At 48.7% G+C, this 143,785-nt stretch overlaps 5 protein-coding genes across 7 annotated transcripts; 3 read left to right on the top strand and 2 right to left on the bottom strand.

The window, feature by feature from the left end:
* The first annotated feature begins 3,912 nt into the window (after positions 1 to 3,912).
* LOC144180018 (endothelin-converting enzyme-like 1) lies at positions 3,913 to 12,204 on the top strand. The gene is made up of 2 exons (XM_077708426.1): positions 3,913 to 4,330; positions 10,141 to 12,204. Exons 1-2 carry the CDS (start codon positions 4,028 to 4,030, stop codon positions 12,202 to 12,204), a joined length of 2,367 nt encoding a protein of 788 aa, XP_077564552.1. The 5' UTR covers positions 3,913 to 4,027.
* Positions 12,205 to 27,805: 15,601 nt separating this feature from the next.
* LOC144179395 (uncharacterized) lies at positions 27,806 to 64,786 on the bottom strand. Of its 3 annotated transcripts, XM_077707731.1 has the most exons (6): positions 64,501 to 64,786; positions 64,309 to 64,431; positions 61,402 to 61,500; positions 56,606 to 56,760; positions 39,704 to 39,820; positions 27,806 to 29,298 (listed from the first exon to the last, which is right to left on the bottom strand). In XM_077707731.1, the coding sequence occupies exons 1-6, from the start codon at positions 64,700 to 64,702 to the stop codon at positions 28,141 to 28,143; spliced, it is 1,854 nt and encodes a 617-aa protein (XP_077563857.1). In that variant the 5' UTR covers positions 64,703 to 64,786; the 3' UTR covers positions 27,806 to 28,140. The 3 variants fall into 3 exon arrangements, with proteins under 3 accessions (XP_077563857.1, XP_077563859.1, XP_077563858.1); XM_077707733.1 differs by lacking the exons at positions 64,309 to 64,431; positions 64,501 to 64,786 and adding an exon at positions 64,181 to 64,199; XM_077707732.1 differs by lacking the exons at positions 56,606 to 56,760; positions 61,402 to 61,500; positions 64,309 to 64,431; positions 64,501 to 64,786 and adding an exon at positions 53,105 to 53,582.
* A 12,844-nt stretch (positions 64,787 to 77,630) lies between these two features.
* On the bottom strand, positions 77,631 to 82,265 carry Rps25 (ribosomal protein S25). Its single transcript, XM_077707730.1, has 4 exons — positions 82,136 to 82,265; positions 81,353 to 81,442; positions 79,985 to 80,168; positions 77,631 to 77,746 (listed from the first exon to the last, which is right to left on the bottom strand). The coding sequence occupies exons 1-4, from the start codon at positions 82,136 to 82,138 to the stop codon at positions 77,673 to 77,675; spliced, it is 351 nt and encodes a 116-aa protein (XP_077563856.1). The 5' UTR covers positions 82,139 to 82,265; the 3' UTR covers positions 77,631 to 77,672.
* Positions 82,266 to 82,519: 254 nt separating this feature from the next.
* Rpl40 (ribosomal protein L40) lies at positions 82,520 to 92,249 on the top strand. Its single transcript, XM_077707729.1, has 3 exons — positions 82,520 to 82,614; positions 86,002 to 86,302; positions 92,097 to 92,249. The coding sequence occupies exons 2-3, from the start codon at positions 86,019 to 86,021 to the stop codon at positions 92,188 to 92,190; spliced, it is 378 nt and encodes a 125-aa protein (XP_077563855.1). The 5' UTR covers positions 82,520 to 82,614; positions 86,002 to 86,018; the 3' UTR covers positions 92,191 to 92,249.
* A 14,290-nt stretch (positions 92,250 to 106,539) lies between these two features.
* Positions 106,540 to 113,820, top strand: LOC144180017 (endothelin-converting enzyme 1-like). The gene is made up of 2 exons (XM_077708425.1): positions 106,540 to 106,555; positions 111,944 to 113,820. Exons 1-2 carry the CDS (start codon positions 106,540 to 106,542, stop codon positions 113,818 to 113,820), a joined length of 1,893 nt encoding a protein of 630 aa, XP_077564551.1.
* Positions 113,821 to 143,785: the final 29,965 nt, after the last annotated feature.

Here is a 143,785-nt window from a genome sequence, read left to right as displayed (position 1 = left end):
AGAACCTCCGACCGATATCTCTCACGTCATGCGTCGGCAAGGTTCTCGAACACGTCCTGTTGAAACGATGGCAACGCTACCTCGAAACTGAGGAGCTATACCCTAACACCATACTAGGCTTCCGAGAACGCCTGAGTACCCAAGACACCATGATCCTGTTGCAACACGAAATACTCGACGTGACCACCCCCACCCGCGACAACAGGGCGGTGCTCGGTCTCGATCTGCAGAGCGCATTTGACAAGGTACGGCACTCTGCCATCCTGGCGCAAGTATCGCGACTGAACATGGGCAGGCGATCATTCGCATACATCCACGACTTCCTCTCGGAACGCACCGCCACGATACACGTGGGTGACCTCGAACTACCGCAGAAATCGCTAGGCAGCACCGGAACGCCCCAGGGCTCGGTAATCTCCCCGATGCTTTTCAATATCGTAATGATCGGCGTGGCCAACCGGCTAGCGGAGATACCCCAGGTTCGCCATACCATATACGCGGACGACATCACACTGTGGGTTCCCGGAGGCTGCGACGGCCACATCGAAACGACCCTACAGCACGCGGTAGACACTATCGAACAACACCTCGAAGGCTCCGGCCTCGTCTGCTCCCCCCAAAAGTCAGAGCTACTAGTGATACCCCCACCGGGCACACCTCGCCACCGCATAACCACCGCAGCAATCACCGTGCGCACGAGAGACGGCACCGTCATCCCGCGAGTGCAGTCCCTCCGAGTTCTCGGCATGATACTTGAGAGCAATCGCTGCAACGGCACTACAGTCAACCGCCTCACCACCAAGCTCACGACAGCCACCCGCCTCATCAGGCGAGTGACCACACGGCACCACGGCATGAAGGAGGCCAGCCTCCTCCGACTGATACAGTCATTCGCCATCAGCCACGTTGCATACGTGGCAGCATATCACCACTGGAAAACGCCAGAACGAGCCAAAATCGACGCCGCGATACGGAAGACGTACAAGGCGGCCCTCGGGCTCCTCGACAGCACAAGCACGGCGCGGCTCCTCGAGCTGGGCATCCACAACACCCTCGACGAGATCGCCGAGGCCCACCGCACGGCCCAGCTCGAGCGGCTCTCAACCACGCGCACCGGTCGCTCCATACTCGACCGGCTAGGCTACGCATCCAGAGCAGTCTCAACCTCTAGTACACGCCCGCTGCCAGACGCCGTCACGCGCAGACTGCGGGTTAATCCCATACCAAAGAACACGCATCCCGAGTACAACCGCGACCGACGAGTCGCCCGAGCCAAGGTCCTAACGGAGCTCTACGCCCGCGACACCGGTGCCCTTTACGTTGACGTCGCCGAGTACCCCGACCGACCCGGCACGTACGCAGCGGTGGCAGTCAGGGCTACCACCGGTGACATCTACAGCGCCTGCAGTCTCCGCGTCCCGGTCGCGCGTCATGCCGAGGAGACGGCCATTGCCCTGGCCCTGACGGACCCTCAGTGCACCACAGTGCTAAGTGATTCGCGCTCCGCGATACTCAGTTATGCGCGAGACAGTGTGTGTGAAAGTGCAGTGAAAGTGCGAAGCAACACCACGACCCCATCAGTGTCCGCCACGTCCCTTCGATGGTTCCCGGCGCACATGGACTCGCTCGGCTCCAGCAACGGCCACGCCAATCGCAACGAGACGGCAGATGCCGCCGCGCGCGAACTCACCAACCGCGCGGCGACCCCTCTCGCCTCTCGTTCGGCTAGGCAGCCGGCCATCAACCACGAACCCCTCACGACCTATACCGAGGTCCTCCAATGGTACCGGCTCAGCCGACGAACTATGCCACCACCTCATCCTCGGCTCACAAGGGCCCAGGCCGTGCTCTACAGACAGCTACAGACAAACTCTGTGATCACACCCGTGTTGGCGCAATACGTGTGTCCGGGTGCCTACGACAGCGTGCAGTGCTGTGTGTGCGCGAGAGCAAACGCGACTCTGGCCCACATATTGTGGGATTGTGAACGCAACCCAGACGAGGCGGCCGCCCCGACGCGGCTGCCGGACAGTTTCACGCGTGCCATGATTTCGTCCGAATATACGACCCAACTCCAGGCCGTCCAGCAGCTCGAGGCAGCTCTCGCACGGCAGAGACTCGGGGAGGCGGCGAGGCCGAGGGATCCACCCCCTCACTGCCCGTCAGCCGAGCCAGTCGACGCCTCTACTGCAATGAACTTTGAAGCGTCGACGTCAGCGACAGCTGCTAAGCATGGGCACTCACGGAAGTACGCCTCGGAAGAAGATGCAATGCAACACAAAAACGCCGCAGAGCGAGCGAAGAGTCAAGCTTTCACTTCATGCAGCTAAAACCACCACCAGCCGAAACAACCGTAAACTTTACGACGCACAGATTACACGCGGGACATTTGTTCATCTGGTGGCGAAGGCGTTGACGCAACAGAAGATGACGTATGCATAAAAGACCTACCATTAGGCAAAGAGGGTCGCATAGCTGGACGTGCAACACTTTCGTTTTGCTTACGCGTGACCAGTCCTAAGTGTCTCACTGACTCCCTATTACACGTTTGATATATAAAGCCGCGTAAATTCACACCCGTTTAAAGCCGCTCTTGCATAAGTTGCCAAGCCAGTTTTGTCTTATTGCATCGTTAATAATTATTACGGAGCGAAAAAAAAAAATCAGCAGCTTTTGAAGGTAAACGTGCGCTTCCCCCATTTTGAACCTGATAAATATTCTGCCAAATAACTCGCAACGGGGGCTACAAAATGTGGCCTTTTAATTTTTTTATCTCTTCTAAAAAGGTCAGTTTAGTCCCTCCAATACTCTACAACAAACTGCCATTAGATAACCATCGTGTGGTGTGTATAGCATCTTTACTAAGACCATGGCCTGATACGGGTCTTTAAAATAAGGTTGTTCGTGCCTTGAATGTGTTTCTACCTCGACAGGAATAGTGTCAAAGTATAAGGCGGTGTCTATTAGAACTCACGAAATTGTCATGAACCGTTGATTTGTATAGCCGAGTCTATGACCCTTCATTGGTGAAATGGAGTAGCCGGGCGCACATTCGCTCCCAACCTCTCCAATCAATAAGCCAGTTAAACCACCAGCCTCGTAGCCAATCCACCGCGCGGCAATACGTCACTTATCGGGGTCACGAATCAGTCATTCGTCCAGTGTGACGAATCAGTCAGTTACGAGCTTGTGAAGTTACTCTCACCAGCTTTCGGTGTGGTGTCGCAAATTTAAATTATTACTTGTACCGCTGCAATCTGGCCCCTTCACCACTCTGCGCATTTTGTAACGAATTGTAACGACAGCTTAATTTTTTTTTCCTCTCCTGCCGACGGTACTCCTCCATACGAAAAAGATACTTAGAAAACAGCTTTAACCAATTAGCCCTCCCACTGTCTGTTCCTCTAATCTTATCGTTCGGGGCGAAGGCAGTGGGTTTTAACCGCGCGGACCTTTGCTCCGCCGTGCACTTATTCATCTCGGAATCTGACCGTCTCCCGAGCTAGCCCCAGGCCATGCCGGGCTTCCCTCAAAAAGATCCCAGCGTGTATGGTCACTGATATCAGTGCCTTCCCGCCCACTGCCGCTCCTTCACCAACTTCCCTTCTTGTTTTATTTCTCTACATACTTTTCATGTTTTCTTTCCTTAATTTTCTTTAAGTTTTGATTTTAGTTCGGTTTCAACACTTCCTGATGCTACGTCTCATGTTTGGGCAGTTTCTTTTTCTGTTTATATTTCCCCTAAGCGCCTATTTTAATTTCATTTCTTAAATGTGTTTCTTTAATTACTTTATACTTTCTCTAGTTGAGCGCCCCTTTCCTGGCCAATCCCCCGTATGAGCCACATCTTCTGGCACCACCACCACCGAGCGTGGCATGCGGCACGGTGTCCACGCGCAGTTCCAGAAGCAACGGACTCGCTGCCGAACGCCAACTGACAGAGCAGAATCCGCGGCTGTCGTCCCGGGACTCGTTGGCCTCTCGGACTGTTCTTCCAGACAAGCGAGAGCTCGGATAATCCGCGGCAATGTCTAACGACGCCGACGACAGGGTCGATTCCAGAGACACCACGGTGGGCAGTGCCGTCGTGCTGAGCCCCTCGCTCAGCGGCACGAGCTCTTCCGACTCGGACGTCGATGCGCTGTCCTGCGAAGCAGTCGAGCCGAGACCCAGAACTGCCTTCCTGGAGCGCATTCCGCTGCGAGACCTGAGCCCGATGCCGCGGATGACCCCGACAGCGGGCAGGGGGGAGGCTGACTTCGGGCCACAGACGACTCCGCAGCCGGAAGTCTTGGAACGCAAGGAAGAAGAGCGGAAAAACGATGTCGAGGTGCGTACTGCATGCAGCCAGGACAGGATACTTTTCATCTCGGCAACAGCGCAGATAAGGACTGCGCTGATGCCGAGATGTCACCGCACCATGTTGTCCAGCTTACAGGATACTTGGGCTTGTAAAATGCCTCGTTCTCAAATTGCTGCTTTTTTTTCATGCGCAACATTTATGTGGCTCAGTTAGAGCACTTACCTGGCTCATTTACCTTCATCACAGAGCTTTCTAGGCCGCTTACGTCATAGGCTTGGAGACGTACGACCGGAGAGACAAGGGAGGGTGGGGAGAACTAACCTACTCCACGATAATCGTTACCCTGACATGGCGGTGCAAGGCCGCCTACCTGGTCACCCTAACCTTTTTTTCACTGGGGCCAGTTCCTTCCCGCGTCACCTGAAAATGGAAAACCGAGCGTTGCGCCACTAGCATCAGGGACGGAGATGCTCGATTTCAACCTTGGATTTACCAGTAGTCGTAGCGGATTGCAAGGCGCGCAGTAGTATAGAGGACAACAAATACATATTTCGAACAAATATCTCCAACACGCACTGCAACCTCAGAAGCACAGGTGTGCTCTTTCCTTTTTTGCCCCCATCAGAAAAACGGCAACGAGGCCGAAGATATAAACTGAATTTTCGCGCCCAGATGCAATGCCTTAGCCTCCCAGCGACATCTGGGAGTCGCAGTCGTAGAAGTGATGCTTTTTTTTTTTTTAATGCGGTGCAATTTTTAAAGCCAACTGTAATAGTCTTCCTTTTGGCACCTGTTCGCCTGTCTGCCACTCGAATCAGCCATAAATGTTACTTACTTGTGTACCTGCTCACTAGTTTGTCACTGGGCCACTACGAATTCATGGGTAAGCGATAATTGAGAAGCGGAGTGCGGGAGGGGACAGGGATGAAAAAAGGCATCATTCGGAGTGAGGAATGGAGTAGGAAGAGTGAGAAGGGGATGGGAAAAGAATGATGATGGAAGAGGACTAAGAGGGGGTGAACCTAGAGTTCCTGTATATAGCTCCCTGCGGGAGCTATATACAGGAACTCTAGGTGAACAGGAGGAAAAAAAGAAGGGGCGAAGGCGGAGGTCGACTGGAGTAACGGAGTATCAGGGGGGCGAGGGCAGCGAAGGGGGGGGGGGGGGAATTGCCGGTGTGATTGCAGGGAGAGAGGAAAAGAGGAGTGGTGGATAAAGGGGAAGAGGAGGTGGTCATTGCCAGTGTAGCCCCGTTTACATTAGCCCCGTTTACATTGACCCGACGAGGACGCGTTGAGTCGAAATAAACAGGTTTTTTGGACTCGACACCCCCATGTATAAGCGGACGGGGTGGGTCAGAGAGCCGTCGCGGCGAGTCCAGTCAACTCGGAGGCAGGGGGTGGGTTAGCTCGCTTGTCGGGCTGAGTCGGCGGGCCGCGGGGAGCAGAATACCGGATTTGCGCGGTTCTAACGCGCCCCCAATCGTAACGCGCAGGTAACTTCGCGCAGGAAAATTCGAAAAAAAAAAATGTGACACTGACGGTACTGCGCAGATGGAAAAGACATGACACCACGTACCTGGAAGAGGGAGATTTTATTTGGCATGCAGCTCTGGAAGCCAAAAATGAATTGTGCTTCGCAAGGTTGCTTATAAAGCTGCTGCTGGAAATAAAGTTATAGCGGGGAAAACTGAAGCTGCTTGCGATTTCAAGAGCCTTGATCTTCATAATTCTAAGCGTTAGGGGCTAAGCAGAAGCACAGAAAAATGTGCAACAGCTGACCAGGGTATGCGGCATGCCATTGAGGAATCAGTGCGCCGAAATTCACTCACGTGGTGTTGACGGATTGTTTTTATTGGATTGAGTTGGATTTTGCGGGTACTTCGTGTCCGTTGCGCATGGCAATGCTGCTGGTCGCTTTACAGTTTATTTCGGTTTTGAGCCCGATTGTAACGCGCACAGAAGTATTAAGCTACCTTTTAGCAAAAGAGGGTGCGCGTTAAAATCGTGAAAATACGGTAGCCCCTTTTCCGTGAACCCCGCCGCTCCCCTCACCTCGATTCTTTGGACGGGGTACATATAAACTCAGACGCGTCGAGGTAAGCTGAACCCGCCACTCAACTCACCCCGACCCCGTCGCGTCCATGTACACGGGGCTATTGCCCCGACGAGGGCGCGTTGAGTCGAAATAAACAGGTTTTTTGGACTCGACACCCCCATGTATAAGCGGACGGGGTGGGTCAGAGAGCCGTCGCGGCGAGTCCAGTCAACTCGGAGGCAGGGGGGGTGGGTTAGCTGGCTCGTCGGGCTGAGTCGGCGGGCCGCGGGGAGCAGAATACCGTATTTGCGCGGTTCTAACGCGCCCCCAATCGTAACACGCGGGTAAGTTCGCGCAGGAAAATTCGAAAAAAAAATGTGACACTGACGGTACTGCGCAGATGGAAAAGACATGACACCACGTACCTGGAAGAGGGAGATTTTATTTGGCGTATGCAGCTCTGGAAGCCAAAATGAATTGTGCTTCACAAGGTTGCTTATCTAGCCGCTACTGGAAATAAAGTTATAGCGGGGAACACTGAAACTGCTTGCAATTTCAAGTGCCTTGATTTTCACAATTCTAAGCGTTAGGGGCTAAGCAGAAGCACAAAAAAATGTGCAACAGCTGACCAGGGTATGCGGCATGCCATTGAGGAATCAGTGCGCCGAAATTCAATCACGTGGTGTTGATTGTTTTTATTGGATTGAGTTGGATTTTGCGGGTACTTCGTGTCCGTTGCGCATGGCAATGCTGCTGGCCACTTTAAAGCCTATTTCGGTTTTGAGCCCGATTGTAACGCGCGAACAAATATTAAGCTACCTTTTAGCAAAAGAGGGTGCGCGTTAGAATCGTGAAAATACGGTAGCCCCTTTTCTGTGAACTCCGCTGCCCCCTCACCTCGATTCTTCGGACGGGGTTCATATAAACTCGGACGCGTCGAGGTAAGCTGAACCCGCCACTCAACTCACCCCGCCCCCGTCGCGTCCATGTACACGGGGCTTGTATAGTTCATACCATAAGCTAGGTGCAGCACTGTGGAGGCTATGTTGTTGTCAACAGCCCGCCCCCTCAGTGCGCGTAACTCACCGCGAAGGAAACGCGACAAAAGGCGCCGGGGCCTTGCGGTGCAACTTGTCGAGAGGGGAGAAGGGAATGTCCTTTCAGGACCCCCTTCACGGCGAGTTAGGCGCCCTCAGTGGGCGCACTGTTGACAACAATGTAGCCTCCGCAGTGCTGCACCTAGCTTGGGGTATGAACTATAGGTAACAGAAGGGGATACTTACAGGGATACTCTCCGCAGTGGCTTAGTGGCGAAGGCGTTGTGCAGCTGAGCCCAAGGACGCGGGTTCGCTACCCGGCCGCGGCGGCCACTTTCTGATAGAGGCGAAACGCGAAGACGCCCGTGTATTCGATTGATTGATTGATTGATTGATTGTGGGGTTTAACGCGCCGACGCAACGCAGGCGATGAGGCGCGCCGTAGTGGGGGGCTCCGGATTAATTTTGACCACCTGGGGATCTTTAACGTGCGCCGAAATCTCGTACACACGGGCGTTTTTGCTTTTCGCTTCCATCAGAAAAGCGGCCGCCGCGGCCGGGAATCGAACCCGCGACCTCGTGCTCAGCAGCGTAACGCCTTAGCCACTGAGCCACCGCGGCGGGTGCCCGTGTATTCGAGATTTCGGCGCACGTTGAAGATCCCCAGGTGGTCAAAATTAATCCGGAGCCCTCCAGCTACAGCGCCCCTCATCGCCTGCGCTGCGTCGGCGCGGTAAACCTCATAATCATATCATCATTCTTACAGGGATACTCTCGAAAATAACGTACGTGCAGCAACTGCACCTATTAATGAATATATTAATATGGCCTCCGTGGTTTCACGATTAAATATTACAAACTCCTTCGAAATACGTTCAGGACGATTATGTCTGGGTTATTTAAGCCATGAACGAGACATCCGAGCTGGGTAGAACAATGTACAGGTTACGATTGCGGAATACCGGCACTAGTGGGCAGCACGTTTATTTTGGTTAGATTTTGTAGCCTGCGAGTTAAAATAGAGGCGAAACGCAATTTATGATCCGCACTTCATAAGCTGCTTTTTGTTTGTTACCAAGAAAATGTGTTGAAATCTTGGATGTTTATAAGTTCCACGAACGGTCCCAAGTAGGAAGAGTGTATTACCATTTTGCTGAGTGACAGCGTCACTCACCTTGCATCTCCACAAGAAACTATGTACCAGTTCACAGATCAACCGTAAAACCCGAGTCACATGCTGTGATAGCCGAATAAGACTGCACCGTGGCTGATTAGCTCAGTGGCCAAGGCGTTGTGCTGCTGACCCCAAGGACGAGGGTTCGATCCCGTCCGTGGTGGCAGCTTTTCTGATGGGGAGGAAAAGCGAAAACGCCCGTGTGTCGAGATTATGGAGCACGTTACAGATCCCCAGGTGGGCAAAAGCAATCCGGAGCGTTCCACTACGGCGCGCCTGATATCCCGGGTGTAGCATCCATCGGCAACCAACCAGTGAATCGATTTTCCCGCTTCACGTAATCGCCAACGCGATTACAACTGTACGAAAACGTGCAGGTGCCCGTTCATGCACATTTACTTCACAGCGTTTGGTCAGTTCTGCCATAAGCAAACGTTAGGCCTATATATATATATATATATTTATATATATATATATATATATATATATATATATATATATATATATATATATATATATATATATATATATATATATATATATATATATATATATATATATATATATATATATATATATATATATATATATATAGCCGGGACCACAGGCGGACTTTTCATTTTCCCAGGGGGGCTCGGCCCCCTTGACTTGCAGCCGGTGATGAGGATGATGATGAAAAAATGTACCCATCATCATGCACATACATACATACATACATACATACATACATGCTTCTAGCGCACTTCTAGTGCGATTGTCCTCCTATTGCAAGAATTCGAGAAAATAAATGAAAAGTATGAAAATAAGCCGTCCACGTCTGCGCCAATTCAATGATGCAGTAAGCTTTTAGCCCCAATAAAATTTCAAGTGAAAAGGTAGAGGCAACTCTGAAGCAGTGTCAACTGGCAACGGCACTGGTAATGGCACTTGGGGGAGTAGAGGGGGGAAGGGATCAACATCGGCGGGGGAAGGGGGGGGGGGCAGAGCCAGCCCCCTCCGGGAATCACCGGAGAGAGGGCTCGGTTCTCCGAGCCCTCCCGTAGTCGTCGCCTACGGCCGTGACAACTTATTCCGAAGGTTATAAGCCTACTGCGAAAATGAAGATACCCCTAACACCAACAACATGTGGTAGTTCGTTTAGGGTGTCTGCAATGACTTTGAACAAATCCAGAACAGTGCTTTTGCCAGTAAAGGTGAAAAAAAAAAAAACATACATTTGTCACCACAACTTTACTATTCCTTCATGAACGCCTCAAATAATTTCAACTTTACCGTTTCGATGGCAGGAAAAGAACCGCTAGGCTAGGAATATATATGTGTAAAACATAATCACAGTTGATCAGTTCATGAATTAAAGCCTGCTAATTCATATGAATAAATTTTTCATCTACGCCCAGCCCAAGTTTACATGTGCCTTAGTCGAGTTGCGGTAACACGGCTTTTGGTGCAACGCAGAAATCATTGAGCAATTGTTTGCACCAAAGCAGAAGCAGCTCGCTTCATATGGGTCTGCCGCTTCTCCGCTGGGCAGATCGTAGTAGCTAGTGTTCATGAAGCTGTTATGACAGTTGTGTTTGTTTTTACACCAGGTGCAGCCCATCAACAGAGTCGATGCAGTCGTCCTGCAGGCGAACTGGCACATGAACCAGAACTTCAAGGCTGTGCTGCTCTTGATGGCCATTCTCTGCAGCATCGCCCTGCTCTTCTACCTGGGATCGTCTCTCTGGTTCCGCGTCCATCACTACGGCATCCTTCGCCCCAAAACCCGGAGCTCGCCGGCGCACCACGTCGACCTGCCATCCATGTCCGGCTGTGGCGAGAAGGCCTGTCAGGAGTACATGGGCGCACTCGAGTCCACGCTTAACCATTCTCGGGGCCCATGCGAAGACTTCTATCAGTTCGTGTGTGACGGCTGGATGCATCAGCACCGCTCGCTTGCCGTCGTGGATGCCGCCGAGGACCAGATGTACAGGAGTGCCCTCAATACCATCCATTGGCCTCGCCTGGACATCGGCAGCAAGGAGTTTGCTACGTCGGCGGCGTCAAGCGTCGAGCAGAAAGTAGCCGGGTTCGCCAGGTCATGCATGCACCTCTCCGAGAGCAGCATGGAAGACCTGAAGAAGTTCTTGGCCGACCGACATCTGCCCTGGCCCAAAGCATCGCGCTGGGACCTGCTCGAAATCCTGCTCGACTTGTCCGGGAACTGGAACTTGCACCTGTGGTTCGAGGTGACCTTTGCCTTCCACGGCGGAGCTGTAGAGCCGGTACTCAGGATCAGCCCGAGCGCCTCCTTTGGCGCCTGGATCGCTTTCGTGCGTTCCTTTGCTGCTCAGCCCGTAGCATCCAAGTCTGCTCTCCGCTACCGTCGCTACATCAGGGACATGTTGGAGCTTTTCTACATTTCTGGGTCGAGTGCTGATGAACTAGCCACCAAAATTGAGGAGATGGACCGGCTAACGCTAGGAGCGCTGGGTCCCGCGATGGCTAAGCACAATCCGAAGACTCTGCAAATGCCAATTCACAACCTCAGAGACACGGCGACCCCTGGCATCGTTACAGGCCACCTGCTGCTGCTCTTGAACGAGTACTTCATATGGGCTCGCCGCTTCTCTGCCGGGGACATTGTGGAAGTGGCGAACCCGGGCTTGCTGCGATCCGTCGTCTACCTGCGGGGCCTCAAGTCCGAGACCAGGGAGGCGCTCACACTCAGCCTAGGCCTCCGGGTCGTCCATGCATTGGGCTGGATGGCACACCGCAGAATCGCGGACATCACGCTGGACATAATGGGACTGCCTCCGTCTGCACACCACCGCCGCTGCCTCACCCTGATCGATGGCGCGGTGGGTGTCGCGTGGCACAGCCTTTTCCCAGAGCAGCCCGGTGCAGAGGCCCTTGTTCAGGATGTCCAGGATATCCTCAAAAATAGTGTTGAGCGCCACGGTAAGCCTCCGCTCACGCTCCAGGCACGCCCTACACCCGTTCAGTGGGACAACGAGACTTCACTGGCGAACGCGCTGCCGGAACCCACGCCCGGAGGCAGCTTCTTCCTGGACTGGATGAATTTAATGAACTCGCGCGGGCGGCTCCAGAAACAGCACGTATTCAATGTCCTCAAGCCTGGCTCTGCGCTGAGCCATGGATGGAACTTCCACGGGGCTGTGACGGTGGCTGAAGACTACTTCGCGTTTCCACTTTTCCACCCTGACCTGCCAACGGCCGTCAACTACGGAGGCGCCGGGCGCCTCATTGCCGACGAAGTCCTGCGGGGTCTGCTTCAAAGTCATAACGACAAGCCCCAACGCAGCCGCCGTAATAGCCCCTCAAGGCGTCATGAATACAATCACCAGGCTAACGACAGCTCCGCCACAGAAGTGCGGCAGGACGTCCAGCCTTACATTGTGGACAAAAAGGCCCTGCTGGCCGCTCTGGCTGCCTACAGACTTGGCACTGCGCGGGACCCGGTAGGCTCCAGGCACTCTGGTTGGGCTCAGGACAGGCTTTTTTTCGTGGCTTCGTGTTATGCCCTGTGCTCGAGTAAGCAATTCGTCCACGCGCTGTACGGGGACGCAAGAAGCCGCTGCAACGAACCAGTCAAAGGGTTGCCGGAGTTTTCAGCAGCCTTCAACTGCGGATTCTGGCGTACCCACAGCTAAAATCTCCATTGCTGTGCACTGCTGGTTTTTTTTGCGAGTGTTTTAGATGTCTTTGTTAGAGTTCGTGGCTTACTAAACCCGTCCCTCCGCCTGTTCGAGTTCTTTCTCCATAAGCGCCCAAAATCGGCGTTGCTTTGCAAAAACAGCCATGGTGGGTAAACGTTATTTTACAGCGTGATGTCGGGAAAGAACTACGATAGGTTTACACCCTTCTTTAACAAGGGCTATTTACTTTAAAATTCGGTGCTATGAGAAAAGTGGAATTCAATCTGTGGGTATTAGCAGAGACCGACAGTGGTCACGCGTAAGTCTTAACTCCTGCAAATAAGAACCGGAGGGGGGGGCTTCAACTGTGTCCATAGGCACCCTAGCCACATCTCCCGTTCTTCTACCCATCCATCCCTCATTCTTGTTAAAAATGCACTCTGTCATAAACACCCGGCGAGGGCGCTCAATTTATTCGTTAAAGCGTCCGCCATTACGGTTTCCTCCCCGGGGAGGCCATTTCAGCGTCGCTCCCTCACCCTTAACACGTGGGTCACACCGCCAAGTGCCCCATTCTGCGAAAAAAGCGCCCTTGTGGCTGTAGTCAAGAAAATGGTCGCCGCAATAAAAAAAAAAAAAAAAAAACGGGCCATCTCCACTAACGTGAAACCTGGTGAGGGGCGAAGCATGCAGTGTATAAGTATATTCTTGACGCCTTGGCGTTTTTGCCAACGGAAATGAAACCGTTAGGAGGAGGGGGGGGGGGGGGGGGTAGCTGTACAAAGCTTTGCTATAAAAGTCTCTCTGAAGCACGAAGCGTTCTAACGCGAGGCATTGGAAAACGAGTGTCTCGGTGTTTCAGTACCGTTACTTCGTGGAAGCGTTCTAACGCGAGGCGTTGGAAAACGAGTGTCTCGGTGTTTCAGTACCGTTACTTCGTGAAACAACGACGACGATTAGGACACGCCGACAGCCCCATCCCTTAAGGGGCTTCGCCCCTAAAGTAAAACACCGGTGTGATCCGATAGGATCTGAACAATGCTCTGGACAGTAGTAGCGCAGTGCTCTACGAGCTGTGCTTTCTCCGCACGTTGCCAGCGTAGAACCAAAATTGCAATATACGCACTTGGCCGGGGAGTGGCTACGAATCTTCGAGGGGCAACGTACTTGCTAACGTAATTCACGCCGTAAGACCACTAAATGAAAGCGAACTACACACGGTGTAGCAGAAAAGAGGGTGGTTGAAATAATGCGCGCCAAAGAACAGAAACGAAAACGAGAGAAGTGCAAACGCGATGCAGAAGTAAACAAACCATTCATATGAAGTGTCGCCAGGCTTTCGCTTTTAGTGCACGTCAGCAGATAAGTGCAGTGGCGTCGGAACTATTCTTCCCTGAATATCCTACCATACGCATAATAATCATCGTTATTTTTATTGCAAACTAATTATCACGTTCATCTATTTTCTATTTTCTTTCAGTACTTCCGCAGGGGCTGTACAGTGGCGCTACAATGACTTGTTTACATAAGTAATCACAATCGACCTACCTGCATAAAACCAATCAAACCCAATCAAAAAAATTACACCATCTCCCCGAAGGGAACTATGTGGTGATGCAAAGCAGAATTGTTGGCGTCCATTCAGCTCATCGGACGGTGCAGCGTGTCCCAACCGAAGCAGCAACTAAGGAAGCGGCGCGCGGACCGGGTTTATTATATAGAGCAGATGGAGTGGAAAGAAGATGAGAGAGGAGACGCGCATGCGCGCTTATCGCGCAGCTGGCGTGTTGCCGTTATGTTGAGTGATCTGGTGTTTAGTAGCGCCAGGGGGAATTCCACGTCCGGGTCCACACCGGTGGCAAAGGCACGCAAGTACTGTTGTGTTACGGTGAGTAGGCGGTGCATGGTGCTCGAGGCGCCGAAACTCGTCCATCATGTTCTTGTCGATGTTGTCGTCTCTGTGGTAGAATCGGTAGTCTCCGTCAGCGTTGGTGAGGCAAAGGTTGTTGACGTTGGTGCACCGGCTGAGAGCAACGTACACGCCCTCGTCTTCACAGCTTTGTCTTCTTCTTCTTCAGCGGTTCCCCTACGGGAAGATGACGACGGTGGTTGAACGCGAAGCTATCTCGTGATGAATTCTTTGATTGGCCTGTCCCTAGGGGCATCCTGCCACAATCATCATCAGAGGCGCTGCGGACGGGGCTTCGCTATCTCGACGAATTCTTTGATTGGCCTGTCCCTAGGGGCATCCTGCCACAATCATCATCAGAGGCGCTGCGGACGGGGCGCGGACGCGGGACATCCCCCCGAGCGAGAGACGCTAACATCCTCCTCGAAAGTTTTCAGTTGGTCGTTTCTATTGACGTTCAGCTTCGCGTGCCTTCGTTGTATCAGTAGCTTCTTGACGTAGTTTGAATGAGTGAAGGACATAAGGCACGTTCGTAGCACATGCTCCCGTCTCGGTTAGTAGCGCAGTGGGAAAGAGCGCCACGTACCTCCCGTTGCGGCCAGAGAGTCGTGGGATCGAAACCTGGCGCCGCCTAACTATATCTTTTTATAGTGGACTGCGCTGACGTCAGCCCAAACGCTGACGGGGCTGAAGAGACGCGCATGCGCAGTAGAGTGCGGACGGCGGGCAACGACAAGGGAGGGAGGGACACAGCCCCGAGCATGAGATGCTTCGCATCTAAAAATTAATTCGCCCGTGCAACTTGAGTGAAAGGGGAAGTCCGAAATTCAGGCTGCTTCGACAGTGTCGGAATGGCGCAATACCTATAGACGTCGGCTTCATAACGCGAGGGACTCGGGTTCGATTCCGGCCACAGGAAGCGTTTTTAACACGGAAATGTTTTATTCCTGGATACAAAGATTTCACTGACGTCATATCCGTCACAGAAATGACGCCGATGCAACGAAGCAAGCGGCCTGTAAAGGGTGCACCCCTGCACACAGGCTCTTTTTGCGGAGAAAGCAACCGTTAGTACTAAAGAGTACGTTATACGTAGGGTTGTTCGTTTTCGGGTTTTATATTTTAACACGACAGTGTGCTATGCCGGGATACACCAAGATTTCACTGACGTCATATCCGTCACGGAAATGACGGCAGCACACCTTTGCCGAAGTGACCCGCCAGCAGGACGCCGCTCGCTAAGCACACCCACAAGACAGCCGCCGACCCGCATATCATGCTCGGCTGCAGATTTCGCTGCACATTTCACCTTCGTGTTTTACCGACTCCTACGACAGAGGAATCAACCAGCTTTTTTTCTTGGGGCGCTTGATGCGCCTTCGATTATCATACTCATCATCGTGCTGCGAAACCCACTGTGTGAAGTTGGCTTTCCCGCAGTGCGTTTTAAGCGACGAACGAGGCCGTCAGAGAGGCATAGAAAGATTCGCTTTAAACGACCAGTTACTGACCTCACGCTGGCTGTGCCCTCTACACGAGGCAACGGTAGCACGCACGATTCCGTGCCTTATTCTTTATCAATGCAAAAAAAGCAGTGTCGACCCTGTTCGAGCCAAACATGCGGTAGACGCTGCGCCGCTGATGGAAGACGACGAGGACGACGACGCTTGGCCCCGGACTCACGCTGCTGCTTAGCCCAGCGCTTCTCAGCTTATTCTCACTTATAAATAGCTGCAAATATACGTATCTTTGCCACGTAACAATATAAATGAATGAAAAAAATAAAAATTATCACAAACAATACACACTTCGATCCGCAAACATACCACATACCAGATACGCACATTCATGCTACCAAATGAAGGCTTGCACTATTAATATTGACAAAGCAAAAGAGTAAATAGATTAGTAAGTTATGCTATGCTTGACAATTGTACTTGTGAGGTCAGCGGTGTAATGGATGCGTAATGATCTGGTCTAATATTTGCGGAATTTGAATTTGAACCATGTGTGCATGTTATGTATTAGAGTACGTGTATGCACAACGGATCATGTGTTTTAATTTTGTACCCATTATTTCTGATTCGGCCCACTGTGCAGTATATTAGAAAAATTCCAGTTTGCATTCATATTTCGCTGACAACTTATTAGAGCGTCAGTGCATATGGGATTGGTGCAAGCAGTTAAGGGAAGTAGGGTTTTTTAAGAAATCTGAGCTTGTTAGTGTAAGTAAATATTGGTCATACTGGCCCGACACAAAGGGCAAAGCCAATTAATATACCATCCATCCTTTGATTAATACCAAAGGCGCCAAATATTTGAGACGGAAGAGTATATAGCTTAATTGTCGTATGCCTCATACGAAGACCTTTCAACTATACATCTGCTGCAGACGGGGAACGTCGAAATCACCATTTATTTTAAAGTGGGGCCATCCATGAAGGCGGATAATGTGGCTTAATTACTGACCAGCGTCTTAGGGATATCCATTAATATTGTTTGCTCCTTAGGCATTTTGCCTTCCGCACATAAACCTAACTTTTCAGAAACCGTCTGGGGCTCAGCAGAAATCCTCAAGTGCCCGTTGAGTCGGGAGAGCGCCCTGCTACCTCAACTGTAAAAGAGGGGAAGACATCGCTCCCCCTGTTCCGACGCCCCTCGTTAAGTGCCGCGAGCAATTTTCAAAGCGAAGCTTCTTGTGCCTCAGTGATGACGTTCGACGTCGCGCCAAAACGTACTGCAGGGAAGCCAACTTTACAAAATTTCGCAAAACGATGATGATGATAAACGGAGGCACGTCAGGCGACTGAAGAAAACAACGGTCGGAATCGAGCCTGGGCCCCTCGCGATGTGAAGCTGAAATCTATATTTGACTGTGCCAATCTGGCTGTTATTTTATTTAAAAATTGTAAAGTTTCATTTAAGCGTTATAATTGGCTCTGCTAGTACAAACTTCATGTATTGGCTGAAGGAGTTGGAAGGAGGGAACAGTACAGGAAAGGCAGGGAGGTTAACCAGGGTACTGTCCGGTTGTGGCTCCCTACACATGGGGATGGGGATAGTGTCCCTGTGGGGAAGAGTCCTTAAGGACCCTTCCCCGGACAGTCTCAATTGCAAGGTGTCCTGGAATAATTTATTCCAAGACACCTCGAGACCGTCCGGCTTCTTGGGCTCTCTTCACCAGCCAAAGCTGATCGTCAGGGTCCGAGAATCAGCCATCGGCTCCTGATGGAAAATATCTGGGTGTTTCGACAGGACATAGCGTCTCAAAATCATGCGACGTCATACTCCGTTTTATTGCAATAGCGACAGAAATCGTGTCGCTTTTGTCGCTCCAGTTGAAAGTGTAAACGGGCCTTCATCCTTTGATTACTGGATCATTTGGTGTGACGCCTTATTTTCAAGAAACATATTAAACTACATCTTTCACATTAAAGCAGTACTCATGCAGAGGCTAATAATTAAGGTACACACACACCGTTCCAAACAATTTATTCCCTACGCATGCCTGCACATATTGATGCCAGCAATAACCGGAAAACAGTGGCGTAGCTACAAGGATACTTTTTGGGGGGTACTGTCAGAAATTGCCGGTCAAAAAATACGAAAAGAGCCTCCGCCCAATCAATATTTGTCATTTTTGTGCTTTAATAAAGCAGAGGGGCTAGTTGTTTTGTCGCTTGCAACATCTGCACAAACATACGAGTGCACATCCAGGACTTGAGTGTGTAAATAGCGTGCACTAAGAAAAAATGACCGAATGGGGGGCGGGGGGGATACAGCCCTCTAAAAGCTTCGCTGGTGTTCCGGCACCAAACCCCCCCACCTATGCTTCTGCCTTAAATGTCCCACCTGCGAGGTCTATCAGGCTCTCTGGACGTGCACAGTTAACCCTAGAAACCTCATACCCTATCCTACCCCGCTTCACTGTAGATGAGGCCGAGCCGACGTGACGCACTTTTTCTTTGCAATTTGGGCCCTTCATGTGCCTTTGCGGAAAAGTTGGCTTTCCTGCAGTGGTTTTTTCCCCTGAAGCTTCGCATTTCATCATAATCATCGAGCAACGCCGACTGGGACCACTGCAGTCTTTCCTACAGTGCGTTCTCGCGTTCAACGCCAACAGCGAGGCATAGATGCATTTGTTTATAGACAAATAAAACTTGATCAGGAAGGGGCTGGCACAGTGGTTTCAGAGATAACAGGGAGGGAAATTATGGGATTAAATTAAGTCCAGCTCACGTGTCAACCTCGCGTGCAAAATCCCCGAAGGATATGCACGCAGAACACCCCCCCCCCCCCCCCCCCTTCCCCCTTCGTTCTTTGCCCACATGTCACAGCTGACAAGATGTTGAGCCACCTTCTGCAAAATAAAAAATAATCATCCCCATCCTCGCAATGCATGCAATTGCTTTTTGTGCCAGCCTTAGACTTTTTTTTCTGTCTATATTAATTGGATTCAAAATTCTCTCCTATTTTTGAGCAGTGCAAGATTTTTTTTTACCAAATACTGATGACCACTATTCGCCAAAAAAACCTGCGTTAAGGTGTTCACATGTTGATCACCTGTCATCACACTGTGCTTTTAGTGGGATTATTTTGAAAAAGGAGTTTACACAAAATTTTAGTGGTTCACCTCTCTCATGGGCATGATGTGTTGACAAGGTGCTGCTATTGTCCCTATGCAAGGCAGGTATTCTTTCTTGCAGCGAAACGATGCGAGTTTCATCATGTTTCACGAGACGATTATTTCCTACCTTAACAAAAACGGCCCGGTGCAGTATGGTTGCGTCATCTACGAGGACTGACAGTAAACAAGGTTTCGCAGTCGGCTGCCAAGCCAAATGGCGCATTTGGTTTCACTTAAAGACCTGTTTGTGCGACGTCTTTGCAGACATAATGAAAAACTCATTATTTGACGGGAGAATGAAAATTTTAGCTTAGATTTATTAATTTCGCAGTGAACGAAGAATCGTTCGCTTCCGGACAAGCACTGGGGGCATTATAAGACAAAATCTTTCGAATAAAACAAACTTGTATTTTGTCTGCAAGGCTTCTTTCAACGGGCCACGAAGGCAAAATACAAGTTAGGTTCCTCAAGGATATTTGTGGGGCTAGTTGGCCATTTGACCCGTCCTTGTTAGTGCGTTCCTTTTCATCCGGTTCGGTTCATTAAAAGTTCTGTTTTGTACCGATAACAACAATACCAATTTTGTCACAAACTTCGAAGACACAATCAAGATAGTAGTAAAGGAAACACAATCAACAGTGGCAACTCCCCAGACACTTTCTGGTGCCGTCTTGCTCGTGTGATCGGCGGCTGCCACACTAAGCCTTAGCCAAAAAAGCACGACTCGGAGATCACATCTCTTGAATGCTAACGCGCAGTGAAGACACTGATAAGAGTGTTTTAGCGCCAGCCCATAATATGGCACAAAATTTGAAGGTTTCCCAATATTTCTTGTAATTTTTTGGGGTCTTTTGCTTCTGGAATGGTGCTCAGGGAGCTACCAGTCTAGTTCTTTCAAACGAACAAAGTTGCATTTTGTATTCATGGCCCCTTTAAATTCGCCTTCCACAAAGTTTGACAGCGACTTGTTACATGAACTGAGTGAGTGAGTAAATGAATGATGTTTTATTGAGATTCCAGGAAGCCACGTGATGATTGGGCAGCCTTCGCTCTGGAGGCTAAAAGTGCCTGGACATCCAGATTGCTGCTGGTCACCAGGTTGTCCCACAGCTCAGGGGTGGGAAGGGGGGTGGAAGAGGGGGGAGATTGGGGTTTTGCTCACTCTTAATTTGATATCAGGAGGAAGGCCGAGTTGTAACCACAACTTGCATTCTGCAGGAGGTTGCGTTGGAAACATGCGACGGAGGAGGACTGGGTGAGGGAAAGCTTTGCTCTGCAGTCGGCAAAGTAGTGATTTTTCTTATTTTGAGAGTTCAGGATGTGGAGGAGAAAAGTGCTGTCATTCGGACCGGTAATATCGAGCGATATCTTGTAAAGTAACTAGAGGGACGGACAATGCGGTATCCTCAGTAGCCTGGAGGGACAGGGCGCAGGCTTGCTGGTGAGCAAAGTTACTGCCCGTCAGTGAGGAACATAGGTCGGCGTACTCACTCGTGAGTACACTCATTTGTACTCATTTGTACTCAAACTCACGAGTGAGTACGATGATGAGTGATCACACACCCAGAAAAAAACAGTGAGTACGATGACGAGTGAGTACAGGGGTAAGTCCACTACTCGTGAGTACAGTACTCATGAGTACACTACTCATGAGTGTGAGTACTCATGAGTACAGTATTCATGAGTATGAGTACTCATGAGTTTGAGTACTAATGAGTATGAGTACTCATGAGTACACAGTACTCATGAGTACACAGTACTCATGAGTATACAGTACTCATGAGTACACATCACTCATGAGTACAATACTCATGAATACTGTGTACTCATGAGTACTGTGTATTCATGAGTATATGCACTCCTGAGTACAGTGGTGCAAACAAGTTTTATCACGAGCTCGAGTCTGGACGCGCGTGTACGAGTCGCAAACATTTAGCGGTGCCGCTGTGCACCTTAACTGTCAAGCATGGTAAAATTACACAACGAAAACTGCACCTCCCTCCTTTCCCGGTCCCTGTTTGGCGCTGTAAGCGCTTTTCAGCGGTCGCTCGCAAAGGGGTCACATGAAGAGGGAAAAAGGAGGGGGTGAGGGCCCGGCGGGAAACGCGGCCGCAGTTGCTCTTCTCTGATGGGACTTGTTGACTGCCGCAGTTATTTTTGTTAACGCGGCCTCTGAACGCGTGGCGGCTTCATTGCGCTTGCTCCCTTCCAATTGTTTTAGGGGAGAGGCGGTGGAGGTTGCTAACAACGCACGAACTAGGCGTACTGAAGTCTCTCTTTTTCGGTCTTCAGAAGTTTCCGTAGACGCATGGTAGTCGTTTCGTGAGCCGAACCGCTCATTTCAACAGTCGCAGTTAATTTACGTAACTCGCGTCAAACCGACTGCGTGGTTTGTAACGTTAGCTGCGCGTATTCAAGCGACAGTTTGGCTGATGTACGTGCGCCCATATGGTTTTATTAGGTTCCCGTTTTGAAACATTTTGCTCAGGTTCGCTAGTAATATGGCCTCGTGTAGTGCCATTTACAAGTGAGCATATAGCCCCACCGTGCACTACGGCGTGCAGGCGCGGCGGTGAAATTTGCCCCAGCAATGGAAATAAAATATCCGAGGACACCTAAGCACGTTTGTGAGTTGTGAATCGGACATCATAATATCCAGTTCAACGCGTGCGGCGCCTTGTTTAGCCTCGCATATTTTGTCGAAGAGCTCTGTCATCTTGCCGCTGGAGGAGCGTTTTGCTTTCGAATGGCTTTACTTTCGAGTCGAAACCCGATTCGCCACTTCTCGTTTATGCCACCGTGTAATGAGGGCGCTGACGATGATGGTGAATTTCGGTGGTTGTTATTCCCCTACCTACACTACTGTTTACAGGCGGGGCGACCACCCCTCGCTAGCAACTATACCGCGGAGTTTAAGCTCGCACTGTGAGTGGCCTCGTGAAGGAATTGTTTTGAATTGATGAACGCCAACGCCAGACGCCGGGATTGTCGCTTAAGCTCCTATCTTGGAACGTCTCGTAAAACATGTGGATTGCACATAACGACGTCACCGCACTTTTTGATCGATCGCTGTCAGCTTCATCCGCGTTGCTCGAGATAAGAGCTCCAGATTTCCACTGTGCAACCAACCCACCAACACGGCAATACAGTGACGTCAGTGCAAGCTCTCACGCCTCCAAAAAACTCGTCTACAAACTTTGTTCTCGAGTACACAAAGCACGGCAGAGCAGTTCTACGCTGCTGTAACGGCTGCCAAGTACCGGTAGCAACTGGGTGCACTCCGGCCCTCGACTGCGACCGTACCCTCTCCCCCCCCCCCCCCCGAACACACACACACACACTGTTGGGACTGGGCCATTCTAGCTCAGTCACCACTGTTCGATTCACTTCACTTTATTTCCTTAAAGACCCCACAGGGGGTGTTACATAAGGGGCGCGTTGTACAACATAGATGCAAAAGCCACAGGTTAACAATACAGATGCATAGATGTTGCGACGTTGCCCTGCTCAGTCCGCCATCGACGCGGCGCAGAGTAGAGCGATGAAGTTGTCGAGCCGACGGTGATTTTAAGCCGCATTACATGGCTCGCACAAAGGCACTTCTCAACTCAGTGCCTCCGATGAAATGCCGCCGCACAGCCGCTGCTTCAGGGCTGGTTTTATACCCCCGGGGTTCCGCCGCAGCCGCGTGCAGTTCGAATCTTTCTAATCAGGACTATCACTGGCCTCAGTTTGAATCCGGCGAATGCAGGCGAAGTGATTGCGTCAGCCGAGCCACGAATGGGAAAGGGGAGGCGACTCAGCGGCGCCGTCTCCAGAGTCTACTCGTCGCTGCGTGTCTTTTGCGGGCCGGTCGTCCCAAGCATGATTTGGTGCGGCCGTCTCGATGGAAAAAGGAGAGTAGACTCGGCGGCGCCGTGTGCCGCCAGTTGCGGCACGTCTGCCGCGGGCTGGCTGACCGAGGCGCGAATCGGGCCCACCGTCGGCGCGTCGCCAGGTGCAGCAAATTTGTGTCGGGCGCTCTGGTTAACCGCACACACACGCATAGAAAAATTAGTAAGATCAGACCCGTGTGGGTTTTGGCCTAGCTGTTAACGGAAATAGACACAACGACGCGTAGTGCCCGTCCTGTCCCTTTTTCGCGACGGGACCTCCCTCTTTGGCTTTTCGCGCGCTAGCCGGTTTTCGTCTTTCTGTTTATCTCTTACTTTGCGGGTTGGCGGCGGTTGCGAGGGGTACGGTTGCGCAATGTTCGCAGAATTCGGAACAGCGGCGGCAGCGTCCCTTTCCAGATGGTTTTAAAGACGATAGTCTTTCTTTGGCCACTTGAGCGCGACAATGTTGGCCTGTCAGTCTGTCTGTCTGTGTCCGTCATAAAGATAATTCATTATTGCAACTTAATAGCACGCCCCGCTGTACACATGGGAGCTACTGGGGTCGCCGTTAAGTAGCTTCACGTACAGCCGGTAAAAGGCTTGTCTATAACACAGCGTTCGTACTCTCAGCCCTATCCTGCACCGCCGGAGCGGGATTTGAATAAAACTACTGCGGAATTCTGAAGTCTTAGCCTTTCGCTTTTGCCTCCGACATGTTTGGGACGAGTATGTTTCGGCAGTTTTCGGATGTAGCTGGTTGAAGTTGAAATCGCTGTTATAGACAAGCGTTTTACCGGCTGTACATAATGCGCCCTCTCCACAACTGGCCAACTGCCCCGCGATTCAGCCACGATTCAGCCCGCGATTCAAAACGCGAGTGCGTACGTCCCGTTTCGCTCTCTCCCGTGTACGTGCCTTCGCGCAGTGGGAAGCCCTACGACAGTGCACCGTGTAAGACGTTTTCTTCTCTGGCTCCTCTGTCCTGAGTTATATGTAATCTCAGTATTTCTAATTAGTTAAACATTTTATTTTTTTCTGTTTAGCCTTTCATTCGAGCCACGACCTAGCTAAGATGTTGCAGTCGACAGGATCATGATTTAAGGCCACGGGAGGACGAACGGACGAACAACCTGGACGGACCGCACCACGACAGCACGCAGACATGGGGCACCGATGCACTCCACGCCAGCGGTGGTCGACACAGTGCTGGCTTCAACGGAACGCTACCGTCCTATGCTCTACGAAGAAACAGCAGTTCGTGAGCGCACTACGATTACGAGGGCTACCCTGCTCTGGCCGCAAGGACGACATCATCTTGTGTCTTCTAGAGGACAACGAAGAACGTCGCCATCTCTTCAAACGAACGAATGTGCCAACGCTACTTCAGGCTGCCTCCGACAACAAACGGCAGATGACCCTGCAAGCGGCGCTGTTTGAGAGCAGAAGGCTGCGTGATGAACGAGAAAGTTTTCTGAGACAACTGGCGAGAGTCGGCCGCACGTTTTCCCCGGTACCTGGACTGCACGAGATCCGAGCACAGGCAGAATGCACGACGGCACGCACATGAACGAGACGACGCATGCAAAATTGTGATTGCGTGCTCACCGGACCTTTCCCAGGTAATCGCCACGATTACGGAGACGCATCGAAGGTCAGTGCATTTCTGGCGAGATCACGAACACACGTTGCTCTGCTACATCGCCCACGAGCTACATCGCCCACGCGCAGGTCATTCCAGCAACGAGCAACGAGACGCGCAACGTACGCAGCGCGCACGAGTCAGAAGGCACCACGTTCCTGGCACCCGCTCTTCCGCTACAGACGTACACGAACGGAACGCTGAGAGCACGGAACGCAACGGAGCCGGTACGTACATTTTCCGTACGTGCTGTCCCGGCGCGGGTTCACGCAACCAACGACATTGCATCCGGATTGGTGGATATGGCCACGACAAGCGAGCAAGACGCACGGCGCCCGAAATGCACCATACGTGGCGAACGAACGCACCCCAATTATAGGGGAGTTTCATAGATAAAACGAGACGCACAGCGCACGAAACGCACCAGAAGTGACGAACGACATCCAACTTGAACCAGTGGAGCTGATCACGGAGAACGAAATGCACAACGCACGGAACGCCACGAAGCCGCAGCACACACGGAGGAAACTGCTGTTCGCGACATCCTCCGATCCCACTGCAGGTGCTATCCTGGACTTGGCCAGCGAATGTTACAACCGCAGAAATCACCTGGCCACAAGCAACAAAAGACCCAGCGCACGCGGTTCAACCCTACCGGAAAGTACGAGCTCTCCGACACCCGTTGCTCCCGCCCGAGTCCAGCGGACGAACGACATGACACTCGTGTTAGTAGGTCCGTCAACGAGCAAAGACGCGCCCAGCGCACGCGGCATGTCCGAGCCAGAATTAACAAGATCACCGGCACCCGCGCTCCGATCGAGACTCACACGACAAACACCATTTCGTACAAGAGGACGCAACCGCGAGCAAGCGGACTCGCGATAAACGGATCCTGCTTGTATGGGAGAGATAGCGATTATAGCATTCTTGAAACAACGGGCAAAAGACGAGGTCTTGAGCGACGACACGGACACGGCAAGAACGGCAACGAATGAACCCGATCCAGACGAAGCATCGAATGCCCTGACGATGAAGTCACGCTTGCGACGCCGAGGAATGTGGGACCGAACGGACGGCACGAACTACGCCCGCTTCCCCACCACAACGGTTTCACTTCCGAAACAACCACGGCGACTGCGAGCACGGAGCCGCAACGACTTTGACCAATCAGCCATGCCACCCTACGAAAACGCCCCGCTACCGCACACTAAACAAAAAGCCAAACGGCTCCCGCACCATACGCAACTCACGCGTCAATTCAAGCAACGTCCTCAACGCGCCGAACTATGCCATCCCTACACAGCGCAGCTCGCCACCGGACAAACCAGACGTCTACGCCCCCACATGCATCAAGCACGCGACGAGCTACACGAACACAATCACCGACGGAAGCGGCGCAACCAACGCAACGCCGTAAACACTGTCAAGTTCAGGTCTGACGAAGTGAATCCCACGGCACACACACAATAAAATCAAGCAGATTTGAAATTCACCGAAACTCAACGAGACGAACACCCTCTTAACGAAGTTTCTAGTATCTGGAACAACAAAAAACAAACGCCAGCATCGAGCATCTGTGAACAAGCGGACAGTGATCTGGATACGAACGGACGTCAATCTACGCGAACGCTTCATTGTGCCTGGGGGTAGGCGCATTTCGGATTCAGAGCACGATTAGGATACGTATCAGCGCGCCCGGAAACGAAAACGGACGACAAAAGCTGCCACCCGAAGACACGCAGAAAAACGCAGTTTACGGCCACGGCCGCACCGACAAGCCCCGAGCTCCCCTGAGCCCGACCCGGCCTGAGAACAAGACAAGACGCCAGGCGCAACGCGAGTGCTTACGTTCCGTTTAGCTTTTTCACATGTACAGTGTACTTGCCTTCGGACAGTAAGTCGCCCAACGACAGTGCAGCGCGTCTGGCGTTTTCTTCCTCTGTCCTGATTTATATGTAACCTGTGTTTTTCTAATCAATTGAACAATTTATTTTTTCTACTTAGTCTTTCATTGGAGCTACGACCTAGCTAACAGTGCAGATTATTCGTGAGTAATACAAATTGAGTGCTCATGAGTACTGATTCAGTACTCATGAGTGCAGAATGAGTAGTACTCGTGAGTGCAGAATGAGTAGTACTCGCGAGTGCAGAATGAGTAGTACTCATGAGTAGTACTCATGAACAGTTGTACTCATTGAGTACTCATGAGTACAGAGTGAGTACTCATGAGTACAGATTCAGTACTCATGAGTACAGATTGAGTACGAATACTCGTGAGGACAAATGAGTTTGAGTACAAGTGAGTACGATTACAAATGAGTATTTGATGAGTGAGTACGAGTGATTTTGTGAACAGACGAACTTTTTGAGTCTGAGTTTGATTGAGTACAGCGTAAATAAAAAAAAATGTGATTGAGTTTGAGTGAGTTCTTTCTGTTTTGCCGACCTATGGTGAGGAATGGCCAGGGGCCCAAATGAGGGCGACTTCCTGTGACAGTAGTTTCATAGTTGAGCGGGCCACCCTCCCGGCTAGGAGGCTTCTGCAGGCTGCTTGAGAATCGGCGATGACGACGGGGTCCCTTGTACGAATGAGGGCTAATGCAATGGCGAACTCTTCCGCAATCCACGTTGACGGCGTCTCGATTGTTGCAGAAGCTACGAGGGTGGTCTTGGGGGTGACTACGGCTACTTGATGCTGTTTGTTGGGGTAGAGGCTAGCGTCCGTATAAGAGACATCTGCACGCTTTCCATAGATGGTCTCGTGCGCTTGACTTTGCGCTTTTCAGCTGCCAGGGTGTAGGTCAGGGTGCATATTCTTTGGCAAGGGGCGAACCCGGATAACATTGATGAGGGAGGGGCTGAGAGGCAGTGGACTGACATGGGACGTGAAGCCTTTTCAGGAGGGCTAAGCCCGCAGGTGTTTGGGCGAGACGGAGACGTTGACTAAATAAATGGCCTTCAATGAGTTCTGACACCGTATTGTGGAGGCCTTGATGTAAAAGATGGGCTAGTGGCCCCTTCCAACTGACCAAGACATCAACCGACTGAGTGTTGCCGGTCCACTGCAAAAGTATGTGCCATGCATGGGTATCTGCCTGCGGCGATCGAGGCCACAGCACATTCACTAGGTACATCATAGGCCAGCTAGCGTCAAGGAGGCGAAGTAGTGTTGGGGGATGCGTGATCAACTCACATTACACCCTAAATTCGCTTATACAGTCCCACATTTTTCTTGTTTCCTTTCCAAGTTGATTTGTCACCATAATCGTCAGCCCATTTACATCCACTGCAGGGTAAAGGCCCCTAGTTCCAATCTGCTCCTATCTGGCTCTGTCCAAATGCATTCTTCGTCACCACATTTCCAAATGTCATCCTCCATCGAATTATCAATCCTATCAGGCTTCATGTCCCGTCTGTTTGGACTAGAATTCAGCTACTTGTCATTAATTCTCTCTCTGATGTCAGCCATTTTAGGAGCCATTTCACTGCAACAGACGCCGGACAAAGGCTTAATGCTTTTGCATTGAGATTAGCAAAAGTGGGACATCACACAAGGCACTGGTTCGTCCAGAGAAAAAAGAATGCTCTCACACGTCACACTGCATCTTTATGTACACGAAACAACATGTTTAAGCCTCATGGCATGCGCACCGCTCACAAACAGATCCTTGTTAGCTTACCCTTGAACAGTTAGGACTTTCAATACAGACAAAACATCACTGCCATTTTGCAACGTCTGAAGCACAAAGTGGTCAAAAGTTCCACACAACTCTACAGAAAACATGACTGTTCTCACACTGCTCTTGCCAAATATACACGTAAATATCGTACTAGTGCACCAGCACAGTACAAAAATATCGCACGAAACAAACTACGCAGAGATAGTGTAGCGCTGCCGCATTTACACAAAAAAGTGAGGTCCTATCATTGGATCAGAGAGGTTTGCAATACCGGCAGCCACGATCATTATTTCATCCAGGCCTCCAACCATTGTCTGCGGCACCCCGGCTGACAAAATCTTGAACTGCTTCACGACGTGCGCAACCCGTTCGACGTGCACCCTAGTCGACAAAATCTGGTACGTTTGGGTGGGAGCGTCGCCCTCGCGTCGTTTTGGGTATATTCTGCGGGTTGGCCGCACGACTTCAATGTCGCGCCCTTCACAGAGCTCATCAATGGCGAAGGAAGGGTCCGCCATTATGGCATCCGAACCTGCATCCAGCAGTTCAATCAGCCCGCTGCGCTCGAACACCTCACCGTCAGACGTCCGGCCCCCATAACCTCGGCTGACGTGTGCGATTAGGCCGCTCGTCGTCACGGCAATCAGGTACTTAGCCGTCAACTCTTTCCTGTCTACGGAGTGAGAGTGAAACGCAGCCGACAGCGAGTCCGGCTGAGACAGCGGTATCTGCATGCAACCGATGATCACGCGAACATTACTGAGTTCCTTGAAGAACTTTGGCGTGCTCTTTGTGGTCTCTTCCCTCGGCGGCAGGTACACCAGGGGCCTGAAGATCTCGGCGAGAACCGGAATGGCCTGTGCCGCCATGATGGTGCAGCTTGAGACAGAGCAATTGAAAAGGGCTGTCAGGAGCGCATTGTTGTAATTGTGCCTCAGCTTCATCAGCACCAAGACGATTCGCTCCACGCAATTGAAGTGGCGCCTTGCGGACACCGGCTGGGTGTTCTGGTAGCAGAGAGCGAGCGCTTTGAGAAATTTCAGTGATGGCAGCCCCGTGAAGTACCTGACGTTGCGGTCATTCAAGTTGTCCACAAACTTGGGAATGAACACTTCGGTGTTGACCAGAACTGCCTTGTCTTCGGTTGGGCGATTTGGTAAAGGGAGACCGACTTGAACTGTCTTCTCTCTTGTCAAGCGAACTGCCACTTGAGTTGCCTTGGTTTCCTTTGCAGTGCCTGCCTGGACGCCTATGTCAGCCGTCGCGAAGCAATCGGTGCTCATGCTTGCAAGCAAGCTCGCGATCGACTGCTCTCGGTCTGAAAGTGAGACCGGTGCACTTGGAAGCTTCCGGGTTCGACTTGGAGTGCCACCGTACACCTGAAAAATAACAACCCTGGGTTAACTTGACTCTGCAAACAGCCAAAAAAGTCAGAACTGCCCGATATGAATGACTACAATAAAACATGACCGTTATGTACCGTTTCAAATCAAATAATTTTGTGCGCAAATTTTATGATGCTTTGCTTCTGTTCTGTTCTTTTTGATGTTTGTTTGTTTACGATAATGTCCAGCCTCAGTGTTTAAATTCACGCATTTTTTTTTTCAATAAAGCTTAGTTGGAAGTTAGTGCCTGTGCCCGTCGCCTCCCTCTGTCCTTGCCCGTTTTTTTTTGCGCTACATGAAGTCATGGTCTCAACATCCAATACCTGCCTATTGACAGTGCACATTCATTACTGCGCCTCCAACCTGGCATCAAGTGCTGTATCAAGACAGATTCTACAATCTTTTATAAGTGTTTACTATTACCCAAAAATGCAACCCCTAATAGCCCTGGATGACTATCGCTCATTGGCCTGCTATGGGACAGCTTATGCGTTTCGTGAGTGCTGCCAAGTTGCTCTGTTTCAGGGTGGGCTCAGTGAGGTCAGTATGTTTCCTGGTTTACTCGCAACCTCCATGCTTTGCTTATGGTGGGACACTGCTCTTAAAACAGCTTCTTTTAATTTTGAAGTGAGCTCTGTAAAACTTGTCAGTCTTGCTGCTTTTTCCCCACTGATTTCAAATATGCCATAATTTTTCGAGTTGTTCAATTGCTTCCCAAGATAAGTGGAGATACTAATTGGTCATTTTTGGAGGAACAATGGACAAAACAGTGTGAGTCATAAAACTGTAACCTTTATATTTTCCAGTACTATGAACCCCGGTGAGTGCAATAAGAGAATCGGTTTTTTGATGCACTGCTTGGGACTAATTTTACAGCTCATTAAACTTTGGTGTTTGAAATGGGCCTGTGAAATGGTTCCTTGACACCGGTGCAACTGGAGTTTAATGAGCTGTAAAATTAGTCCCAAGCAGTGCATCAAAAAACCGATTCTCTTATTGCACTCACCGGGGTTCATAGTATTCGAAAATATAAAGGTTACAGTTTAGGACTCACACTGTTTTGTCCATTGTTCCTCCAAAAATGGCCAATTATCTCCAATTATCTTGGGAAGCAATTGAACGACTCGAAAAATTACGGCATATTTGAAATCAGTGGAGAAAAAGCAGCAAGCCTGACAAGTTTCACAGAGCTCACTTCAAAACTAAAAGAAGCTGTTTCGAGAGCAATGTCCCACCATAATTAAAGGCGCCACGAAGACAAATCACAAGTTTGGTTCATTAGGACGACTGCTCTGACCTGATAACGACGACACCAATTTTTATCGCAAACTGCCAACAAATGATCGAGACATCACGGAAAACAGCTGAAGCGATGGTGACACCCTGGCCACTCTTCGGCGAATTCTCTGGAACAGGGTCTTGTTTGTGCGACTGGCCGCCGCTGACTTGAGCCAGTGGCAAGAAACAAGACTGGGTAATCGTACCAGGGCTTACAGTTCCATCTGAGCGTACCACTGCAATGCTGCTGTGCAACTACCACACTGATCCCTATGTTTTTATTTCTAGCCTACATTAGGTCACTCGTGCCCATATGACGTCACAGAGTGGTAAATTTGAAAGTTTTCCAATTATCCTCACATTTTTTTTGGTTAAAAAGCTTCTTCCGGGGCTGGAATGAAGCTGGGCGAGTAATTAATGAAAAGCTAGTTCTATTAAATTGAACGAAGTTGTACTATTTTGTCTACATGGCACCTTTAAAAGAGCCTCCAGGCACTGTGACCAACATGCAGGAAGTCTTTATTCCCAGCAGACAGATTCCACTATCGGCCTTAACCCTTTCGGCCTATCAAGACAGAATCTGCAATCTCTCATAAGTGTTTACTATTATCTGTCAGTGTGTTTCTGTCAGGTGTTTCTGGCCGTGACGCACCCCCAGTGACTGCTTGGTTTCAGAAATATCAGGGAAGGAACACAGTGATTTATTAAACGCACAGCACTTTAGGCACTCGCCTTGTCGTCCTAGCTCACTCGCTCGACCCAAGTATATAGAGCACCAAGGCAGCGTCCCGGGGTAACGCTGCTGTTCACGGCGTACCCCATAGGCTTCAGAAGCCAAGCAATTTAGTCATAAGCGTTCAAAACTTGTACCAAGGCGGCGTCCCGGGGTAACGCTGCTGTTCACGGCGTACCCCATAGGCTTCGGCAGCCAAGCAATTTAGTCATAAGCGTTCAAAACTTGTGAAACGCTGGCGCTTGTCATACACCTTCCCATTGTTTAACGCAAAGAAAACTATAGGTACATCTGAGGAAAAATATACGTAATCAACCGGCAGTGCCCGCATTCCTTTAGTTAAGGACGCCCGTTGGGTTGGTTTTTAAACGCAAAATGTGGCAGTGCAACACCGGCACGTGTGGGAAGAAAAGCGCAAAGAGAACAGAACTCCCGCTGGCGCAGTTTCAGGCAGGGGCGCGCGAGCACTGCGAAGGTGGGAAATTTGAATTGCACTGGGTGGTAGTAGCAGTGAGCGGATCACGGCGGTACAGCCCATTATGGCGAATCACTGCTCTGCACTTCCGACAGCTTTCACATTGAGTGGAACGGCTTTCATTTTTTGACTATGATACAGTCCAGAGCATAACGCGTTGAAAAAAAAAAAGAGCGTGGGTGAGAAATCGTCTTTCTTCCAGATAGTATCTTCAGATTGCCGTGATGCTTCCGGGACGACGACCCCACCGTTTGAACATCAGAATCTGACGCTGTGGAACTCGCACACCTTCCTCGGGTGAGAAACTCCCAGAATGAGAATCCGAGCTCCGCTTGTATTCAGATCGGAATTGAAGAACCACTGCTCCTGCCCGCAGCCGAAGGCTCCACGCGGTCAGCCACCAGAAAGTAACTACGTGCATAGAGGGAGCATTTTCAGCAGCCCACACAACGCACAGAAATGAGCGAATGAAAGCCACAATTGAGTCATGTTTCGGTCTATTGGAGAGGCAACGGCACAACCTGGTGCACCGTAGCAGATGCATGAACGCAATAAAAAAAATAAACCTAGAAACCCCTTGCGGATGGCACAACAACCCTTGAAACCGTAATAGCACGCGAGCCGCATGGTCCCTCATCCTGACAGAGTACAGCACGCGGAGCCACCAAGGCCCCCAGCAACGAATAGCGGGCGCGGTCGCTCAGTACTCTTCAATATACTATAGTAGAGAGAGCTAGCAAGTGATGAAAATACGAGCTACTAGAAAGATTCAACAGATGGTACAAACAGTCCAGGTGCGCCCGCTTTGCACTATGGTGCGAATTTTTGAATGCACAATGGAGAACATACCGGTAGGTCAGTGACACTGCGGAGGGGGAATGCGAGAACGTACCGGTACGTCAGTGACAGCGAAAGGGTTAAACCAGTTAAGCGTCAAGTCTTTAAGCACTTGAAAGTAATTCTCACCTCACTGAATCCCTACGTCCAATGGCCCCGTGAGAAACCTTACAATTTTGTCACAACAAACGGCTGCATGGCTGGCAAATTGGCCCTGCTCTCTTTATGCAGATGCTGTCCGTGCATATGGCAAGGGTGTTGGACAAGCTGCAGGTGGCGGGGTTGCGACCTGACGTTTCCACTCCAAAGGCAGACAACACTTGCCAAAGCCTCAGAGGGTGATTGTTCACCACCATTTTCACTTCAAGCATGGACATACACAGCGCCTTAATTAACCTAATCACTGAAATATGTTGCGTCGAGACTAATTTTGGCTTTGGGTAGCCTGTGGACCGTCCCATCGGCCAAACACACTGCGCTTCTTCTGGTTGTGAGCTTCTCCGCGTGCACCAAATTGCGTTCCCCAATCCCCCCGCACTGCCTCCCGTGTCATGCAGAATAATAATCGATCGATCTCTAATTTTAATTTAAATAATAATAGATCGATCTTTAACCGCGCACTCCACAGGCGCGCTGACGCCGCCGCGAAACCACCCGCACATAGCGCGGGTGCGGCCGGCCGCGGCAACATGGCGGCGGCTTCGGTTGCAAAATGCTGTGGGGCGCTCAAGCGACCGCTTCTAACCACTCTTTAAAATGCCGCTCAAGGCAAACACAAAGTTTTATGTGCGGTAAGTGAGCTAATAATGTGGGCGAAAACGGTGCTATAAAACATCATCCGTGCCGCTAGTGAAAGCACCCATGAAATATCTGCTGGGGTGCTAAGCCTAAACATCTCCGGCGGAGCCAGCTGGCTGTATCAAGCGTTTCGAAACTGCTGCCATGAGGCGCACGCCTCTGCACTGGCACAAATCGTCACGCTCTTCCCACTGCCACGTGCGTCACGCTTCATTTTCTGACCCAGGCGGCCGCAGCTGCAGAATTGCCCACGCAACGACGACACGCATGAATCGCATGCAAAAACGCTCCATGGGAACCGCGAGTGAGGAGACGAAAGTCCAGAAAGGACCGCTTGGCAACATGCAGGTTAAAAAAAAGCAGAAAAACGTCATGGATTTGTTCACGCGAAAGTAAGAAAAGAAATAAACGAAGACTTTTTTAGTGCTCAATTTTTTGGTCTGCGTTGGTTCGCACGAATTTCGTATGACAGGAATATTTTTCGTGGTCCCGCGAGAATCGTATCATCGAGATTTTACTCATGCAGAAAATCACCAAACTTCACATCGGCTTGCCTCCTTCAAAAACTGCAGGACTAGGCGCACAGTGTCTCTCCGAGTGATCCAGTGCCCGGTGAGAAATATGATGTCCTCCAAATAAGCATGCAGGAGGTTCTCTTTTGGAGTTTTGCAAATGAAACGGACTGCTCCGTTGCATGGTCTGGTCTGGGAACCCCTTCCTTGTGCTGTGGTTATTTTAAGTCTTCACAAGCCTGTGCTTCAACACGGCGTGTCAGTGTGCTTGCTCTGTGCTGCCTTGGCCTTGACACATGGAGCCCGAACAAGACAAGAGGGAAAAGGCCGCTTCCTACATCAATCAGGTAATGTCACAAGCACATGGCCAAGGTTAATCTGGCGGCATCTGTCGCGGCAGAAGAAACCGCACGGCTGCCACGACCGGCATTTCACAGTGCAACCCCCGAATGAATTCAGGGCACCACCATTTCGCATATCAGGTGCTGCTACCCTCTCCTTCGACGTCGCAGCTATAAAGCTTTGTAGTCCACATTGGCTTTCATTGTGACATTATCTGGTCACTCGACTGCGGTTGTGCAATGGGCCATTTTGCCCCCTGTATATATATATTCTTGCTCCATGCCTCGATGTCACTTTTCACTTTCAGCGATGTACTCCAGGTGCCTCTGAGTGCACTGCATGCATTGGCAGCGTTAAAGCTTCCCTTTTTTTTCCACACCACAAATACCGTATTTATTCGAATATAACGCGAGGTTTTTTCCATAATCCGTAGTCTTAAAGTCATACCCCGCCTTAAATTTGAAGCTCAGTGTGTGTGTGTGTGTGTGTGTGTGCGCACGCGTGCGTGTGCGTGCACTCACTCACACACACACACACACACACACACACACAGAGTAGACCATTTATAACGTAACCGCTTATAGTGCGAGACCAGATATAATGCGGGTTTTTGTGACCACCGGTTCACCTCCCATAGAACTCAATGCATAAGCATACCACTTAGAATGCGGTTGGACGAAGCACAATACCGTTTATAGTGCGGTTTTTTGGTGGGACTGCTGATCGACCGGCGCAGTTGGGGCATCGTTTTAGGGTAGCAAAAGAAAAACGAAAGGACGAAATCGGCCATCTGATGCAGCGTGCACCCCTTGCTTTCCTCTAACTTTGACACAAGAAAACAATAGGCACCCATTAGTTCACTCGTACGTGATAACCACAACTGACCTTGCTTGACGCACCTAAAAAAAAGCGACCCCCATCCCCGTCCCCGTGCGACAAGTTGTTTCTATTAAGCGTGGACCGCATGGCCCGTTTTCGCACACAATTCGTGCACGTCGGCGTTGCATGTGCATTTCTTTCACGCTCGCATCGACGATTTTGGCTCGCGGTGGTTTCTTCGCGTGGTAGTTGGAAGAGCCTGACGACTTGCTGCTGCTGATGATGATGATGTTGCACCAATGGGGAGACGCACACCTAATGGCTGGAGATCCAAAACGCTCCGACCAGCCGGCCGGCCGCGCCAGAGACGTTTAGGCCTACCACCGCGATGTTTTTTGATGGGCGCTTTCACAAGCAACTTGAATAGCAGTTTATATTCCTCTTTTCACCCATATTATCGGCTCTTTTCTTGTGTGGGCATCCTCGCTGGCGCTTCGTGCAGCATTTCAGCGAGCGGTTAGAAACGGTCGCTGGAGCTGCCGGCACCACTTCACGGCCAGGGGCTGACGCCATGTTGCCGCCTCTTACCGCGCCGCACACCACGGAAGTTGTAAGCGGGATGGCGTCACCTGCGGCGTGCACTGCATGTTTTCGCAAGAAGAAATCGCTCCATGCAGTTCACGCTTTAGAACGTTGTGCAGATAAGCCACCGCTCTTTTCGAACAAGCAAGCCGCGCGAAGCCGAAGATTTCCACCACCAGTATGCTGCGCTGATAAGCAGCCGCCTTTGGCGTCGTGAACACAAGGTGGGGTTAAAAAAAAAAAATCCTGCTGGCGTTCTTACCGTCTTTACTCGCATAATTTGCGCACCCTTAAGTTTTTTTCCAAGTTTAGAGAAAAAAAAATTTTACTCACATATTTTGCGCTCCCTGTCTCGCCCAAGAGAACCCATTGGCACGTGCGCACAAACAAGCACACTTTGGACGGCGGCATGGCGCATGGGAGAGTAGTCTCCCATGGGAGAGTAGTAGCGCGCCAATAGTCCCTTCATTCTTTTCTCACTTCTTCCCTTCTCCGTGTCTGGGTGCGCCTCCACTCCGCCCCTCCGTGACGAAGCACAGGCGAGGAGGAACATCCAGGCGCCCTACCCGGCTACATTCCCCTGCTCTGCCCTTCCCGACACATGCACACCCTTCCTCTCGTCCTTCCGCTGGGAGTCGAAACTGCTCGAGTGTGTGCCTTCCTCCTCCTTTCCTTTCTTTTGCACCGTGAGAACTCGCACACAACACACACAAAGGCAGACGTGGAGTCGGAAGCACTAATTTCTGCATCAGAGGCGTGAGAGCGCGTATCAGCCCTGCCGCGGTGTCGCCTTGCCGCCTCTTCTTTCCTGCGTTCGTGCTGCGAGAGAATCCTCTGCCTCTTTCCTGCGTGCGCGCTGCGACAGAATCCTCCCTTTGTGTTCACGTTTTGCCGTCGCCGTCAGTCAGTCACCTTTTGCTACAGTAGCGATGGGCTACAATAACTATGCGGCGAAATTCAAACTCACTGTCATTGAGTTTGCTGAGAAAAAAGGGAACCGTGCTGCCGCAAAGCACTTCAACGTGAACGAGAGCCACATGCGGTATTAGAAGAAGCAGAAGAGTTCCCTCCAAAATACCAAACCTGGAAGGAGGGCGTTTCGGGGACCAAAGCAAGGAAAGTTTCCTGCCGTGGAAGAAGAGCTGTTGAAGTGTGTTCGACAGATGAGGTCGTCCTGTCTTGCCGTGTCGTGCGAGATGCTACAGTTTGAAGCAAGGAAGATTGCGCACGAGAAAGGGATCCCTGCTGCGGCATTCAAGGCGAGCAGAGGCTGGGTGACGCACTTCATGAGACGCCACCAAACTGTCTCTCAGACGGAGAACGACCCTTTGCCAGCGGTTACCGCAGGACTACGAGGAGAAAATTGTGTTGTTTCACCGCTTCGTGATTGGATTACGCCAAACGGGGAACTTCATCATGTCCCAGATTGGGAACGCTGACGAAACGCCACAGACATTCGACATGCCGCCCAACACCACAGTGAGCGAGAAAGGCGTCTCGTCTGAGCCCATCAAGACCACTGGCTGCGAAAAACAACGCTGCACGGTGATGCTTGCCGTGAAAGCGGATGGCCGCAAACTCCCGCCCTTCGTCATCTTCAAGAGGAAGAGAGTGCCCAAAATGAAGCTGGGGTCCCGCATTCACATCCGTGCTCAAGAAAACGGGTGGATGAACGAGGAGCTGATGCAGGACTGGATCGACACTGTCTGGGGCAAGAGACCGGGGGCTTTGCTGCGACTGCCATCGCTGTTGAAGCTCGACAGCTTCAAAGGGCATCTTGTGGAGAGTGTGAAGGAGAAGTTGTGCGTCCTGCAGCCCTTGGATGTGTCGGTCAACAAACCCTTCAAGGACTACGTGCGCAAGATGTACATCGAGTGGATGGCCAGCGGAGAGCACGGTCTCACTCCCACTGGGAGAATAAAGCGACCGCCACTGGAGACTGTCTGCGAGTGGATCGTGGCAGCGTGGGACATGGTCTCACCCAGCATCGTGGGGCACAGCTTCAAAAAGACGGGGCTGTCGAATGCACTCGACGGAACTGAGGACGATGCGCTCTGGGAGGGCATTGATGGCGGCCGTGACGACGACTCGGAGTTGGATTTCTCGGCGAGCGATTCCGACTAGACCACAACCAGACTGGACTTTTCTAGGTACTTTTGACTGTGTACTTTCAACTACTTTTCTGTGTACTTTTGACTGTGTACGCGTTTAAATAAACGAGTATCGTTCGCTTTTGCTATCATACTCTATTTTCTCTTATTTATATAGTCCGCGTTAGGACCGTTTACACGTTATTTTGGACTTTTCGCAATATACCCGCATAATTTGCGCACCCCCTTTATAAGGCCCTAAATTCGCGAAAAAAAGTGTGCAAATTACGCGAGTAAATACGGTATCACGTTCCGTGGTGTCTGTTCATAGACACTAAAAACGCAGCCACGGTCCTCAATACATAAACACAACGGAAGTTAAATCCACGCTCGCTGTTCGTAAGACCCTGCAGCAGCGGCTGATGTGAAAAAAAAAAAACAAAAAACAAAATAAAGACCGTGCCTTTGCTTTAAGTGCCATGTGTTTGAGTGATGATAAATAAAGGATGACTTGAGAGGTAGGTTGCGATGTGGTAGTATTCGTGCATGTTTTGGTTATAGTGCGGTACCGCTTATAGCGCGGATTTTTGCGACTCCCGCGGCATACGTTATAAGTGCTCTCCATTGTATATATATGTATGGCGTTTTTTTTACTCTCCGAACTGCACCCTCGCCTTATAATCGTGGTCACCTTATAACCGAATAAATATGGTAATCGTTTTGTTGCAAATGTCACCACCGCATGCCACAGTGAGTTGGAGAGACTTACAAGGTTTTTGATGTTGCAAGCGATTCGTGCAGTGACACGAGACATCATGATAGCTACGACTGCCGCTGGTACATGCCGCCCAGTCAAGATGGCGCTCACGGCACTGTGACATGCACCTGCAAAAGTCACAAATGCCTTTTGCCCCACCGCTGTTCAGAGTGTACTGGTTGAAAGTTCGCCGCCTGCCATCATGGGCTGCTGAATGCAGCGTTTCCATTACATGGCCGACAAAGTTCAATTTAACTCCAGAATACGCGCAAATCAAACAACAATTTGGCAAATGTTTTACATACGCCATAGTTCGATACATCCGTGTTTGATATAAAAATGCTAAACACAGCTCCAAGTTTGGGTGCAGGAGGCATGCACCCAAATGTACTATGCGGTTCACACTTAACGCCGTCTGCTGCTTGTGTGCTTCCAGTGCTAAAGCAGCAGGCAACCTTTCCACCGGCCATCACCCTTAGGAAATATTGCGCTTGTTTCTGCTTTAATTGCGCACGGCACCTGCTAGCACCTACCGCGGGAACAGGCCCCAATAAAGCACATTTCTTATTCTGCTGTTTATTTTCTGCACTTATTAAAATCAAAAACAATCAGGCCAAAATTTATTGATACTGAGCGAGCTGCGAGAGTGTCAGCGATGTTCCTTTGCTATCAATGCCGTGCTCAAGAAACTGAACTGTAGTAGGTCTCTCCAACTTTAAACCAGGTTGCTTGAGTGTTCCGCAGACTGTGGTGACAGCTCGGGCTGCAATGTGATGACACCCGTTGTAAGAATTAACAGCAGTCTGCTCTCGCTTCACTGCATCAACCACTGATGAACCACGAATCACTAAATGATTGCAGCACCGCAGGATTGGTTCTCATCGCCCATGGCCCTGGCGATGTCTACAGCTCTTTAGTGTTGGAAGCACGCCAGTAGCAGATGGTGTGTGGCCACCCCGACGACATGATGTGCACGGTCAGTGAGTGTGTACTCTCCGATGTGCAGTTTCAGCATGGCGCCGTTAGCATGCTCTGTTATTAGCTGCAGCCATGTGCTCCTGTGTCCCCTCTAAGTGTGAACCCCATAGTATGTGTGCTGCTTCTGGACATGTGCTGTCTAAAACAAACGAACAAGACTGATCTTTGAGTGCCTCCAGTGTGACAGGGCCCACCCACCGTCCGTCCTTGAACGCACTCCGCCTGCACCATGGCGCTGACAGGGTCCTCGCAGACCTCGTCCATCACGTACACGGACACCACCTGGTTCGGGGGAGCTCCTTCCCCATCGCCTTCCTGGGAGGGAAACAGAAATAGAGCATACAATGAGATAAACGCTGCATTCCCAGGCTTCCAACCCAAATGGCTCAGCCATGCTGGAAGCATTCAGTTGGTGGGAGGAACTCGCGCTGTCCCTTCATGTGCTCCCCTGCAAGCATTTACGCTCCTCTCTGCGAAGATTAATTGATTGATTGCAGGGTTTAGCGCGCCGACGCAAAGCAGGCAATGAGGCGCGCTGTAGTGGAGGGCTCCGGATTAATTTTGACCACCTGGGAATCTTTAATGTGCGCCGAAATCTCGACTAAAAATGCGTATGTGTAACCTACATACCCTCAGCGCAGCTTATAAGGGCATAAACATTGCACTGCACCTGATATTTGAAAAACCCAGACACACAGCAGAGGCACGGGTATGCATACTTTGGGCTTGACATGACGAAGTGCTGCGCACAAAATGTTTGTACTTTGCCACCACCATATAGGCACCATGCATACTTTGGGCTTGACATGACGAAGTGCTGTGCACAAAATGTTTGTACTTTTCCACCACCATATAGGCACCATACGCAAACAGCAGACATATACTTGTATGTACAGTTTAGACCATCTATAACGTTACCGCTTACACTGCAGGGCTGGATATAGCGCGGGTTTTTGTGACCACCAGTATGCCTCCCAGAGAGCTCAGTGCATAAGCATGCTGCTTAAAACACGGTTGCCCAAAGCATAATACTGCTTATAGTGCAGTTTTTTTGTAATCCACTGATTGGCTGGCACAGCTGGGGCATCAGTGTGAGTTGTGAGAAAGACCAAAAAGACGGAATCAGCCATGTGAGGCCGCACGCACTCCCTGCTCTCCTTCAACTCTTTCATTACGGCGCCATAGGCCATCGGACACGGAGTTCCGATGATTTCAAACGTCCCGCGAAAGCTAAAAACGCCGCCTGACAGACAACTAACGCCATCTGGCGTATTTATTGACAACTCATTTTTCGATTTTATTATGTTTTGTTGATATTTCGCGTGCAGAGACCGCGCCAAGAGTGAAATTTGAACCCGCGATAGTGGTGAGTTGCGTGAAAACGGCGTCCATCGGACACGGAGTTCTGATGATTTCAAACGTCCCGCGAAAGCTAGAAACGGCGCCTGGAGGACAACATACGCCATCTGGCATATTCATTGACAACCCATTTTTTTATTTTATTATGTTTTGATGATATTTCGCGTGCAGAGACCGCGCCAAAAGCGAAATTTGAACCCGTGATAGTGGCGAGTTGTGTGAAAACCACGTCCGCTGTATTTGGGCTGTATTTGTAAACAAAACGGGCTTCCTATCTGACGACTGCGGCTTTACATATTGATGTGTAAGGCCTGGACAACACGCGGTGGGGATATTTTGCCAAATGCGGCGCGTCATATCGCATTATAACCTTCATGATAGCCTGGCACTCGTGTCAGATTACCGCTACGGAGCGATGCGCGGCACTTCTCAAGAGCGCTGGTTTTTTTTTTCTGGTTTTTTACCACTACAGTGAAAAGGATTTTGTGCCAGAACACGAAAAAGTGGGCTTGGATGCATGACCGACTTACACTCGAGTGGCACAGCCGCCAGTTCCGCTAGGTTGACGGACCCACAAAAATACAAAACTTGGTGTACAGCGTTGATATATATACTGAACCATAGCCAAGAAATGTAGAAACAATTTGTATATCTTAGAATTCCTAAAAATAATTTTTAGGCTCATTACAATCGGCTATATATGTTGCGTGTATACTTTTTTGTGCATTTTTTCTGCATATTTGACTAATAAAGTGTAAGTAATTGTACCTTTCACAAAACTGCCATTATGTGTTTGTAAGAGCAATCTATAAGCTACAATTCCATGCATAGCAATGCTAAGTGTGTCCACTAGCTCAAGAGAAAGAAATAGTTTTGTGGAAGCACTCAAAATCTGCCGTTTTTCCGCCGTAACGAAAAGTTAACTTCAACATAGAAAAGGAAAAAATAGGCACCCTTTTAGCTCGCATGTTCCGTTTGCACACACGTGATAACCACAACTGCCCTTGCTTGATGCACCTCAGAAGATAGCGAGCCACCCATCCTTTAAGACCCCCCTCACTGCACATGCGGTTTCCACAACCTGTATGTTGTGTTAACAAGCAATCGCCATCAGCACTGTGGACACAAGGTGGGGTGAAAAAGAAGTCCAGCTTGCATTCTTCTCGCGTTGTCCCGCGACATCCGTTCACAGACGCCAAGACACCCAGCCGTGCTCCCTCAAAACACGAACACAAAGGAAGTTAAAGCCCCACTCGCGGTTTGTTAGAACATGCAGCAACGGCTCATAGGGAAAAAAAATTAAGACGAAATGAAGACCACGCCTCTGTTTTTGAAAGGCCTTCGTCTGAGTGATGATACACAAGGAATGACTGAAAGGTAGATTGACATGTGGTTGGATATGCGCATGTCTTGTTTATAGTGCGGTGCTCCTTATAGTGCAGATTTCTGCAGCTCCCGCAACATGCATTGTAAGTGGTCTACCCTGTACATGCTTATGTATGTTTGCATGTAACGCTGTGAAGCATGCTCCCAATGCTACGTTTTGTCGGGGCGATTGGTAGCGCGCACCTATGGCAATGCTTCGCTCGTTGCCCCAATCAATCTGGGTTGATCCAAATCCCACCTTAAAGGGCTGGTGAAGCACTTTTCGAAAAAAATTAGTTAAGCGCAGTACTTTATGATTTTCACCACGCTGAATTTAAAAAACGTGTTTATTTGATGCGTAAGTGAAGGCAAAGCGCTTTTTTTTGCCAAAATAAATGACCCCTGCCAGAGGGCACGAGCTGAGCTCTGGCAGCCTTTCGCGATTGGCGGGCGGTCGGAGACGTCATATTCGGAAGTGTCAGCGGCGCGCCGGCCGCTCGGTGTACAAGGGCCGTGCGAAAACGTTTAGATCCAGGCCAAAGAAACATGGAAGATGCACACAACCCTTTTTTATTGAGGAATGAGGAGCTGGGGGCAGCTCCATATTTGTTTGAACCCATGGCTTCGCAAAAGCCACCCATGAACCCCGGCGGCACGGACACCACATTGACGGCGGTTAACCCTTCTAATGGTAGCATGCATACTTGCAAACAGTTTAGACCACCCAATGAGGGAAGCTTTTTGTTCGGTTCGGTGTCCACATGAGGCAGCTGTGGCCACACGTTATCCATCATAACGTGTGGGTTCGAGCTAGTTGGAACTCCATCATCGACACCTTTAGGCATGCTAAATATCTGGACGACGGACGTGGACGATAGGTTCTCATTTCTGGTCTTCATGTCTTTCGTCTAAATATTTTTTGCACTATGATGATGATGTTAGGTTTTCTTGGCGCAAGTGCATCAAGGCCAAAGAGCGCCAGTACTATGGTGAGGCTTATTCAAGTGGGAATATAAAGTACAGAATATATAATAAAACGCATCTCAAATTTCTGTTAAAAAAAGAATTGGTGTAGAGGGCCAAGTAAAAACATTTGTCACTACGACAGGAATTTTCAATGTGCACCCCTTGCCACCGTCTTTGCGGTAGCAATGAGTGGCCCTACCGGGTTCTAGCGTGCGATGGTGGCTCGGCTCACGGGTGATATGACACATACCTTAAAAAATCTACGTCTGAGAGGTAGTTAAAAACACGGTTCACAGAGAAAAGTGGCTCGTCTGATAAAAACAGCGATGGGTGTTGAGGGATCATGTGTGTGTACAATTCTGGAAAATGAAACTTTCTTTGCGGTTCAAGTAGTTTGCATTCTACCAGTACGTGAATGACTGATAGCGAACCTCCACACCTCAAGCAGCGTGGCTGTTTTGTTCCTTTCAATAGGTACGCATGTGTAGCATGGGTATGGCCTATGCGCAGTCTACAGAGAGTAACCTCTGTGATCCTGTCCCATTTTTCAGGGATCGATCTACCTAACTTGGGTTTTACCATGTGCAATTTGTTTGCTATTTGCTTATTCCAATCTTCCTGCCATTGGTCGTGCAGCCTCTTACGTACGTACGCTTTAAGATCCTCGTACGGGATGCTTTGAATATCTAGGTCACTCCGAAGAGCTGCAGTTACAGCATTCCTGTCTGCTTGCTCATTTCCGGCTATGCCGCAGTGACCTGGGACCCAACAGACTGTGATTTCAAGTTTTTGTTTGTGGGCTGAGCACAGTAGTTTTAGCAATTGATTAAAGACTGGATTTTTTTGTAACTTTCCTGATGCTAAAGCCTGCACAGCACTTTGAGAATCAGTGAATATCACTGACTTTTGGACATTGTTCTCAATAATATATTCTACAGCCAATACAAGGCCGCGTGTTTCAGCAGTGAATATAGATGTGGCTTCAGGCATAGTCTTTGACGTGGAAAAGTTTGGACCATGTGCAGCACATGATACTGCACCAGCTGACTTGAAAGCATCTGTGTAGAACTCAGATGCTCTGTACTTGTTCTGCAAAAAAAAAAAAAAAAAAAAAAAAAAAAAACACACGCTGCATAATTAATTTCTTTGAAGCGGTTCTTTTGTCAATCTTCATAAAAGAGACATCATAAGAGATAGGGCAGAGATCCCATGGAGGGACAAAGTCAGCAAAGCTGGTTTTCTGAGCGTCAGTGAAGGATATTCCCAGGCCTGTGGCCAGTGCCCTCACCGACAGAAGAAATGGCTCAGCCATGGCAGGTCGCTTTTCAAAAAGCTTGATTGCCTGGTTACCTAGAGTGCTGTTCGGGTGTCCGGTCAAGGATGTCACTTTTAGAGCATAATTCAGCCCAGTGTACTTCCGCTGTGTTTCAAGAGACCACTGATTGGCTTCCACATACAGGCTGATTGGCTTCCACAACAGGGCTTGTTCAGAAAGCGCCTGTAGCCAGACGAAGGCCAAGATGGTAGACAGGGTCTAACATCTTTAGTGCTGTTCTCGCGGCAGATTGATAAACAAGACACCCGTAGTCGATGCGGGACCTCACAAGGCCATTGAATAAGGCCAATAGGCACTTTGTGTCAGTACCCCAAGACTGGTGTGAGAGGACTTTCAGGATCCTGACTGTATCCAAACATTTAACTTTAAGGCGTTTGAGGTGTGCAATGAATGAAAGTTTGTCATCAAGCACAACCCCCAGGAACTTGTGCTCCTTTTTTACTGCTATGGGTGTTTCATTGAGCTTAATAACAGGATCTTGGTGGATACCACGCTGCCTAGAGAAGACCACAGACGTGCTTTTTTCTGGGTTAAAACAGAAGCCATTCTCATCTGCCCATTTTGTAAGTTTGTTTGCAGCTAGTTGGATTTGCCTCTCACAAATGGACATATTACATGATTTAAAGGCAATGTGCACATCATCAACATATAGTGAGTAGGATATGGAGCGAGGCAGTGCAGTTCCTAAGGAATTCATCTTAACAATAAAAAGGGTGCAGCTGAGCACACCACCCTGCGGCACTCCATTTTGTTGGACGAACATCTTCAAGAGGACATTTCCAACCCTAACCTGAAAGGTGCGATCCGAAAGGTAATCTTTCAAATTGTTCAGCATGTTTTCACAAACTCCAAGGCGGCGCAATCACAAAGAATACCGTAACGCCAGGCTGTGTCGTAAGCTTTCTGGAGGTCAAAGAAAACTGATAAACAATGCTGCTTATGAACAAATGCATCCCTGATGTAGGATTCAATAGCCACTAGGTGGTCTGCTGTAGATCTACCAGAGCGAAAACCTGCCTGGCGATTGTCTATAATACCATGGTACTCAAGAAAATAGATAAGGCGATGGTTAATCATTTTTTCGGAGACGTTGCATAAGCAACTGGTTAAAGCGACCGGTCTGAAACTAGTTGCAAGTGATGGATCTTTCCCCTCCTTTAGAATCGGCACCACAATAGCTTCTTTCCACACTTTTGGAAATTGCCCTGCACGCCAGATCTTGTTAAACAACAGTAAGAGCGCTTCTAGCGTGTCGTCGTGCAGGTGCTTAATCATGGTGTATGTTATTCGGTCTCGACCTGGTGATGATTTACCACAAGTAGTGAGCGCAACTTTAAGCTCCTGCATAGTGAAGGGGCAATTATACCCTACCTCAGACTGCCGTTTGTCACGTACAATCTTCCGTTCCTCTGCATTCTTGTGCCTCAGGAAGTTATTTGAATAGTGAGCTGAGCTTGATGCATACTCAAAATGCTTGCCTAGGGCATTCGCTTGGTCTTGTAAAGTGTCTCCACTTGTGCTGACCAAAGGGTGCGTAAGAGTGTTACTTCCTCGGAGTGCTTTAATTCTCCTCCATACTTTCCGCGTGTCAATATATGATGTGATTGATGACACAAAACGATTCCAGCTTTCTCTTTTCGCAATACGCCGTATCCGTCTGCCATTGGCCTTTGCCCGCTTGAAAAGTAGCAAGTTTTCAGTCGTTGGGCACCTACGGAAGACACCCCATGCCTTATTCTGTTCCTTACAGGCCTGCTTGCAATCATCATTCCCCCAAGGTTTTGGCTTAGCAACCCTACTAGAAGAAGTCTGGGGGATAGACTTCAGCGCAGCTTCAATTACATGGGTGGTCAGAGTCTCAGCAGCTTCATCAATACCAAGGTTGTCTATAAGTGTATAGTGACACTCAGAGAGCTCTTTGAATTTTTTCCAGTCAGCGGCCTCCTCCTTGAACTTTTGTGGGCATGGAGTGTTGTCTTGTTTATTGTCTAAAAGCTTGAGGCTTACTGGAAAGTGGTCACTTACGTACAGGTTATTAATGACCTTCCACTGGAGTGCTGGAAACATAACTGGAGAGGCTATGGCGAGATCTATGCAGGAGTACGTGGCATGTGTTGTGTTATAATATGTTGGGTATCTCTTGTTAAGTATGCACACTCCAGATGATAGCAGAAACTTTTCAACAAGGCGTCCTCTAACATCCGTGCGTGCAGAACCCCAGAGTGGGTGGTGAGCATTATCCCCAACTAGCAGATACGGCTCTGGCAGCTGATCAACTAATGTTTCAAACTCCATAGTAAAAAGCCCGTGGTCTGGAGGTATGTACAGTGAACATACTGTTACCAGTTTATTAGAGATAATGGCTCGTATGGCTACAGCCTCTAAACTGGTCTGTAGTGGTAAGAACTGGCATGGCACTGATTTTTGCACGATAATCGCAACTCCTCCAAAGGGGTGCATGCAGCCATTCCTGTCTTTCCTAAATACAGAGTAGTTCTTTAAGAAGTTTGTTTGGTTCATCCTCAAGTGCGTCTCCTGGAGACACATAATACTTATTTGGTGTTGTGACAGCAATTCATAGATATCGTCCAAGTTGTTCAGGAGGCCTCTGCAGTTCCATTGAACTACATTATCAGCTACCATCAGCTTATGCTGAACAAGGATTAAGGAAGTGCCATGCTGTCACCCTCCCAGGCTCAAGACACCTTCCCAGGAGCCGTGACCCTAGGTGGCTTTTGCTTTGAACGGTCAAGCAGGGTTCGTACGGGCTTCAAAAGCAAAAATTCAAGGGTTTTCAAGGACTTTCAAGGACCAGAAAACACATTTTCAAGGTCCCCATCTTATGTTTTATCTGGGATTATTTGTAACTTTTTCAACACAATGCAAAATTTCGTTATTGCCCAATACCTAAGCACATTAGTGCACATTTAGATAGGCACTAACGGGTTCTTGAATGCTCCCCCAGCTTTATTTTTTATTTAAGAGTTGGTATTTAGAGGTTCTTGTTTTTTCTTGGTGTTTTGCTGAGGCTTTTTGATTTCAAAACTTCATTCATTAATGATGCCTGCATCTCCTGCTTTGTCAGCAAGAGTATCAGCTGAAATTAACTCAGCAAGTGTTGCTGCAAGGCAGGATGAACTATGTACACATCCACCATTTGCACGTAAAAGCAAACGCAGATGGAGCGTATGAGGCACAGCAAACACGCAATGAGCGGCCGTCCACAGACTAGATGGAACATGCAAGATAGGGAACAGAACCCGGGTTTCACTGGATTGTATCGTGAGATGGATTTTATTTAGGAGTGCTGCTCCCAATGTTGCCTCATAATAATGAGAATCCACCAAACTCGTAATTTCACGCAATACACTGAAACTTGATTGTTACAATGTTTCTTTACATTTTTAACACCTAAAATTCACGACAAACACTTTAAATTCTTGTGAAAAGATAGGGCCATTGGTTCTCTCCAAAAAAATCAAGGGTTTTCAAGGACCATTTAAAAATTCCAGGACTTTCCAGGCCTTGAAATTGACACTTCTAAATTCAAGGGTTTTCAAGGTTTTCAAGGACCTGTGCGAACCCTGTCAAGCGATGTGCCGCGCCCTCTCGGCGTACCGCGCAACGGAGAACTTGGCGTTGTGTCCATGGCTTCTTGCGAAGCCTCGACAGCAAGGCTAGGCTGGCTGGTTGCGGCAGCCTGCCTCTCAGCAGGGACCGGCACTGCAGTGCCAGCAAGGGGCCTAGCGTTGGCATCAAGGGGTGCTGGGGCAGCCCTTGTTGCTTCTTTTGCGGCATGTGCAGTGGCCTCAGCCACCGGCACTGAGGGAGCTTGGGGTGTCCCTTGGGGCCTCGCTGGGAGGGTTCCAAGGGGAACTCAAACCGAGTGTAGCGCCGCCCCCCGTCGCGCTACATCGGCAAAGCTAGTGTGTGTCAGGAACAGTCTCTGTCGTGCTTCCCTAAAGGTAATGTTTTCCTTATACTTCAGAGCAATTATTTCTTTTTCTTTCTTCCATTGCGGGCACAAGCGCGAGTACGCGGCGTGCTCTCCCTTGCAGTTTACACAGTGGAGTGGAGCTTCACAGGTGTCATACGAGTGGTCGGGGAGGCATGGACATGCTGCCTTGCCTCGGCAGCTCAATGAACCATGGCCAAATCTTTGGCATTTATAGCAGCGTCGGGGGTTTGGAATATACAAACGCACAGGGATTTTAACGTAGCCTGCCTCGACAGACTCGGGCAGTACACTGGTCGAGAATATGAGGATTACATGCTTGGTCGAAATTTCCTACCCATCTCTACGTATTTTGATTCGTTGAACATTCACAACATTCTGGCCCTCGAACCCTTCCAGGAGTTCTTGCTCAGACAAGTTCAGAAAGTCTTCATCAGAGATAACACCTCTGGTAGTGTTCATGGATCGGTGGGGACTGATGCTCACAGGATTGTCGCCAACAGTGGTTATTTTCGTCAACTTGGCACACTGAGCTGCATCTTGTACTTCTAGGAGAAGGTCACCGCTTCCCAACTTGCTTACTTTATAACCGCCGCCTAGCTCATTCGTTAGAACTTTGGCTACCAAGAATGGTGACAGACGTCTCATTGACAAGCCTTCTTTTTCACAGTGCATGACGTGGAACTTTAGGAAATTTTCTTACTTTTTAGGAGTGAAAAACTGCTGGACTGCTTCGTTGCGTCCCCGTTTTGGAGGACGATCATGGGATGCAGAAAATCTTGTTGCCGTAACAAGTGCAATCAATTCAGCAGCTATGCTCGCCGCCCACCACCGAGCCCAACCTGGGAACGCGCTAGATGCGCGTTAGCCATACATAGCTGCTATAACCCTATTTAAGTCCTCAAGGTTGATTCCTTACCCAGGGTTAACCCTCGCTGCCTGGAAATGTGTGGAAATGAGGAAAAGAAAAGATGACAGGATAGGGGTAGCAAGGAAGACAGGATGGTGAAAGAGCTGAGAGGGAGGGAGGAAAAGGCGACTGGCTGGTTCCCCCCGGGCGAGTCAGACAGGGGGCACCGTCTGCGAGAAGCAGGTGCCAAAGTGGCGTGTTGCCCCTACCGGGGGGCCGTGAAGGTCCAAAACAACCCCGGCTTTGGCTCAGCCACCAGGATTCCCTTTTCCCCGGACACGGCTCAGCCACGCACAGCCGGGGCGTGGGTGGGTCCAACCCACATGTGCGCGGGTCCGTGGTGTTGCAAGTCACCAAGTGCCTACGGCAGTAGGCACCCCTGCGGAGCTCGGGACCGTGGTGGCGCTACTCACCAAAACACCTTGAGTACACAAGGTGCCCCCTGGGGATATTTTTTGCACCAAAAGGTGTCGATCATGTTATTCACTTCGTTCACAGATATTTTAGTCCTGTACATGCAAGATGCAACCAATTTTGTTATCTAAACAAGGTCACACTAATCAAATGATCTAATACTAATGAGTGCCGAAAACGATAGCTCACTATACATAGAAGACAAAAACAGGGATGCACAACTAAGTCTCCAAACAGCAAGTTCTGGCCAACTGTTATATGCCATCTCTCATTGCCTGTGCAAATTGTTTTGAAGCCCCAGGAGGTTTAGAACCACTCTACCAGTCAGCAACAGTAGGATGCTTTCACAGCACTTTTATACAATACACTTTAGAAGCAAAACTGTGCCGCTGTAGTCGTATCGTCATGTACAGCCTCCCAAATTTTTAACAATATAGCGACGACCGACCGTCATGTCAGCGCCTTATCAGGGTGTTCACCGGCGAGATATGGGAGAGTACACGCACGCGCACGGAACTATCTGTGGTGGGAGCGTCGTCTGCTCTGCTGTTCTCCTCAGGGCAACACACCCCCAGTTTTTCTTATCTCACAAGGTCATTTCGCTACCGCCAAAGGTAACTAGTAAGCAGCGTCGGGCACAAGTTTTTATTTTTATCAGATTTGTTATTTATCGCATTATATAGCGCAGCGGTCTAAGGCCATTTCGGCCATAAAACCGGTCCTGTTCTACTTTTATTTATTTATCTTTTCAGTGGCATTCCTCACGCTGTGCGGAACAAGTAATACGGAAAAAAAAAAAAAAAAAAAAATCAAAAGTGCATGCTTTTCAAATAACCACGGTTTCTCGTGAGCAAAGTCATTCGGATGCAGAGGCAGGGGGTGTACCACTCTCAAGGAAACGGCATAGCAGACGACACGCATACAGCAGGTAGTCCTATGCGCGTGCGCGTAGTCTCACCTATTTCGCTGCTGAACACCGTGATAAGGCGCTGACATGCCGATCGGTCGTCGCTCCCGCTACATTATTAAAAATTTGGGAACGTGTACGCTTTGTTTTGAACGAACTAGCTGCCTGAGAGCTCACCTTAGCCCATTTTACTACTGAATAAACCAGGCAATTTAACCGCACTTCCTAGTAATAATTGAACTTCAAGCACGCGTCACCACCGTACGCCGCGTTGCGACGTCCCGTCCAGATGGGATGGAGCGCTGCGGGTTACCCTTCCGTCCAGACGGAATACAACTGAGAGCTTAGCGTTCCGTCCAGACGGAGCCAGCGTGAAATTTGTAAAGTTCCGTCCAGACGAAACTAAAGCCGGCTGATTAGACCACGACCGGCTATATTTTGTACAAAATATAGCCGGTCCATCACCTCCTGTATTTTTACAATGCCAAACGCATCGCGCGCTTTCCAATGGGAGTGACTGGTACGCCTCCAGTGCTTAGATTTCACAAGGTGGGGCCCTGAGCTGAACCGGGATCACGAAACCGTAACTAATTTCGAGAGTGGCTTGTGCCTGGTTGCCAAAGCAACCTATGTTTGAGATCATCGAAGGAGGGGGCGCCCCCGCCAGTGTCAGAAAACTCGGGCTCGCGGCAGAGCACGTTTTGCCAACGTTGCCGCCTTCCACCACGTGTCGTGCCGGGATGAACCGGTCACGTGACTAAAGCGCTGGGAAGGCTACAGATTGGGGGAGAGTGGCCAGAGTAGGAGGAGAGGGCTTGGTTGGCCGGTCCGGGCTGATGCGTTTGGCATTGTAAAAATACAGGAGGCGATGGCCGGTCGTGGATTAGACGCCATCTTGAGTGTTCATATTTGGTGTAGGGGTTGCGCCTCGGATAATGGCACTATTGTACCGGGTTCGATTCCCACCGGACACGCTTTTTTTCTTTTTTTTTGCGTGGTTGTGCCAGCGTTTTGTAACAGTTAACTTGGCGCCCACTTTACAATTGACGCGGTGAGAGCGGTCGGTCTAAATTTTGTACTCAACAGAGCCAAGGCCGACGTAGCCATTGCTAGTTACGCCCAATCTCCTGTAATTAATACCAGTGATTAACAGTGAATCAGGCTAGTCAGTGAGCGGAAGCGGTTTGGCCGGTTGGGTAAAAATAAAAAAAAGACTGCTCTCAACGCAAGTTGTGTTTCCTCTGGACGGAACTTTAGTGACAGTTGCCTTTCCGTCTGGACGGAACTCGACACTTTTCTCTTCGCGTTCCGTCCAGACGGAATGGCAACTGTCACTAAAGTTCTGTCCAGAGGAAACATAACTCGCGTTGAGAGAAGTCTTTTTATAATCTTTACGCAACCGGCCAAACCAATTCCGCTCACTGACTAGCCTGATTGACTGTTAATCACTCGTAATAATTACAGGAGATCGGGCGTAACTAGCAATGGCAACGTCGGCCTTGGCTCTGTTGAGTACAAAATTTAGACCGACCGCTCTCACCGCGTCAATTGTAACGTGGGCGCGAAGTTAGCTGGTACACATCTTCTGAGTGTGTTCTGAGTGTCTTCTTTTGCGCTGTAGAATCGTGTGAGTCAGCCTCATAATGTTTGATCCATTGATGTTATTTTTACTATACTTTTTTTTCCCCATTGTACACATCTCCCTTTTCTATCCTTTCCCTTGTTTCTTCTGTGCACCACGCTGAAGGCGTCATGCTGTTTGTGGGCACTTATCTAAATAAATAAATAAAATAATAAATAAAAAAGTAAAAGTAATAAATAAAAGCGCTGGCACAACCACGCAAAAAAAAAAAAAAGCGGTTCCGGGGGGAATCGAACCCGGTACGATAGCGCCATTATCGGAGGCGCAACCCCTACACCAAATATAAACACTCAAGATGGCGTCTAATCAGCCGGTTTTATTTTCGTCTGGACGGAACTGTACAAATTTCACGCCGGCTCCGTCTGGACGGAACGCTAAGCTCTCAGTTGTATTCCGTCTGGACGGAAGGGTAACCCGCAGCGCTCCGTTCCGCCTAGACGGAACGCTAGCCACAGAAGCGATCAGCGACCATCCTAGCCTCGCGGCGCTGAAGCTGCCACTCGGTCTGCTCTGCTCGGAGTTCTCAAACAGTTCGTGAGTGCCACTCAGTGGTTCGCTCGCGTGCATTAGCTCAAAAACGCTCCGTCACATTACTTCAAGTGCTGCTTAGAAGCCCTGGCGAGTTGGTGGTTGCTACGGAAGAGCTTGGCCGCGGCCGGCGCCGGCGACGGTCTCGCGTACGCCAATGTTGCCGGAATGAAATGGCCTTCATCATCTATAACGGCACAAACTCCTTGCCACTTACCTCCCGCTTTTTTCGCTTCTCGAAAGCTGCTCTCGGTAGCGGCGAAGCTCCCTCCGCAGCGTACGTTGTCGGAACAGCGCCGGGTCTCAGGCGGGTGCCCTTCACCGGAATGTTATTTTCACGCATTAGTGAAAGGCTGCGTTCATAGGCGCTGTCGGGAAAATGATCAGAGCAGATCTGGCTGTTTTTAGTTGGACTAAAGCCTTGTCGCTTGCACGCTGCCGTCCACTGGGCCGCAAGCCGAGGGTCCTTGGGGAAGCTGTGAAACACGACGGCATTTCGTCCGCCCGTGTTCGTGCAGCCGTACATAGCACAGTACGACGGCATGGCGCACAGCCGGTGGCGTCAGAGTGAACGCGTTGTGTTGTGGCGAGAGATATACGTGAAGACACAAGACAAAGATCAGTAACGATTAGACTACACGTCTATCCAACTTGGAGCCTCGATCAGAGAGGCTGGGAAACGGCGACGGGACGGAGCACACCGCTCCGCTGGTCGTCTTCCGAATATGACGCTACTTCCGGTCGCGGCCTCTGGGTTTCTCGCTCTTCCGGCGGCACAGTAGCGAGCGGTGGGCGCGGCGTCGGGTCAACTTTATCGACGAATATCTGTCCCCAAGCGAGGTATGACGAAATTTTTTTTACAGTCATAACCTATCCAACATACTACAGTAGAATCTCGTTACAACGAACTTCGCGGGACCGCGGTATTTAATTCGTTATTTTGAAATATCGCAGTACTGAAAAACCATTATTTTCATGTCGGTAATGTAACACAACAACAAAAATTACGTACCTTTGCTGCAGGTGCGAGTGTTGATACGCAAATAACAAGCAAAAACGCTGGGAACAGTCTGATTACAATTTATTGCTTAAAGAAATCTGTTATCTTCTTCTGGCGAGTAGACGACAGACGCTGAAGGACGAACGACTCCACATCCTCGACCTTCTTGTGAACGTCATCGGGAACATCTTCACAGTGCCCGAGGAATAAACAGATCTTCTCGATCGAAACAAGAGCATCAGAGCTAGAAACAGTCGCTTCCTCTTCGTGCGTTGATACGGTGCCGGCATCTTCCGCATCATCTTCATCATCGCACTGTTCTTGCCCACGCACTTGGTTGACGATATCTTCGGTGGTGAGCTCCGCGGATGTAGCCGCCGCACTGTCGCAGTCAACGTAATCATCGAAGGTCACCGCGGTGTCAAGGGGGAGCTTCTCCGTAAGCTCATCCCAAAGTTCTGGGTTGAGCTCCTCTCTGTCCTCGCTCTCTTGTGGCACAGGTGAAGTCTTGAAAAGGCCAGCCCTTCGCCAGCAGTTGCTGATGGTGCTTGCCTTCACGCTCCACCACGACCCCATGAGCATTTCTGCCGCTTGACGAATGTTGACCTCTGTGGGCAGCTTGAGTCGGATGTTAATCAGGAGACGCTGCACAAGAAGTCGCCTAGTCGCACAGAAGTCGCACAGGAAGTCGCCTCCTGGAAGTCGCCCAGCCGCAGGCGTTTTCTTGAGGGTGACAGCTGAGACTCTTGATGCAGCTTCATGATCTTGTCGCAATCTTTGAGTATTGTCGCGACTGTTGACGGCGCTATATCACGCTCCCTGCACAAGTCGACTTGCTTTTTTCCATTGCTCAGCTCCGTCAGAATGTCCACTTTTTCTTTGAGCGAAAACTGGCGCCGCTTCTGTTTAACACGGGGTCCAGAAGAACTCATTGTCGGCCAACAGAATGCACAACACAATCACGGCGCAGATACTTTGCAGCTCCAGCTGACATCTACAAACGTGCTCACACTAGGCGTACGACGTAGTGTACGCACTCATCAGGCCGGTAGTGACGCCGCTCGCGATGATGCCGATGCTGCTTGGACTGTATCCATTGAAACGGGTTTCCCCAGCTCTTACCTTCTGCTGCTGATGATGATGGTAGGTGAAAGCTTCAAAGATTTGACACCGAAAGTTCAGTGGAAGTTCGTAATAACGAAGCGTAATAACGATCGCGAGTAAAAATTACCTACGTTATTCTGAAATATTCGGTATTCTGAAATTCGTAGTACTGAAATTTTTTTAATGAGATAAAACGCGCTAACAAGACGAGGACGAAGAGAGTATACACAAGCACAAGCGCGAACTTTCAACAGAATGTATTTCGGAAAGAACCCCTTTTATACACTTGCTCACACCACAAGGAAGTATCGCGCATGCGCACGTTTACACATCTCGTAAAAAACAAATTCCTTGTGGTGTGAGCAAGTGTATAAAAGGGGTTCTTTCCGAAATACATTCTGTTGAAAGTTCGCGCTTGTGCTTGTGTATACTCTCTTCGTCCTCGTCTTGTTAGCGCGTTTTATCTCATTATGTGTCACCAACAGGCCCAAACCTCGTCCCTCTTGAAATTTTTTTACATATAGAGTATAAACGTTTTGGCGGGGATTTTCAAAAAATTCGTAAATCTGAAAAATTTGTTAATTTGATGTTCGTAGTAACGAGATTTTACTGTAATTGCAAAAAACAAACATTTACCCGCTTTCAAAACCACTTCACCAGCCCTTTAAGCACAGGTGGCTCAGCAGGGCCACATGCTGGCCCACTCCAATGCTTTGCCTGCTGCAGTGAAGAGGCACGGACAATTTGGGATTCCACGGCACTAGGCCTGTCTCAAACGCAACACTACCCCAAATGCCCCACTCTGCTACAAGGACTGGGGTAGGCCACAGGGTTGACACAAGCACACGAGGGGTGCGTTCATCTCCAAGGCGGCCACGGTGGGTTGTTATTAAGTACAATCCCTTAACCATGTGGCCTCGAGCCACTCGATAACCGTGTGTGTGTATGATCCCTGCAGGTTTTGACTTGGCGCCACTGTTTTCTTCCGCCTCTTCACGTTCATGGTGGAACCTGACAGCAATTTATGGAGGAGGTGGAGGAGGTATACCACTGTGATGCAAGGTCCTGAATGAAAAGGCAGTACAGTAAAACCTCGTTACAAGAGACGCTCAAGAGACCCGGGAAACATGTCTCTTGTAAACAAGGTCTCTTGAACGCTATGTTGCTAACATGGCAAACATAGGAAAACCAACCAAACCGTCCTCATTCAAATGTCTCTTATAACCAAGTGTCTCTTGTAACCAAGTGTCTCTACAGTAAAAGTTTAAAATTTTCCACTTTCAATTATCAGGACAGCGAAATAGTCACAGAAATTGCCATCCCATTCGAAAATAGCCCGGATTCATAAAATCAAGGCCGTAATAAGTTGACTGGCATTAAAAAACAAAAACCAGATGGGAACGACTAATGAGGGAAACTTCATACTTGTCAAACAAAATCAATTAATAAAAATGAAATAGGTCATTTAGGTTGTCATCACAGCGTGCCTAACCGACACGATCTGTTGAAGGCAACAACTAATCAAATGTCATTGCCATCACTGCACCTAGCCCACTACCCCCACCCTCCGTGTGTATGCAGTACTGGGAGAAGACTAGCATTTTGTGATCTTACCTGGTTTGACGGTCGCCGTCTTTTTGACCCACGTTTCGTATCCTGCTGCTTGGCTCGATGAGCGGGTCCTCCTTTCGCGCTGACTGCTGGCGATCCCTGCAGGTTTTGACTTGGCGCCACTGTTTTCTTCCGCCTCTTCACGTTCATGGTGGAACCTGCATTTCACATACGGTTTGTTGACCATATTACAATTCTAAAAGAAGCACTTTACGCACTTGCCAGCAGTAGACAGATGAATGAAAAATAGGTCGCGCGTGCTTTGGAAGAAATCTTGCTTGTATATGCCAGCAGGCCATAACACTCATTTTGCAATCCCTATTTTATTTCTTATCGGTGCTCTTGGAAGTTAAGCGCACTATGATAACAACCGACATGACCTGCCCTGTTTTTATTAATAGCTCCCATTTGACAAATAATGTTTCACCTAATATTCATTGCTCTGTGCTATGTTTAAAATTTTGCAATGCCAATAAATTATTACAGCCTCAGCTTCATAAATCCCACTTATGCTCCAACAAGATGGAACTTATTTGGAACCCCCTCCCTTGTCTTGATGCATAAACGAAAAACTTTTGACCCCTTATTCTGCGCAGGACAGCATGGGTGTCACTAGAGATTTTTTCATATAAACAGGGTGTCGGTATGTATATAATTATTAACGACACCATGAGAGCGACATGAATGTCAACAACTTCATACACACCCCTATGAATAATGTTTAGCCGATTAGCTGCAATGAAGACCCAGACTTTTTACTCCGGGTCTCCCCGGAGGTCACTGAAAAGGCAGTCGCTGCTGGCAACTCAGTAAGTGCTTGCGAAGGAAGGCTTTGCTGCTCCTGCCGCCGTATGCGTCCTTCATCATTTTATTTCTCCAGTTCTTTTAACACTTTCGTTAAACTTAAATGTCTCCCTTTCTTGTTTTCGTCACTCAGCTTCTTCCACCTCGAACTCTCTCTATCCGTTCTACATACAGAATAAAGAAGGATAAGAGAGGGTCCCCAATTATATCTGTGTAATCATGCTTCCGCTCTATTACTGCACTCTTCAGCACAGCAGCTTGAAGACGATTATTTGAGCAAGAAAACCGTTTTTCTCTTGTTATGCGACAAAAAAGAAAATCCCAAGAACATCTGAAGAGGACAATCGCGGCTGTCTTCTGCCGCAATACCTGACCACCTGATTCAGCACCCTTTCCCATGCCACCTATAGCTACTGCTGAGGCCTCACTGAGGATTTTTCTTCAGCCCAGCGATGCTAACGTACAAACCTGCATAAAATGTTCCCGATACTTTTCACACTGACTTCATCCACGTTCTCCCTAATGTTGGCCCCTTCACCTATAAGGCCATGCAATCTATCTGTACAAAAAGCGAGCTCCTTTGCAGCTCCAGAACTTCCCCCTCTCCCCATACATGCCCTCAATCTTTGCCACACTGTGGGCAGGATTGTCTCCAACTGCCCTTCTGTCAGCCATTTTGACAAATCCCCACTTCTACCTAAGTGCGCGATTTATAAACTGATATTCTGGGAGACCGCGAAAGTTCTCATGGGAATTGTGCAAACTAGTTGCAGGACCATAAAGCCAATTCGCCCCTCCACTGAGGTTAGAGAAAGAATGAAACCTCCACATACCCACATAGTGTGAAAAGTGATGTGTAAGAACACCGACAAACGGGCTGCCATTTGGAACATCATCAGCATAAAAAGAAAAAAAAACAGTGAAGATAAACGTAGGCGAGAGTAAAGGGAAATACATTGGCTTCCATGTCTTCCCTTTCACTCAGCCCTTTTTAATGCTACTTGATAATGCAGCATGAAAAAGTCTGCGATAAGAGCAAAATATGGGTGTACAATTGGTTTCAATACTGCCGTGCCTTCAGCAGGTACACTTACAGAGAGGTTAATGGGCCACAAAAACACATTGCAAACGGTACACACACAAAAAAATCAAATCCACTTTCTTCAGAGCAAGATGGTTAAAACTCTAGGTTCAGACTCTGGTTTTGGTGCCCCAATAGTACACCCGGCCAATGAGGCGCACCATAATAGAGCGCCAAACGATAGGCTCGAAGCTCTATGAGGTACTTCCAACACACGGCACAAACCTTGTGCACGTGGCATTTTCATTTAATGCCTCAATGGAAAAAACACAAACAAAAAGACACATCACGTTCATAAGTTGTCTCCCATACAACCTGAGTCAAAGTACAAAATCCAAACTGCTTCGACCGTGTCGAAATGGCAAACATGTCGGCGTCATAACGCAACGGATGCAGCTGTTCGATTCCGACCACGGTGAGGGTTTTCTCTCGAGGCACTTGATGCACCTTCATTTATTACCATCGTCATTTTGTAAAGCCTACTGAGTAAAGTTGCCTTTCCTGCAGTGCGTTTTGGCCCGACATTAAACACCATCAGCGAGGCATAGACAGCTTCGCTTTAAAATGCATCCTGCGACACTACAAAGCCAACCAGCGCTCTTTTCGGTTTTTCATTGCATGTTTCCTCCCGTCATTTGGGCCTTGATGCAAATGGGCTACAGGGCTCACCACAGTGGAAGGTTAATTTAGACTGTCTGGGGTTTGTCAACATGCACCAATGATGATGTGCAAATACACTTGTTTTCTGCCTCCATCAAACGAAAGTAATTGACTAAGTACTTCGCTCTCGAATCAATTGTACTTCACACGTGGTGACACGTCGGTTTAGCCACCACGGGTGGTCTTTCCATGGTTTCGGTTTTTAGAGGGACTCTGCGATGCTTCCAATAAACGCTTTCACTCTTTTCTTCGTGCATAGAAGCACTGTCAAAGCTATACAGTTGAACCTCATTATAACGAACACTGATATAGCGAATTATCGGCTATAGCGAACTAAATACAAACTTTGGTTGGTCACACTTTATTTCAATGACACTTACTCTTTTATAATGAAACTGAAACCGTGAGAGCCGTGCGCGATATCGGATATAACGAAGAAATATTTGACCAGGAGTTTGAGAAGCTACTTGACAAAAAAAAAAAAAAAAAACGTCCAAAACAGTTGAAGAATAAAGGTCCTTTGTTCGCAGACACTGTGGAAAACTCCATCCTGCTCAGTGCTGCGAGTAGCCACCAGACAAAGATCACATCCTTCATCAAATAAATAAGGACGCAGGCCTGTTTTGTCAAGTGAACTTTGTTCTGTTGTAATTCCCCGTACTCATGCTCTGGTTCACTGAGGTTGAAATGAAACAAGGAGAAAGGTAAGGGTTGCCTTGTTTATACAGCTGAACCTCGTTATAAGAGACACTGATGTAAGAGACAAATGGGTATAAGAGACACTATTCACCCACATGTTTGGCTGCCCTATCTTTCCCATTAAATCGACCTCTTTTATAACAGACATTGGATGTAGAAGATTGGTTATAAGGGACAAGTCATCCTTGAAGTTTAATCAATAATCTCGCTTGTAACAGACATTTTGACTTCAGATGCAGTGCCACCAGTCATTAATTGCAGTTGCTTCCATTGTGGAAACACAGGTGGACGACAGACAGGTGCAGTCGCTATTTATAAGCTATGAAATGACAATGAGAAGCCCTGCCAATGGAAATGCAACTGACAGAAGTAGTTGAAGCTTACTGCCATTCATTGGATGGAGCGCGATCACACATGCGGGTTCTCCTACTCGCGTAGCTCCCAATCAAGAAGCACTGCAGACGTTTGAGTCCTGCAAGCGTAATGAATAGCCTGAGCACACAGCGGAAGAAGCTGTGCGCTCTGGCTATTCATCAGGCTTGTGAACTCAACATCTACGATTCATCTTCCACAAACAGAGAAAGGAAAAAAAGCTTGTAGAATCGGTTGTAAAAAACAGTGCAAATAGTCATGAAGCACACAAAGATTCAGAAGATTCAGAACAGTTTCACAAATTCTGGGGGCCAAACATAAATTAGAATGAATGTTCTGAAACATGCTGTAGCGTTCTTTTGAGCTTATTTTAGTTATACGGTGCCCACATTGAACTAGGGTCTGATTAGTAAGTGAAAACATGGTACCCTGCTTATAAGAGACATCTCGTATAAGAGACAGAAACTGCTCCCCGGTACGTGTCTCTTATAAAGGGGTTCAACTGTAGTGGATTCGAGGCCTAAAAAATACATTTCGATTTGTTAGAGCCGATTTTGACCTGTACTGTTACAACGAATATCGGATGTAATGAACTAATTTGCTTTCCCGATACTACTGCATTATAACGAGGTTCAACTGTAGTTATCAATAGGGCAGAGCGGCATAGTGTGATTTGCTCGTCACAACGGAACTATCCGTTCTGCTTCTGCTTTGCTTTGTGGCTTTCTTCTAAAGTGGCTACCGAATGCGTTCGTTGCTGCAACTGAAAGGACGCGGCCAATTGCTGAAATGACGTAATTCAAGTGCTCAAAGAATGCCAAGACTCGGGGAAGAGATAAAAATCTTTTGAGCAGGTGTTCACGTTATCCAATGAGCAAAGAGCAGTAATCTTTGGCAGAGATACTTCGTGACCACCTATTCTAAGCACTGGACATGTTGGTTGACTACGTTCTGAAAGCATTTAAAATTTGAAATGAAGTTGAAAAAAGTGTTGCAGGGTCCCTTTAATTGTTAACCCATGGTAACAGTACCATTCGCGCACACTACTTTGCTCATTTTGCTGACAATAAAATCTGTGCGCAAAAAAATAATGTGGAGCAAAGATTACAAATTCACAGATGAAATGAAGGACTCTGCCATAATAACACTGCTACAACAGACTCCACTGATCATGTGTGGTTACCCCGTTGGTCTTTAGCGAGTGCAGCGTTGCTGTGCTTCTCCCCATCGGCCCGCTTACCACCCAGGTCACTCATGGCCTTTTCTTCGGAAACAGCGTCTCCTGTAAGGAATTTTTTTTTAAACATTAACAGATTTGCGATGCTGAGACACTGTGTTATATAGCAGCCCATTGAATGCGACTGAAGCGGTACATATTGACAGTTGGCCCCATAAGCTAGGCTGCGATAAAAATGAAAGCTTGTCAGTGCACATACAATAGTGGAAAAAGTGCGATGTCTCGGTCATTACCGCACTTTCTCTGAAGCAGTACACATGACCTTCAGGTGGTCCTACACTAATCCACGTAGTTGAAGCCATGTAGAAACTCAATTCCTTTCCCCTTTGCTAACCAGCACCAAACAGCCGTTGTAACCAGTATACGAACAACATTATATATACACATACAGTAAAGCGTCGTTGCAAGATGTAGACACTGTTACGAGAGACAATTAGTTATAAGAGACATTTGAATGAAAACGGTTCGGTTGGCTCCCAAATGATCGCCATGTTAGCAACTTCGCATAGAAGAGGCCTTGGTTACAAGAGACAAGTTTCCAGTGTCCCTTCAGTGTCTCTTGTAACGAGGTTTTACTGTAAAATTACTCCCTACTAAGTCAAGAAGGCCGCATGAAATATTTTATCAGAGTTCTTCTTTACATTCATTTTGGATCATGCCTGCTTCACCCCACCAAAAAAAAAAAGAAAAAAAGTCGATGTTGTAACAAATACACATCATTTGTTTTCTCGCTGCAGAAGAAATGACTGTGCCACACTCACAAGCATAGCTGACTCCTTACTCCTCAAAAAATGGCTTTCTAATCTGGTTTAGTTGTTCTCCATATATTGTTTGCACCGTTTTGCTCTCACACCATAGCAAATTTACATATCTGCCCCCACGTGTGCCCCTTCTGGAATGCGCCTATTGTTTCTTTTTCTGCCCCTCCCCTCCATAATGTACTTGAATGCACCCTGAAGGTTACAATGATAATAAATAAGCAGATATAGGCTAGCTACCATGCACAGCAGTGGTGCAACACTAAAGACAGTCAACTATTCTAACCCTACCAGCTTAGCATTACCCTTTGTCAGTTATCGTAAACCTATTGGGTGATATGAGGCTACACACAGCCAGCTGTACCAAAGTAACGAATATAAATTGTAATGGCTGTCAAAGACTTCCACAGTAAGTGTCATTTCATACACCGAAACAAAGCAAAAACAACCACATAATCGGTAACAACCTGAAAACAATCAAACAACTGCCAGAACGATTGATATTCTGGTGAAAGAATATATGGCTAGTATGTGCTGCTGCCGGTAGAACCGGGGCCCTGACAAACACGGTGAAGCAGAAGGCTTTCTTTTTTTTTTTTTTTTAATGAGCACAAGCTACAAATTTGAAGTCAGCGTGCGTCCACTACGCAAAGTGCGCCTTCAACATCCACCTTCTCGTGCCCGATTCCCTTAATCACAGCTCAATGAAAACTGATGACGGGTGATGGCTTGGGCAGGCATGCAGGGCAAGGTGGCCTTTCGATGGATTAGTGAAAGTACTAATACCAGAGAAATTATCGAAACAAGACTTACTCAAGTTTTTGGTAGGTGGTCAAAATTTGTTCGTGCGCGTTTCCATTATTCTCAAGAAGTGTGCATGCAGTTTCTTTGCAGGGAACCCAATCGGATAGTGAAATGCATTTCACCCGTAATTAGTACACTACGGTGGAGCATGACACTAACCCTAGCAACTGTCGTTGAATCAGAGGATCTGAGCAACATCTTCGCCATTTTTTATCATCACTTCAAGACCCCGCTGTAGGTAATAGTGGTCTCTAAAATGTCGAGATCTGGTGCTACAGACTTGCCAAGTTTTCATCACTATGAAAGAATTGGCAAATAACTGCTTAAAAGGCTGAGGTAGCTCATACAGCTTTTGAAAAATGCAATGGTTTTATTATCACCCATGTCCGGGCATTACTGCCATCTGCTGGCTGTGTCGCTACCAGATACCTGTTTCGGCCTCATGCAGTCAGGCCAAACCCAAGAAAAGAGCACCTCATTCTCAATCTGGCATTTGTTTGGGCCAGCAGACTGACAGCAGATGAGCTGCTGCTGACGATTGGTACGATAACGATTTTGGGAGAGCCCTGGCTGCAACTAAAAAGGAACACACACACGCGCATAACAAAGAAGACAGCGCATGACAGCTCTGCCCTAGACTGGCGGCTACACATAATGATACATAATTATCCAGATAAGAAGCATACACTGCTAAAGGTGGGTTAAAGTCCCTCTGTATCCAAAAGTGGCACTGTTGGCAGGAGAGCCTGATGCAGTAAGATTAAACTAACCATTTTAAAATGCATTCAAGGTAGTGTTATTTTACCTCAAGAAATGGGTCAGTGCAACTTCCTCTGCATGTACTGACCTCCTAGCAATTTGCATGTATGTAGCCAAAGGGACAAGGTACGTCGTGTGTCAACAGACAACGCACACCAAAAGCTTTTCGCGGTGGCACTTCAGGGGCTAGCCACAGAACAGGGAGGCTAGCTTACCTCGCTAACCGAAGCTGTGGGGAAGAGCATTATTATTGGCACTAAAGTGGCGAATAACGGATCTCTATGACTAAACGAGTTCCCGTTCATCCTCTGCCGTGGCAGCTTATGCGAACGGCATTCGCACACACACAGCGCGGAATCAGTTACAGCACTTGAACGATGTCAATGCTTCGCGCGCTTTCATACCAGCGTTTAGCCGGTATCAATCATTAGTCCCGGAGTCGCCACGGCATGAGATGCAATCCGGTGTTCGTTTTTGAGATTACCCTCGCACTATACGCGGTACCCAAAACGATACCCGTCCGGCTACTTACGTTTTTGCTCCTGTACCGCTGTTACCGCTGTCACACGATCCCGCGCCCCCGCGTTGCCAGCTTCGCTGTATGCGAACACAGTAGGCACGTAGTCTGGGTGGTCCTTAAAGATCGACGGGCGGCCTGCATTTCGCGGAAGCTCGATGTCACACTGACAGGATCGTTACAACGTACGCTATGGAAATCAGGCACCTTTAATGAAATGTGCACCGCAGATGCGAGAGTGACGGTTCGGCTGCCACGGAGTTCCGTCCGGATTCACCCGCTTCACGGCGGCTATCCAAGCTGCTCTTCGGCCGGGATAGGTTTTCTCCGATGGAAATCTAAAGAAACTGGAGTTCCCTTTTCCGTAGTAGTAGTTTGTGCAACCGATCGCAACGCAGTTCACTGGCATAATCTCATGGCGCACGTTCTGTCTTCCAAGCTCAGAGCCGCTCAGCGGAACGGGCCAATTGTTTTCCAACCAGGTTGAGGGCGCTCGCATCGTGACGTCTCGGCGCATGCGCAGTACCATTCGCGCACTCAAGATTTGGCCACCATACCTGAAGCTCGCTTTTGAAAGCAAAAAATGTACACAAAAAGTTGTGTTCAATTCCCTGTGAGCTCGTCTGACACACACTGGGGCAATTCTGACGTTGAAGTGCACCGTTGCAGAAGTCAGTATGCAAGTTGCGGTCTCATTTGTTCTACAGTTTTATTTTGTATCTTTTAAGGGTTCATATTTTTTTGGAGCTCATGGCAGGACCATCACGTGCTGTACGTCTGCTCTGCTGTTGCACGAAGTGCAGGACGAATTCCGATTTCTTCGAAACAGCAATACAGATGATGCTCCGATATATAGACACGTGGATGGAACAACTCCGAAAGGGCATAAAAACCACCACGAAAAAGCTTGATCAGGACATCCCATCCCTAACCATTGATGCCAGGCTTGCCCACCTCTGGGAGGCCTACAAAAGCATCCAGAAGTGCTGGCGCAGACAAAAACACAACCGCAAGCTTAAGTTGCACATGGCCTCACTGGAAAGGGAAATAGCAGCACACGCCACCGAGCTCGCGCGAGTCCAATGGAACCAAATTTGCGACCAGCTTCAAGGAAATCTAGGGATGAAGAAAACATGGCAGCTTCGACACCTCATCGATCCTAACCACAGCAAAGCTGAACAGAGAAACCGTCTAACACAGGTCATACATAATTAACCAGGATCCGATACAGAACTCCTTGACAAAATTCGTGACACATATTTGCCCCCGAGTCCTAGCCCCAAGCTCCCAAATTACACAGGCCTCCCAAATTTTGAAATGGACCGAGACATCTCGGAAGCGAAGCTCAGGGCGGCCATCACAAAGCTTCGCACCAGCTCAGCTCCTGGCCCCGATGGCGTAACTAATAAAGCACTCCACAATCTGGATGACAAATCGATTGCATCCCTAACGCATTACATGAACGAGTGCTGGAGATCAGGCACCCCACCTCGGTCGTGGAAACATGTCAAGGTAGTTCTGATTCCCAAACCGAACAAACCTCTCGCACTCGAACATCTACACCCTATTTCACTTACATCCTGCCTCGGTAAGCTCATGGAGCACATCATACACACCCGACTGTCAAATCACCTCATAGACACAGAGCAATTCCCCCATACGATGATAGGTTTCCGAGCCGGTTTATCTACACAAGATGTGATGCTCAGACTCCATCATCACGTCATACGACATTCGCCTGACAGGTTAGATTCATCGGCAGTGCTAGCACTAGATCTGACCAAGGCCTTCGACAACGTTGGCCACCAGGCCATTCTCAAAGGCCTGCAATCGATCAATCCTGGAGTGCGCACCTATAACTACATCAAAGACTTTCTCTCAGACAGGACGGCTGTCATACACGTGGGTGACCTCGTAACCCCCATTTTCTTGGTTGGAGGAAGGGGTACTCCTCAAGGAGCTGTTCTTTCCCCACTCTTGTTTAATCTGGCCATCCTAAAAATCCCGAAGAGACTTGTAAAAATTCCGGGTCTCCATCATAACCTGTACGCGGATGACATCACTCTGTGGGCCAACAGAGGTAGCGATGCCCAAATTGAGGATATCTTGCAGATGGGCATCGACATCGTCATAGAGGAAGCTGGCAGAGCGGGACTCTCTTGCTCTCCATCTAAATCCGAGCTGCTTCTACTTCCGTCGCCGACTCAAAGACCACCTCAGAAACCGAACATCGAGGTCCACATAAACGGCAAACCGATCCCAGAGGTCCCGATAATCCGAATCTTCGGACTAAGAATACAAAGCAACCGCAAAAGTGACAGCTTCATAAGCCTAATGAACTGAACCGCGGACCAGACGGACCGACTTGTCCGCGGGGTCACCAACCGCCATAAGGGTATTACCGAAAGCGAAAAAGTTCGCATTCTCCAAGCCTTTGTCATAAGCCGGCTAGTTTACTCCCTCCCTTATCTCCTCTATAAGGCCGACCTTGATAAAATAGACGTGCTAATTAGGCGAACCTATAAATTGGCGCTTCGACTCATTCCCGGTACTTCCACTGCCCGATTGGACGGAATGGGTCTCCACAATACAGCTCAAGAGCTTATTGAAGCCCACTTAACGAGTCAGTATGAGCGACTGGCCCGAACCAGCACGGGAAGGCACATCCTTCAAGAAGTAGGTATCGGTCACCGTACAAGCTTCACGCAACTACATCCCATCTCTGTGTCAATACACTCCCAACTAATAATCAAACCGTTGCACCGCAACAGGGCCGTACCCAGGAATTTTTTTCGGGGGGGGTTATGAATTTTGGGAAGGGGGTATTTTTGCTGAAAGCAACAGTAAGTATTGTTTACGTGCTGCCTGGAAAAGATTTCGGGAGGGGTTCGAACCCCCAAACCCCCCCTGTGGGTACGGCCCTGCACCGCAATATGCACCCTCAGCACCACGTCGCTAGGAGACTAAAGCGAGCGGAAGCACTCCACAAGATGTACGGCAACAATACCCGAGTTGTATATGTCGACGCGGCAGAATACCAATTCCACGACGCATACACGATTGTAGCCGTGAACAATGCCAAGGAACTTCTCAATTCGACCACCGTTCGGTCCCCCCGGCCAGAGAGAGCGGAAGAGGCGGCCATAGCCCTAGCTCTAACACTCGACCCCACGCCCAGCACGATCATTTCCGATTCTAAAACTGCAATTCAAAATTTTTCCACCGGTCACATCTCAGAGCCGGCACTCAAAATTTTGACAGGAAACTCTGCCCGACCCCTAAAACAGCCAGTTCTTCTGACCTGGACGCCCACGCTTTCTTGATACATAGTCACTGATATTCCTCGAAATAAAGTTTATTCTCTCTCTCTCTCTGCAACTGGACAACTGGTTGCATTATGTAACAATAGGCCCCTTCGAAATGAGGCTACGATGTATGCTACATTATACATTACAATTCCCCGCCTGGCACGTTACCCCACCACACAAGAAAGAGACCATATGTCGTCGAAGAAAAATCTCCATGGTGGGAAAGTAGAAAAAATTCCCGTCGACAGACTTGAATCTTGCGACAAAGCCAACTTTCTGGTGATTTCTCTGCAGCTCTTGAAAAAAAAAAAAAATCATACTGAAACGGTTGCAGACACACTTTTCCAAGCCCTATTCCCCACAAACGTTGCTATTCAGACCTTCACTCAAGCCTCTGCCCTTCGTGCAACAGAAGAGCAGACCTACAGCACGTGATGGTCCTGCCATGAGCTCCAAAAAAATACGAACCCTTTAAAGATACCAAATTAAAACTGTAGAACAATCGAAGTCTGTTCTGCTCAGCTCCACACCAGAGCCACAACTCACAGCATTCCGCATGGCCGAAGCCGCCGCAAGAATCCAAGGAATTCTGGCTGACGGATGGAAGCCGTCCAAGTCATCTACCCTTCAGAACCCATCTTGGACATCAAATAAAGTCATCTCTTTCTCCCTCTCATACTGAAATTGGCCACCAGGAACGACTCCGTCATTATGCGGAGCTTCATTTACTTCGTTCCCAATGAAATTGTAAACGTTACAGCATCTCTGGATGCTGCCGATACATGGTCGCCTACAGAGGGGGTATGGTTACAGAAAACAGCTGTAACTCATTTCATCCTGGAACGAATTAGTATTCGACAGTCAGCCCTGAAGATGACTTAATGCCAAGTTTCATGCACTTTTCATAATTACGTCATTCAGGGTGATGTAAGTACTGTGCTATTCCTGTCTGCTATCAATGCATGGGCGTTCCTGGGGAGGGTAACAAGCAGCCCCGTGTTTGCCTGATAGAATAAAAAACACGAGCCCTCATGCTCAACCGCTCACTACGAGCAATCAATCAATCAATAAATCTTTATTTATTTGGTATCAACAACACAGATACCAGGGGCACCGACAAAATGCCAGAAAAAAAGGCTTGACGGGGTCTGTGCCCCTTGCGTAGCAATGTACAGAAGAAGATATGCATGGGAAATGGCAACAAACTTATATACAGAGTTGAAACTTCATACGGCAAGTATTCTTGATTAGCACATGTGTGAAGATACACTTCATACAGAAAAATAAGGACGCCTCTACAATAACAGTTTCACACAAAGGATATCTATGTATCCAGTGAGTTCAGTAATGACGGCAGTGTAAAAGAGAGCAACTAACGACCATAATTTGTGTGTAACCACCTGTTTCAGTATGGCGAGTATGGTGAACAGGACAGTTTCGTTTCATAATTGATAATTGATCGGTTATAATGTTGTTTCGCTTCATTACTAACTGTGTAGCAACGCTTGAGGAGCATGTCATTATACAAATGTGGAAAAGCACGGATCCAAAGTTCTTTAATAAGAATGGGTGCAGTGTGAGCATCATGCGGCAAGTTTGAGATAGCTCTCACAGCTTTCTTTTGTAGGATATTGTCACGAAGACAAGGACGATGCAGTTGTCTTGAATGAGAAACACGTTTATTGGAGCGAACTTGTGCTCCCCTAACAACTCAAAAGAATACAGAGGCGGCGAAGCAGCGGTCAACACAGTGACTTGCACAGGCGAGTGTCGTCGAATCGAATGCCCCGGCGTCCGCACTGCAGGCTTTTTATCTTTCGGCGCGCGTGGTTCTCGAAACGTCGATTCGCATCGAGAACATAGTAGATCCAAGAAGATTATTCTGGGCTGTTCACGTTAGATCGGAATGCTCTCCCTATCACAACAGATAACACATGCGGCACAGAAAGAAAGAATGGAACACGCGCTTCCCTTGGCGCAGAGATAACGCAGACCGGCGCAGCCGGGCGGTAAAAGCAAAACACAAATAAACAAACCCAATGTATGGTTCGCGGCATTACCCCCCCTCTAAGAGTGCATCGACCCGATGCTAACATAAGCGACAGTCCTAACAAATGAAAATAAAAGTTCGTCATCGTCCGTAGAAAGGTTTTAGGCGAACCACGTGGACGACTTCAGGCCGCCTGCGTTGTCGTGATGTGCCGGAGTCACCATCAGGGATCACTTCGTAGGTAAGTTGGCCAACACGTCGTAGAATCTGGTAGGGTCCGAAATAGCGTCGCAGGAGCTTCTCACTAAGTCCGCGTCGTCGAATGGGAGTCCAAACCCACACACGATCCCCTGGTTGGTACTCGGCGTCTCGGCGTCGGAGGTTGTAGCGGCCCGCATCCACCAGCTGCTGGTCCGTTATACGAACTCGAGCGAGCTGGCGGGCCTCCTCCGCACGTTGAAGATATCCGTGGACGTCGGCGTTGAGGTCGTCGTCTTCTACGTGCGGAAGCATGGCGTCGAGCATCGTAGTCGGCCTTCTACCGTACACAAGCTCGAACGGCGTCAGCTGCGTCGTCTCCTGGATAGCCGTGTTGTACGCAAACGTGACATACGGGAGCACTTCGTCCCAAGTCTTATGTTCAACGTCAACGTACATTGACAGCATATCTGCGATTGTTTTGTTCAGACGTTCTGTTAGTCCGTTCGTTTGGGGGTGGTACGCCGTCGTTCTTCGGTGATCCGTGTTGCTGTAGCGTAATACTCCTTGCATCAGCTCCGCAGTAAATGCCGTTCCGCGGTCTGTGATTAGGACTTCCGGGGCTCCATGTCGCAGCACAACTTGGCTTATAAAGAACTTTGCCACTTCTTGTGCAGTCCCCCTCGGAAGAGCGGCGGTCTCTGCGTAGCGCGTCATGTAGTCTGTCGCTACGACAATCCACTTGTTCTGTGATCGTGACGTAGGGAACGGGCCTAAAAGGTCCATTCCAATCTGTTGAAATGGCCTCGATGGGACGGCGATCGGTTGTAGAAGTCCGGCGGGTCTTGTCGGCGGCGTTTTTCGTCGCTGGCAGTCACGGCAGCTCCGGACGTAGTGGGTGACGTCAGAGGTAAGGCCGGGCCAGTAGTACCTCGCCTTGATTTTTCCAATAGTGCGGGCTGTGCCGAGATGTCCGGAAGACGGGTCGTCGTGGCACGCTTCCAAAATTTCGTCACGAAGGTCCGCGGGGATGACGAGAAGGTAATTCGCTCTTGTTCCGGGGCTGAAATTCTTCTTCACGAGGACGGAGTTTCTCAGGCTGAATGCTGGTAAGCTGCGTTTGAAGGTCCTAGGAACGGCAACGTTGCATCCCTCGAGGTACTCGATTATGACGCGTAAGTCGGGGTCGGCACGCTGCTGGGCGGCTAGGTCGCTCTCCGTCACGATCCCGAAGAACGCGCTGTCTTCATCAGAGTCTTGTGGTGGTGGGTCGACGGGGGCGCGGGACAGGCAGTCGGCGTCGGAGTGTTTCCTGCCGGATTTATAAACGACTGTAACGTCGAACTCCTGCAGGCGCAAGCTCCACCGCCCAAGACGGCCAGAGGGGTCCTTCAAATTGGCGAGCCAACACAGCGCATGGTGGTCTGTTACAACCTTGAATGGCCTTCCATACACGTATGGGCGAAATTTTGAAATCGCCCATATAATAGCCAGGCATTCTTTCTCAGAGGCAGAATAGTTTTTCTCCTCCTTCGACAGACCACGGCTGGCATAGGCAATTACCGTTTCGCAGCCGCTTTGCTTTTGGACAAGGACGGCACCCAAGCCTATATCACTGGCGTCCGTGTGCATTTCCGTTTCGGCATTTTCGTCGAAATGAGCGAGCACGGGCGGGCTTTGCAGGCGTTTTTGCAGCTCGCAGAATGCTTTTTCTTGGTCGTTTTCCCAGCTGAAAGGGGTGCTGTCTTTCGTCAAGCGCGTGAGTGGCTCTGCAATGCGTGCGAAGTTTGCGACGAAGCGCCGGTAGTATGCGCACAGCCCGAGAAATCTTCGCACGCCCTTCTTGTCTTTCGGCCTAGGGAAGTTCGCGATAGCTGAAGTTTTTTCCGGGTCAGGTAGGACTCCCGCGGCGTTGACGACGTGGCCCAAGAACTTGAGTTCCTCGTATGCGAAACGGCACTTTTCAGGCTTCAGTGTCAACCCCGACGTACGAATGGCCTCGAGTACAGACTCCAACCTTGCAAGGTGTTCGTCGAAAGTCCGGGCGAATACCACTACGTCGTCGAGGTATACGAGGCAGGTGTGCCACTTAAGGCCAGCTAGCACAGTGTCCATGACTCTTTGAAACGTCGCTGGTGCTGTGCACAGCCCAAACGGCATCACCTTGAACTCGTATAGGCCGTCTGGGGTTATAAATGCAGTCTTCTCTCGGTCTCTCTCGTCCACTTCAATTTGCCAGTAGCCGGTCTTCAGGTCCATCGATGAGAAGTACTTCGCGTGGCAGAGGTGGTCGAGGGCGTCGTCGATTCGGGGGAGGGGGTACACGTCCTTTTTCGTGATTTTGTTCAGTCGCCGGTAGTCAACACAAAACCTTAATGTGCCGTCTTTTTTCTTTACGAGTACGACGGGTGCAGCCCAGGGGCTTTTCGATGGCTGTATAATGTCGTCGCTGAGCATGTCGTCGACTTGAGTCCGGATGGCTTCCCGTTCGTGTGAAGAGACGCGGTACGGTGACTGTCGGGTAGGTCGGGCTCCATCTTCGGTTATTATTCGGTGCTTCGCTAGAGGGGTCTGACGTAGTTTTGCGCTCGACGAAAAACATTCGCTATAGCGACGCAGCAAAGCCAACAATTTGTTCCGTTGTTCTTGCGGTAGCGCCGGATTCACGTCGAAGGGCTGCGGGAGCTTGAAGGTTTCTACGGGGGTGCGTTCAAAGTCGGCGACCACGATCACGTCACTTGCTTCTTGCGTTTCTTCGAGGAATGCAATTGCCGCGCCCTTGTTTAAATGCTGGTACTCCTCGGTGAAATTAGTAACCAAAATGTGGGATTGGTGTTCCTTGAAGCGCGCAATGCCTCTTGCGACAGACACACCGCGGTCGAGAAGCAACCTTTGGTCACTCTCCACGATAGCGTCAACGTCAGGAGCAGCACCTTCACAGTAGACGGTGATCATCAAACTTGCGCGGGGTGGCAGGGTGACATGATCATCGGCTATCCTTACAGCTGCACGGTGTTCGGGGTTCGGTTCCGGCGTCATGGAGTGATCGGAGGAAAAAGTTATCGACTTGGTCTGCAGATCAATTATTGCGCCGTTGTCCGTCAAAAAGTCCATTCCGAGAATTACGTCGCGGGAGCAGTTAGGCAAGATGACGAACGCGGCAGGGTACGTCGTGCCGTCTATGGTGACGCGTGATGTGCACGTTCCACTTGGCGTCACGAGGTGGCCTCCTGCTGTGCGTATATGCGGACCGTCCCATCTGGTCATAACTTTCTTCAGTTTAGACGCAAATGGTCCGCTCATTACCGAATAGTCAGCTCCCGTGTCTACGAGGGCGACTACGTCAAAGCCGTCGATGGACACCTTGACGTCAGATGCAGTCTTCCTCGAGTTCCGGGTTCGTCGGGGCGTCGTATCTCTGCTTGTACGCGTTGACGGTCGGGCACTGTGCATCGTCGTTGTCGTCGTCTTCTCAACGGACGTCTCGGTCAGGTCGGGTACGCGTCGCGCCGTGTAGCTGTCGTCGTGTTCAGGAGTCTCGTCAGGGCTGGGTCGGGTCGTCGGGATGAGGGCATGTCGTGAATCACTGTCTTCGGTGCGTCCTTGCGTCGTTGGAGGGTTTCCAGTATTTCGCCGTAGAGCAACTTCACCTCCAGAAGTTGCTGCTTTTAGTTTCCCCCGCGTGGGCTGGGGGACCTTCCACGTGCGAAATCAGCATTGCTACGGCGGTTAGGCGACTGGTATGGGTAGGGCGACGGCGATCGGTGTGAGCGGGCTGGTCCTCGGTTGGTGTTGGACAGGTATTCGTCGATCTCAGTAGGGCGCTGGCCGGGTCGGGGGCGTGGGGCGTCGACGGAGAAACCCCGCAGTCCGAGTCTCCTGTACGGGTAGCGACGATAGATGTGATCGGCCTCTCCGCAATGGTAGCACAGCGGACGATGATCTGGCGTTCGCCAAACGTCAGTCTTCCTCGGCGTCTGGGTTTGTGCTACCGGGGGTCGGGCGGGCGACAGTGGGCGGCGGTAGGGCGGGGCCTCTTGACGACGTGCCTCTTGACGACGTGTTGGAGCAGGGCGAGGTCGGTGAACAGCCGCGGAGTACGTCATAGCTTGAGGCTCGCAGTGTACTTCGGATGCCACGGAAGTTCCCAAAGCGTTTTGAACTTCTTCCCGGATCACGTCAGTTAGGCAAGCGACTTGGGGTTGCGGCGTCGTCGGGAAAAGTTTCCGCAGCTCCTCTCTCACTACTGCGCGGATGGTCTCGCGTAGGCTATCAGCCGGAATCCGCATGTTGTCGATGTAGTTCGCACTGGCCGCGCCAACAAAGTTCCGGTCATACTGCTTAGCACGCATTTCGAGAGCCTTCTCAATCGTGCTGGCTTCGGTCACGAATTCAGCGATGGTTTTGGGCGGGTTGCGGACAAGTCCAGCAAACAGCTCCTCCTTCACACCGCGCATCAAGAAGCGTAACTTCTTTTCTTCCGTCATTTCGGGGTCCGCGCGGCAAAATAATTGCTTCATCTCCTCAACGAAGATCACGACCCCTTCGTTGGGGTGTTGTGTCCGAGTTTCAAGCAAAAGCGCAGCTCGCTCTTTTCTCACAACGGTAGTGAATGTCTTCAGGAACTCCCTTTTGAAGTGAGTCCAGTCGGTCAAAGAACTCTCATGGTTCTCGAACCAAGTTCGAGCAGCATCTTCTAAGTAAAAGAAGACATGCCGGAAAGTTTCTTTGTCGTCCCACCTGTTGAAGATGCGGACGCGCTCCAGCTTCTCCAACCATTCTTCGGGGTCTTCAGCGGGGGCTCCCCGGAACGATGGCGGTTCCCGGGGCTGCTGCAGAACGATTGGCGACGTTGTTTCTTGCACCATGGTGTTGGTTGCAGCGTTCCTTTTCTTGGGCCCTTCTGGCATCAAACCGAACTCGGGTGGTAAATCTTGCAGGCGGGGGCTGGCTCTTGTTGGACTGGCTTGGCGGCTTCTCGAGGTTGTAGTGGGCATGAAGGGTGCGTACCCCGCACCTCCACCAGATGTCACGAAGACAAGGACGATGCAGTTGTCTTGAATGAGAAACACGTTTATTGGAGCGAACTTGTGCTCCCCTAACAACTCAAAAGAATACAGAGGCGGCGAAGCAGCGGTCAACACAGTGACTTGCACAGGCGAGTGTCGTCGAATCGAATGCCCCGGCGTCCGCACTGCAGGCTTTTTATCTTTCGGCGCGCGTGGTTCTCGAAACGTCGATTCGCATCGAGAACATAGTAGATCCAAGAAGATTATTCTGGGCTGTTCACGTTAGATCGGAATGCTCTCCCTATCACAACAGATAACACATGCGGCACAGAAAGAAAGAATGAAACACGCGCTTCCCTTGGCGCAGAGATAACGCAGACCGGCGCAGCCGGGCGGTAAAAGCAAAACACAAATAAACAAACCCAATGTATGGTTCGCGGCAATATGAAGTTTTGTTACGTTTGACATTGTTGTACAGTTGAACACGGATATATCGAACACGGATATATTGAATTATTGTCTATATCGAACACTGCAAACATCCCCTTGAAAATCCCATGCAAAAGTATAGGGCTGTTGTGCGTGTGTATCAAACTCCTGATCACGGGCAAATTCGATATATCGAATTCCGCGCTGAAGGCTCCCCTGAAAGTTTGCGTCCTCTGATGGGGTGGAGTTTATGATAATGTTGACTCATCGCAGGCGCTGCCTGGCTTGGTGAGACAGAGGCGGCGTCCGCGGCATTATGTCGCTTCGATGGCCTTCAACAGCTGTTTTCACGCTAGCACGAGGGGCAGCTCCATGATAGCTAGAACGCGGATAGTGGTTGGGGCGAAAGGACATAAAGGAGCAAAAGAAATTGACCGGAGGCACTCTTTTTCTGTGACTGAGCTGTTTGGTGGCTCGTGCACGGGGACCGATGCGGCGTTGTATGTTTGTTTTGTACAAGGCATTTATTTTGGAGCAACGAAGGCGGAAATTCGTCGGGTGCAGGCTGCTGAAAAGATGTTGGTTGAAAAGGCGTTCGGAATTCCTCGCAGTAGTTTTGAGGCCGATGCAAACATCAACGTTGACGTAAAGGCGAATGCAGCACAACCCGCCCCGGCTATTCCGGAGCGTGTCGGGTGCAAAGCGACTTCGTTGCACGCCTCCAGATGGGGTAGGTGTTCGGTTCGGATACTGAAGATAACGGCACGCAGTGCCTGACAACGTTCCCAACCGTCTACTGCAGCCGAGGCTACGTCAGCGTTGTTCGCCTCTGTTGTGGCACAGTGTACAGCGTTGATTTTCTCATTTGTGTGTGTTTGTAATCTTGAAGACAATTTGGCGAACTCTACGACGCAGAAGAAAAAACAAGCGAAGCTCAAAGACATTTCAATGATAATTAAAGTGCGGTGGTCATCATGCTGCGGTTAGAATTTTCCGTGCTTTGACGGTCAAAGCGGTAAATTACCGTTTATCACGACTTCAGAAAAGTCTCAGTGATGTGCGGAGTTGTCAGATAATCTTCAGATAGGCCTATTTTATATATCGAATTATCGATATATCGAATTCTTTCACGATCCCCTTGGAGTTCGATATATCCGTGTTCGACTGTATTTCCCCAGACCGACTGGCAGTAATTTAGTTTGGATACAAAAAGTGAATTATAAATCATTACCTTAACACTTGTTGGGAGATAGAAATGCAGCCTTGTAAGAACTCCTGTAATACGAGCCAAGTTTGTTGAAATCGCTGCGATGAGCCTATTCCACAGCACGTGTTCCACAAATATCACTCCCAGGCTTTTTGCGTGACCAACTATTTCTATTTTAGACTTACCAAGCATAAGATCTCCATTAACATCTTCTTTTCGGTTTGTTGTTCTGAAAAACATAGCCTTCCTTTTAGTGGCATTTATGTTTAAAGTGTTTCGCTTCATCCCCTCCTTGGGTGGCACCCAGCTCCACTGGCCATCCTCCCCTACAGTGGAAGGCCACTTGCTGCTGTACAGTGGCACCACTGCTGGATCACTAGTGCATTCACTTCGTGTGTGCAATGTGATAAATATGCCATTAGAAGTTGACCTTGATAATTGTCACCGCTTTATTTATTGTAAGGCAACAATTAGTTGGGTGTCTGGTACTCTTCTTAGCATAGGTACTGCATAACGAAAACATTATGGCAGTGTGCAGGGGCCGAGGCACTAGAGCTGTTCTAGTGTTGCTACAGCAGCCAACATCTGCTGCTTTCTAAAGCCTGCATCCACATTGTGTGGGATTGGCAGGCTGGTGGAGCTACAAAATGAGTACATCTCAAGCCAACCACTGGACTTGAGCAGCCCACACAGGAGGCTCAACCGATTTTTCAGTGATTGGGTGTGTGTGTGTGTGGGAAATGGTAAAGACACAGCAACTAGATTACAGCCGGACACTGGATTCTGATGAAAGGAACATTTCAACTGCAACTGTTCTAATGCATAGTAGTGCTTGGGGAGTATTAAATATGCTACGACATAGAGCAACCTTCGCCCGGTGAACTTTTCCCCTCCAGATGGAATTCGAACCAGTGTCAAGCCTAGTGCCTGAGATGCAACCTACCTGCCACAAAGGGTTTCACAATGCTCTCCAATGCTTTGTCAGTGTTGACTGGTACATTTGCAACATTTCTGCCAGTCGTACACCCCACTGGACTTCCCTATTGAAATTGTTGCTGTGCAGGCAAGGCACAAACCAAGTCTACACTGCATTTGAGCTCAGTAACCACGATCAGTACAAGCCTCCAAGTACAAGGTTTGCAAGGCCCTGCAACCTCAAAGGAGGGCATTGAAGGGAGGAAGCACAGACAAGCGTCTTGGGGGGTCCCAGGTAAAGAGATGGTATTTATTCACACAAATCACGCATCCTCAGCCTTGGTTGTCCGTGTGTAGATGACTTGGCTGTGGTGCTTGACAACCTGCTTGATGAGCCCTGCACAGAGCAACAACAGACACGGCGTAACGTCAGCCATGCCGCTCTTTCCGATAAAGTTACACAAATGTATTCAGTGAGGCACCGAAAGTGGGAAAAAAACATGCTGAGTAGTTTATTCAGCACACTGCTCAACTTACTGAACACAGCTGCACACCCCACTTCCAGACACAAACACAAGTCCAAGTGCCAGGGTAAGTAAGATGATGTACATAACCTTTTTCGGAGACACCAAGCCCGTTAACACTTTCAGGGTCAATGACGTGCATGTCAGTCATCGCTCCTACGTTTTTCCTTGCGCCTAGGCTCTCTTGTTGTTATGCTTTAATACAGCGGTGCGCTGGTTATTTTCAGTTTTGGCGGTGCTACCCGCTTCTCACACCTGCAAAACTGATGGCTATCTCGTTTCGACTCGCCCAAAAGGTGCCGGCTTGTTATTCTCTCAGCCTTTTCTGTCACTTTACTGTCGCCGTAAAAAAATTAAAATTTTTTATCTCAAAATAGGTGCATCCAAACAATTAAAATTAGCAATAAAAAATCAACCCTGGGGGGTCACATTTGGCGAAAAGGTATGACCCTCAAAGGGTTAAACACATTCACCGAGTAAATCGCCAAACCAAAGTGCTGACGGTGTCCATCGTTCTACTCGGTTGACAACCATGAAGTAGACAAGCAGTTCATAAGGGGCGCACCTCACAACTCCCAATCCTTTCCCCACCACACGTACCGCACATCAGGTAAGTAGTGCCCATAGGTTTAAAAGAAACCAGGGTGCTTTCGAATTACTGGCGAGAGCGATAACATGAAAACCTGAAAAATGACCCTCTGAGCTGCAAAGGCTGTGCACGTGGTCAGAAACGCTGTTAGTTCTGCACCGGTTCCAACAGGTGACTGGCTGCTTTTGCATGCCTAAGGTTAACATTTAATTGATTTGATTGTAGAGTAACGCGCCGACACAACGCAGGTGATGAGGCGCGCCGTGGTGGAGGGCTCCGGATTAATCTCGACCACCTGGGGATCTTTAACGTGCACCAAGTCTCGTACACACAGGCATTTTTTGCTTTTCACCTCCATCAGAAAAGCGGCCGCCACGGCTGGGAATTGAACCCGCATCCTCGTGCTAACACTGAATTAACGTTGCCCATGTCTCGGAAGCACATTTTCCCATGGGCGTCATTGCAGCCACACCTGCCTAAGGGTATCCCCGATTGCAACGATGTGCCAATCGTTTATAGCTTTAAACAGGGTTCGTACGTGCTTCAAAAGCAAAAATCCAAGGGTTTTAAAGGACCAGAAAACACATTTTCAAGGTCCCCACCTAATGTTTTATCTGGGATTATTTATAACTATTTCAACACAATGCAAAATTTTGATATTGCTTAATACCTAAGAACATTAATGCACATTCAGATAGGCGCTATGGGTTCATGAATGCTCCCCCAGCTTTATTTTTTTCTCCATAGTTTACACTTAGATGTTTTTTTCTTGGTGTTTTGCTGAGACTGTTTGATTTGAAAACTTCGTTATAATGTTGCCTGCTTCTCCTGCTTTGTCAGCAAGAGTATCAGCTGAAACTAACTCAGATGCAAGGCAGGATGAACTATACACACGTCCACCATTTGCACGTAAAAGCAAACGCAGATGGAGCGTATGAGGCACAGCAAACATGCAATGAAAGGCCGTCCATAGACTAGATGGAACATTCAAGATAGAGAACAGAAGCCGGCTTTCACGGGATTGTATCGTGATATGAATTCTATTGAGCAGTGCTGCTCCCAATGTTGCCTCGTAATAATGAGAATCCACAACTCGTAATTTCACGCAGTACACTGAAACTTGATTGTTACAATGTTTCTTTACATGTTCAACACCTAAAATTCACGACAAACACTTTAAATTCTTGTGAAAAGAAAGGGCCATGGGTTATCCCCAGAAAAATCAAGGGTTTAAAGGACCATTTAAAAATTCCAGGACTTTCCAGGCCTTGAAATTGACACTTCTAAATTCAAGGGTTTTCAAGGACCTGTGCGAACCTTATTCAAACCGTGAACCAGATCTTAATTTTAACATGTAGCCCCCAAGGAATGGGCATTCTTGGTTTTGCACGTTCCTACCACCCACGACACATTCACACTACCGTTGCCTCAGTGAAGATCTGTACCCTCTTCTTTTGCAGCTGCAACCACAACACTTCATTGTAAAGTGCCCCTTGAAAAAGAGGGAGAGAGACATGCGTACCCTTCTGGAGCAGCTCCTCGAGGGCCTTGCGGGCGAGGGAGCCGCGCACCTTGAGCCGCTCCGAGACCACCGAGGGGGTGATGAGCTTGTAGCTGGGCACCTCCTTGAGCAGCTTGTCATACGTGCCCTTGTCGAACAGCACCAGGTTGTTCAGCTTGTCGCGCACTTTTCCCTTGGACCACTTCTGCAGCAGTGCAGCAAAGAAAAGAGGCAGGGAAACGAGGTGAGAGGGAGAAGCCAATCGCACCAACTGACACTGCTCAACAGTGAGCCCAGATGAACGACGACCCCGTAGCAGTGACAAAATCTATTCAGTGGCATAAGAAGGCACGCTAGATACATGTTGGGCTGGACAGATGAGATGGTGTCATGCCGCAACTTCGTTTGCCATGAATTTCCAAAATGCTTCACTAGAAGGCTACTCATATCTTTCTCTTCACCTTGATAAGTGGTTCCTACTCTCAGAGCGAGGGGGATTTGCCAGGGCTTGTAAGTGGCGAGTATTTATTTAAGTAATGAAATGGTAAATATAGGAGTAAAAAAAAATAAAATATAACCAGAGTTCATCCATAGGAACGGAAAAGACAACATGAAATCGTTGTATCACATGTTTCATTTTGTTTGCTTCTGTTCATTTCGTCATCGACATCTGGGGACAGATGATTTGCCAATCTAATTGCCTACTGAATTCATAATCAGCCACCTCCGAAACGAAGGAAAAAAAAAAAAAAAAACTCGTATGTTTGCAAAAAGATTGTTCCAAACACAAGAGCAGTGTAACCAAGTCAAAGCCGGCAATGTGCCACAATACATAGTGCTGCGGTCCAAAACACTAGGGACTCGCAGCAAGATCTCATTGGGGCAATGTTTGTGTTGCGCGATGTCTGGCCTGCTGGGGCCACTTGGGGCTGCCCACAGGAATTTCTTCGCGCTAGAGAAGAGTGAAGATTCCATAAGAGAGCGCCTATACCTCGTGAACGCACGCACGTGCTCGGAAAATGTGAACAGGTTGAATCGGAGCAATTTGCGTCCAAAGAAAAAACAATGCCAGAACAACCACAGAAGAGGCTATGACAACTAAAAATGCAGTCAGGATGGAAGCCCAATAGGGATACCCCTTTAAAACTTTATAATTCAAAGGGGAGGCTTGGAACAGAAGGTAACTTTGACAAATATGTTAGTTCTATAAGGGTTGTGAAATTACCACAAGTGTACTTTTGTGCACGGGCACTTGATATTCACTAGAAGACGATGAACTCCCACATGAGACTAAAAAAAATGAAACTGTGAGCAAGTGACTGGGGGTTAAAATACATTTGCAGAGGTTAAATTGCATGCAAGAAATATCGGTCGGGGGAGGAAACTTGCCTTCTTCTTGGCCTTGCCTCCGGAAGATCCTTCCTTCTTTTTGGCGGACCCCTTCGTGTCCGTCTTCTTCTTGCTGTCCTGTTTGGGAGGCTGAGCATCGCAAAGGCGGGCAAAAAAAATCAAGTTAGCACAAGTCCGTGAATGCAAGTTCAGGCACAAAAAGCTAAGGCCACAAGCAGCTTCACGTGAGCAAGGGTCATTATAAACGCAGCCTCGTAGAGAACTGTCCACGCGGCGATAGAAACCGTTGCAACAGTCTAACGCGTACTTTTATTCATGATCAACACCTAGCCTGGTTGATTTTTTTTATACAATTCGCCTGCGGTGCACTCGCCCCAAAAGTAGGAACGAGATGTGTCTCAAATTGTAGTGCCACGGACGAGATCGGCGCACACGCAGCAAGATCTTATTGAGACGAGCGTTTGGTGTTGCGTGATGTCTGGCCCAGCGAGGAAAGAAACTTCACTCGCAGGAATTTGTTCACGCACGACTGACGTCTGGGTGCTAAACGTGTTCGACGAAAGCATCGTCAAAAATGATATCATGTTAAGACCTGCAGTTCATGGTAATTACAAGATCTGAACACGGCGGTACAGCACGGCCACAGTGTCTAGGCCTCACACAAGCAACACGTGTGAGAAGTTAAAGGGACGACACTGGAGACATAAACGTAATTGCCAATGTTCTACAGAGTCCTAAGGTTCCTTATCTATGCTGCTAGTAACACCAAGCACCGATTTTAATCCGTAAAAACTCTCAAAAACAGGAAAAACGTGCACATACCATCTTCAATGCAGCTACCGCTCGGAGAGCCGCAAGTGAAAAGGCCTTCCTTGCACACGAGAGAACCCCGTGTCGGCGTTTGTGATCAGTGTGGCCAGGAAAGTAGACAAATGTTTGAATTAAACGTATCTTTTAGACGCTTTATTTATTAATAAATAAAAATTTAATTTTATCTATGATATAAAACACGTTAAATAGGTTGAGCTTTTTTTAGTCGTGCATTTAAAGTGTTCGTATTTGCAACTTTTTAAAAAAGTGCTAATGCAGGCCAAAAAATTATAATTAAAATTTAAAATTAGCTATTTTACCTTAGTATAAAGAACTAATTATTCAAAATTTTTAAATACCCAAACTGTCGTAGCAAGTTGCTTTTCACCACTTTTTGCGATTGTGAAAAGCTTTTAGGCAACACTGTAACGAGCTTCCTCGTGTCAGAAAAGAGAACCCCGTGCCTTTTTCACCTGGTAGGCCCAGCGTGAGTACGTACTGTTTTGACATTCCCTTCACATTGAATGAACTGGAGCCACAAAAAAAAGTTAATTGCCAGGACCGCCCATGGAGCCAGTGAAAATGATGTCATAATGATGTCATTAACATTTCAACACGTTGTTGTGGTCGCGTTATGCCGTACTATAAGCAGTTTGAATGAGTGCCTCGCTAAAGGTTGTCGGTGTGACACCGTAGCATCATGGCCGGTGTGGCCCGGTCGCAGTTATACTGTTTTAAACGCCGACCGTCCTAGTTCCGTTATCAGTAGCGTACAGTATAAAGCAGCTGCTTTGTCGATCCATCACTACTTGAGCGGCGAGATTTGATTGTCCGCGCGCCTAATCGGTTCGTCTCCCAGGCACCTTGCCCGGTCGGTGCCGTTCCGTTTGTTGAAGTAAAAATTATCTGTTATGAATTCGTGAATTTTCCAGGCGGGTTACGCTACGAGTAGATATTTCGCGTCGCAAACGGTGATGGAGGCATGCCGGGGTCCGATGCCCCTAGTTCTCCCATAATTCTGCTGACACAACATTTAGGACTCGTAAGCAGCTTTGAAACTCAGCCGAAAGAAGTTCCATTACTCTAGATCGCATTATTGAAGTGCGGAAGGCTCAAGGAAGGGCATATGTGATGGCGTTGTACGAAAGCAAACGCATTTGCCAAGGTCCAAGGGATGCACAGAGGAAAGGGACGGCTGTGTCGTGTGGCCGGTTAACTATCGTGTGTCAGCCGGTCGGCCCCATTTTTAATCTGACTACCCGAAAAGTACACTGAAGCCTGGTGGACAGCGCGAAATTTTTTCACATGCAGCTTTTACATTGTCTTGTTTCGTGCGTTATCTTTGAGCCATTACGGCCTTGACGGCGGGATCTGGCGGAATGTGTGCATGTCTCCAGTTGTATGTGTTGAAATGGGATATCACCACTTCGTCTAACTGTACAGTTAACTTCCGCAATTGTACATACCGTGAGCGCGTAGCGAGGCATTGCAATTAAGCAAGTTTTCAACTTTTCCTTATTGGTCTCCGTCAAAAGATAATGCGTAATTACCGTACAGAGCTGACAGTCTGCAATCGTAGGTTGCTTCTCTAAATGTCGAGAGCCAGCCACATGGTCTGGCAGGGCTGCATCGTCTAAGTTTATGTTGTCTATTCCACTGTTAACAGGCTACTGTGCGACCTCAGTATTGCAAAAGCTCTTTGTGATAACCAAATAGCGAGGACGTTGTTTCCCCTGTCTGTTTGCATGGTCCATGCTTGTGTATGGAGTTTAACCTCGTTATAATGAACGCTGATATTGCGAATTATTGGCTACAGCGAACTTAATGCGAACATTGGTTGGTCACTGTGATGTTATTCGTGGCTAGGGCTCGGGAATAACGTCGCCGAAACAAGACAGGCGCTTGAGACCTCTATGACGACGGAGACTAACATTTATCTTGACGAGACGAGTTAACGAGAAAAACATACACTTATAAACAATGATATAAGGGCCGCTATGGACAAAAAGTTCGGCTTGGGACTAAAACTAGCATGTCGAAGTTCAGCTCAAAAATCGAGACTGCAAATGAACCAAGCGTCTCACGTGCTCTGACGCACTTGATGCTGTCGATGAAACATCATCGATGGCGCGGCTGCTGGTAGATTGCCACGTTGCCCAGTTGAGACGGCGATTCGAATGCACGGTCGTCGAGAAGCCAGTAGACATGCGGCGCTGCAGCCTGACACGGGAACAGCACGTCACTCAGGCGCTTCCGGCGATTTAATGCGCGGCCGTCGAGCAGCAAGTAGATGTGGCTGGCTCTGTAAACTGGCTGTGTCTCCGGGCGTCCTCGACGACGGCCTCAGAAGAACACTGCACCCGCACCTTGCGAGTAGCCGTAGGAAAACTTCCTCCACTGATTCCACTTACGAATACCCTGCATCGCCACCATCTCCTCTTCCTCTTCTTCGACGTCACTTTTTCTACCGGCTACTCTGCCGGTTCCCTGGTGGCGACACCTAGGGGGAACATACCCCCACAAAGTGATTGTCCACGTTTACCAGTTTAACATTGTCGTCGTCGAGGCCGTTTCCGATGCGCGCACCACCACTGTCCTCTACCTCATCACAGTCACGCTTCATTTCAGTCACACTGGTTCTTTTATAACGAAAGTGAAACCGCGATAGCTGCACGCGGTATCGGCTGCAACGAAGAAATATTTGGTGCATGCGAGGCTGAAAACTCAAAAGCTAGGATAAAAAAAAAAAAGCAAAATAGAGAGATTGAAAGATATTTGTTCTAACCGTTTAAAAAAGTTGCGGAAATTGTGGTCAGTCATTCTCATGTTCTGGTCCATTTATAGTGGGTTTGAAGCCTAAAATGCGTTATTGTATCTAGGTTTCTTGAATGAACCGGACTGCCGATTTGTTCGAAGCATAGAGCCAATTTGTACCCTTACAGTTACAAGGAATATTGGATATCACAAATTTATTGCCTTGATACAACTCCTTTAACACGAGGTTTAACTTTTCCTGCTGTTGTCCCCAGGGAATTGGGTCTTGAAGTGGTGTTCACACGATGGGAGAATCTCCCTTGGGCCCCTTGAGTGTGCATTTGAGAGGACTGGCTGTGTAGCTGCAGGTGTTGGACAGGAGTTCTACCCGGGCTCCCCAGTGTGTTTGGTGTTTTGCGAGTTGGTTTAACCCTTTGGCGCCCAGTGTTTTGTAGGAGCAACAACTCAATTTTTTTTTCCCTCTCTGACTTTGTGGTTTTTTCGACATTTAACACCATCGGCAGACAAGGGATCCCGGACCTTCGAAAATTAGAGAGCGGGCAGCAAGTACTTTCGTGTGCTAAAAAAAAAGATATTGTTTACGCGTGTCAACTCTCATCGAGCCCGGATAGTGGCTCAATGGGCTTGTGACCGTTATCTGAAATTGTGAAATTTCGTCATTACAAATGGTAGCAATACGTACTTTACGTTATTGTCTTCATGTGAACCATAAATCGTGGTGATCAAGGTAGCCCTCTTGTTCGAGTGATATATGGGCAGCCAATGCCCAGAGTTTCCCAGTGCCCATCCTAATGAACCAAATTGTTTTTTGACTTCATGTTTGTGATCTCTGAAGTCTTTTTAGATCATGAAAAAACTTCTCACGCTTAAGCAAGCTTATAGACATTTTGGGCATAAAGGGTTAACATGACTCGGAGTACAGTGCGGAAAAAACATGTACGTAAAGAAGAAAGGGACAAACGGCAGAGGAAAAGTGTGGGCAGCGCTGTGTATGCCCTGTTCTTGTGTTTTTTTCTGTGCTGTAGTCACTCCCTCATGTGATCGCCACTGAAACGACCCGACCAGGGGAGCAGTTCGTTGTCTGATGCGCATGTCCGTTGCAGGGCACGCGACAGCAGAGATGCATCAGCAGGTGTTTGTGCGGGGCCTGGATGGCCAGACGGTGGTCCTCGACCTGCCGTCCGGCGGCCGGGTGTGTGAGGTGAAGGAGGGCCTGCGTGCCCGCCTGGGCGTCCCCTGTGACCAGCAGCGCCTGCTCCAGGCTGGCCGGCCTCTGCAGGACGGGGATCTGGTGCTTCCGGGCTGTAGCCTGGACCTGAGCCTGCGCCTGGTGGGCGGTGTCATTGAGCCCAGCCTGCGCATCCTTGCGCAGAAGTACAACTGCGACAAGATGATCTGCCGCAAGTGAGTCCCTTTCCTCTCTCGCTGTCTCGCCTACAAGTCGCAGGCAGCATGATTGTTGCGAAATAAGGGCTTTGTCTGCTTCACGCCTTATCGGGAAACGGGCGAAACCCAAGTGGTGCCACAAGGCTTCGAAGTGGGCTCGTTGCTGTTTGGACATCTTGGGATGTGGAGGGGTGCTGCGTGACGCAGAAATGTGCGATGCACTGGAAGAAGTTCGCGACCTTCTGTCGTATGTTTGTGTCACACAGCACTCCTTTAGATTTCAAGGTGTACGAACGAGCCTGAAACTTGTTGCAAAGGATATGGAGCACCACTTGGTCCCACCATTCCAGGTGCACAGGTATGCACCCACGTAAGCGATGTTGCATTTTAACAGCGTATTTACAGGAACCGGGAAGATTAGATTTGTTGGACAGTTTGGCCAGTTCATACCTCGGTGCAGTTTATTAAGTGGCATGAAACTGTTTCTGTTATAGAAAAATTCCCATGAATTACCAAAGTTATCACTATCGAAAATTCTCGCCAAGAAAGATTAGGGAGCAGGCATAACAATGCAGGTAGCATGCTGGTTGTATACAGTTAAACCTCGATATAACGAAGTCGTACTTGCGGGCGAAAATTTCGTTAAATTGAGAATTTCGTAAAATCGAGGTTTCATTTTACAGTTAATTTAAACCAGTTATTCAGGTTTCAAAACCTTGCCCAACGCTCAGAAACAACTGATATGTAGTTACCTCTCCACTCAAAGTGGAATTTGTGCTAAAACTGGCCGCGAAAATTGCGTGAATTAAGAGCTTCAACACTTAGGCAATGGAATTCGGATAGCCGACAGTAGTTAGTGTTGTCGTAAAACCGGTGCTTTTTTCGCAACGCCTCATTAAATATGATAGCAGACTAGGTTTCCACTTTTTCTTTTTTTCATTTCGGTCACTACTAAACGCCGCTGTTAGTCAACTGAACCCGCGTCCATGCCCCGTGAACTTCACCCCGGTGAGGTGCTGGTTCGAAGTTACACCTCTTTTCGTCCGTTCAGTGGTAGGCTTAGGCGTGGCGTTGAGGGGTGCGGCGGGCCAACAGTGGAAGGGTGCTATAAAGCTTTCAAAAGACTTTTTTCATGCACAAAGGCTCTGCAGTATGGGCGCGTGATGCAACCACGATATTCGAGATAAAGCCATGATTGAGAGTTGAGCGGAGTAAACACGGACCGCTTCACTTTGTGGAGCAGCGCTTACGTGCTCCCGCTAAAGCGGAAAGCTTGCATTAAATATCTTCTGGCCAACTTTGATTAAGCAATTACTTTTATGCCCGCTGAGCCCTAAAGAAACCGATTTCTCTGCATCGCAGCTGTCTAATAAACACATTTTGACCACGTTCGGAGAGCAATTTATTGCCACCAGCACTCGATGTTCAAGCCGTAGTGAAGAAGTCCGTAAGCAGTGCTTGGCGTTTCTTGACCAGGGTGGGCTTTCCGTGACGCTCGTATGCTGACAGCGCTAACAAGGCTTGCTCTTAAACATTTGCGTGCGCCTGTGTGCCTCCGCAGAACGTCAATGGCATCCATCACTTGGTGGCCTTGGGTTTCACTGACACTTCCTCAGGCTCTAGTTCGGAACACTTTTCTTTCCCCTGGAGTGCTCATGCTGCTTATAAGACTCATCTAATGATGGATGAACAAAATATTAACGTGGTTCTCAGCGAGCACAACCTAGAGCAGCAGCACCGTGAGCAAGGACGCGTAGAACAAAACACTTGAAGTAGGCTTCGGTAGCATAAGCATAGAGGGCGCTGGCGTAGGCAACGATGGAGACGTCAAAATTGTGGCCGCACTATTAAACCATCCATGACTGCTAGCGGTTTTTGAGCAGCTTTCATCGGTTTTAATTGTTGTCAACCGCATAATTCACTGCTTTTCTTCCATTTTAGCATTTTAAGAGTTAGTGCGAGTGCTGAATGTTTACAATGTAGGCTCTGAGAGGCAAAATAAAACGTGCCTCGACCGGAATTTCGTTCTTCCTTTCTCGCCATGACTTCGTTAAATCGAAAGCGCCGCACGAAATTACTTCGTAAAATCGAGATAGAAATACATGGATTTAGCCAAATTTTGATAGAAAACGTGAAAAAATTCGTTATATCGCGAATTTCGTTAAATCGAGGTTCAACTGTATTAACTAGCAATTATGAGCAATTCTTGAAGAAAGTGTCGCTGGAGCAATCATTCTGTCAAGGGGACTTATCTGAATAGAAGCCAACTTTCTTTGGCGGTGATGAATGATCGGGGGTAAAGTGAGAAAAAAAAAAGGCTGCACATCTGCTCCTTTTGTTGCAAATGTCGATAAAAGACAATAGTCGACTGGCTCCTGGCCAAGAAAAGGCCTCCCTTCTCTTTCCCGCTCACCTCTCATTCAGTTTCTCTGCCGTCTCGTTCCTCCCAAGATAAGACGCTAGAGGTTTGCTCATGTCAATTTAAATTTACGCGCGTCAATTGAAGCACCCTACAATGTTATAGAGCCACGTTGCCCTACTCAACGAGCGTTCCAAGTGTAACGTGGAACCTGTCTAGTGAAACCTTTGTTGCTGTTCGATTTCTTAAATGCCACTGGGAGCTTATAGTACTGCAGGCAACCGCAGGCGACGGTTTTCTGCAGTTGATGTAGTATTTCATTTGCTGTCGCAAAAACCAAGCATCCATGAATTTTTTCATGAAGGAACACTGCAGATATCACATATGTATTGATTTTCTCCCATATATTTGTGTAATGTCATGTTCTTGTTCAACAATGGTGACAAGTATGAACACTGCCACCGCACATTTAGATTTGGCTGTGGGTGTATAAACCTATTGTGCAGCTCCCAGTGCTGCCACTCCTGCGTCATCCTGATAAAAAACCACAATTTTGCAAGCAAGTGCGCCAAAATTTGTGTCGCGCCAATCGCGTGCAGCCTGTTACAAGCACTACTTCGCAGTGGTCTCTTCACATGTAAACTAAATCGGGTTGATAACTTGAACTCCCTCGCACCCGTAATCATGTTTTCTGCGGTGAGTTTGGTTGGCGCTGTCACTGTACCACCGATACAGTGTTTTCGTCTAGCAAGTCATTGTAGCGCTGGCGTACCGCGGGTAAAAACTTTCCTTGTTGTAGTTTCCAATAATTCCTGCTATAAACAATAGGTAGTTTTAGGTGGCGTTTATTGCCGGCCCTCTCCGCTCCGAGAGCCAGCGGGAGCGCCGTTTCGCGGCATGCGTGACGCGGTCGGCTGCAAGTGAAGCGGGCCGTGAAAAACAGCCAGTCTCTCTAAAGCACGAACCTCATGAAGCGTTTTCTGCTTGCGAAAACGCGCCGTGTAAGCACCCGCACGCTGCGCGCGGCGCGGCAACATGGCTGCGACTTCGGCCGCGAAGTGGTGTGGGGAGCTCGAGCGAGCACTCTTAAGCGCTCTCTAAAACACCGCTCAAGGCGTGCACGAAGTTGCTTGTGTGGTAAAGGAGCTTATAATGTGGGCGAAATCGGTACTATAAAACATCATCCGCGTTGCTAGTGAAAACTTCCATGCAATACCTGCCGGGGTGGTAAGCCTAAAAACCGCCGACGGAGCCAGCCGGCCGTGACCGGGCTGTCTCGAGCGCTTCAAAACCGCCGCCATGAGGCACGCACTTCCCCATTGGCGCAAGTCGCCAGGCTCCTCCCACTGCCGCGCGCGACGCGCGTCATTTTCTGAGCGTGGTAGAAACTGCCGCGTGCGGGCATGAAAAAATCGCACGCGCAACGCCGACGCACATGAATCGCATGTAAAAGTGCTCCATGAGCATTTCTCGTGCACATTTCCAGCTAGCTTGGAAATGCGCACGAGGACTGATAGCAAGCGGCTGCATCTAATAAAATGAAAAGGTAAAACACGAGGGCTTGCCTCAACAATTAAAAATAGAAAAGAGACGCGAGAGGCGCGTTGTTTTTTTTTGCTAGGCAGGTTTGTCGAAGCCTTTCAATATTCATTATCGTGTTGCATGTTGTCTTTTATCCACACCAGAAAGGAACTAAATACCTTGCAAATTATGTTTTGTTGCATTTTTGCTATTGCTTCAGGGGAGGGGGGTGCAATTAGGGGATTTAATTGCATCAAACTTCTGGCGACTTCTAGCGACTGTTTCGAAATAAGTGGAAAAAAAATCCCATTGCCGCAGGAATGACAGGTTGGGCTATAAAGAGTCAAATATGGCTACTTTTTCTTGTGGTTGTAGAACTTTTCTTTATTGGCTATTTCGCTATTGTTGGGCTATTGGGAGAGCTGACTGTGAAAGCTATTTTCAATGCATGTTCGAGCCTGCCAACTATGAAGTGTTTTCAGTGACTCCTTGAAAAAAGACTTCCCCTAGTAGGGACAAGAAGACCATTATTCTTGAGCTGTGCCGTCCATTTTTGATCGCATGTGGGAAAAGCACCTTGGAAGCACATTCCATGACGACCTCCACATCAATTACTGGACGATACTGGTCAATTTTTAGTGTTGAGAGATGCTTTGGACACATCTAGCAGTTGATGTTCAGTTGCTCCAAGGTGCTCCAAAACTGGCATATAGGTGCTCCAAATTGCTCCAAAATTAATAATTTGCTGATACAAAAATTGCTCCAAATCACCGTTCATCAGTGGCACCACTGAGCTCCTTCACTTTGGCAGAGTGGCTGAATCGAGTCACACAGGGACACACACCAAAATTTCTGCATTTAAGTAGCCCAAGAAAGGGTGTCATCTTTTCAAATCCACAGACAGGGCCTTTCAGCTCTTAAAAACCCATGAATGTTTGTCATATACAGTTGAACCCCTTTATAAGAGACACGTACCGGGGAGCAGTTTCTGTCTCTTATACAAGATGTCTCTTATAAGCAGGGAACCATGTTTTCACATACTAATCAGACCCTAGTTCAATGTGGGCACCGTATGACTAAAATAAGCTCAAAAGAACGCTATAGCATGTTTCAAAAGATTCATTCTAATTATTGTTTGGTCCCAGAATTTATGAAACTTTGCTTCATGACTGTATTTACACTGTTTTTTACAACCGATTCTACAAGCTTTTTTTCCTTTCCTTGTCTGTGGAAGATGAATCGTAGATGTTGAGTTCACAAGCCTGATGAATAGCCAGAGCGCACAGCTTCTTCCGCTGTGTGCTCAGGCTATTCATTACGCTTGCAGGACTCAATGTCTGCAGTGCTTCTTGATTGGGAGCTACGCGAGTGGGAGAGCCCGCATGTGGGATCGTGCTCCATCCAATGGATGGCAGTAAGCTTCAACCACTTCTGTCAGTTGCATTTTCATTGGCAGGGCTTCTCATTGTCATTTCATAGCTGACTGAACCACTTCGTGTTTGCTGAAGTTATAATAAATAGTGACTGCAGCCGTCTGTCGTCCACCTGTGTTTCCACAATGGAAGCAACTGCAATTAGATTAGTGACTGGTGGCACTGCACCTGAAGTTAAGATGTCTGTTACAAGTGAGATTGTCGATTAAAGTTCAAGGATGACTTGTCCCTTATAACCAATCTTCTACATCCGATGTCTGTTATAAAAGAGGTCGATTTAATGGGGAAGATAAGGCAGCCAACCATGTGGGTGAGTACTGTCTCTTATACCCATTTGTCTCTTACATCAGTGTCTCTTATAACGAGGTTCAGCTGTATTTGAGCATAACATGAATGTTTGTCATATATTTGAGCATGACCCCTGTGTCAGCGGACATAGAGGCAGGCTCTGCCAGTCTTGTTGATGTGCAATGAACCGATGGCATGTGCTGTGGTGCAGGTGCTACGCCCGGCTGCACCCGAAGGCCACCAACTGCCGCAAGCGCAAGTGCGGCCACTCCAACAACCTGCGCCCCAAGAAGAAGCTGAAGTAGACCCTCCACCGGCCTCCTCTCCGTACGCGCGGCGAGCCAATAAAGCCTCTCCTTCCCCACTCCCTCTCTCTCTGTGCTTGCTGCACTGCCCCAGGTGTGCTTGGTGCACAGGATGGGAAGCATAATAATTGGAGGGCCAATAGCTTTTTTCCAAAGAAGCATGCCTGTTATTCTTTCTCTTCATCATGAGCTTGTTTGTGTCCACTGCGGGACGAAAGCCTCTCCCACAGATGTCCAGCCACGCCTATCGAGTGCCAGCTGAGTCCATGTTTTCCCCCCAAATTTTGGTAGCTCATCTTACCAAGTTCTCGGCCGACCCCTGTTGCGTTTGCGTTCTGTTGGCAGCCACTCTGTCCAACGGATGGTCCGCCTGTTGTCCCTCATTCACATAATGCGACCAGCCCGTGCCCATTTCCTTCGCGTCCTCCATCTTGGTCTGTTCTCTAATCCATGTGGCTGTTTTCCTGTCCCTCAACGTGACCCCTAGCTTCAACCATGTTGAAATGCAGCAATGGGATAGACGAGGCTCACCTTTAAAAGAGGAAAACTGAAAATTCTTGAATATCTCACTCACCCGTTCTGATATCGAAGTGCTTTTGGCTGATACATGCAATGTAGCCCGTAAAAACCTCAAAATAGTAGGTTCACTGTTTAGCCCTAACCAACACTAATAGTGCGAATCTGCATTTCGAAGCAAACTAGGTGTCTTGAAATATCTTCAATATACAGGGGATCAAAATTGGGTCGACGGGTTTTTTAAAATTAGGTGCCTATATTTCAAGAAGACGACCTCTACAGTGAGGTTTCACACCCAGGGGGACAGAATTATGTGGTAAGTATTAATGTCGGTGGCTGAACTAACTAAAATTGAATAATGAACTTTTTAGGGGCTTGCAGTAGACAGGCGTGTTTGCATTGAAAGTATGGCTGCAATCGTGTTTCCACGCAGTTTCATTTGGCAGAATAATTCTAGCGCATTTCTACACTGAGACATTGAACTGCGAAGTTTAAGTGCCGTTAGCATAATTACGCATGCAAGACAGTGAAGACCGGCGCAGAACTCCTACCTTTTGTTCTGTGTTTCGAAAGCTGTTCCGAGTACTGCAGATTGCGATAACGGCAGCCAAGACTGAAAGGGTGCCAGTTATCACTTCTTCGTATGCCTTCAACCTGTTGTCAAATTAAACACCGTACACAGCAGGCACGTCACAAAAGGGAGGAGCTATGTTCAGGTCTTCACTGTCTTGCATGCGTAATCATGCGAACAGCAATTAAACTTCGCAGTTCGATATCTCGGAGCATGGATATGGTAGAATAATTCTGCTAAATGAGACGTTGTGGAAACACGATTGCGTCCAACTTTCCAATACAAACGTGCCTGTTAGTGCAGCCGTAAGAAGTTAATATTAGATTTGAGTTAATTAAGCCACCGACATGAATAATTACTATGTCATTCTGTGTACCGCTGGGCACATAACCTCACTGTAGAGGTGGTATTCACGTAAATCGAAACGCCTAATTTAGAAAAAAAAACCTGTCGACTTAACTTTGATCACCCTGTATGTTTCGTAGCTTAATACATGCAATTGTTTTTTGACGATAAGTTTTGGTGATACAAAAGGGAAAAAAAACAATTTCAGGGATTTCTCCCTACGACGACACTAAAAGGGCGAAAAGTATTCCTTGAAATTACACCCCTGACGGGAAAAAGGCCTAACAGGTGATGTCGATGCCCGGCCAAACTACTAGTTCTAGATTATTCAAATTTCAGAAGTCCATACTTAATACGGTATAGGAGTTCCATATGGCTGAATATGTATTAAAAGCATACCCCTGAGAAAGCAAAAGGCGCTGAAAAATTTTCCGTGTTTTTTTTTATCGCATGCCCTTTGAGATATCGAACAAGTTTTTGTCGGTACAGGTAACCGATACACATGTCTAAAAAATTGGCGCAGCTTGCACCAGTGGTGCAAGGCTGGAGAACCAGCAGAGATGGCGGTCCCACCTAACTTATTCTTGGTTCGGCTAAGTTTATGCATGATTATGCTTGGAGACGCGGCCAAGTTTTCTGCGTGGTTATGCTTCGAGACTCGGTCATTAAAGTAGGTACACTGAGTTGCTTTATTGCCAGTACCAGTCATTTGTTTCGGTATTGGACCGAAGTGGTCGCATCCGTTCTCGAGTAGCGGCTCTCGGGGAGTAACGATCTTCTTCGGTCGCCCCATCTCTCCCTTCGTCGGCGGCTCTATTATTGCACCTCACATTGATTTCCGAACATGCCGCTTAAAGTTTTCCGTGATTGGCAGGTCCGAATCGTTTTCATCCACCGGATTTCATACCGCTGCCAAAGTGCATGCCGCGGCGGCTCCGAGTTTTATAAGCGCAGGAGGTTGCCCCTAACAACGCGGAGAGTGTTACGCCAGGAGCAGAGGGCAAGTGGCGTGCGAGTTTTTGTTCACCGACAGCGCAAACAAGGGATTAAACAGCTCCGCTTTTAAAACTGGTCTACAAGATTTTGCCTTAACATCCACCTGACCGGGAACTTCAGGCTTTCGGAAAAACTACCCGTTTTTACAGATTTCTCACTAACTGTTCGACCCGTTGATATACTCAATTCGTTTTTGCGTACAAATCTCCAGACCAATTTTACAATTTTTTTTCTAACAAGCATATTGGCGCATACCTTGTCCAGCTTCGCGAGAAACCGCCGCTAATAATAGCCGCATATTCACGTAAGTCCAATCTCACTATCAGGAGATCATTGGTTTGGGCGAGTTGGTACATAGCGGCGTATCGAAGCACAGCAAAGACGAGGACAGGAACACAGAAGACCACACACAGGGCGCCCTGTGTGTCGTCTTCTGTGTTCCTGTCCTCGTCTTTGCTGCGCTTCGATACGCCGCTCACTATCTGGATATGTGTTGCTGTTGAAGGACCAACGGAAAGGAAGAGAAGGGAGACGAAATTGGAGTTTCGGCTGGACTGGTTTTGCACCGTCAACCTGCCTCTGTACAGGTGACTACGGTGTCTTTTGTAATTACACCTTTCTTGTGACAACCTACCTCTGCGTTTCACGTGACAATATAAAAAGGCGAGGCGAATTTTTAGCAGCAGTGCTGTTAGGCCGACAGAACTCCGCCGTGCGGAGACCCCGAATGCACATGAGTGTGTGCCCCTCGGCGACCACCTGGCATCGTCCAGGCTTGCACATGGGCTTAATTACGCACAGGAGGAGCTCCCGCCATCGCCGTCGTCATGGTGAATGATGACGAATCTGTCACGCCATGCCTTCACAATGCACACTTGGAGATGGTCACCGGACCAGCTGACGAAGAAGTGGAGGTGTACGTGGCGAGGACGCGCTACAAGAGGATCTGCCCTACGCGGCTGTGCTGTCGGAAGATGATGACGAAAGGGATGACGATGATTGCTACTGAATAAAACGCAGTACATTCTTTAATGATATTTGCTTGACAGTGACGTCCGAAACGCCTTTGTAATACTGCTGAGATCCTGGGATCCGCTGTCAGTGCGAGGAGAAGCTAGGTCGACCCCAGCTCTGCTGTTTCTCCAGTAGTGCAAGCTTCGCCAATTTTTTAAATGCAGAGCATTTCAGTAACGATGTCACCCGCGTTGACGTCTGTAGTCCGCATCGCTCCCCCTACACTATATAAAAAAATAATACTTACCGGCGCCAGGTTTCGATCCCACGACTGCGGGCGGAACGCAAGGTACATGGTGCTCTACCGACTGGGCCACAAAGCCGACACAGAGCGGAAGGTTACGAACGCGCCTTATATCCTTGACTCATTCAACCGTCGGCCACAGGTGCGCCCTCTCCCCCGCGTCCTCCTCGCCTTCTCTCCGTTCGCAACACCCTCTCTCGCCGCGTTGGGTTCGCGCTGAGCAACAGTCGGTTCGCGCGCAAGAACAGGTGGGGGCGCTCGCATTGCGCTCTCTCGCTGCGGTCGGTTCGCGCTTAAACCACATATGTCGTTCGCGCGCGCTCCGGTCGCTAACATCTGTGGCGTGATCGTGACGTCAACATCACGCGTTCGTGTGGTGGCGCGATTTCGGCGCTATAACACTCTCTCGCGAGGGGCATTGGATTTGATTGGATTGGATTAAAGTGGATTGTGTTGGATTGTGTTGTGTCATAGCCGCGCCACGTTGCGTCATAGCCGCGGCAGGGGGTTCACGGCACGTTTCACCATCGACTTCATCGACAATGTCTACGCTGGAAGACAACAATTACAACAACAACAACCAATACGTAATCCATACGACTTGCAGGCGCGCCCCCCGCGGAAATGCTCTGCATTTGATCGTGCCCCTCGCGAGGGGGATGTTTCTTTTACTGTGCTACGCGTTCAGTTAGATTGCAGTTTGCGCCATTGTTTTTGGCATAACAGAGCCCAGCGCCTGACCATATTTGACATGACGCCATCGGTCCCACTAAAAAATCTTTCGCTTAAATATATTTTCTGCGCTTGTTGCTTGCCTTATATTTACGGTATTATTTAAGTTAACGTAAAACTTAGTGGGTGCCAGTTTTGTTATTCCTGCTTCATCTGTGCCCCGAGTTTAAGATGGTCGAGTTACTATCTTCACCAACCTTGTCACATTTTCTGTGCTTGTACAGCTAAATTCTCTATTGTTATTGTCTCTCTTGTAACCGATGTCATGCAGCCTTGGGAGCAATAAATAATAAATAAAATAATTTACTGGAGACAACTAATCTAGGATCGTGCCAGGCAGGGTAACTGCGGAATACAAAAAAGGGTAGTTATGGGATTGCGTGTGTATGTATGTATGTTTGCATGCGTGCGTATACCCGTGTGTTTGTGACCATATCTATATGCACACTTACATATTAGTGCTTCGTACACATTCAAAACGCACAATATTTTGTTATACGCCTCCTACAATGGCAATAAGACTTCCACTCAAAAAACACCTTTATTCAAAGCACTTGCAAAAAAATCACCGATAGCCAGTGAGGCATTTCGGGAAAAAAATGCAACAAGAAATATTTTCATTAAAGGAGCCATGAAGAGAAAACAAAAGTTTGTTTTATTCGAAAGATTAGGTGTTTCATAGTACCCCAAGCGCTTTCCCGGAAGCAAATGATGCTTTATTCACTGAGAAATAAGGCAATTTAAGCCAAAATTTTAAATCTCCCGCTAAAATTGCACATTTGGTGACGTGAGCAATGGTGTCACACGGGCCGGTCCATGAAACAGATACTTAGTATGTCGACTCCATATAGCACCCACACGCGGGAGTCGACCGAGACGGCGGCCATTTTGAAAATGCTAGTAAAACCTAGTGCACCCGCAGCCCTAGTCATGGAATCGCCTGATCCGGAGAACAAAACTCTCGCCGAGGAGCTTCGGCTTGCATTTAACAACCTCACACCACTTGAACGCTCAACGCTTCTAAGTGCACGAGCGGCAAGAGTTGTGGGATACGCGGTGGACGGGAAAGCGACCATTCCGCGATAGCCACAACAGACGAACGCCCTGCCGTCGGCACCGCTGCCTCGTCAGCGCCGTCGCCACGGACGAATACAGCCTGGTACGTATGTGCCGTATTTTTATTACGGTTAATAATAGTTCAACTTCAGTAGCAGTATCGCTTATGCCAGTTGGCCGGTGTCGTGTATGGAAAGCCGTTCGCGCGAGCTCTCTGCTTCGACCAGAAAGATACGAGCGTCAATGCGCGGTGTTTACGGCATTTTTCCTCCAAGGTCAGAGCGCCTCGAACCCGAAAATTCGTCTGCGCGACGGCGAGATGTCGAGCTCGGCCAGGCGGTTGTTTCGTACGCATTGGCGCACACGCTTGCGTGTTCGTTCGGAACTTCAACCGTTTACTCCACCGTTCTTTGTCATAAAAAGAATGTGCAGTATGTTTCACGGGCATTTAGCTCGCTATGCAAACTGTAAGCCCTGCCTAACATGCGTTTGCTTTTGCCGGCCTCCGCCAATCGCAGAGCTTAGCCCATGTGACGGCATAGGTTCTGTTGCGGGAAATGAGCTGGTGGGTCGCATGACCATTCCCGTTTTTCCTAATTATGTAGCTTATTTGAGCGAAGTTTGCGTTATAAGTGGTGTCGTTATGGTTCTAACGAGGCAATCTTTCGAATGAACCAAACTTGTGTTTTCTCTTCATGGCTCCTTTAAGCAAGAAGCTGTTTCAAATCCGCGCTTGGAAGATGTGAAAACATTTAACTAAATACACAAGTTTAGGCTTTACTCTTGCATCCTGACCTTGAATAATGTTTTACACATTGCTGACCTCTACTGCACTTTGCTTTTATCACTTGCTAGATGGCTACGACGAGCAGAGCTTTGCGAGCTTCTTCTTCTCCTGTGACTGCTTCTTTAGAGCCCCGTTGACATGCTGACAATGCTGCCTCATTCGCATGCTTATGTAGTAATGCAGCAGCTGCGATCAGTTCTTCTCTGTGCTCAGAGCATGGGAATGTTAGCGTGTACGTGTCGAGCACACCATCGATCGTGTCCCAGTAGACAGTGTTCCAGTCCGCATAGTCGACAAATAGCCGCTCAGCATGCTTGAAGAGATTAAAGTTGCCAACAGTGGGATGTGTGAGGCCTCCTCTCGTTTTTTAATTACACCCGTCAGGAAGTGGAATTCATATGAATTTTCCCCGCGTTTTAATATCGCCAGCCATCTCCTAGGACTTCCCGTAACCGCACACCTCCCGCTGGATCCCGTGTTTTTAATGCGTTGCATTCTTTGCCGAGTACCTCAACAACCGGGACTGTGTAACGCCCTGCATTTCCACAACAGTGGAGATTTCGCAGAAATTCCACCTCTAATCGTGATAATCGCGTAAATGGAGATAGTCGGTCGGACAGAATATTGAAAACCAAAATTAATAAAAACAGCAAAAATAAAATTTTTACTAAAATAGTTCGACAAAATGAAAATAATGCATGCCTGCAGCTTATGATCTCTCCCCAAGAACCGAAGAATAAACGAAAAAACGTCCGTAAACGAACGTTAAAAATATAAAAAAAAGCTTAAAGGGACCACATGTGCAGCATGCATTGCTTCTTCGAAACAAAAAAAAAAAAATACTGAGCGAATTAAAGGCATTTCATCGCTATAATTGTATAAATTTACATCATTGTGAAAAGAAACAAAAAAAAAACGTACAAAGAATAAAATAGTACTATGAATTTAGCTATTCATAGCCATATTTGTATGTAAAGAACTCACACTCAAGACAAGCGGCGTAAGAATGCTACGCATTAGTAGGCAATCCCTGAATTCCTGCAGCTTTTTATTATAAAACTCTAACTGATAGTTGTCAATCATCCTATGAGTGATAGTTACTAATGGTTATCCGAAGAGAAATGACTTTTTTTTTACATGAAGGTTTAAAGGGGCACTGACACAAAATTTTGAAGGCGAGATAACTTCGGAGATAGATTGGTGCGGACACATTTACATCATCTGCAAAATATCAGCGGCGAATACAGCCTAGAACATATTTAAAATCAATTTTAAAGTGTGCGAAACGCAACCGAGCAGCCAGCAGAGGACCACGCGCAATCGACATCCGGAGGATATTGTGTAAATAAACACATCGAAACACGTCACGAGTTTGCGTTTGCTGCTTCCGCACTGCCGGCGTTTTTCGCCGGCTCGCCCGGCTCGCCGCTCCAATCGGAGGGCCGGAGGGCGGAGCTTCTGCTCTCGAGAACGAACGACCTGATCGTTGGCGGCGGAGGCGCCGTGATTTCGTCAGCTCATCGGGCAGCTGGCCGCGACCAAAGTTCTACAGCGATTCCAGGCACTCTGTTTCTATTACTGTTCATTACCATTGGATGCGAAAACGCGCCGGAGGCACGAAAAGCCCACTGAGCTAGCCGCACGGTCGCTGTGCAGACGGCGACCACGGCCGCGAAGTGGCCCAGGCCGGCGCAGGTAGCTCGAGTGATAGCTTGTTACCGCTGCACGAAATTGTCCCCAAGTCCCGACCATGGTGGCTTACATGAGAAAGGAGTTAATGATGCGATGGCGGGTTGCATTAAAAATTGTCATCTGAACCGCTTACGAGAGCGGCACTCGAATATCCGCCGCAGTGCTAAGCCGAACACATCTGTAGGCAGACCGGCCGGCTGCTCCCAGCGCGCGTCTTGCCACCCACCGTCTCGAGCGTCGCGCGTCGTTCTTTAGCCGCGGTAGCATTTGCACTCGCAGCGCCTGCGTCACATCCACGGTCGCTTTTTAATTAAGCGCCTCACGAGATCAGTACGTGGGGGCATTCGCAGAAACTGCCGTCGATGCGGATTCGACAGTGCTACGGCGGCTCTGCTCTGTGATATCCCTCCGACGGTCACGTGGTCAGCTTTGTTCACACAAAATCCACAAAATCCATCGTTTCGCGGCACTCGCTGAAACCGAAACTGCGACTGGCCGCATTGAAAATGCCTCTAATTAAACAACCATCGCACGCTGAAGCAAATGAGGTTTCTACAGGTTATAAGTATACGTCACTAGCTACTTATCGCAACAAAAAAAACAAGATGCAAAATTTTTGTGTCAGTGCCCCTTTAAGGCGTGCTGGGCGTCAACCTAAGGGTCGCGATGACTTCAGCCGCTCTAGTAACGAGCTGTCAATGCAGACGGGGTCCGAGCGGCCAACCCGTCCATCCACTGTTCAGGGGGATAATAGGAGGGAATGGACCTTCTGCACAACCCCTCATTTGGTGCTTAACCGTTGCTTTTTTTACCGCAGCGCATGGGTAAGCCATCGTTTGGGCACACTATGCGGGCACAATTTGTTTCGGTGTAGTTCCAAAAAAGCTCGACTTGCTACAACCACACGTCTCCGGTAGGAGCCCATGTATTGCATGCAGGCGGGGGTTCCTAACTGCGTGCAAGTCCACGGTGAACTATTTACGACAAGTAAGAGGCAACTCAGCAGGTGTTATACCCATTAGTGCACCAATTAGCAGGGGGATGCGCGACCAGTTCGGAAGCCCGCTAGCTTTACCGAGTGGCCCTTTAATTCTTAGAAGAAGAGCTGCTTCTGCGCCTGGTTCGGCTGTTCTGTGCCAAACTCGTCAATAAATGGAGCTCTGTTCTTAGGAAGCGCTTCCCACTGCTGTGGCAATATAATGGGCCACTGGGGCATATACCCGCGGGTATACCTGCTAGTATTATATTATTCTAGTTCACTGTACTTGCACGGACGTTACTGTACCTGCAAAGCAGGTAAGTTCACACAACGTGCACGGTAGAAGGCTGTGAACTTGTACTTGCCACTCCTATCACCAGCAGTGGCATAGCAAAAGCATATAGCATATATCATATACGTAGTGCTCATAGCAAAAAGCTATCAGTAGTGCACCACAAATGGCCACAGTGACGTCACGTGCTTTGGAACGCCCTTCAAGGGGACATTTTCCTTTCACGGACGACAACGGTAACGGCGGCGTTTTTGCTCAATAAGCCGTTATACCCTTTGGCAATAAATCAAGCCAGAAATAAGCCTTGGAGTAACTCACATTTTCGTGGGTGGACAGGGTTGCAGATTACTCAGTTTGGCTCTGAAAGTCGCCACCAACGGCATCCCTGAACCACCCCAATTGTCGCAGAACTATAAGGAGGAAACAGCAAAAAGTAAACGCCCTACAAAACGTAAAAATAAACTGCCATAGCTGTCACACCCGTTGCTATTGCGGTGGGGTTGCTGATAAGTAATTTGCACCACCTGTATCACATAGCAACCGAGATGGCGCTGACATCACTGAGACCCTTCGATGTCACACATACATATACTTCGAGATAACGTCATGATGCCTTCTCAAACTGCACTAACTGTTCGGCGCTTTCGCCAGGAGGTTATGCCCTCAGTTAATGTAGTTCACTCAAGAGTTCGAGCCTCCCGTATGCGTGAGAAAATTTTCTTCTTTTCCTTTGGGATTACTCCTGAGCTGCCATGGCATTCAGAGCAGCGAAGTGGATTTCCTCGCAGTGAAGTTGCGGGGCCTCGGTAGCTTTTCTGATGCGTTACTGAACAATCATCACGTAAAGCGGAGTCAGTGCTTCTGAAGTCAAATGCAGGCGCTGCAGCCGCAGAAGAAAGTGACAGCCGAACAGGTAACGCTTATTTGGGTTCCAGCTCATCGGGAACGAAAAGGCGCATGCGGCCGCTGAAGGTCTTACTTTCCGGACGATCGCCGAGGATGCCCTAGACCCGTTTCTACAACCATCCCCGAGGGTAGAGGAACTAGGAAATTTTCACGAAATTCCCAACATTATAGACTAGCGCGTAAGGTACTTCCCCCGGCTAATCCACAGCTTAGCAGGAAAGAAGAGGTCTACTGGAGGAAATTACAAACCGGGTTCTTCGCAAACCCTTTATTATACAGCAAATGCACCCCAAAATATACGACTCTAGATTCAAGAACTGTAACGGCGTCGCGGACCTCGTCCACATGGCGTGGACGTGTCCCTCTCACAACAAACCTCGTAGAAATACTGCATCCTGGGAGGTCCTGCTACTCAGCCTGAACTCAAGCGCGCGCTCAGCGCAAAGTCATCGGTCTCGCCTTAGAAGCCGCCGTGTCCCAAGGGATCCTGGCCGACTGATGGGGGGGGGGGCACGGAGGTTACTCTGTGCTTTTGACTGGTGCAAATAAAGTTTCTTATGCATATACAGATGTTCCGGCGAGGTTCATGACATGTGATCCTCGACACCCGCGTTGTTATTAACGGGCAGCTCTGATGTAAAGTAACAAGGCTTCGCTTCTTGTTCAAAGGCTTTTGAGGTTATGCCACTTGTGATACCAGTTAACCTGTTCTACTTTTTTCACCAGTCTAGTCCGGCTTTCGCTTTGAAAGCACTTGAGCAGAGTTAGGTGCCCGGAGGAATTGGTTTAAGTACGTTACTGTGACACTTCGACATTTTATTTTTGATGTTCGTTTAATTAGAGAGAAGGCCGTAGAAAGAGGTCGGGAGCGATTAAGGGGAAACCGTCTGCATGGCCTGGAAGCATAAACATGAAGCCAGCAGCTGAATACGCAGAAAGTACCATCTGGCCGCAGTTAGAAACCATTTTTTCATTAAACCCAGCCTCGCACGACCGGTGTAGCGAAGCTCTACTGGTGCCCCAGATACGGTCCCAGATGTGGCCTGCACCTCGTTCGGCTCACCGAGCACATTTTGCCAATCTCCGCAACGCAACTCTCCGCGCTCCAAAGCGACCACTGGTTGCAACAACTGATGATGATGATGATGATGATGATGACATGTCATCTTACCAAAAAGGACTAATACACCTATGTTTTATACCCCCTTGGTTTAATACTAGCGCTGCTTAAAGGGACCCAGAAACGCTTTGTGAAGGTGGCAATCAAATGCATTCAGGTGGTAGAACGCATAACGGGGGGATTTTTTAGCCAAGTGTGAGCCCCATACGCTGTACGGATAATTTGTAAACAATTTTTGAAGATCGCCTTTCACAGCCGATGAGCGCGCCGCCGCAGCGAGCCGACCGCCGCTGACGCAACGCCGACCACGGCTGACGCAACGGCGATCGCGGCTGACGCAACGGCGAGGCGCCCCCCTGATTCGGCCGATCGTCGGTCGCCGGCAACGTCACTGCCGGCTGCTCTCCCTCCTTCCTACGCGATCCCGAGGCAAAGGCGGGTCTGCAGAGATTGGCGCGTGCCTAGGCGCAGGAATGTAGCTAACGGAGAACGGAAGTCGAGCGTCGCGATGTCACATTGCTATTCCCAGTGGTGTTTCCAGCTGCTTTGAAAGAAGCAGAGAGGGAGGAGGAATCGACCGGCAAGGGGGGAGAGGTGCACTTCATTGCTTCTGGTGCAGCTAATACTGAATGTAGATCAATAATTCCAACGGCATTGCATCGCTATATTGGTACTACGCGACAATAAAGGCCTTCTGTAACTAAGGCTTTTCTGGGTCCCTTTAAGGCAGGCACAAAAAGCTTATTAGGCACAAAATATTTTTTTTCCCTGTTACAGGTAGTATCTGTCCTAGGCAATATTCCCCTTTCTGCTTTTCGTCCACCAGCATTCTAATCTTCTTTTCGTCGCTCGACAGCCTTGAAGTTAACTTCCTCGGTGCTACCGTTAAATCCTAGGGCTTCTGGAAGCCGAATATTTCCCTCCTGTAGATTTGGATGGATACCCTCGCATTCTAACACTATGTGCCGCATAGTTTCTGTTTCTTTTCCGCAGACCACGCATACCCCATCATTTTGTGAATACTTTCCCACAAAGGTCTTAGTTCGCAAGCAACCTGATCTAGCCTCAAAAAGCAAGGCACTGCCCTGGGAATTATCGTAGAAATTTTCCTTTTTGATGTTCAGTTGCTCAGCCCTGTACATCTCTAACGACGTTTTAGCTTCCATTTTTTCTCTCCATTTATTTGTTTCAATATGCCTTGCCTCTTTTTTGGTTACCTTCGCTGTTTTGTATTCTTCCCTGTTTGGATTCTCCCCGTATTTCATCGTTAGCCTTCTAGTCTTCCTTAGCCACTGTGTGTCCACGCTTTTCAAGTATAGGCACCTAAAAACATTAGCTGCCCACCTTCGTTGATCCATTGCTCTCAACCTCATCTCAAAACATATCTTACTGTGTGCTTCTCGAACTTCAAACGACGCCCAGCCCATATCTCCCTGTACTGCTTCGTCAGTTGTTTTTCCGTGCGCGCCTAAGGCCAAACGGCCTACCGTTCTCTGGTTCACTTCGAGGCCTGATAGAACGTCCGATTTTAAGCAGAGTACAGCATTCGCAAATGTGAGACCCGGAACCATTACTCCTTTCCACATTCTCCTCATAGTACTATACCACCTATACTACCCACCCCCTCCATCCTAGCCAGTAAATCGTGCACGAAAGCAACCTAAACGTGGGGATGGGCACTCACCCAAAAGCAGGTAATTTTTAACAGCGAAGCTGCTTAGCAAATTGTAATTTTTTCGTGTCCGCAGTTCAAAATACCAAGTTTTTGTTGTTGTTGTTCCTTTTCTAGTGGCACATACCCACGTGGGGGATTGGCCAAGAAACGGGGTGGCTTTTTGGGGCTAAAACGCCCACCTCATGGCCCTATATAATCAGCCTGTAGGAATTGGGGAAACGGTTACCGAATTATATAATAGATCTAAAGAAAAATCAGTGAATGATGCCAAATTGCCGAGCGCGCGCACGTGATCACGGTCCTCGCGGCGACCGCCTGGCAGTTAAGAAAACCAAGAAAATGCCAAGCACTCGTGGGTGTGGGCCTCGCGGCGACCACCCAGCGCCCCCGGCGCACGTTTGTCCAGCCAAGCATACCCCCTTTTTGGAGACTAACCAAGATTGCAAAAAAAAAAAAAAAAAAAAAAAAAACTCTGGCGTTCGCTGTAATCGCGGCAACACTTGCGCGGAACGAGAAATAGACGCCAAGGCGGTGTCCAATGATTATCACTTGCAAAAAAAAAAAGACAGAAGCTCACACTTACAGCAACAATGATTGAGTAAAAGTGGTTACGTTAGCGAAGAAGCAAATCGACTGCAATCACGGACTTAACCCTTCGTGATGGTCGTGAAGGTTGCGTACAGCTTCGTTGTATACCTTCGAGTCTTACGCATTAGTGCGAAGCATCCTTCATTTTTTTTCGTAAGGTTTCATCATCATCATCCCAAAATCAAACGAACGCAAGCGCTAATTCGTTGCGCTGTTTGATATTTGATTCGTTAACAGGCTAGAAAGTTGGGAAATTTGGTATTGATCCATCGTGCAAACAGGCGCGGGAAAGACGTTGACCAAGAAACGAAATGCATAGGACAACGCGCTCGTCCTGTGTATTTACTATCCAGTATTTACTTCGTCCTGTATAAATACACACGGCGAAGCGCGTCGTCCTGTGCATTTCGTTTCTTGTATAGCTCTCAGAACCTCCAGAGTCTGTTCACCGAACAGTCATATGCCTCCAGTTTACAATCATCATCAATAGACAACCTCGAGGAAATGCAGGGTGCGCGAAACCCCGCGCAGCGCGAGAGAAGAAGAAGCACGCCCCACGCACGTCCGTTCATCGTCCGACGCTCCCTTCGGTCGTCCCGTCACCCAGGCCTTGGATCTGTCGCCCATCAGCCTCCCTGATGCATGCCACCTCCAGACCCTCCCTTAACACCAGGAAGGGATCGGTGAGCTGTGACGTGTTCCCGCACTCTGGGCAGCGTTTTCACGTCGGGGGTACTTGGAGCGACGTCGCTACAGCAGCAGGGAGGCCATTTACGCTGCAAAATGTGCAGATGATGTAGCTACGGTTTTCAGGGGCAATTGAACGGCGTTTTGCAATGGACCTCTCCCGGGGTACGTCACGCGGCGGCCGTGACGTCACGGAAATCGCACGTGCTGGGTGTGGCCGGGAGGGTGGTTGGCAAAACATTCGGACCGGCGCGCGGCGCGTATGCAGTGAGGCTCCATTAGACGCGCGCAAAAGTGGAATTTTTGTTTACGTGTTGGCTTTTCTGATGCCGGTGGGCTGCTGTGCTCTCGGCTACCCAAATTTTGCGAGCAAAATCAGCGGCATCAGACTTTTCGGAGTCCCCGCAGAGGTAAATTCGGCGTGTATTGTGGATGCGCGCAATGTGCCGAAGAGGCTGGCAGCCAAAGCAGCGACATAGTCTGCTCTTACTCGTAGCAACATTTCGCATTCTCGAACTTCAGCTGTTCTCCAAAGCGCAGTCATACCGTCTACATTGGCAGTTTGCGCTGATTCGTGCAATGAAATGATACTGTTTATCAACCATCTGCTATCATGCAGCACCCTCAGAAATTTGCTCAAGTGAAATAGGGGGGGGGGAGGAGGGGGCAGACGGAAATTTTCTTGCTGCGAAATATTGTCATGTTTTGAGGAGGTAGAGCACTGTATTAAAAACACAATGAATGCCTAACCTGCTTAGGCGACGCGAAATAAATGTTTCGACGAGGGATCCGCGATAGCCGCCTGCCGCCTGATCGACAACGACAAGTTTGGTCTTTTGTTATGGGGGGATCTGTTCAAGACGAACGAAATTCATTGCTTGTAAGTACAATAAATTTTTACCTAGATCAATTATATTCTGCCTTGAGGACGCCGGAAAACTGAGATGCTTGCCGTGCTCACATGTAGCATCGGGGCGAGATGGGCCGCTCACGGGACTCGAAAAATGTGTTTGCCCTTAGCGAACAGACTCAGTGAATGTATTCATTTGTTGCGGCCTCCCGACGCTGGCGTATGCAGCGGGCGTACATGGACACTATAACTTTAACCATCATGAAATAATGACTACCGAAAATATTTCAGTGCACTGTCGCAAGATATACGCACTAACCATATGTGGCTGCTATGTTACTCTCACAATCACGATGAGCCATTTCGAGATTTCACAGGGGTAAAGGTAAGAAAACAATCGGTCAATCTCGTAGAGAACGACATCATCCCGGTATTTTTATTGGAATAATTTTTGCCTTTTGCTCTTCATATTTTTGTTTCGTTGCTGCTTATTTTACTATTTAATCCTTTCATGCTTTACCTTTCCGTTTTCCCCTCGACATGAAATCGTGTGTACGCCACTGTCTCCGGGCGACGCAAAGAGAACAAGAACAGGGAGCGTTTAGCTGCCTGAGGCACCGCGCTTAGCTTAAGCGGACCTCGAAAGCAACAATAAATTAGCTTTCCTTGGTATGTGTCCGAACACAAAGAATCTTCAAAAACATTTTGGGATGCGTCGTAACAGCACCAACCTTCAGAATGACTCGTTAGGCTGTTCTGCCGCGCACTGATTATCCGAAAGCGTCGCCGTTCAGTTGACCGTACGGTAAACGAAAGTGTTGCGGAGGTTGTAGATGCGGAAAGCTACATGGAGGTGCGACAGCCACAGCTAGGATAGCTAGACCCCCACCTGCAATGTGGGAAGCCAGTGACGGCCCGAACCAACGGCACATCGTTCCTTTCGGGAGCCGCGCGGCCAGGCCGTGCCGTCGGCGCAGGCGCTTTCTGCCAACCGCCACCTCACTTCGCGGCCGCCAGCAGGCGCCACCCGTCGCGCACGTGCGCTTAGTGACGTCACGTTGTTTACATACAGGGAGAGGTCCATTGGTAGTTATTAGCTAGAGAAAAGAAATTGGTTTTATAGACAGAAGCTTGTTTGCATATGAGCCGCGTTGTTATACTCGTATACTCTTATTGCTATACTCTGGACCTCAGACCAATCGACCATGTGGGCAATGTTGCGCCAACGCGTGCCTTCTTGGCTGAACTCTATATCGCGTGGCTAGTGCGAGCTCGCACTGAAACCATGATTGAGTAGAGAAAAGTTTTGATTTCGCTGGAATAGATATCGCTTGCACAGCACTTTCGTAGCATGCGGCTTGCGGGCGATGACGTTCGAGTGACTGTGCAGCGTGGACGTGGTGCGCGGTTAAAGCGGGAAGTAAAACGACGTCAAACGGAAGGTCAAACGAAGATCTGTGAACAGGTGTGAACAGCGTCCATCGAAAGGAAGGAGGGAGACAGTCGCTGCTGGTATAACGGCACTTGTTTCCAGTATACCTCGGCTACATTCGAGGACGCCGCTCGTTGGGACGCGTGTCGCCCTGGGTGATTAGCGCGCGATTTGAAATTCCTCCGGTTGAGTAGGCGGGGCGCAGCGGTAGACGGTGTCGTTGCTAGGGGAAGCTTGCGCTTTGCTGCGCTGCGGTTGCTCTGGAATAACGGCAGGCTGCGAACTCAGCACGCAGTTTGCTTGGATGGGAAGAAGTGGAATAGCGGGCGACCAATTGGAATAGGTGGAATAGCAGGCGACCAATAGGTGGAATAGCGGGCGACCAATAGGTGGAATAGCGGGCGAGCAGAAGCTAGCAATTGTTTTAGCCACCGCGTGCTACCGTGATTGGTCCTGTGCATAGTTTTGCCATGTATGCTACGGCAATACGACTAAATTGTTATATCGATAATGCCGGCACACATTTTACACCGAACATTCGGTACCATGACACACAAAAAGTCAGAACCCGCTGTAGTCCTCGAGTCTAATTTATGACCGAGCCATTTTGAGCAATAAAAGGAAACTGTCGTGGACGCTTCTACCCCGCCCCAGTAACTTGGCCGACAGCTGTGCGCGTTTTTCATCGGTTTGAGATGGTATAGCATTTAAAATAGTATTGAACTAAAGATTGTACAAAATCATGGTGGTTTATTTTTGTAGAATACGCCTGTTGAAAGCTCGGGGCGGGCGCATACAAACCGCTGTGTTGCGCAGTGGTTGACCGAGCTAAGGATTCCATCTCCCCCCTCCCTCCCCCGATTCAGATGGACGACTCTTATCTGATAAGGGATTATAGGAGGGGCTGCGGAGTGTTATTCCACCCCTCCCCCCAACTGCCTCTCGCGGAGGGGGAGGGGGCGGGTGCCGCCCCACTCTAGCACCGCCGGCTTTCTTCGTATCCGTAGCAACAGCGCTGGTCACACGGTTGCTGCATGGCAGAAATGGAGCTTAATAATGTATATGCTCGGCCTAGTTGGTATTCCGTAATGAACCATCGGTCAGCGCAAAAATTCTCAGCCAAACGACGTGACACACGAGGGCAGACGCGAAAGGTGGCTATAAACGGCAGAGCCACAACATACGTGATCAGACAAAAGACTCCACCTGCGCTGTGAAATATTTCATAGTTCATACCTCCAAATGCCGGATACGGTGAAAAATTTAGGTGGATTTCTACGCACATAAGCGCGCGAGCACTCGTGTTCATGCCGATTAATTGTCAGATTTTTAACTTTTATAATGAAGAGTTGAAAAATAGGCAGCTGTATTGAAGGTAACTAACAGGGTTGAAGTCGGGGTTTCGTTAAGGCGTATCGAAATTGCGCGTTTCTTTCAAAGCAGACGCGAAAATATCTCTAAAATGAAAAAAAAAAAAAAAATGGGTCATTTAGATACTATGAAGAGCTGGTAATACCGCACAAATTATTTGTGGGACTAGCACAATATGTGCATGCGTTTTGGAAAGGTGCCCATCTTGGTCATGTCACCACCACGGGTCGCTTCTATCTGTAATATGCCATCCGTGCATTCGCTGGGGGATGGGTAGAGCACATCTACTAATTTTGGTTTCTTTTGTGTTCTTGTGTTCACACCATTCTCTTCAGACGTGCGCAATATGACCGTAGTTCGAACCAGGATTTTTGTTGTTCGGCAGTGAAGTCAACACAATTTGTACGACTGCAAGAAGACATTGTGACATTGTCTAGTCTTTATTAGGAATAAATGTTCATCTTTACCTACTCTGCCTATTGTTTAGTCATCTCAATTCAATTGTAGGGAACCCGAAAGTGTGAGGATAAACACGCCAATTAATGAGAAATTTTCGGGTGAAAACATTGTCTAAACAGCATTTCGTAAACATACTTCGAATTGACATTTGGGAAAAATGAACGAAACACTTCCTTTCAAAAAAAAAAAAAAGGGGGTGCATGCTAACCTTGACCTCAGTGGAAAAAAAAACGTCAAAAAAATCGAAACCTTATGACCGCAAAACGAAACCAAAGAAACCTGCCAAAATTAAACGCAATGACCGAAATGGAAACAAAAAGCCATCAGTCAACAAAAAAGAAACCTTTTCATGTCGCTGATCTTTACCAGAACGCAAAAGCTTAGTATACGTTATCGTAGTTCATTCTTCTGTGATTATGGGGAACCTTTTCGCTCTTCAACGGCTGCCCCCTTCCCAAGGAGCGAACTACGCGGGGCCTGTCCATGCCGAGCGAGAATGTGAACTGCCCGACGAGAGCGAGCGACGGCACTGCGACGTAGCGTAAATCGAGCGACGACGCTGATTGGCTCCCCTTATTGCGTGATATGGCGGGAAACTTCTGCGCGCGCATCCACGCAAGCTGCGAATGGCGAGCAACAGCTGCGCCCCATAAAGGGAATCCCCGGGAGGATGTCTACGTGCGTCACCACCGCCCGTGCGAGTCAGCGCACAGCAGTTCGTTTGAAAATATGGAGTTTATGACGAGACAATCCACCACAAGTGCCCGATTGCAGAACTGGAAAACAATACTCGCGGCGGAGGAGCCCTCAGCGGGGTTCAATTGGAAATGGATGTCTTCGCATTCACAGCGCGTAAAAAGTGCTTAGGTGTCCTCGTAGTTGTGCCCATAGCCGATTCGCCGCCCCGACGAAGAGTATACCAGTTGGATAAACGCACAGCACAGGCCCATCTTAAAGTACCGTTGCACAGGTTCCTTTCTGCAGCTATGCCTTTACGTCACATTTTGTGCCAAGAAGTTCAGGCAGGTTTCCAACGGGCCTAACTTCTGCAACTCTCTTGTGGCAGAAACTATTCACAAAGTGTCTAGGGCCATGGAGTTCGCAGTCATGAGCACAGAAATTTCTTCGGATTCCAAACGAAGTATTATGAAGAGCTTTCGGCGGTATCTGTGGCGGGGAATCCCGAATGCATTTCTCTTCAAATCGTCTAACGTAACTCGGGACGATACTAACTCCCACGCTCCAAAATGGAGCTTGCGCCAAGCACCTACTGGCACGCCTAAACTAGATTTCTCGTAACGCTGGCTAGCTAAAGGCGTTCTCTATACTCTATCGCAGGTGTGGAACAATCACTTGGCAGACCCCAAAGAAGCAACGCCACGAAGCTCTTCCCCGTGGGTTTGCGTGGTATTACTCGTGGCTCCTGTAGCCCTGGCTGCAGTACTCGCAGCCCTGCTTAGTTACCTGACGTCATCGAGCGGCGTAACTTACTGCACCACGCTGACCTGCCAGGCGTTCGCAGAACTGCTGCGGAGATCCATCGACGTGTCGGCGGCGCCGTGCGACAGCTTCGGCCGCTTCGTTTGCGGCGGCTGGCGCAGGGAGCAGCCGTACTCTCTGCGCGAACAGTTCTACCGCAACGCCCTGGAATTCATGGCCCGCGTGACCATGGGCGTCAACGTTCCGCAAGAAGGGCAGAGCGCGGTGCAGCAGGTGGCCGCCTTCTACCGCAGCTGCGACCAGCTCTACGAGACGGGCCGCGACGACACGCCGCTGGTAAGGGAGGCCCTGGCCAGGGCCGGGGTCACGTGGCCCTCGTGGCCCGCCAACCCCGACGTTGTCCACACGCTCGTCGTTTTGGCGCTGCACTTCGGCTGGGCCAGCGTCATCGACATCGGGGTCGAAACAACCGACCATAACCACACCATCGTGTCTTTCACGACTGCGCCCACCTTTTATTTATTTCACAAGAAGCTGTCGAATGACGAGCGGCTGCACCACTTCAACCGCCTGCGGGATGCTTTCGAAGATGGAAGCAATGGAACGAAAGTGTCGTACCACGACATCGAGCTTCTGGAGCAGGCCACGCTGGCCAACCTCACAAGGGCAGCTTTCATGCGGGGGCACGCGAGTCTGAAGGGGCCGGCCGTTCTCCATCGGAGCCCAGACGAATGGAGCGCCAGCATCACTCGCTTCCTCAAGGCCGGTCTGGAGGTAAAATTTCAGACCACACGCCCTGATTACGTCGAGGTGTTCGCGGACTTCTGGAAGGCACAAGGCGAGGAATCTGCGCACCTTCTCGTGTCGTGGCACGCGGTGCGATTCGCCGCCCACTTCGCCCGCGGAGACTTGGTGGATCCCACTACGGTGAAGCACGGCGACAAAGCGTACAGCCGGCGAAGCGTCTGCCTCTTGATGCTGTACATGGCCCTTGGGGACGTGGTGTTCGCATCGTACAGCGCCTACGCCTTCACGGACAACGTCCGTAGCGACGTCAAAAAGGTGGTGCTCGGAGTGAGGGAGGCGTTCAGTAAAACGATGAAAGAGGAAGTGGCCGAGGCAGGCATTCTCGACAGCTGGAGCTCAGTTGAGCTCGTGTTCTCAGTTCTAGACTACACGCGAAGGAACCCGTGGATCGAGCAGAAACCGCTGCCAGGGCTGCCTGATTTCGGAGACGTGTTCGTCGACAACTGGCTCGCAGCTCTCCAGGGGCGGGAGCAGGCCGGACGCACTCCCAAGCGCTTCCTCCTCTCCGGAACGCTGTTCCACTCGCGCATGTTCGAGATCAGTCCCAGATCGACGGATTTCGTGCTGGTGCCCATGGCCCTTGCGTACCCCATGTACGACAAGGCGGCCACGGCGGCAGTCAAGTATGGGGGCCTGGGCAGCCACATTTCCCTGGCCTCGGCCCGCATAGTGCTGGGTCGCCTCAAGGGCGACGTCGACGGCAAGGCGCCGAACCCCCGCCAGCTTGCCATGGCCGCCTTCCGCGCGTGCATCGAGGCGGATGTGGCCAGACGCAATGACACGCCGCGCCACGACGTGGTGCAGGAGCTTGCTGCGCTGGTCGTCGTCCTCGACGCGTTCTCTAGAGCCGACCTGGAAGACCAGCGCCGGCTGAGAGGGCTGCCCGAGTACTCGTCCGTGCAGATCTTCTTTGCCACATGGTGCTTTATGCGGTGCACGGGTCGGCTGTCTGAACCTGCCGATGTGGACCCCTGCTCGGCTGTACTGCGGCACGTGCAGCCCTTCTCCGAAGCCTTCCGGTGCCCCAAAGGAACGGAGCTCAACCCGGAGCACAAGTGCCATCTCCTTTGATGGTGCTCTGGCTCATCCTTGTAGCTAGCTTGCAGTGGCTTGCGCGTGGATGATGCGTCGTAACATTTCCATGACAATTTTCATCTAACTCTTTTTTGACACGCAATTTTATGGTGTTTTCATCATCAGAAAATTGTAGTCGTCTCTAGATCACTTCACGTTTTCTCTTCTTACCTTCACTTGTGCTGTCTTTCTATTTGAGCGACTGTAGGCCTCTAGTGTCAATGCACAAAAAACAATCGTTTTCCCGGTGTATGAAAAATCCCAGAGCATGCACTGCGTGGCAGCGTGTCATGCGGCAGCTCAAGTTTGCCTACCTGGACAAGCAATGTATACAGCCTAAAATGCTGTGTAAATAAGTCCGATGTACGCGATCTAATCCAGTATTCCTGCAGGGAATTTTAAATGCAGAGCATTTCAGTAACTCACGATGTCACCCGCGTTGACGTCCGTAGTCGTAGTCCGCACCCCTCCCCCTACACTATATAAAAAAATTATATCCGGCGCCTGGTTTCGATCCCTCGACCCTGCGGGCGGAACGCAATGTACATGGTGCTCTACCCACTGTGCCACAAAGCCGACACAGAATGCGAGGCTACGAACGCGCCTTATATCCTTGACTCATTCAAACTACGTCAAGAAGCTGCTGATACAACGCACTCACTACCACCAACTCCCCAAACACTAAACGTTAACGCAATACACCCACCCCCTATGCGACGCATTTACTCGGAGTCCCCCTCGCGGGGAGATGGGCCCAATTTTTGTAGTGGTCCTAATTGACCCGGTAGTAATGCAGACACTTCAACTATGTCTAGATAACGCTGAGGTATCAGGATCCTTGGCCCCGGGAAAGGGCTGCTCCGCTCAGGATTTAGACAATTAACACCCGCAATCCGCGTTTTTCAGCCTGTCTGGATGCGTTCTGTGATTCTAAAATGCAGTGCCTGGGAAGCCGACCGACGGCGCTTTAGCTCAGCGTTGCAGGCATGGCTGGAGTGCCGTCCGACGACGTTCGAATATTGTAGCGTAAGCTGCACTGGCTGAGGTTGAGCAGTTTCGCGTGGACCCTGAAGGGGCGTGCTGAGCAAGCGCGAGGAGCATTCTACTTGACTGGATTAGATTGGATTTGGATTGGCTTGGATTGGATTGAAGAGCGGATGTGTAGAGAATTTGGGTCTGCACATTCGCCGGTCTGCGCATTCCAAAGGAGTGACGTCATAGCCGCGGCAGCTGTGCGCCTCCGTTGCGCATTAAGCCCGTACTACATGGAGTGATTTCGCCTGCGAATTCGCTGATGCGGCGCCGCTCGTGCGGCAAAACCACCTTTTTTCGTTGCTGCGGCAAAGTGCCAAACATTTGAAGCGGTGTGCGGCGTAGAGGGGCCAGACCTGCGGCCAATAGGAGCACAGCTCGGCACCACTTGCATGCTTCGAAACCAGATGGCGTTGCTTGTATGAGCGCGAGGAAAGCGCGGGCACACCAAAACATTTGTCTTCTCTGCTGTGTGTGCGTATATTGATAAAGAATTTGCGATTCTTATATAAAACCGCAAATAAACTGATATTTACCGCAAACCAGGCAGAAGCAATTTGCCAAGAAAGTAAAATAAAACCACCCTTGTTACACAACAACCTTTGCTGGTGGCAAACTTAATTCAGTCTGCAAACAAGGCGCATTTGAAATGCGAAAATCGCGGCGTTCGCAGGCCCCATGTAGACGACAATTCCAGGCATTGCGAACTTCGCAAGTGCGAATGTTCGTTCCAGCGGATTCGCAGGCGAAATTCGCTCCATGTAGAACGGGCTTTAGGCGAGTCTGACGCTGCGGCGGAGCCGCTTAAAGGAGCCATGAAGAGAAAATGCAAGTTGGTTTTATTCGAAAGATTTCGTGTTTTATAGTGCCCCCAGCGCTTGTCCGGATACAAGCGGTGCTTTATTCACTGAGAAATTAAACAATTTAGGTTAAAATTTTGATTTTCCCGCTCAATCGTGCGTTTTCGTGGTCCCAAGTGACATCACTGGAACCGACCGCTCTGCAGCCTAGAGTACTTTCATTCACGCATCCGCTGTACACGGTAGAGACACGTATACGCTGGCGCCGCCATTTTCGGTTGCTCGCTCGCCGCCGAAGCAAGTCATTGTGTCAAAACCGCGCTAAAATTATCGCCGCAACGCGGTTTACTGAAAAAGTTTGAATCATATTGTCTGTTTCGCGTTGCTAGGTCTCGTGGGAAACGAAAAGAATAACGCGTTGAGCCCGTTGGCCCAATTGCGGCGGCACGGGACCGTTCAAAGGTTGTCTCCACCCTATACAGCGGTGTTGGTTTGTTCCCGCGTTTCTTTACGTTCCGTAACCTAGATGGCGCCACCATACCGTGGCAAGCGTTTGGTTTGTTTTTGCCCGCATTTAAACCTGGCTTGTTTTTGTTCTGGGAGAAAATATTCGTTCCCTGAAACAGTGCTCGCTCGACAAATGGGGTCACGTAAGACACCGTTGCTTGCGTCAATCGGCCAGTGTCGTCTGAGACAACCGCAAGCCCCGTAGTGCTGTACAGCTAAACCAAGCATGCTGTGCGCAGTACGAACAGCAGTACACATCAGTACTTCTATGTTTACATGTGCTTTCGTAACTTCCACTGTTTGTCCCATCATTCTTATTGCTTTGTAAAGAATGTGCCCTAAATTTAAGCGCAAATCGCTCGTTCGTCTAGTTTGTAAGTTCTACCTAATTTGCGTCTGCTTCTGCCAGCCTCCGCCAATCGCAGAGCTTAGCTCATGTGACGACATAGGTTCTGTTGCGGGAAATGAGCTGGTGGGTCGCATGACCATTCCCGTTTTTCCTAATTATGTAGCTTATTTGAGCGAAGTTTACGTTAAAAGTGGTGTCAGTATGATTCTAACGAGACAATCTTTTGAATGAACCAAACTTGTGTTTTCTCTTCATGGCTCCTTTAATAGCCGTTTCGCGTGGCTCTGCAGAGCCGTGCTGCGCATGCGCGAGGAGCAGTGACTGGAGTGGACTGGACTGGACTGGATTGGATTGGATTGGATTGGGCTGGACTGGATTGGATTGGATTGGATTGGAAATCATTTTAGCAGCACTAAGCATGGTAATCAGCTATTCCTACACAACCAGGAAACCCAAGAATAACCAGCTGAACATTAGCTCACGCTACGTGTATCCTGGCATAGCCGAGCTAAGCCACTGCTAATTTTTTAGGACTAGCCTAGCACCGCCCCAAGCCGCTTCTGGCTCTGCTACGCCCTACATTAACGTAACATCACGTAAAAAATGGCCGCGTATCTGCTCCTTTCGTTGCAAATGTCGACGAAAGACTATAGTCTTTGTCGACATTGGCCAAGTAAATGCCTCCCTTCGCTTTCCCGCTCACCTCACATGCTGTTCCTCTTCCGTCACGCTCTCTTCAAGGTAAACAGGCTAAAGGTATGCTCAAGTCGATTTAAATTTACCGCGTTCCACTCCGCCAGGCCGGGTGCCTCGATGCCAGCGCTGCTGCATACGGCGGAGACGCGCGTGAATCGAGGCGCCCTACTTCAACGTTTATAGATCCGCGTTACCCTATTCCACGTGCGTTCCAGGCATACTGCAGAACCTATGTGTAACCTTTCGTAACTGTTGCCGCTTAATTTCTTACAATGCTGCCAGAAGCTGTAGTGGTGCAAGCGACAGCTGGCGATGGCTTTTTTTCTGCAGTGGATGTAGTATTTCATTACGCAAAAATCAAGCAGCTTTGATTTTTTATAAAGGAACACTGCATATATCACTTATGTATTGATTTTCTGCCTTATATTTGCGTAATGTCTTGTTCTTGTTCAACAATGTTGACAAGTATAACATTACAGCGGACTTAGACGTTTAGATTTGGCTGCCAGTATATATAAGACTATTGCGCAGACCTTGTATTACTTTGGCCAGGTGGCTGAATGGAGTCACAGGCAGACAGACATACAGGCCAAAATTTCTGGGTTTCAGTAGCCCAAGAAAGACTATCGTCTTTAATAAGGTACCGATGAAAAAGCGCCGGTTCTCACACGGCTACGCCCTACATAAATGTAACGTCACGTAAACGAACCTAAGATAACCTAACGAATGTAAAACATTTAAAACACTGAAAAATAGCTGAAGCTAAACAAAGTAATATCGCTCAAACAAGCTGATTTATCTGCTTTCTTTTGAGTTAGCTGTCGTGGTCGTTGCGGCGTGGGACAGTATCTCCAGGTCGGGTGGTCTAACTTCCTGACGACGATTACCGTTCTTTCTTCTTGCGTGCGGTCGACAAAGGAAAGTTCACGAGTAGCATAAACACGGTATGCTAGGTAACTGCAAAAGGTTGCTTCGGCGGAAGCATGCAAGCGAACCCAAGAATTGCGCAGCCGACTCAGCTGACACTGCTGGCCTGGCACCGCCTTTGAAACGAGTGGAAATTTTGTGTCGTATTTTTGCAAACTAAATGATTCTTGCGTAACGTTTTATGTCGCACAATGTACGAACGGCAGGGTACATGTATACTAGCGAGTAGGTGGGGCAATATCACCAAATAAACAAAACATGCACAAAATCACACGCCCGCTGCTTTCAGAGATGTGTACTTCTATAACATCACATAACACAGCATAACACAACACAGCCGCATACACGGTGCGGGGCCCCGAATATTTACATACGATCATCACTGACTGTGTTGGTTTTCTAGTGCAGGGGTCGTCGAATCTGAATTGGCGTCCTCCAGTTGAACTCCCCCCCCCCCCCCCCCATCTTCACACTTCGCCAGATTATTGTCAAATATTGTTAGAAATTCGCTGAATTTTTTCTCTTTGCATTTAAAGCTCCCCCCCCCCCCTCCTCCCCCCCCCCCCCCCCCTCCGATTTGCCGTCCAGCCCTCTGCCGTGTCGGCTGCATGGAACTCGGCCGTTTTGACCCTCATTCTAGGCTATTAAGTGCGAACAGGGAATGTATGCTGCAAGAGCGTAATTAAGTAAAGTGAGAACAAACAAGGAAAGCGAGCGGCCTCTTACTTCGCCCGACCACTTTGTTTTGCGGCCACTAATTTCAGAATCGCAAAACAGATTTCACGCTTCTGACAGTCGAGACATTTTGTCACTGAGACACGCAACAAAACGGCAAGCTAACGCTGCACCATGTAATCGTAACGGCGACGCAAGCGAGCACTGTTTACTGAAAGTGCACGGATAGTGTGCAGGCACTGCAGGTACGCAAAAGAGCGGCGCACCGCAGCAGACGAGCCAGCGGTCCGCCGGACTCGCTGGCTTTTTAAAGCGCGATCATCGCCGATTGCGCCACTCTTCTTTTTTGATCGGCTTGTTTTGAGAAGTTTTTGTCACCTAGAGTATTAGTTTAAACTAGAAATTTCACTTAAAATTTCACTTCGTACGACCATCGATCGGTGAACCTGCGAGTAGCAGACGTCGTCACGGTTCCGGCACTTTCGTCCGCGCTGTAAACGTGTTTAGCGCTGCAAAGCTTTTTCCCCTAATGCCAAGTTGATCGCTGAAATAGATCGGACGCGTCGGGGATGAGCTGGTGACCACGTCGCAAAATAATCGGGAGCGTCTAGCTCATTTTGCTTCTGTCAACACGGGATCCTATGGGACCCGCGCAGCTTTGTACTACCCGTAAGTACTGCCCGGAAGCCGCTTGCGCAGCGCCCCCTGGGCAGCGCAGGAGGCCTATTCCGCGTCCGGGTCCACACCGGTGGAAAAAGGCACGCAAGTACTGTTGTGTGACGGTGAGTAGGCGATGGTTCTCGAGGCGCCGAAACTCGTCCATCATGTTCTTGTCGATGTTGTCGTCTCTGTGGTAGAATCGGCAGTATCCGTCAGTGTTGGTGAGGTCTACATGTCCGAACCTCTGGCCTTAATCAATCTCCGGATGCGGCTTTAAGCGTTGGTTGCTTGGGCGAGGATGTATAGGATGAATCAACTTGAAAGCGCAAACTTACGGCGAGGACAGTCGCTAGAAGACGGCCATAGGAAGCGCTTTCCGTTGGCGTCCTCTTGCTGTTGTCTCCATAGTAAGTTGAGGATCTCAAGCAGTACCTTGTTTACACTAACATTTCTTCATGCGGCATAAATGAGTTAACAGTGCGCTTAAAACAGAAAATAGAGTGTGAACGACCAAGAAACCTTTGTATTCAATTATGGTGGCACTTGCTCGCATAGTGGAGGTATCGGACATGCACATATACAAAAAACATTTTGCAGCACGCTTCAGCTCCTTCAGAGAAATGGTTCTAATTGAATAGGAAAGATTCTGCTGTAGCCGCCCTCTATGATCTTTTTGTCGTGTTAGCAATGACAACAGGTTGTTACGAATCGGTCAGCGCCGCAGTACTTCCCCGCATCACTCCTCGGCTGTGCAGCGAAGCCACTCGTGCGCCTTTGAAAACGCGCCACCATGTCGGCAACAGGTTGCGACAAGCCGCGTCAGACGCTTTGCTCTCGGCGCATTTCAAAACTTCGGCGGCTGGCGGCGAGGCTCGTCTCCACGCTCTTCAAGGACACAGAGGCCCCGTCGATCGCAACGGAGTCCTCCTCTTTCCCCTCTCTCGGACTCAACGTGCGCGGAGGCTACCGACGACTAACGAACACTAGAAAGAGCGTTGTGTGTGTCTGTGACGTTCGTGGCGTGTTGCCGCTTGTTTCGTTTGACCGGTATCGCTTTTGGGTATAAATAGAGCTGCCCAAACGTTGTAACGTTGTAACGCTGGCAAGAGCAGCGAATCGATGTTGTCGCTCTGCTCGAGTCCTGTATTGTAACCTCGCCCGTCGGGGCATTGTTCTTTGGCTTCGGCTCACCTCTCGCTATGAAGTAAACAGTTACGTTAGCCTACGGCTTCTGGACTTCTTCACGGCTGCAACAGCGGCTGGCCGCTCGCATCATACACGCTACCACTCGTATGTCGGAGGCCACGGAGCTCGGATCGGGTGCCCCCGCCCGGTCGCAACAAGGTCGAAAGGAAACCCACAAACGGCGTCGTAAGGAAAGACGCCCGACAGAATGTTTCATAAAGACGTCTCCTCAATGCAATTGGAACTGAAGTGACTAAAACTTGACAAATTGTACACTTTGAGGAAACAGTGAAACAAATTTAGTGTTGTCTGGTTTCTTTAACGGCGGCGCTTCCGAAAGAGAAAGAGCGGGGCATACAAATACGTCCGTACGACGTTATTCCTGGCTGAAGTTCCAGAAAGCATAGCGCATATATACGAAACGTAGTCACTCAGCCTTTCGACAACATTATAATGTCCTCAGACACCCTTTAAGTAGCAAAGTTGATTATTTTCTGCTCTGTCAAAACTATATGACTGCCTCAGGTGCATTTGTGATTTATAGAAATTCTTCGTCCTGTGCGGGGCCATAGATGGTTTAGCGGTTGAACAAACGACTCTTACCGCTCTCTGTTGTCTCTTTCAGGAAACGAAATGGACTGTTCGTACCCGCATTTCGGGGTCATTCGCTGTCTGTTTGAGGGACTCTGCTCAGAAAGAAATCATCAGTGTGTTTTCTGTGGCTGCCCTTTCGAGCGTGGATTATTCACTTGAAGTTCTTAGCAACAACGAGGTCATGCTTGAGTCGTATGGCATCATGAAATCTGTAAAGGCGACTGGTAGTTATATCCAAGTCAACCAAACATTTCCAAACTCAAGAAGAAAAGCACGGAAAATTAATATTCCCACTACGTTGATACACTGACCCGGGAGCACGTAGTGTGCATACAAATAAAACAGCCAACCTATGTTGTAACAAAAGAAGGAACAAAACCACACAGTTTTGCGCACAAATGGAAGTGGCAGTTGTATTAGGCTATTTTGAGGCTGAAAGTATCACAAGGGCTACGCTGGCGTGGAATATTCCCCTTTCCAGGCATTGACCTCCTCAGTCTCTTCAACATCTAGGTTCCGGAGCCAAAGGAGGTACACGTGGCATCCGCTTCAACAGTCGGCAGTTCCCCTCGGTGCAAAGTAAAAGCAGTCAGGTTACACAAATGAGTCCCGTACCTAATTACAGTCGCCGCTGTATTAAGATAACCCGATTAGAAAACGTCCAACACCTCATTCCAGTAGTTGAATGATTTATCAATCCTTTTAATAAGTGTGAATCTGAATCAGTCTTCAACGGAATACAAACAGTAGTAAAAGTTCCATGACCCTAGAATATTATGACAGCCTTGCCATTCCATGTTTGCCGGAAATTTCTAGACATCACTAAAAGGAAATGCCAGGACGCACAAAAAACCTTACCTTGTAATGTGGCCACGAAATTCTCGTCGGTCACGCATGACCACGTCATCGCCATGGAATTTACGAGCATACACCCAGAAAAATGCTGATAGCATGCATTGCATGCAATGCTGAGAATCAGCATGCAATGCTGATAAAATGATCTTTTCCAGCATACCTCATCTGAATTTCTTCTTTCGGGGCATTTGATTGACCATGTACCAGTTGTTTAATTACAATGTAATGCAACCAGAAAATGAAAACATTTTGTGTGTACAATAGTTGAAGGAGGGTGTTTTATTGCACGCATACAGAATACAACTAGCGGCAAGGGCTTCCGCGATGTTAGGAGGTGCATTTAGATACAGTGAAGCAGTATCACCATGGCGCACTTAACACTAATTCCTTGTCTTCGTAAGCCTTTCTATGCGAGAAATGTTCACAGAAATTTACTGCCACTCGACAAAGTCCAAATTACTATTTAAAGTTTACACAGCAATGCCAAAGCAACCAGTCGGGGGAGGAACAACTTACTGAGATTTCCTGATGTGCTCCTCGTCTTTCATTAGGCCACGTCTTGTCGCCTTGACTCATGTAATAGAGACATCATTCATTCATTCATTCATTCATTCATTCATTCATTCATTCATTCATTCATTCATTCATTCATTCATTCATTCATTCATTTAATTATTTATTTATCCAAGTCCTCTGTACAGGATTCATTTTCTGGTCACTCTAAGCACGCAGTTCTTGTAAAGTAACCAGGCAGTTGGTGAAACAACACCCTTGAATTAAATCTCATGAAAGGCAGCACAAATGTTTTCTTGGTATATACACTGAACACTGCATAAAACAAAACAAAACAAAACAAAACGTACGCACTGATAGAGCATTTTTGCTCCCGAGCATTCATCAACTTTTTTTTATCGAACGATGGTGTGAAGAAGAAGTGGAATATTACAGTAACTCGTATCAAAGCGATACACCAACAACCCACTCTCTTCCAGGAATACAATCCAATGCGACAAATTTAACACAACTGCGATGAACAGGTATGACAAAGTTGAACACCAAGCAGATTAACAAATCCGCATAAGTCAAGTGGCATTACTTACACCGTGTTTAATGAAACTGCATGCGATTTCCTAATTGCGTTGCGCAGTTCCTGTTACGTGTTTATGGTACATAGTTCATCACTCAATTCACGGAACAGTTCCGCGGCATAGTAGTTCCGTGTTCTTTTCTCACACTTAGTCTGCACGCATGATTTCATATACCCCTCGGTTTTTCGTCGCGCCACACTTTTTCTGCCGCAACCCAAAATGTTTTGGCGAAATAGTGATTCTTTAACACTACACATGTAAACAGTCCTTTCGCTGGTAATATACCCAGGGTTTGGTATTTGGCCTTCGCACCAGCGCTGTATAACGCTTTACCGTAGGATATGCTATTGACTATTGCTCGAATTACTTGAATAACTTCTCGTTTTTGTTTTTCGAGTAGGTGTCGCATAATGTAATCCCATAATTCAGTACACATTCAGCTAGCACCTTACACACTGTAAGCCTAACCTAACGGAGCTCTACCTCGAAGGCAGCAGCAATTGATGTTAGCTTGTACTCAGTGTTGTACACGTTCCTCTAAATTAAACAAAAGCTGGTTCCTCGTTCTTTCCCAATTTCGAAATGAGTTCCCGTTAGAAGTTCCTATATTATTAAAGGAACTTGTTCTAGTTCCACTTCGAACATTGTAACGTGTCGTTACATTAAGGTTACATTTGATTGTTTCCTAATTGATATCTGCTGCCGGATAATCCTGAGGCGCAATGAAGCGAGTAATTTAACACTCACATCGAACCCCGGCAGCAGATGATGTAGAAAAACGCTCCTAGACGATTTTATGCGGGAGCACCGGACATATTCCGGACATGTTTAACTGCATGTGAGGTGATCCTCTATTACAAGTGCAACACATATGGGGCTTTCCATTCGGGTCTTCAAATGCACAGTCAGATGTGCAAATAGAAAGTTATTCAAATTCACGAACATAAATGTCGTGCACAAGAAACCGCATAGAAAGCAACAATACATAGCCGTTTAATGAATGCTGATTCAATGTTACAGTATGAGTGAAAAAAAGAATGTCCAGAATGCACATTCGCAACTTAGTAGACCCCTTTGTTTGAACTCAGCGAGTTTCGTCTGTCCGGCGCTGGTGTCGGACAGACGAGCCTGTTTTTTAAAGACGATAGTCTTTCTCGGGCTACACTGCAAAAACAATCCGTAATTTTACGGACAAATTACGGACCAGATGGCCGTAATAAAACAGAGCAGTGTTCAGTTTGATGCATAACAAAGAAAGCACCCGTAATTTAACGGAAGTGCGCTCCGTCCCTCAGTATACGGATGCTCTCTCCGTTACACGTCAAACGGAATCTTTTTCTGCTTTGAAAAATACGGGCGTTTTCTCTGTATGATGCAGAACAGAAACAGATCAGTTTATTAATACCTGCAAGAAATATATTGTGTCGATCGTGGGGAATCGACCGAGAACGAAAACTGCGCCCCGACAACATTCGTGGCGTAATGAATGCGGCTCTGCTTCGTTAGTGTCTACAGTTTAGTAAATTTGGTGAGGACCATGAGGCCTATACCGCTCAACACGAGCGCTGTATCTTGTCTTTACGACGCTCCGGCGATGTCGCTGCCCCGGAGCTGCAAACTGCACATGCGTGTGTGACTGGCGCACTTGTAGAAAATATAAGGTCATTTACGTGCACAAGCAGAGTTGTGGAAGGTAATTTAGTTCTTAAGGAAGCAATATGGGCCGAAGTATTTAGCCTAAAGCTTAAAACCAAAGCACAGCAAGCACTATTCATGCAGTGCGAAATCGCAGTCGCAGCCAGTCACACACATTTTTGCGAGCGCTTTCTCGAAACAGCGGAGTTGATGGCGATCAACTATTGTGGGGGCTTCGCGGAACCTTACTGCGCAAGCGCTATTTAAGAAATCGCACTTTATCAGCAGGAAATCTGTAAGCCAGCTAGTAAACACCGATGTATGTCACACGCAGGGTGGTCATCCATGTATACATACTGGTGGGCATCCAGTATACATGTTGTTTGGCCGAAGTGCAGCGTTCGCCTGCGTTGCAACAGGCAGGGTCACGTCAGGCGTGAGTGGCGCGTCCCGCGTTGCTCACTTTGTCGGCGCTTCGGACATCCAGACAGCGAATGCGTGAAGACGTACGCCACAGTTGCTGGCCCTACTGGGGTGGAGGACAAGTCTGAACACCTCATGGATGAGGCTGACGCAGAGGAGGCCGCGAGCGGAGGAGCTGCTGGGCCCTCGTTAGAACCTGAGCCAACTGCTTCCTCTGAGGCTAAAGAAGATATCGCAGAAGGTGACGGGACCGCACCGGTTGATGAAGGGTTACCCTCTGCTGCATCTCCTGCTGCAAATGAAGAACCCAACAAGGAATCCAATGACACTGCCGAGGAGATGGAGGTGCCAGAAGCTGTTGAAGACAACTCGTCCGGGGCTGTGCTGGCAAAACGGCCACGACAGAGCGACGACGGCATTGAAGAGGAAGTGGAGACAACGGCAACGGGCGAACCGCCGTCAAAGACAGCTGTGTTACGCCGAGATACCTTGAAACTAAAGCCCCACAATCAGAAGGATCGGAAAGCTAGTGACAAATCACCGCCGTAGATACGTGGATCGTGAGGAGAGTACCGCGTGGTCGCGTCGTCCATGTTTACAAAGATGCCTCCGATTGGAACGGCGGCCTTGGCCCCAAGGAACTGTGAGACTCTCGTTGACCCGTTGATACAAAGTGTAAGCATCATGTTATTTGTTTCTACTGATGGCTCTAAATTTAACAGCAAATTTACGCGTAGGCACGATTAACGTAAGAGGGCTGGCCTCGAAGAAAAAACAGTACCATCTTTCGCGCCTATTCATGAAAAAAAAAACCTGGATATCGTCGCTGTTCAGGAGACAAAAATAGAAAGTGAGGAACAAACGAATCGCATGGTGCAACCTTTCCGGGAGCGTTATAGTATTTGTGTCTCCCATGCTGTGGGTACATCGGCGGGATGTGTACTGTTTCTACGGAATACCATCGGCATTATTGTGGATGAAGTGATTACGTGTGAAACTGGGCGCATGCTTGTTTGTGACTTTAAGTTTTCAGATATTGAATGGCGTGTTATCTGTGTTTATGCGCCTAACAAGCAAAGTAAACGTAAAACGTTCTTTGATCGCCTAGAACGGTACCTCAACAGTGCAGGACATGTGGTTATGTTAGGCGATTTTAATTGTGTATGTTGTCCTTGCGATAGGGTTGGGAAAATATCTGAACGTGACACAAGTGCGCTACTACTAAACACAATTGTTCATGAACACAGTCTGGAAGACGTGGCGCTCCTAATACCGAAAGATAAACCTACCCAGTTCACTCATTTCCAGGGCGGAAGTCATGCTCGTCTCGACCGCGCATATGTTGATACAGAGCTGCTTGTCTTGTGTAGAAATTACCAGGTGGAATATGTTGCGTTTAGTGACCACAGTCTGGTAATGTTTGACATTGGATATCAACCAAGAGCTGGAAGGTTTTAGTGGGATCAGTGGAAGTTAAATACGAAACTTCTGCAGGACGAGGCATTTGTCGATAAAGTAAAGGACAAGATTAAGAACATTCTCCAGGGGAAGGCAGAAGATGCCATCTTATTATGGGAACGCTTTAAAGAAGAGGTCAAAATCGCAGCAATTGAAAGGTCCTGCGAAATAAAAGTTAAAGAAAGAAACAAGAAGAAAGAACTGAAATGTCAGTTGGACTATTTGTTATTTGCAGACTGCCTACAACCAGGAACCCACACACGCAGTATTAGAGAGGTAAAGACACAACTATAGAGACGCTTGAAACAGAAAGATATAAGGGAGCGGTAATACGGGCCCGGGCTGAAAGATTGTGGTTAGGCGAAATGCCCACGAAACGTGCTCTCGGAGACGAAAAGCGATACGCAGCCAAGAACAATATAATGGCGATTTCATACGCTGGTGCTGTCACTCGAGATAAACAAAAGATTGAACGTGCATTTGTGGAGCACTATAGACATGTCCTGGGCCAACGTCAGCCATACAAAGATGGATTTAAGGAGCAGTTTTTACCACTCGTGCCGAAGCTGGACGAAGAGGTTAAAGCAAACTTGGAGGCTCCTATTAGTGTTCAGGAAATAGAACAGGCCATAGATGAGCTAAGTCGAGGAAAAGCGCCTGGGCCTGATGGTCTCAGCGCTTCTTTTTACAAAGCGTTTAAATGTGAACTTGCAGAGACTCTTTGCAACGTTATATGGCTCGCGTATAAGGAAAAGACGTTGCCCCCGTCCTTCCGTAGATCACATGTAATCCTTATCCCCAAAACGGATGATGAAACAAAATTGTTATCCGTCGAAGCATACAGACCAATTACACTTGCAAATGTAGATTATAAGGTATTTATGAAAATTCTGGCGAAACGTTTACAATGTGTTATTCGGTCAATTGTTGGCCAACACCAAACCTGCGGCATAAAAGGTCGCTCAATAACGACAAACCTCCACGTGTTTCGGAGTCTTTTAGAAACCGTTGATTCATTGGGATGACGAGTTGCTATCTTGCAGTTAGATCTGGCTAAGGCCTTTGATCGAGTAACGCATGATATCCTGTTTGCAGTGCTTGAACAGGCGAATGTCGGCTCGATTATTTTAGAGGGGGTTAAGATGAGTTATACAAACAGTTTCACGAGCCTGATAGTAAATAAAAAAGTTAGCGAGAGCTTTTCGGTTGTGTCAGGCGTAAAGCAGGGATGTCCTTTAAGTGCCCTGCTGTTTGCTATTTACCTGGAACCATTTTGTCTGAAATTGTTAAATAGTAACCAGATAAGAGGTTTTACGTTGCACGAGAGCGAGGTAAAGATTCTTTGCTATGCTGATGATGTTGCGGTCGTGTGCTGTGACAAAGAGAGCGTCAGTAGAGCGGTTCGAGTAGCGGCGGAATTTTGTAAGCAGACAGGAAGCGCTATCAATTGGAGCAAGTGCATAGGCACTTGGCATGGTGACTGGGAGGGCACACCAGAGGAATTTGCAAACGTCAACTGGAACACCTCCCCCACTAGATACCTTGGTGTGCCATTACAATGGTACCAGAAACCCACTGAGTTCTGGTCTGAGGAAACTGAAAGAGTCCGGAGTGAAGCGCTAATATGGGGGGGTCATGATATGTCAATATTTTCGCGCGCTTCTGTCTGTAATGTATTTTTGGTTGCTAAAATATGATATGTGCTTCAGGGGTTGTGCATGTCAAGGGTCAACGCGCAAAAAATTCACAGGGTTTTTGCTGTGTTTATTTGGCGCTCAGGATGGGAGCGCATGAGTCGTACGACTCTCTTCATTTCCGTTAAAAAAGGAGGTCTTGGACTGATGCACCTATTTCTTAGGCAGGTTGTCTCTAGGTTTATTTTCCTGAGAGACCAGACAGACCCTTTTCTACGAACAGTTGTGCAGGCGAGATTGGTGAATTATTTGCCAGATTTTGTTGTGTCTTCCAGTGCACTAAAACCAAGAGCACCAAGAGGCTACATGAAAGAGGCCGTTATGGCCTTTCAATTCCTGAAGGCCAGGTTTTCCTACGTATACCTTGCTCTGGTACCTAGAAAGAAACTGTACAAGGATTTAATCGATGTGGCATTACCGGTACCTGTTTATCGCTCGTTATACTGTGCAGGGACGGGGAAAGATGTGTTAAGAAGAGTTAAGCAAATGCCTGTCAAGTCAACAGTCAAAAGTTTCTTCTTTCAATTACATACCGGAATACTACCCGTCAGTTCTTGGCTGCGGGAGAAAGGAATACTTGTAGCTGGGTCAGTGAATTGTCGACATTGCGGTAAACTGGAAACTATAGAACACATTTTCTTGGACTGTTCTGACGCAGTGTTCCACTCGGACATTCTCCAGCGGACACTAAAGAAAGAACTGCCGGTATCCCCGTACGGAATACGTTTCCTTCCAACGCATAATGATGGAGGCATGCCACTTGACATGTTTATGGTCTTGAGCCTACACAGTCTCTGGAAACCTCGTATGGCCGTGAGACATGCAGACCCGGATGCACGACCGGCAAGGGAATACTTTATCGAAAGCATTGCTTATATCAGAGAGGTAATGAAAATGCAAGACGAGAAACCTGACTGGGCTAACATATTGGATGAACCAATTAACTTGAAACGCTTTTAACACGCGCCACCCGTAGCAGCGGGATGGGTTTTATCATTATGTTGTGACAGACATGTGTCATTGTTTGAAGGTTTTTTTTACCATTATGCTGTGTGGAGGCATGTGTCATTGTTTTGTTTTTTGTGCACTGTACCAAGCCGGTAATAAAGAAAAAAAAAGTGCGGTGGTGCAGTGGTCTCGAACGTCATCGAACGTCACGGGTTCGATTCCTCGTCGAAGTATTTTTTTTCTTTTCTGAAGGTTCTATCAATTACGGAAAGACGTGCTTTTTGAAACAGAGTGTTTGTTTTGTTACTGCCTTTCCGTACTACGGAATGTCCGTTCTTAAAATTCTTTCGGTTGTCTAAATTACGGAAATGTGTCCGGCAACATTTTATCAGCAGCTTTTTCCGTAAAACTGGCCATTTTTTTACAGTGTACTTAAACCCAGAAATTTTGATCTGTCTGTCTGTCTGTCTGTCTGTCTGTCTGTCTGTCTGTCTGTCTGTCTGTCTGTCTGTCTGTCTGCCTGTCTGTCTGTCTGTCTGTCAGCGACTCGATTCAGCCACTCGGCCAAAGCGAAATAGAATTTGCGCATGTATGATTTTTTATAAAGGAACACTGCAGATATCACTTGTGTATTAATTTGTTGTCTTATATTTGCGTAATGTCCTTTTCTTCTTCAACAATGTTGACAATTATGTACATTACACCGGACTTACACCGGTAGATTTAGCTGTGACTATATAAGACTATTGCGCAGGCATTGTTTTACTTTTGCCAGGTGGCTGAATCGAGTCACAGACAGACAGACAGACAGACAGACAGACAGACAGACAGACAGACAGACAGACAGACAGACAGAGAGACAGACAGACAGACAGACAGACAGACAGACAGACAGACAGACAGACAGACAGACAGACAGACAGACAGACAGACAGACAGACCAAAATTTCTGGGTTTAAGTAGCCCAAGAAAGACTATCGTCTTTAAAATACACGCTTTCGTCGCCGCGCGTGACAAGCAAGCGTCGATTCAACTAGACTCTCTGTCTTTCGGCGCCGAGACGTGCCATACGCCGGCCATTTCATTGCAACTTCGAGCGATATATGAATCATTTCGATGGTTTCAAAACTCCGCAAAAGGCTACTATGTAGCAACGATTGCGCGGACACTACAGGCACACAGAGCCACAGACAGGCAAACACGCCGATTGTAGTAGACAAGAAGCAAGTGACGAGACAGGCAACGAAAACAGAAACGAGAGAAGTTGGACGGGGAGGCGCATATTTAGCTGTAGCCACAGCCGCTGTCCTGTTGCTAGGGGGAAACCTTTTTAGGCCAAGAGAAGCGTTTGCTGAATACGTCTAGTCACGACTACCGCTTGACTACATATCCAAAACGTTTGGGTAGGGAAGTGAATGTGATTTCGGTTACTCAGGCCCTAGTGAGCGCTGATTTCCGTAAGTATTGATTATGTAGAGGGGCTACTAAGTTCAGTCAGTCCCTAGTTAGTGGCTGCTCGTGAATACGGGCCTACATGTTTTTTTACAAAAGGCAAACGATCCTTCAACGAATACAATAATTGAGACTGGAACAAAAATATTGCGTTTTTAAACTCCAGGTTGGCCCCATAACAAATAATCTACACCGAAGTTAAAGTGTATAGTTTGGGGAAGAACGAAAAAAACACATAGGTTCAGCCCCATATTAGGTTCAGCCCCACATAGGTTCAGCCCCATCACTTTCCATTTTTTGTGAAGCTCTCCACAGATATTGGCGGCTAAATATACTTTGGTTATAAAAATACCTTGCGCGAAATCGATACTGAAGTATGCACAGTGGGAAAATGGAGCTCTGTCAGCCACTCTCTCGCGGGGTGCTCTGACAGGAACGTCTTTGAGATTTTCGTATATTTGATCTTTTTGTTCAAAAGGCAAAAAAGTCACATCTGAGGTGATATTTCAAAGAGAACAGTAGAAAAATGGGATCTTGGGTGTTAGCGTTTGACGCCATAAACAATCGGCACCCTACCAAGATGGTATACAGCTGTGCTGTATAGCACATAATTAGCTGTCTAGCTTATACGTTTCTTGCCATTTAGGTATTTAGAGTATCCTTAAAGGGCCGTTCTGCGTGTAGTTCCCATGTACGTGCTGCTAATGAGTTGGTTGCTTGCTTGTTTAGTTGTTTGCTTGCGCCACATTTGTCAGGACTGAATAACTGGAAACGGACGTATTGGTTAACACTATTCCTTGTAACCGGCGACGGGGGTGGACACTTCATTTCTCTCCACGTATACGAAGTGTGCGAACTTGTCTTTCTTAGACAACACAGTCGGTATGTTTCTGGTCATATGAATTGCAATTCTTGACTGCTTCCTCAAGTGTCGAAATGTAGCCTGGTGTTTAAAGATTTCTCTAAATATCTCGCTTTAATTATTTGGAAATAATTAAAGCGACATATTTATAAAGGGTAAAGGTACTTCCTTACAAAGTTGCCTAGCTCCCACGTAACAACCAGTATTCCCTGTCCCCAATCTCCCCCAACCCCTCATCATAAGTGGTGAAGTATTCCCGCTCCGCCCGATGAGCAGACCCAAATCACTCAGTGTGCCTCAAGCAGGGTGTCGAACCGGAACGGGAACCGAACCGAAAACCGGAACTGAACCCAAATTTTCACCCGGAACCGGAGCTGAACCGGAACCGTATTTTTTCCGCCATTTTGGAACTGAACCCGAACCGGAACGAATTGAAGGAACCGTTCCGAACCGGTTCAGGGGCTTCAAAACTGTAATTTCTAGTTTTCGATTATGGTGCCCCACCTTGTGTTTGAAGATATTTTTACTACTCACCCGACAGCACCACAAAATATTTTGCATAGTCTGCAGTACCACAATAATCCACCAGGTTCTCTGCTTATTATTAGCATCATTTAATGTAAAGCTGACCGTATATGCTATCAGTTTGCTTTAGATACTGCTTATCTCCCTCAGTTTGCTTTTTTATTCACAAAAAGTTAAGCTAGAACGTATATTCCGAAGCAGCACATCATGGATTGTTCCTCATGATTTCTATCGACATGGTGTTTAATATTGTGTAAACTTGTTAATGTGTTGTTAATTTGAGTGCATTCCTGCCCCCTTGTGAAGGCATTCAGGGACATTATCAACAATGAATCCATATCTTCCAGTAATTTTAGTTTGAATAGGCAGTTATATAAAAACAGCGGTGAGACACAAACACTCCCAGTTCTCCAAGTCATCGGTACCTTTTCTTGTAGAGTGCCGTTGTGTACCTTCTGCTCTCAGAGAGCATGAGAACTGAAAAAAAAAAAATTGGTGGGCTTTTTAATTTCCACTTTCAAATTGATGCGACCGAATTTCTGTATTATCTTGAATCTTCTCTACCTTCAAGTTAAGGGTAGCATGAACAAAAAATTACACCATCTTCCCGCGACGGGAACCATGGGGTAGATGCGACGCATCGGGGGTTTCCGTTGCGCTTCCGTTATGTTAGCGTGTCCATTGTTGTTGTGTGTCCATATTTTACGAAGCATGTTCACCCCCGATGCGTCGCATCTACCCCGATGCGTCGCATCTACCTGCAACGGTTTACAGTGGAGGCTGACGCCGACGCGGGACAGTTTTCGACTTCTAGCATTGCTAATGATCTCGTGTTAAAGCTAAAACGCCGTTGAAACTATGCGTAAGTAAAAAGCGTAACAGACCAACCAATTAATTTTAAATGTGAAATTTTTCCCTCGCCGTGCGAAAATACGTGCGCGTGCGCGCGTGCGCGCGTGCATGCGTCGACATCTGATGTTAACAAATCAGACAGCGGGCGTACAGCCTCTCTGCTACCCAGGTAAGTTTTCTGCCCAAGAAGAGGCTTCCCGCTTGCCAGTAAACTACTACCTGTCTGCCTGCCTGCCGGCCGGCCAGAAGATTCCGGCGAGGTTGCGGGATTTGGAGACGAGGGGCGGCCCGCCGGCCATTGGGGGGGGGGGGGGGGGGGGGGCTGGAAGGGCGCGAAGACGCTCCACGGAGACACTCGAGGGTACCAAAAAACGATGGTGGACGGACGGCTCGCCTGCTTAGTGGACGGACGGGGCAATGGACATCCTGCAGGGAGGCTGTCCGGAAGGTTCTGGCGAGGATGCCACACCAAGGAAGATGAGGAGGAGGAGAAGGAGGCACAGGGGCGCTTCGAACTGATCAGGAGGCTAGCTTGCCTTCCAGAAGACTGAGGCAAGGATACATCATTTGGAAACGAGGCGCGGCCTGTCACTCGTCGGCGAGGGGAGTGGATCACAAGGCAGTACAGCGACGGCTACGTGGAGCCACGTTTTAGAGCGCAGCTTTTAAGCGCCCGCTCCTGTGGTTTCGCTTACTCTTTTAGCGTCGCCCTCGTTGTAACCGAGAGAACGAAAAGGCCACCGAAAATAGAGTAAGCAGGAAAGCGGAGGATGAAAGTACGGCGAAAGTGTGAGAGGAAGGGACATGCTCGCCGGTGGCGACTCGTTGCCCTGCGTTCGCTGATGACGCGATAGGCTTCCTGAGACGCAGCAGCTATGCGCCGTCGCCGAGGAAGCTGCAGTTCGCGCCGCACTCAAATTTTCATTAGCGGGTATTGTAATTGTCAGCCATTTTTCTGTTTCCTCAAGAAAACTTCAGGATATGGAATGGCGGGTTTCTGAGCCAAGAATAAAGTTAAAATAAGTTCTACAAATGAATAAAACCGAATAAATAAAAATATACTTGCGGCCATGAAGACTACTGATTTCACCTACACACATATATGCAGCCTTAAGTGTCCCAGTGAACCCTTTATTTCGTTTCAGTTAGTGTTTTAATCGCTGACCTGTTTGTACAGTTAACAGCACTCTTGAACACTTTCTAAAAACGTTTTCACTGTTTAATTCGCTTCTAGAAGCGCTGAGAAATCTATAGCCATTGCCAGCTTGGGGCGGCAACGCGTAATTTGCACGTCTCAGCGGATACGCCTTCGTTTCTGCTTGATTTTGCGACCTTCTTTTTAAATTGGCTATCAAGTGCGTTCTTTGCTGTAATTTAGGGAAAGCCGTCAAATAGCCGCTACACCCAACGTAATTCCAGCGGCCGAAGAACGCGAGACTGGGAAGAAGAGAGAAATATTTGAGGAAGTTTCTAAGTTCTCTGATGGGCATACAGCAGTAATTTTTGGTCGAGGTACTTTGCGACCCCGTATTATAAGTAGAGGATGTATTGGTTGTCTACGTTCTGCAAGCATTCAAGATTTAGAAAAAAGTTGACAAAAGTGTTTAGGGTCCCTTTAAGTTGGCCAAAGCAAACCACTTCCACAAACAATCCTATATTATGACTTCGTTTTTATACCGACGTCACAGAGAAACGAAATCCGTGCACACAAAAAATAGCAAAAAAAAAAAACTCATGCCTTATCTTCCCGAACCCGTTTGAAACCGTTTGAACCGGTTCGAACCGGTTCGAACCGGAAAGGTTCGAACCCGAAAGGCTTGAACCCGAACCCGAACCGAACCTGAAAAAATACCGGTTCGACACCCTAGCCTCAAGAGTGTGCGTGCGTGCGGGCGTGCGAGTACGCAAGAGAAGGGGGGGGGGGGCGCTACTTTGAAGCAAGCACACAGTATATCCGTAGCACTAGAAAGCAAAAATGTGTGGAAAATCTCATTTTGTAAAATATTTGATTTTATAGAGCGAATACAGCGCATTTGCACGGATTGCGGTGAAGCAAAATAGCGTGAAGCTCGGTGAAGCAAAATAGCGTGTCAAAAGGAACAGGCTCAGGGCTGTGAGAAATACGCAGGCCACTCTTGAAACTAAACCCGAATAATAGCGTTCCCTTTTGTTGGTAACTGCGTGCTTAAAAATCCAGAAAATCAATTAATAGTTACCGGTAGAAAACCCGCAAGGGCTCAGGTTAGAGTTCTGACTTGTAAGTGCAGTGCGAGAAATACACTCTGCACTATTTGATGGCACGAAAACCTTTACGGCGCAGCACAATATGTCTAATCCCCCCCCCACCCTTCGTTTTCATCTCGGTGAAGCCGATTTACTCGGTGTTGCTCCGGAGATCCTCCTCGCCACCACCGGCCGCCCTATAAAAACTGCTATGCTCCTCGCCACCACGGATGCCTCATTCGCAAGTTGCGCTATCGGATGACAGTGGCGATAGCGCCGTTATCAGATGATTGCGGAGAACACACAGAAGCGCGAGTGGGCGTAAAAATGACCGAAAGCCGCCGCCGCTGTGGCCGCCTCGAATTCCACTCCACCGAGTAGGTGTGAATTGAAGAGCCACTTTCCCGGTTGGAACGCGGGCGTGAGCCGATAACTGTTCAACTTGGAAGGCTTCCCGAGCGACATTTTCCAGTGTATTTCACGCCTGAGTATGCGCCAATCACCCGCTGCCGGTTTACGCGCGCACAGGTTGCGAGGGTGGGAGCAGAAGGGGGCGTGCACGGGCAGCTGGGCTCGATGCCCTTACCGATGATGCCCGTTGTGCTGGTTCGAGATTCGAACGTGGAAGTCTCATGGCTCAATGCAACCTGTGAACTGGCCTCCGTAATCGTGCGGTTTCGGTTTGGGTTGGTGTGTTACACAGACAGTAAGACTGCTACGAGGGAACCGGACAGTCACATGCTTGTCCAGTGGAATAACGCTTGAGACGTTTCGGCTTTAACTCGCCACGGGACGTACGCATGTCGTTCGCTTGGAGGAAGACCGGGAATCTAAGAAGCGTCCGTCCAAACAGAAGCGCGAATGGACGCGAAAACAAGAAGCCGTTGCCTCCGCAATTGCGTCTTCTATAGTTCCACCTTTTCAACTAGCTGCGAATCCCTACCGGATGAACGGCAGCGTGCCCGCTTGGGACGCTGAAGTGCGGCATTATTACTTGTTCAGCTTCAAGGGATTTTAGAACGACATTTTTTACGGTGTCTTTTACTTCTAAGCAAACGCACATAACCGGTTGCAGGCATGCACGGGTTCGGGGGAGGGGGCGCGGAGGGCATGCCGTTATGATAGGTTTCATGCCCTTGATTGCATGTCAGTTGTGCTGGCGGGAGGTATAAACGTGGACGTCAAACGGTCCAATGCGACTTCCCCGGTGTCCTCTCAGTGGTTGAGTGGACTGGGTTGGTGTGTTACACACACTGGAAGATGCCTACGAACCAGGAGTAAAACAGGCAGCTCCCAGTTTGTCCGCGATACTGAACCTGGGGTCCTTGCAAATTTTGTTCAGCTAATTGACTACGAAGTATCATCGTCATCATCACCAGCCTATCTACGCCCACTGCAGGGCAAAGGCCTCTCCCATTATTCTCCAATTACCTCGGTAATGTGCCAACTGTGACCAATTTATCACCGCAAACTCCTTGATCTCATCTGCCCATCTAACTTTCTGTCGTCCCCTGCAACGCTTGCCTTCTTTAGGGATCCACTCTGTTACCCTTAATGACCAGCGGTTATCTTGCCTTCGCATTACATGCCCTACGAAGTATGCTCAATCGCAAATTACGAACAAACGGGTTTTCCTTCGTGCACTCCATGGAATGCGTCCAGCTTCTCGGGTCATCCTTCTTCACAGAGTGGAAGAGCAGTAATTTTTTATTGCTTTTATTGGGCCAATGATTGCGGACGATAACAATCGAACATCGTAATGCATAATAATCATCATATTGGATAATAATACATGATAATGGATGCTAATTTAGAAGCATAAAACACGCATTACAAACAACTCGACTTCAAACGTGGACAAGATTTCCACGTCCTCGCTGTCAATTTGCCCACACAGGAATGCCACGAAATTCTGCGTACGCACTGCTTGACGTTCCATACACACAATGCTTTAATAAAGAAAAAAAATGCAGCGAAATCTTCGATATAAATTAATCGTAACACCACCTGCCAAAACAAACACGAGACACAAGCGCTGTAGGCACAAGTTACAATTAAAATATAAATATTTCTTTATGGCCACAGATAGCTCACAAACATAACACTTGAGAATAACACAAAAGCTTCCGTGTTATCTTTCACCAACCTGAATGTGCGTGTAAGCATCCAAATATTCTAATCAGGGACCATCTAAGTATCTGACGTCACGAGAAGGCTTTTTTGCACAGCAACCTGCTCCACACACACAGCACTGCACACGAACACCTGCTAAAAGGGGAATTCCTTCTTGCGCACTGAAATCTTCGTCGGCTGATGATTGTTCTAGTTGGATGAACTTGCGGTAGGAGATACTTGTTTGCAGCAACAATCGTTACCTCCAAAGTACTACTTATAACTCACAGCAAAAAGCATACTATGAAGAAACGTGGTAACTCGTAACACCGCAATAAAATTAGCAATGCGGTGGCTACGCGAGCAGCAATTAAGAAAAACTTTCTATTCTTCCCTTTGACGGCAGCCTCACGGCTCTAACGGCTGGCCCCACACAGCTCCGTCTGCTACACTTGCAGGCTGAGCAGCGCGTCTCCTCCACTCCAGTATGGAAAACATGGTTGCGGCTTAGCTCAGCTAACAATGGATATGCAAAGCAAAAGCTTGGCTTAGTCCGGTTGAGTCTTGGTCTCGCTTGGTTAACCTTTGATGTAGCTGTATTGCCGACCACGGCTCAAAGTCGTTCGGTCCCGTGCAGCGCTCACATAGGGACGCCCAGCCTCGCTTGCATTCTCGGCGAACGCGGCGTTCCTGATTCACGCCGAACGCCGGGGCTCAAGATGAGTCACATATCCCGAGCCGACCAAACGGCACATGCGTGGAAGTCGGCGGTTTTCGTCGCCGCCGCTAAGTCGCAAAACGACTTCAAACGTTGCCTTGTGCGCAGCGCCGACAGCGTGCCCCGCGAATCACGTGATGCGCTGTGAGGGTTGTGTCGCCGGGGCTGTGTCTCCGGTCAGAAAGGTTAACTTGCGCACCCTCCGCGAAACCGCTGCACAAAAGTAGCAAAGCTTTGCTCTAAAACAAACAAAACCGGAGGCTCATTCCACAGAGTCAAGGGTAGGTCGGTTGGGTCGTGTTAGCTAAAGAGGGAGGGGGGAAGCAAAGGGAGTGAGAAATGGAGCCCTCTGCTTTCTTTATTTCTTTCAGCCATCAGCCAAAGCGCGGTCGGTCACTGCGATGCAGGGAGGAGGAGGAGGAAGTAACTTTATTGTGTCCAGAGGAAAGGCCTAGTTATGGCCGGTGTGCTTCAGACGACGGCCAGGATGCCTTGGCTCCTAGCGGCGTCTTCGGCCCTCTGGACGGCCCAACGCTGGATGACAGGGTCCTCGCTAAGCAGCACGGTCTCCCACTGCTCCTTGGTGTGGATAATAAATGTTCCCTCTGTATTGCTGAAGTCTTTTCTTTGTATAGCAGGGCATTCCCAAAGCATGTGTGCCAAACTTGCAAGCTGAGGGCAGTGCTTACATTTACCGTCACGAATGTCTGGGTGGAAGTGCCTGTAGAGGCCTGGGTTGGGATATGTATTGGTCTGAAGACGCCTCCATGCAACTTCTTGTTTTTTGGTCAGCGAGGGGTTGGCTGCAGGGTACTTCCGTCTTTTGCCTCTGTATTGGTCGAGCACGTCCCGGTAGGTGCACAGGCGATCCTTGGTGTTGTCGGCATGGTGTAGGGCGGATTGCAGGGGCTCTCGGTAGGTGAATGCTCGAGCAGCCTCGTTGGCCCGTTCGTTGCCCTCCAGGCCCGCGTGTGCGGGCGTCCATATTAAAGTGGTTCGGGTGTCTACGTTCTGGTCCTGCTGGGAAAGGACTCGCAGTGCCGCACTGGAGATTTTGCCCTTTGTGAAGTTGCGGATTGCAGGTTGAGAGTCACTGACAATTTTCCTCGCTCGGGTTGTGGCTAGGGCTAACGCTATGGCTAGTTCTTCACCTTCTTCGGGGTGTCGTGTTCGGATGGAGCAGGCGGTGAGAACCTTTCCTTCCTGGTCGGTGACAACTGAGACCATAGCCCTTCGCTGTTCGTAAGAGGCAGTGTCCGTGTAGACGACTTGAGGTTCTCCTTGAAGCTGTCTCCCTAGCGCTAGGGTTCGCATATCTCTTCGCTTTTCGTTGTAGACTGGATGCATGTTCTTGGGGAGGAGAGGAATGTAGATGCCTTTGCGTAGTTCGGCTGGAACAGTGTGTTTTTCTCCGAAAGATCTCTCGTACGGGATGCGTAGGCGGTCGAGGATTTACCTGCCGGTGGCCGTCTTGGTCAGACGCTCGACGTGTGCAATGCGATGCGCCTCGATGAGCTCTTCGAGGGTGTTGTGTACACCCAGTGCCTCAAATTTTTCATTAGAGGCACATATCGGGATTCCCAGAGCCTGCTTATGCACCCTCTTGATGAGACTGTTGATTTTATTGCGCTCTGCCTGTTTGAGGGGTAAGAAAGGGGCTACGTACGCAATTCTGCTAATTACGAACGCATACACGAGCTTTAGCAGAGTTTTCTCCTTCATGCCTCTATTCTTGTTGGCTATCCGCGCAATCAGTATCGTGATCTGATGGGTGGCTTTCTCTAGTGTTTGCACTGTCTTGCCGTTGTGTCCGTTGGCCTGGAGATGGAGGCCGAGGATACGTATCTCGGCCACTTCGGGGATTGGGGTTAACGATTTTGCACACCGCCCCTTGGGCTTGGGCGGGTCTGTCGCGGTCCAGGTGGCTGTGATGATGTGATCGCTGCCCAAATCTTGGCCGAGGTTGCTCCAATCGGCACTGTCGCCTTTAGCCAGGTTCCTTACGAACGCAAGGTCCGGGGTTGTGTCTGTCGTGACGCTATTTCCCTGCCGCGTGGGTTGGCTGGGGTCCGTGATTAGAATTAGGCCTTCCCTCTGCGCGTCTGCCCACAAGTTTCTGCCCTTGACCGATTCTTTCGTGTATCCCCACGCGGGATGGGCCGCAATGAAATCACCGAGTATGAGCAGCGGGTGCCCCTTGGCGGCTTCTATTGTCTTGCGGAAGAGGTTGGCGAACCTGTGCTGTTTTTTGGGGCTGCTGTATAGATTAAGTATGAACAGGCTCGTGTCACCTTTTTTGGAGGTAGGGAAAATTTCCAGGAGAACGTGCTCGATCAATTTTTCTTCGATGTTGTGCTGAAGAGCCGGTACATTCCTTCCGACCAAAGAAGTAACGGTGGCTGACTTGTCTGTGACGTTAAGGTCTATGAAAGATCTGTAGCTTGCAAGTGTGGCTTTTCCTCCTGTTTCCCGTAAGGCCAAGATGTCGGGGGAGGGGGGGGGACAATAAAAAAATTGGCCGCGTATCTGCTACGAGGGATAGCTACGAGGGAACCGGACAGTCACATGTTTGTCCAGTAGAATAACGCTTGAGACGTTTCGGCTTTAACTCGCCATGGGACGTACGCATGTCATTCGCTTTAAGGAAGAGCGGGAATATAAGAAGCGTCCGTCCAAACAGAAGCGCGAGTGGACGCGAAAACAAGAAGCCGTTGCCTCCGCACTTGCGTCTTCTGGTTCCACCTTTTCAACTAGCTGCGAATCCCTCCCGGATGAACGGCAGCGTGCCCGATTGGAACGCTGAGGTGCGGCAATATTACTTGTTCAGCTTCAAGGGATTTTAGAACGACATTTTCCACAGTGTTTTTCCCTTCTAAGCACGCGCACGGGTTGTAGGCATGCACGGGCTCAGAGGGGGGCTGGGGGAATGCCGTTATGATAAGTTTCATGGCCTTGATTGCATGTCAGTTGTGCTGGCGAAAGGTTTAAACGTGGACGTCAAATGGTCCAATATGACTTCCCCGATGTCCTCTCAGTAGTCGAGTGGACTGGGTTGGTGTGTTACACATACTGGAAGATGCCTACGAACCAGGAGTAAAACAGACAGCTCCCAGTTTGTCCGCAAACTGATCCTCGGGTCCTTCCACATTTAATACAGATAATTGGTTACGAAGTATGCTCAATCGCAAATTACGAACAAACATGTTGTTCTTCCCTTCGTGCACTCCATGGACATGGGGCTGAACATAGGAGATTGTTCGTTTTTTCCCCAAACTATACACTTCAAAAAGGACGCAGATTGTGTTTTTGGCGCCAACCTGGACATTAACAGTGCCATTTCTTCTGCTCCATTCTCAATTATTGTATTCGTTCAGAGATCATTTGCCTTTTGTACAAAACATATATACTTTATATAAGTCTGAGCGAAGTTGCAGTCACTATATTTCGGGGTGAAGAGCCGGACGTATAAGGCTCTACTCTCGGGCTGTGGGCGCTCCAGGGACACAATGATGCAGCATGTTTTTAGTGGTAACGCAATTAAATATAAAGTCCTATATTTGGGAGGATTTCACGAAAAATGGAAGATTTGTTTGTGTTACATTAGCCTTTGAACTTGGTGCTTTCGAATTTTTCCGTCAAGCTTGTGTGCCCGGAGCATCTTAACCGCATTCTATATAATTTTAATGTCGTGTGTATTTAGCGCAGTTACGGAGCCAAGTTGAGTAGTGAACGTGATAATTTTAGTACTATTTGTAGTATTCAAAAAATTAAAACGAGCACAAAGGACGAGGACAGAGTTTTAATTTCTTGAACCAATGAACCAACTCGCCCAACAAAGCATTCTATTTGTAGTATTAAGGCAGAAATTTCGGTAACAATAGGGCTGTGGGCAAAACATTTCATTGCGAAACGTTTATACTCTCGTCAGCAACAAATCATTTTACACAAACTTACTGCCGGCGTAAGTAAGTTCAGCATTAACGTCGTGAATTGCCCTTTATGAACATTTTCGTAGATGTCGCTAAAGTTGGCCGAGACGCACGGGCAGGTAGCGGCGGGGTCTGCCTCATCCCGTTTCAAATTTTTTTACAATTGGGGAACTTTTTTTCAGACAGAACATTGCTGAATCTGGACATTAGAATAATCAGGTACTGATATACAAGATTTTCAAGCACCTTGAAGACGTCGACCAGCCACCCTTTGTTTGATATTATCTGAAATCACCCTATGGGCCCTAAGCTTCGCAACTGGTGTGGCGGCTGAACCCACCTTTCCGAGGGCGTCTACGGGGAGAGCGCTGCGTAGTTGATATGGGCAGGTGCAGTTTTGGCTCTCTCTAGCTTTTTCTGCTGTTCAGTGAACTAAAAACTTGCACTCACGTCTGTAAGCCAATAGACCCTTTGCAAAACGGCCAAATCGTTGGCGGAAAAGCAGCAAGCCACTCTGGCAACACTGTGCACGCGCTGCGCCGCCATTAGAAAGGAAGCGAAAAGGCTGCGAGCCCAGAGTTTCTATGGAGTAGCTACCGTCCACCGTCCACGTAATTGCATACGCGTCCCGCGCAGTGATGTTTCCCACTTCAGGATGGGAAAATAACTTTGCCGCCCTTCCTTCGATAGAAGAGCGGCATATTCAGGATTTTTATTCTTCGAGGTCGACCACTGAAAGGTCCTACGAGTACGAGCGATCATACGTCAGCGTGGAGTCCTACGTTACGCCATCGCCAGTGTTGACAAACAGGAGCAAGAAAAGGTAGGATTTGTTTCTAATAAAGAATAGCCTTCGCGCTGCCTCCTTGTTTGGTTGTCGAGTTTTAATTGTGCTTAATCGATGCGCCTTTGCCGCGTGGTAGCGGCGGCTGGCCGCTATGAACGGGCTATGAAGGGTCCGTCTCTGCTGAGCGCCCACTTTGCGTATGTTCAAACTTTCAAAACTATTCGCGAAAATGACCAAAGCATGCATAATGAAACTGATTTTGATGTCTCTGCTAGCGGTCATGTTTGCGATTCACCGCCTCTGTACTTGCGGCGCTTAATTTTTCCGTCGGTGAATGCGGTGCTAATGTGGGAGCGATAGGTCGCACGTGTGCGTCAGCAGCGAGCAGAGGCAGTCGACCTTGAGAGGAACTCAAAGGAAGGAACAAACACAGAAGAAATAGGAGAAAAGAAGGGCACGTCTCGACTCGGCAGCGGGGTAGCGGGGTAGCTCGGCCATCGTCCTCGGCAGCGGGGTAGATAAGCGGAAGCGATTTGACCAGCGTTAATCTTCGAAAGGTAGCGCAAAACACCACTTTAGAATACAAATATGACTACGGCGATGTGGCAACAGACTCGTGAAGCCGTGGGCTTAAACGTGGAACCGCAACGGCGTTGCTACGACCTGCTTCCTTTCTAATGGCGTCGTCGCGTTCCCCACAACTGTTACCACCGCTGAATTCTCAGTGTTGTCCGCCTTTTTGCAAAGGGTCTATAGTGCATTGAGGGAATTAAAAAAAAAAACAGCTGCGACTTAGTACAGTACTCGAACACCAACAAAACCTTCTTGACAGCCTTTGCGACGATATCCAACGACAAACGTCTGCGGGCGTCCGCAACCACAATCGAAGAAAACTGGGTATTATACAGAAATGATATGACTACTTTGATCGGTCATCAAGTTCCGTTGAGAACGGACACAAACGACAGGATGAATC

Source organism: Haemaphysalis longicornis, unplaced genomic scaffold, assembly GCF_048455015.1.
Source record: "Haemaphysalis longicornis isolate Haplotype H1 unplaced genomic scaffold, Haemaphysalis longicornis Haplotype H1 scaffold_4, whole genome shotgun sequence".
In the NCBI taxonomy this organism is placed as follows: Eukaryota; Metazoa; Arthropoda; class Arachnida; order Ixodida; family Ixodidae; genus Haemaphysalis; species Haemaphysalis longicornis.
Note: the sequence above shows the minus strand (reverse complement) of the source record. Positions and strands in the feature narration are given on the sequence as shown.

Excerpts from the sequence above, each read along its gene's own strand:
- LOC144179395 (XM_077707731.1), bottom strand. The coding sequence starts at position 64,702 with ATGCCAGTGAACTGCGTTGCGATCGGTTGCACAAACTACTACTACGGA. Across the intron at positions 61,501-64,308 it reads AGCGGTACAGGAGCAAAAAC|GAGACGCTGTTTCCGAAGAA; the intron begins GTAAGTAGCCGG and ends AATTCCTTACAG. Across the intron at positions 39,821-56,605 it reads GACGGCGACCGTCAAACCAG|GAAGGCGATGGGGAAGGAGC; the intron begins GTAAGATCACAA and ends TTTCCCTCCCAG.
- Rps25 (XM_077707730.1), bottom strand. Across the intron at positions 80,169-81,352 it reads GAGGCAAGGCCAAGAAGAAG|AAGTGGTCCAAGGGAAAAGT; the intron begins GCAAGTTTCCTC and ends GCACTGCTGCAG. Across the intron at positions 77,747-79,984 it reads CGAGGAGCTGCTCCAGAAGG|GGCTCATCAAGCAGGTTGTC; the intron begins GTACGCATGTCT and ends TGCTCTGTGCAG.
- Rpl40 (XM_077707729.1), top strand. The coding sequence starts at position 86,019 with ATGCATCAGCAGGTGTTTGTGCGGGGCCTGGATGGCCAGACGGTGGTC. Across the intron at positions 86,303-92,096 it reads GACAAGATGATCTGCCGCAA|GTGCTACGCCCGGCTGCACC; the intron begins GTGAGTCCCTTT and ends GCTGTGGTGCAG.
- LOC144180018 (XM_077708426.1), top strand. The coding sequence starts at position 4,028 with ATGTCTAACGACGCCGACGACAGGGTCGATTCCAGAGACACCACGGTG. Across the intron at positions 4,331-10,140 it reads AGCGGAAAAACGATGTCGAG|GTGCAGCCCATCAACAGAGT; the intron begins GTGCGTACTGCA and ends TTTTTACACCAG.